This window comes from Curcuma longa, chromosome 1, assembly GCF_044706935.1.
Source record: "Curcuma longa cultivar G26 ecotype Majalengka, Jawa Barat chromosome 1, ITB_CL_G26_1.1, whole genome shotgun sequence".
Taxonomy (NCBI): Eukaryota; Viridiplantae; Streptophyta; class Magnoliopsida; order Zingiberales; family Zingiberaceae; genus Curcuma; species Curcuma longa.
In genome coordinates this window covers 4,613,077-4,757,255 of record NC_133861.1, presented here as the reverse complement: position 1 = coordinate 4,757,255, position 144,179 = coordinate 4,613,077, and the positions used below count along the sequence as shown (strand labels likewise).

Genomic DNA, 144,179 nt, shown 5'->3' with positions numbered 1-144,179 from the left:
TATGTTGTCTCTAAACAAATCTTCCTTTGAGAAATGTGCTATAATAATCTAAAATAAGTGTAGGAAGCATGGTGCCCAGCCTTGAAACTGTAATCTTTGATAAGATTTTTTAAACAAAGTGAAAGAAAAAGATCAGACTATAATCAGATAAATATGGACTTCCCAGGATTACTGGTAATGTTGTTTAGGTTCTTCTTACTAAGCAATGTCAGATCTAGGGAAGGAATGATAAGAATTGCCTTTGCCAACACACCCTTATCTTATTTGTAGAACTGCTACTATTCTAAGCCTTTTAATTTTTCAGTTATTATGCTAACTAGCTCATAGTACTGATACAATATATCAGGAACTTCTTAAGATAGTAATTTTAATTAGATCCCTGAAATTAAGTTTAAAGTTGTTTTAAAATATAATAATTTAATGAACTGAGTTTAAAATATATATATCCTGTAAAATTTTCATTTTAAATACAATTTAATAGGTGAACTTTGTATAGAACAAATCATAATTATTAATATAATATTGGTGGAATAAAATATATTTATTATATATACATGTAAACATTCTATGCTTTTATTTAATATTATTAATGATCATTTATAGATTGCATTAATAAATTTGTATCTCCTGTAGATGACACTTGGACTATTCTAATTTGCTCACAAATACAAAGGTGACTTAAAAAATTCACATGCCAACATATATTTCTGTAAAAGGCGGAATCCGCCACCCCAGCGGCCCCACACGGTCGGCTCCACGACCATCTGTGAGGAGGTAAATCGAGAAGTTGCAGTTAGCAATAACGGAGGAGGGCATTGTCTTGGCTTCGTCGAGATTCGAACCCTTGCCTATTTTTACAATTCTGCTCCGTCGTAACCAACTCAGCTATGTCCCGGGGGCCACATGGAATAGAGTAGATTGAGTCATTAGAATGTTCGAGCTTTAACAATAGCTTTCAGGATATCATTGGCAGTCCTAGAATGGCCTTGCATTCAAATAAATGTTCTGAAAGATTAGAAGGGCACACTTGACACATGATCAATCATTACATGGCAATTCACATAGGAGAACACCTTGCTTTTTTTAATTTTTTTTTTTAAAAAAAGTCACCTTGGAGAGCCCAAGTTTCAATGATTGCCTAGTCATGCCCTTGAGCTCCTGATCAGTTTAAACTTATTTACGCCCAAGGATACAATTGGCATTGCTCCCAAAAACATTCTGAAGATAACACATTCGTGGTAAATAGGGGAAATCAGGATTTATCTAGATAAGTTGCCATCATTTACTAAAAAACCAAATATCAGAACATGACCAGCACAGTTTGGCCACTGCTTCATTTTACAACACTCTCATTTGTTGTGCTTATCTCTAATTCCCAGCTTCAAAAATTCTCTTTTTTTAATAAAATAACTAATATTTAATGTCTTGCTTTGTGAACATACAAAAGTCTTGTTCTAGAATATTTCAACGCAAGGATATAGATAAGGGAAACAAATGAAAGATGCACATTCTTAATTGATAACATTTAATCTGCAAGAGTAATTGTTATGTGTAAGAACTATCTGAAAATTCAAAAAACTATCATCAAGTATAATATTTTTAAATTCTTTTTTAGTCTTTTTTGTTGTGACCTAAATAGTTTTTTGGTTTGGTCTTAATATTGTGTCCTTTAAAGATTACTTTTGAAACATCTTCAAAGCATGAGAAGGTAACCATGTGGCCATCGGATGGACCAATGTTGGCTACCCACTATAACTTCCTAAGCCTTCTTCAGATATAATATCTTTCGTTTTGGAGTATTCAATTTTATTTGGTGAAAAGAAGTAGTGAAAAAAAAAAGAATTATATTTGCTCCTCTGATTTTTAGCAAGTTTTAGCTGTGCACTCTGTTTACTGCTTAACGTTGAAAGATACAATCACACAAGTTTCTCAAAAAGAAATTATTTGGTCGCATCATCGAGTTTTAAAACAACAATTACTTGCATCCTGATGATTTTTATTCTTTTGTCTAAATTATTATTATTAACATAATCTTTAAATATTTTATTTCCTCATGTATTAATCTTACAGTTGCTGATGCCCTAATATTCTCAAGAATTTTTAAATAAAGAATCACATCTTATCAGAATTATGGCTAATACTTACCTTGAACAAACAAAGGAAATTGGACATCCAACAGGAATAGCAGCAAGAATTACAAGAATATAAAGGATTAGAAGGAAGACGAGAAATCGACCTTTCAATACATGATCCTCGGGTCCGATGGAAGAATCTCCGCACACATCGCAGACCACCTTCCCACGGATTTCACCCGTCCACGCCTCCGCAGCGCGGCAGAGCAAGAACGCAATGAATACCGTCCCAACTACTCCATCAATCCTCGTCGCCGTCGTCGTCATCATCGATGATCCTCGCCGCCTCCCACACTTGCTCTGTCGATCAATCGATCGCCCCTCTCTCGCTTCTCTCCTTACCCTCCCACCACTCTGAATTGTCTAGACTCCGCAGCGCTAGGGGGAGGCGGTAGCTGCCGACACCCGTTTAGACTTTTGTCCACTTCCCTTGGTTTTGGGCCGAACGGCCCGACTCCTTACAACCCAACAACTTACAATAGCATTAAGTGCTCTTTATAATTATTGTTTGCCAAAAAAAAAAATCTCCTCTTCCTTAAATACCATTGCAATTATTTTTTTATTAAAATAAATTATTTAAACATAACTATTTTAGTTAAGGTATTTAGAAGCTTATAATAGTTAAAAATCTTAATTTTGAAGGGTATTTATAAATTATTTAATATTTTAAAATGATAAAGAAATGCATGCTATTTTTTTAATTTGAAAATCATAATTAATTTATTAAAATAGGTAAACATAATTTGAAAAGCATAATTAATCATCCGGATTTTCCTTGTATAACCAACTCGAACCCATCAAGTGTCTACAATATATTATAATATTCAGTGATTCAAATTATTTTTATCTTGTCTGGGATCATGTGCAGATCTGACCGTCCAAATGTGGAAATGCATAGTGTTCCGCGCCCGACCCCCGCCACTGCCCCCGCCGCGCCGTCTGGCCACCGCCGATCCGGGTGCGATCGACGCGTCGCTCGCCAGCGTATCGGCCGGCATTGGATTCCGATCGGATTGTCATCGAAATCCGACGCAATTTGATCGGAAACACGGTCGACAGTGGTGCGCGTCGGTTTCCAGCCAAATCGCGATCAGATTCCGACCAAATCGCGGTCGAACCGACCGAGGAAGGACCGCCGTCGCACGCCAGTCCTTCCTCGGCCAGTCTTCGATCACGATTTGGTCGGAATTCAACCATAATTTGGTCGGAAATTGACGCGCGCCACTGTCGACTGCGTTTCCGACCAAATTACACCAGATTCCGACTACAATCCGGTCGAATCCGACGTCGGCCGAAGCACCAGCGAATGGCACGTCGATCAAGCCCGAGTCGGCGGTCGGCGGTCGGCGGTCGGCGGTGGTCGGACGGCGCGATGAGGGCGGCGGCAATGACGATGGGTCAACTGTGTCATGCACAAGGTCGTGCAACGCCGATCGCGTAGAACATCAAATATATATATATATATATATATATATATATATATTAATGTAAGTTCTTATGTCAATAGGAAGACCATGAAAATTGTCGAACATCATTTGTTGTAGCCTCAAACTTTCTGGAGTCATAATCGTTGTATCTGTAGAGGTAGATGGCAGGGCTTTGTTTTGTTTTTGTTGTAATTCTGCCAATGTATTGTATTTGCCTGGTTTATTCCAGACTGTCATGGACTTTTTGTTTTCCAGGAGTAATTGTTCTTCTGTTTCATCAAGCAAGGCTTGTGAATTTTTCTTGGGTCTTTTCTTGGGTTTTTTTTTTTTTTTTTTTTAAGTATAGAAATAGTAAAATACAGTAGGTAAGAAATCTAACAAGTAGAAGACAGAAAACAGTAAACAACAAGCATAAAGTAGTAGATGAATTTTTAACGGTGAATAGTGACAACAGTAAATAGTAACAGTTAATGAGAGGATGTTTAGATCTAGAGAGAACAGGTAGAAAGTTTCTTGTTTACTTTCTTCTTCATCTTAGTCCAGTGAGCCTCACCTGTAAAGAACAAAAAGAAACTATGCCCCGGCTAATTTTCAGGTCATATGGCTCTAGGCCTTGCCTTACTAAGCCAGCACAAGTTCAAGTTCAAGGTCCTTCTTCTTCTGGTCAATAATGCTTATCTGGCCCGAAGCCATATGGCTTCTACCAGGCTACCTCCATTACCAGGCCCTTCTTCTTCTGGCCCAGGATCCTTTACTCCTACAGAAGAACAGAACTTGGAGAACATGATGGATGATTGACAGGAATGACAATAGCTGGACATCAAGACAAGTCATCAGCCACTCAAGATTGACAGAATGACAGCCACTTCTACAACAAGACAAACTTCTCTCTGTAAAGAAGACTTTTTCTCTCTACTTTAGTCTTATCATCCTACTTTATTAGCTGGATTGAGCCTCGGGGAGCCATCCACTAAATAAAGTATTGCATTATTGTACTACGGGTTACTGTAAAGGAATCAAAGATAAGGATGACGATGAGGCCCATAATGACTATTGAGTAGATTGAAGAGGCTGTTGAGACATCTGATTGTACTTCTATTAAGTCTAGGTTTGTGCAAGAAACTAATTTGGCCTCTCTTGTGTATAAATTTTTCCTATTAGGGCATGCAGATGATAAGTGTCCTGGTTTGTTACAGGCAAAACAAGTAATTGTATTGGTATATGTCTTTTGTGGTTTAAATCTTCTAACATGTTTAGTTTTATTTAAATAGGGTTTTCTGATTTTACTTTTCCTTAAATAGTAGGTTTGCTTGTGTTTCATTTTTGGTCTTGGCTGTATGGCAGGTCTAGGTCTTCTGCGATAATTTTGTTGTCTGGTTAACCCATATTGTTGAGGTGTATAAATTTGACTACAAAATCCATACTGTTGATTTTTCAGTTGCTTTTGGATTTGTATATAAGTACATTTTTCTTTTAATATTGATATTATATGTTGTACTCGTACTCCTATATTGTCATATTGTGGTGATACTTTCATATCTGTCCAGGCCTTATGTATTTCTTTTCCTAATTCTCCTGGTAGTTTACTAAAAAGTCTTTCTCCTAATTCTGGATTACAGTAATTTCCAGATACGGAGGTCAATGCTATAAATATTGTTCATTGTTTTTCCTAAAAAGATTATGTCTAATTGAATGTTGTTTCTTTGAAATTCTCCATAGCCTTTAGCTTGTATCATAATCTTAATGTGTTTTACAAAATCCGCAATTGTCATATTGAAATTGGGACACAAATATATATATATATATATATATATATATATACAGAGTTGTTATACTGAGCGCCTTCTCCTGAGCGCCTCGTGAGCGCCTCCGACGTGGATGCGTACGTGGCTGGGAACTCCGCCTCTCCGCGCGCGCGTGGCCAAAAGCTTAACCCGAACCCTCGATCGCTCCTCCTCGCTCTCTTCCCCGCTTCCACCCTAACCCTAAGCGATCGGCCTCTTCTCCGCCGACGCCCCTCTCCTCGCCAAGCCCCCCTGCTCGACGACGCCCCTCTGCTCGCCACGCCCCCTGCTCGCCGCGTGCTCCCCGCGCTTCCTCGCCGCTTGCTCCACGCGCTTGCTCGCCGCGTGCGCCAAGCCCTCTGCTCGCCAAGCCCCCTGCTCGCCAAGCCCCCTCTTCAAACCCTCGATCGCTCCTCCTCGCTCTCTTCCCCGCTTCCACCCTAACCCTAAGCGATCGTGATCTTCTCCGCCGACGCCCCTCTCCTCGCCAAGCCCCCCTGCTCGACGACGCCCCTCTGCTCGCCGCTTGCTCCACGCGCTTGCTCGCCGCGTGCGCCAAGCCCTCTGCTCGCCAAGCCCCCTGCTCGCCAAGCCCCCTCTTTAAGCCCTCTGTAGATGGCCAAAATGTTCCAGGCAAGTTTCCAAGTAACCAGGGTAAGAGTGTCGAGAAATGCGTCAAGTGTCAGTATGATTTTTATGGAATTTATTATCTTCGATCGTTCTGTTGTAGAATTCAAATCCTTGACTTAATTTAATCAACAGCTTTGTCACATTGGTGTATTTTCCACCGCAAGAATGCAGAACATGTAACTCAAACCTGGGATCAATTGGACAGGTAGAAAAATTTCCTGTATCATCAACATTATTAGCAAAATAGTTAAATTTCTAGTCCAGTTTATTCAATTTCATGAAATTTATATCGATATGTTTTCTGACTGCTATCATTCTTACTAGCTCTATGAAGACGGCGAAGATGAAACTAAGGGTGTTTATGTTGCTAAACTCGAGGAACTTCATAAGGTAAAATATTTGCATTTGACCTTCTTGTCAATGAGTGTAAACAATCCGATGGCATTTTCGCAATGCAGCAAGGTAATCCGATAGAGGAGCGGTACAGGGAGTGGACAGACAGAGGTCCAGCAGTTGATCAACTTGTTCATTGCATCAATAGTTTCAGAGCAGCAGCTTTGTTAAACGATCCCAACTTTGATCACATTGATCTAGCAGAGAAGCAGAAGGTAACCTTTTTCTATTCAATTTGAAAAAGGAGTTGATAAAACACTTTAAAGTCCACTTAGAATATCGTCACAAACTTAAGTAATGATGATGCATGTTCTGCAGGTGGTTAGTGAGTGTAGCGAAGCAGAAGCATGGCTACGGGAGAAACAGCAGCAGCAGAATGCCTTGGCCAAATATGCCAATCCTATTCTTCTCTCTACCGATATCAAAAGAAAGGCAGAGTCTTTGGACAGGTAAAATTTGACTATTGAAATATCAATCAGATTAGAATTAGATTGGGTTTTGGGATCATTTTCTTCATGTGTTGGATTTACAAATCATTTTCTTCATGTGTTAATTGATGATGCATCTTTGCAGGAAGAAGAGCGGAAGGAGCAGGAAGAAGAGCTGCTTGTCTAGTCAGGATTGAGTTTCTTAGGAATCTGGCTATCCTATATTACAGGAGTAAATTTTTCTCTTCTGAACAGTTTGTGAAAAAAAATTTCTTTGTTTTTACCTGCACTACCCAATTGGGACTTGTAAGGTTATGATGTATACGTAGAAAGTGAAGTGCGAGTGCAAGCTGGCAGAGAGTAATATTTTTCGTACTAGCATCCAAATTTTGGGTTACAAAGATACAATACTCGTGAATAATTGTGTTGAATATAAGGAAAATAAATCCTTTGGCTACAGTAGTTAATGAGCTGAGAAATGTATATTGTGGATCTTTCTATGTTTCATATATAAGCTACGAAAACAGAGATGATGGATAAGAACAACCACTTTGCTAAGACTTGTATGACTTTCTACTCTGGTTGTCACCGCACTGCGAGATGATAAGATGTTCACATATTATTTAGATGATGTTCTTAAGCCGGAGCAATTGACTTGTTGCTGTATATATGTTATGTTGTGACATTGAAAAGGTGCGTCATAATTCTGTTGTGACACTGTGATCAACAGATTGCATCCAGCTCATTTAATCATAGGATCAACATAAGCAAAAGTCAATCTATGAAATATGTTGATAGGAAATTTGGCAATATCTGATATCTAGTTTAGTTCAATCCCAAATGCTTTATTTTCAAAAAGGCATGAAACTAATTGTGAATTTCATCATCTCATATCTATATGATAAATTAACAAAGTATCACTTCAAACTCCTTGGAAGTTTCAACTTTAGCACCGAGACCAATAATTCATTAAATAGATATGAATACAATCTCAAATGAAAACCTTGATCACACGAAACAATTAACCTTAGTTTCTTCATATTTTACAAAGTTATGTAATCTTGAAAGGTGGTTGGCCAAGAAGAGCACTCTGTTGGCACAAAGAAGAGATAGATGTTGGATCCATTACAACAATCATACTCCGAAAGCGAACATTGATCATCCTTTAGCAAATGACCATCCTTGTGAGTGAGTAAGATCCTACTCGCTTCGATTTCCATTTTGCTTGCTATCTTCTTTTTGAGGCTGCACACAGTCTCTTCTTCATCTATCTCTACATAAAATAATGAACCAGTAAGAACTTCTACTCCTAACTTCATCTCGCAAAATTCTCCTTCAAAATTCATTTATGTCACAATAACTATTTATACACATCTCAGAAGAAATAAATTAGGGAATATGGAAATTCTTTTAATTCATCATACATAGAATTTTATAATGCTTTGGAAAGTCTTAATTGCTGTTTATCAAAGGATGTGCAAGATAATGTCAATGAGCAATTGCACCTGTAGGCATAGTCACATCAAGAAGCTAAAAGAAAGTTGAGGAATGTCACACACACAGTACCAGGCACAACTACTTCTAGAGATAATGGTAGATCAGTGAGTGCTCCTCAGTCCTTATTACTAAGCAAACTCAAGGACTTGTACCTTCGTGTATACTATAGACTAGTGAGGGAGTTAAATTAAGAAACATAGACAAGTAGTAGGAGTGAAGATCAAATATGGATGACATATTGATTTTGCATGGAAACAGTGAGGAACAATTAAACTGTATGTGCATGAGCACAACACTAACCATGGACTAGCCAAGTGCATTAACACCTCTCTTGAATTTAATTTATTAAGATAAGCTACCTGGTTATGAATCTCGCTGATGGTTAATGTGTTCAAGAGAGGTGTTTCTGTACACCTCAGAACCATTTACACCATCATGTCTCAGGATCTTCCTGTAAATTCAGAAACTAGTACACGATTCATGTAAAACATAAACCAGAGAATTTTAGTGCTGATGATCTCCTAATTACAATGAAACAAAGTACTAATTGGTGCTCGTTGAACCAAAATGCTATCAGTTGTAGATGATCTGTGTGTGGAGTGAACTAACCCTATTATGCATGCTAGTTCCCAGCTATTTAGAAAATCTGTAGGTGCGTTAAAGAATCATAGATTTGAGGCTGAGGCGGACTAACCGAGCAGATGGGGCAGAGGGCGCGGCTGGCGGCGAGCAGATGGAGTTTTCCGGCGAGGAAGAATTAGGGTTTTGAGGTCGCGGCGAAGGGCAGAGGGCGCGGCTGGCGGCAAGCAGAGGGCGCGGCGGCGAGGAAGAAATAGGGTTTCGAGGCCGCGGCGAACTAATCCGAGCGGAATCCGCGATGGCAGAGGGCGTGGCTGGCGGCGAGAAGAGGGCACGGCGGCAAGCAGAGGGAGAGGAGGGCGCGCGGCGGCGAGCAGAGGGCACGGCGGCAAGCAGAGGAGAAGAATGCGTCGGCGAGCAGAGGGAGAAAGTGAGCGGCGAGAATCGGGAGAGGAGGAAGCGGAATCGCGAGAAAAGGTTTGGGATTAGGGGTTTTACTCTGCCACGCGCGCGCAGATGAAGTTTTCAGCCCGCGCAGATGAAGTTTTCAGCCACGTCAGCACTGCCACGTACGCGGCGCTCACGAGACGCGCAGGGAACGACGCTCAGCTATAACAACTCTACGCCGATATATATATATATATATATAACATAAATGATACTTCATTCGGGTGCCCCTTTCAAGTAATACAAAATTTATTCTACCACTATCTAATGATGAATTATTGGAGATGACATAAACTGGCTGATAACACTAATCAGATATGTAATATCTGGACAAATTATAGTAAGGTAATTCAAATTCCCAACTAATCTTGGGTATCTCTCAGGATGTTCGAATAATTCCTCGTCTTTTGTGAGGTGCATGTTCTAAATCATTAGAGCACTATAAGGCTTTGCCTTTAATTTTTCTTAGTTAATAGATTAAGAACATATTTTCTCTGAGATAGAAATATATATTTTTTACTCCTTATAACTTCAACACCTAAGAAATACTTTAGCACCCCCAAGTCCTTCGTGTGAAATTGAGTTTGAATAAAAGACTTAAGATATGAGATTCTTATAACATCACTTCTAATGATAACAATCATCCACATACACAACTAACAAGATGATACCAACTCTTGATTGCTTGTAGAACACAGAATGGTCAGATTTACTTTTCATCATACTAAAATTTTTAACAACCTGATTAAATTTTTTAAACCAAGCATGAGTACTCTGTTTCAAATTATAAAAGGACTTTCAAAGACAACAAACTTGCTCGGACTCCCCTTGAGCAACAACACCAAGAGATTGCTCAATATATACTTCTTCCTGAAGATCTCCATGAAGAAAAGCATTCTAAATATTAAATTGATGTAAAAGCCAATACTGAGTAGCAACCATTGAAATAAACAATAGAATAGATATCAATTTTGCAACAAAAGAAAAAGTGTTAGAATAATCCATACTATAGGTCCAAGCAAAGCCTTTGCGACAAGATAAGCTTTCAATCTGGCAACTGACCCATCCGTGTTGATTTTAATTGTGAACACCCATTTGCATCCAATAGTTTGTTTCCTTGAAGGTAAATCAACCAAGTCCCAAGTGTCATTGTCATCTAAAACATCCCTCTCCTCTATCATTGCATCATACCAACCAGGATGAGATATGACTTCATGAATAGTTTTAGGAATAGAAAAAGAGTCAAGAGAAGCAATAAAAGAACAAGAGGATGATGACATAACATTATAAGAAACAAAAGTAGTAAGATATGTACACTGGCGTTTACCTTTACGTAACACAATAGGGAGATCATCACTTGAGACTGAATCAGCTGACAAAGGAGAAGGTGCAAGAACTAAATCAAGAAGTTGACATCTAGAGTAGACTTGAATAATAGGAGGCTTGACAAGATCCAATTCCAAGACGAGTGCAGAGGATAACAGAATATATCAATAAATCATCATCCTCTCCCTGACAAGTCAGAATAGATGAAGATACTGAAAATAAGATGTATCTTCCATAAAGGTAATATCAATTGAAATAATATATTTGTTAATACTAGGACAATAACACTTATATCTTTTCTGAAGATGAGAGTAACCAAGGAAAACACACTTCAAAGACTTGGGATATAATTTAGTGATATGCGGATGAACATCCCAAATAAAACAGGTGCTACCAAATATTCTACGGTTAATAGAAAACAATAGCTTATTGGGAAAAAATATTTTGAAAGGGGTCTCACCATGAAGAACAGAGGATCACATGTGGTTAATATATAAGAAAACATATTGTAAAAACTGTATCAGTCTAAAATATTTTGGGAACATTCATTTGAAATAAAAGGGTCTGTGTAATTTCAAGAAGATGTCTATTCTTACGTTTTGCCCCACCATTTTGGGATGGAGTATCAACATAAGAGGTTTCATGAAGTATATCATTCTGACCTATATAAGATTGAAATAAATTGGACATATATTTTTTGACATTATCACTTTGCAAGGTAAGGATGGGTGCACTGAATTGAGTTTTAATCTCAGCGCAAAATGCAAAAAATAGAGCAAATAACTAAAAATGATTTTTCATTAAATATAATCAAGTTACACAAAAATAATCATCCACAAAAGTAACAAAATACCTAAATCCATGTTTAGACAAAATAGGACAAGTACTTCAAATATTAGAATGAACTAATTTAAAAGGAATAGTATCACGTTTATTTACTCTAGGACTCGAACTAAGACGGTGATGTTTTGCAAACTGATATGACTCACAATCTAATGAAGATATACCTTACTATATTGTGGATAAAACTTCTTAAGCAAAGGGAGATATGGATGATCCAACCTTCAATGAATCTCAAAAGGAGAAGTAACACTCGAGCAAGCAAAAGATTTTTGGAGCGATGTGTCAAGAATGTAGAGCCCTCTAAACTCATATCCTTTACCAATAATCTTCTTTATCAAAAGATCTTAAAATAAATAATGATCAAGAAACAATGAGATGCAAAGTTAAGATTACAAGTTAGTTGATTGACAGAGAAAAAATATAAAGGATAAATTAAGTAAATGTAAGATAAAGGATACAGGAAGCAAAGGGGTAGTAGTAATAGTGTTGCCCATGAACACAAGATGGTAAGCCATCAGCTAAAGTAACGGTAGAAGTGTCAACATTGGACTGGAAAGTAGAAAATAGACTAGAAATACTTGTCATATGATCTATAGCACCAAAATAAATGACCCATTTGGAGGATGAGGAAATAAGACATGTATTGTGTTTACCTGAATCAACAATAGCAGTGATAGAGGAAGATGAAGACTTGAGTGATTCCTAATATTCTAAGAACTTGACAAATTCATCTGCAGAGATAAAAACTGATTTATCAGAGACATCATTGGTAAACGTAATATGGGCTAAGTGTTTTTGTTAATTTTTATACTGAAGATTTCTACACTCAAACTTTATATGGCTGACTTACAATAGTAATTGCACACAATACCATCAAAATTCGGCATTCGAGTTTGAAAGTCCTATGAGCCTTCTCATTTGTTTCCATTGTGACTAGTTGATCTTCAGGCACATAATTAGTATTGTGATTTACCAAAGTACCACTAAGTAGAATGAGTGTAGTACTTTTTGTACGGAGAACGCATCTAAATATATCTTGTAAAGAGGAAACCTCAGAATCAGAGAGAACTTGTGACTTACTCAAAATTAGAAGATAGGTCAGCGAGGAAGCTCATGATAATTATCTGCTTTCGTTGGCGTTATTGAACCTTCACATCAAGACCAAAGGGCAGTAGCATATTAAACTCCTCATATGTCTTCTTGAACGACATAAAATAATTGATTGAAGGCTGATCTTGTTTTTCCACATGATAAAAGGCTTTGCAAACCTCATACATGCAAGAGAGTTTCCCTTTTCCAGAGTATAAAAATTTTAAATAATCCATTAGTTCTTTAACAAATTCACAATGATTGATCAAATCAATTACCTCACTATCAATACAATTCTGAATCTGAAAGAATAAACAAACAACCTCTCTAAGTCATGTCTACTTTTTTTTTTTAATTTTTTTTATCCCTGGGGGTGGCCGGCCCGGTCCCATGAAAGTTTCCCACCGACCACCAGGGTAAATCGGGAAGCGCATACGGCGGCCAATCCAGATGCCCAACATCCTTTGATTGTGGGCATCTTTTGATTGCGTTCCCCATTTGGAGGAAAATGCCTGCAAATACGCCGTAGCTGGGGATCGAACCGTGGGTTCCTGGGTCACAACTCGGATGTCCTACCGTTGCACCATTGCCCCGGGGACTAAGTAATGTCTACTTTGAATCATCTTTAGGAGGGTCAAATGACCATTTTCATCAATACTCTATATAAAAAAATGAACAATTTTATTCCAATCCAAATAGTTCGAACTATTCAACTTATGGTCTGTGATTTTAGACATCATAGGTATCATTAGAAGATTTATTTTCAGTCATAAGACTTTATCATAAAGGAAGTCAAATAAAAGAAGGATACGAAGGAAGACCAAAACGCAGCAGTTGATGGGTGGTGAGATGCGGAGCCGCGAGCTCATCGAGTTGGTGCACATGTGGACAGGTGGAAAACAAGAGGGTAGCAGCAGCGCGGATAAAATCCTAATTTCAAATCTCTAATGCTTTGATACTATATTCCTTGATGTAGAAAAAGAATATATCATTTTATTAAAAGATAATACAAGATTAAAAATACATTTTGGGAAACCAAATTCATCATAAGAAATTATCTATGGAATTAATAAAATTAATTAATAATTAACATAATTAATAATTATATACTGCTATATATATATATATATATATTAATGAGAGTTGTGTTTATGTATTACACTTTGTATTTGATTAATATGAGATTTATTATAATTTATGTTTTTATATCATGTATTCAGTTCTTTGAATCAACTAATTTTATAAGTAATCAATTTGATTCTATAAAAAATTTTCACGGACCACTAAAATATATTTAGAAATATCATAGTACTGTACTAGTAAGCCAACCTCCGCAGTTCTTTCCACCTTTATCGAGTTATTCAGATCCCGAATTGGATACTTTAGTCTTGAATTCCTCAATATAATTTTTTCTTTCAAATTAAACTCCCAAATATGCTCCAATTAGGGATCGAGGTGTTACTAAAAATTTTAATTTTGATGACTAAAAAGATACAAAGCAATATAATTTATGTATATTTATGATGTCTTGATAAAATAAAATCTCTCGCCTAAATCAAACACAGTTTTATATAGATATACATAAATAATTTAAATTAAAATACTTTTTGACGAACTTGTTTAATATTATCGATGAATATAAATAAAATCTTATCCAATAAATATCAAATTTATTCATAAATATATATTTTATTTACCATCCTAATAACTTAGTAGGTTAAATTTTAAATGAAATTTTGATGTCTAGAATTTTCCACTTTAAGTACACTTCATTAGTAGAGTTCGTTATTTCAACAATTTCATACTATCAATTTTATAATAAAAATAAATTAAAAAATTATAATTCATCATTATGAAAAAAAGATATTATCTCGACTATAATATATTATACCAAGAGATCCTGGCCGTCCGATCTGCACATCTTAATTTATCTTCTGGATCTTATTAATCGGCAGAAAATTTTCAGAATAAGAGTAGGATATTTAAATTTAAATTAAAAAAAAAAAAAACAATTCCAGGGTTTGGCAGAGGGGTAGAAAAAACCATGGCGGAGGAGGAAGTGGTTCCCTTGGATGCCCCTTCCATGGCCTCTTCTCACGATGCATCTCCGTCTGTTCCTCCTCCTCCTCCTCTTCTCCCTGCTTCTGATCTGGAAACTGATGCAGTTATTCTCGTTGCTCCCCTCGCCGCCCTTCCCCCGCCATCGTCCTCCGCCGATGGCCACCCTCCTACATCTTCTGCCGCTGTGGGTTCCTTATCCGGCCGGAAGCGCCGCCGCCGCAAGAAGCAGTTCCCGGAGATGGTCCCCACCGCCCGGCTCCGCACCCTCCGTCCCCCCTCCACTCGCTCCTCATCCGTCATCTACAGCGAGAAGCTCATCGACGAGATGATTCAGATGCAGATCAATGACTCCGGCCCCGTCCGGCGAGGCCGCGGCCGCCCCCCGTCGTCCTCCCTCCGCCTTGCGCGCGAGCTCGATGTCGAGGCGCTGACTGCCAGTGCAGTCGGTTTCCCTGTTGATTCCCTCACCGAAGAGGAGATCGAGGCAAATGTGGTTCCTGTTCTTGGCGGGGCTGCGCAGGCTAACTACATCGTCGTCCGCAACCACATCATCGCCAGGTGGCGATCGAATCCCTCGATGTGGATCACGGAGGCTCACGCCATGGAAGCGATTCGATCAGAGCACCGGGTACTCGTCTCTGCCGCCTACGGTTTCTTGTTGGAACATGGCTTCATCAACTTCGGCCTGGCCCCCTCTATCATCGCTGCCCCTCCGAAGCGCCCTCCAACCCTTCCCGCACCCTCCGTCCTGATAGTTGGCGCTGGCCTCGCTGGCTTGGGAGCCGCTCGCCACCTGCTTTCATTCGGCTTCAAGGTCGCTATCTTCGAGGGCCGCCGTCGCCCGGGGGGACGTGTCTACACCAAAAAGATGGAATCTTCCTCCACCACTCCGGCTGTCGTTGCAGCTGCTGATCTCGGTGGTAGCGTGCTCACTGGCATCAACGGCAATCCTTTTGGTGTTCTTGCTCGTCAGCTTGGCTTCCCTCTCCACAAGATTCGAGACTTGTGTCCTCTGTACCTCCCTGATGGCCGGCCAGTGGACACTGACATCGACAAGAGCCTTGAAAAAGCATTCAACCAGCTTCTTGAAAAGGTGTGCAAGTTCCGGCATGCCATTATTGATGAGCTCAAGTGCATGGATGCCTCCCTTGGGACTGCCCTAGAGTCCTTTCGCAAAGCTTATGGTATTGCTGATTCTCTGGAGGAAAGAATGTTACTTGATTGGCACCTTGCCAACCTCGAGTATGCCAATGCTGCCCCCCTCTCAGACCTCTCCATGGACCACTGGGACCAAGATGACCCCTATGAGATGGGCGGTGATCACTGTTTCATTCCTGGTGGCAATGGGCGCTTCATTCGAGTTCTTGCAGAGGGCATTCCTATCTTCTATGGAAGGACAGTCCAGCGAATCCAGTATGGATGCGACGGGGTGATGGTGTATGCTGGTGGGCAAATTTTTCGTGGTGACATGGCATTATGCACTGTTCCCTTAGGGGTTCTCAAGAAGGGATGCATTGAGTTTGTGCCTGAACTACCACAAGAGAAGCAAGACGCTATCAAAAGATTGGGTTTTGGATTACTTAATAAGGTTTTAATGTTGTTTCCCCATGTTTTTTGGGATGGTGAGCTTGATACTTTTGGGCACTTAACAGAAGATTCAAGCAATCGTGGTGAATTCTTTCTGTTCTATAGTTATTCCTCAGTTGCCGGAGGACCACTTCTCGTTGCCCTTGTTGCAGGGGAGGCTGCCACTAAATTTGAGAGAATATCTGCACAGGCAAATGTTGAGAGGGTATTGGAAGTTATTAGGGGGATTTTTTTGCCCAAGGGGATCAAGGTCCCAAAGCCTCTTCAGGTGATTTGCACTGGATGGGGTTCGGATAAGTTTACTTATGGATCATATTCTTATGTTGCTATTGGATCTTCTGGGGATGATTATGACATTTTGGCTGAGAGTGTGGGCAATGGAAGGGTATTCTTTGCTGGTGAGGCAACCAATAGGAGGTATCCCGCTACCATGCATGGAGCTTTGCTTAGTGGTTTCAGGGAAGCAGCTAATATAACTAGGGCTGCTAGGAAGCGGTCAATATTTCCAGTCATGAATATAGTGGATGTTAAAGAAGATATGTCAAATTTGGACAGTTTCTTTCAAACACCGGACCTCTCTTTTGGTAATTTTTCTGTTCTTTATGATCCAAGTTCTACAGGCCCTGACTCTATTTCATTGGTCCGAGTGGGAATTGACAATGGTTCTCCATTCCTTTATTGCTTGATTCCAAAGAAAAATGTTATGGAAATGGCTGAAATTGATGGAAATGATAACCGACTGAACATGTTTTATCAATGCTTTGGCACAAAATTAGTTGCAAGTAACGGCTTAGGCAGTGTTGGAGAGAGTTTTATTTCCCGAATAAGAGCGGCAAGAACAACTGACTTAAAAACTTGATCTGAGAATGAAATTTTATATTCATTAATGTCAGATAGTCCACATTCAGACGCTGCATTTGATGATTTCTATTCGTTTGGAAATTTATATCAATTCTGTTGTAATACCTAATACATGTATCTTTGTAGTTGGTCACCATGTAATTCTTGCTGGGCATCTGTCTTTAGATGTCCACCAGCAATGTTGATATTTGATGGAAGCCATACCTGGTAACTTGTCAACAGTTGATTTTTCATTCATTATACTGGACCTAAAAACAGCATGTCAATATTTGTAGAATGTATTGTCATTTTACTAGAGCTGATCAATTTTGCATATTCGTAGTAATCTTGTCACTACTAATATACTGTTAACTAAGAGACTTGAAAGAAGATCTCTTGAATCCATGTTTTTATCAGTTATACAATGACACTGTTCTAGTCGAATCAAGTTGATGACTCATATAAACAATATTTCCAGACCATTATTTATGGTGATGCTTAGAGAAGGAAAGAAGATTCAATAGTTATTGATGTGATATTCAGTATGATTGAAAATGTAGTTGATAGTGTTAAAACTACTTGGAGTACATCAGATAGTTTTTATGTAACTATATACCTCATTGATCAACTCTAGGCCCCTATCATTTTGCAATAGGACCATAGTTTAAAATCTTGTGCCGTACCGGTTGGCATGGATAGAATTTATTGTTCTACCCGTCGATCGGCATTGACACTCGCACTATTGTGTGAGACCCTGTGCGAAGCCCTGTGGCCACACGAAGGTCTCGTAGGAGGTCGTGTGGAGGCTAGTGCGAGACCGCGGCGGCCACGCAAGGCCGCTTGGTTTTTTCAATTTTTATTTTTTTAACTGTCAATTTTGTTTATTTTTTTAATGGTAACTCTTTCTCCTCCCTCCTTGTATTTTAATTTCTTTTTAAATTCTTTTTCTCCTTAAACACATGGGATTTTTTTTGCTTTTTCCCTGGATTAATTCTTTTCTTCCTTAAATACATGGAAAAAAATGTTCCTCCTTAAATTGATTAAAATAAATTACATTCAATTTAACTTACTTAATCCTAATCATCATATTTAGACTTTAGTTAATCCTAAATTGACTTTTACTCAATTTTAATTTTTAAAATATTAATTTAACCTAATAGTAAGTATTTATAGTAATCAAATATTATAATAATATTTTATATTTAAAAAGTACCAAAACCGTATCGACACGATACGATACCGAAATCATATTGTTCCAGTCATAAACCGAAATTCTGGTATGGTTCAAAATTTTAAACCATGATTAGTACTTACAAGAGGTCAGGGTATACTATTTGCAGATGCTATTGTGCTAATCGATTAAATTCTAAGTTATGGAACAAAAGTTGTAAAACTCAGGGTATTAAGTTGAACTGATAGTGAGTGTATGAATTGTGATTTGAGTAATAAGTAAAAGAATCAAGGAACAAATAAAATCAATGGACATTGAAATTTTCTTAATTAAGAGATTAGATATCTTGGATTCATTATAAACAGACAATAGTATTGATGAAGAGGTAGTAAAAAGAGTGGATAATTGGAATGCAGATCAGCATCTTGAAGTGTTGCATTATCTTGTTTTCCCCTTTGGCTAAAATGGTATAGTTGTGGAAAAACTTGTCATGTTTTATGGATTAGGGTGCTGGGCTAACAGGAAATAATATGTACTAAAGCTACCATAACAAAACTTAAGCACATCTTATACACGCTCAGAAGTCGACATCTAGAATATTCATTTTTTTTTTCATTTTCTCAGTAGGCAAACTAAGGGGAAGGCTATCCACCTAATATCCAATAAATAAATAAATGCTAATATGGATGCTACCAAATATAAAATAAGAACATTATTATCTAAGAGCAATTAGGTGTAGCTTCAAAAATGATTAAATGAATGGGATAGTATGTGCATGATTAAGGAGAACCAATGGATTCTATATTTAGATGAGCTGAATCAGTTGGAGTGGAAAGGATAATGGGTAGAGGAGGCTAAAATTTTTCTAGTTATTGTAATATAACATGACTTGTTGATTTAAAGATTACTAGTGATATATTCTTGTATAAAGCTCAACAAAGGGATAAGATCCATTTAGCCAACCTAAAGTAGTTGGGACAAACATGGATTAAGATAAGAGAATAAATGGTAATGACAGAACACTTACAAGCAATGTTTTAACCATAGGAGCTACAATTAACTAATTTTCAGGACTCTTACTGCAGACTAATTTATCTGTCAAAGACTTGTCACCTTTCATTCTTGTAGACTGAGGTTCTCAGTCCTCAGGTTTCCTTAAGTTGTTTATAGAACGTTGCTCATGATTGGCCAATTGAATCTAGGTAGTTAGTAGATTGATTCAAGATATTATTCTCATCTGTTTGTTTCTATGCCTTATTGTGGATCTTTTATTGATATTGTCTCTTGTAATCTAAGTTGTTATCATTGCCTTTGGCTTGCCAAGGGGAATCACGAGTTACGCCAGCTACAAGTGTATTTGGTCTTTCTCTTATAGATGTGAGGTTATGACAGAAGTGCTTATTGATATTTTCTCTTGTTATCTTTTATGTTAAAAATTGTCTGGCAACATATACAAACAGAGCAATGAAGAAGCCAGAAATGTTACCACTGTCTTTTGCTTACCAAGGGGAATTGCAAGTGATGCCAGCTACCAGTATATATGGTAAGAGTAACCCTTTAGTCTTTGTCCTATAGAGGTGAGGTAATGACAGAAATGCTTACACATTACGCTTATTTGTTTCAATGGGTATTAGCTTCATGCAGTAACTCTTAGGAAGGATACTAGAAACAACTTGATGTCATTTATTATCATTCTTCTTTCAATAGACATTAATATCAGGTAAATTCCTATACTTTGAAATTTGTCATTTTTTGCATTTGTAAAGTAATAAAACCATTGCCTTTGTTAATAAATATATAAATTTCAGTATTTGATACTGGTTTGCCTTTTCTTATACATGCTGAGAAAACATTTTGTGTTTAATTTACAGGTGATGGATAATTGTTGGTGAAGATGGAAAATATTTGATGATTATTAATTTCCTTAAATAATGCTTAAATATGTGAGAAAGTTCCTGATTCGTGATGCTTAAAAACACTTTATTTTTTTTAGAGCATTTAATTGACTTTCTAAGTAAATATGTAAGGTTCCAGGATTTTGTATTTGCACTTTTTTTTTCAAGAGATCAGGAAAAATCATTTATTTTATTTGTGTTTGCTTTAATGGAAATGGATAATTGTTGATCAAGGTAAATACATAGTGTGCATTAATTTCTTTATGTAAACCTCAAGTTGCTTTACATTCATGTCTTTAGGTATGAGACATGTAAACATGTGTTCAGTTTGTTGGTGACATGGTTCAGGTTTCTTACACATGCATGGTGTTGATTTTTTCCCAAGAATTTTATTAAAGCATAATTCCTACCTTTTCTCTTATTCATTTGTTTCTCTAAATGAATGAGTTGCTAATTTTACCAAATGCCCATTTTCATTCTTAATTAAGAACTACAATCCTTTTTTGTGGGTGTATAACTACTATACAAATTATCCATTTAATCTGTCTTTCAATGCAATTTTTTTTCTTTAATTAATTGTTGATCTTATTAATTTTCAGATGGTTGGGTTGTCAGTGCCTCATACCATTTATGCCATTTTTATAAAAGATTCTGGAGAAGCTTTCAAATTTTGGTGGTTCCTAAATTGCTAAGGTTTGTTGGCATATTACTGTATCTTCCTTAGTCCTTAAAATTTTGTTCATTCTGCTATAATAATATTAGGTAATTTATATTTGCAAATTGTAAACACCTTTTTCATGGCAAATGTTGTCTTGTGCTATGACTATGCTTTGTTTAGTGATAAAAGCAAATCTCTCATTTTTGTTTAGGTGCATGTGGCGATGGTAGCTTGTTCCTTGTCCTAACATCTTTTCTCCATAATTTGTGATTTGTGCACTGAAGCCACAACTTCTGTTGTCATCTTTGTTAGACCGATGTGGCAACTAGAGGGGGAGGAGGTGAATAGCCATAAATCAGAAATTGACAAACTTAAATTTGATATTAAGGTTAGTTGCACAACAGAAATATGAATGCAACAATAAGAACAACAATGCTAATATTACTATAGTATGTGGTTTGGAATTGCCAAAATCTTACTTTGACTTGTAAGGTAAGCCACTCCTCAAATCCCATTATCTTTTTTCCTTTTGGAGGTAGAGAAATCTCTTTCAAAACCTTTATAATAACATTTAAATAATAAGCACAATGAAAGACTTGAATCAAGTGTGAAGCTTGAAGGTAAAGGTAAAGATCGTAAGCTTTAACAATAAAAATAAGATTAAAAATTAAGCAAAGAGCGCTTTAGGAGAATTTGGGCACTTTGAGTATCTTCACGAGCTCCTCTTACCTCTTTATTTATAGCCTCCAAATTGGCTTTAATTCAACCTCACAATACCTCAATTTCAGTCAACTCCTTTTTCAAGTGGACCATCAGCTTTCTACTTATAATGCATACTTCGATTGGTTCACTTTGATTCCATGGTTGCTACCTTCTTATGGATCCAGTCGACTGAACTCAAAACCAAGAGCAAACAAAGAGCAATGATTTTGTCGATGGAAGTTCTTTAGTGGATTATGCATTCAACTAATCCTTACCAATTGGTGTTCAATCCATTCAACTCGAAATGCAAACTTTCTAGTTGTGAGCAAAATCTCTTGAGTTGATTCCCTAATCAACTCAACTCATCAATTGATTATCGACTTGATCATGAACTACAACCAAAACTATAGTTGAATGCTCATTAAGTTAAATTCTACCTAAAACACAAAGTACATATCACTCATAGACTCTCAGCTCACTTAGAATTGGCCTCGCCTCCGATACTCCTTACAAGGTTTAAAATATCGAGCCGTGCTGGAGTTTCGGTCTCGGACCGGAACGATACAGTTTCGGTACCGTATCGTACCGTGCCGATATAGTTTCGATATTTTTAAAATATAAAATATATTAATTAAAATAAAAAATTTAATCTAAATATTTAAAAATGAAAAATAAAATTTTTTTGATAATTTTATAGGTTTTAATAAAGCCTATTTAAATTATCCCGAATTATAACTTTGAACTATAGCTAGGAATTGATTATTAAAACCTAATTAAAACCCTAAGTTTTAAAAAGATAAATCGCGCGCGGCCCGTGCGGAGCGTCGCCGGGCCCCGGCGGCATCGTCGGCCCAGGGCAAGGCCTCCGGTGGCATCGCCGGCCCTGGGCGGTGCCTTTGGCGGTGTCGCCGAGGCCTCGCGACGCCTCTGGAGGCGTCGCTGAGCCCGGGCGACGCCTCCGGAGGCGTTCCCCGGTCGGAATTCTTGTGCCGGCGCTATGGTGGTGCCGCGGCGGAATGAAATTTTTCATGCGTATCGGGCGATACGGCACGAGATTTCAATCCTTGACTCCTTAGTTTATCAGGATGCCTTGCTTTCGAATCATCTTTTTCCAAGAGGTCTTGCATTCAAGCTTCTTCATCTATTGGTATTTGATTAACCTTTACCTATCAGAATTTCTAACCATCAAGTAATGTATTTGATCACTCTTGACCTACATGAAATTTTCATTTGTCAATAGTTGATGAACTTCTCCGGTTGTCAAGTATATGTCAATTTTGACCTATTTGGATTATTATCGATTAATCTGCATTTGCATATTGACAAACTTATTAGCAAACACAATCTTAGCCTAACTTAAACTTTTTGTCGTACATATCATATCACTTGGTCGAACTTGACCGCTTAGAGCACGATTGCACTAACAATCTCCCCATCACTATTTGGTCAAACTCGACCACTTGGTGCATCATTGCACTAACAATCTATTTGACTTTGGTGTTTGCCTTAACTTCATTACATTTAACTCACATTCTTTGTTGTTATTATTGGATCTCAACCATGTCATAGTCGCGCACTATTGTTACCATTATGGTCGCTACCATGCCTTCCTATTGCATTCTCATTCCATGACTATTTGACCAAAATATTGTCTTTGCTATGGTTACTATCCTTCTTCGTTTTTTTTTTATAATTGAGGTATCCAAATCCTTGCAGACTCAACTAATCCTGGAGGTGAGGCGACCTTCCTCCTACTTCGCCCATCGGGTAAATCCGAAAGCGCAAGCGGCTCCGCACCCAACCGTCAACGTCTCAGATTTTTCATCCCACAGGAGGAAAATACCCTACAGTGCGTTGTAGCTGAGATTCAAACTGTGGATGCTTGGTTAATCTGCTAAACGCCTTGCCGCTGCACCATGCCTGACTTCTTTCTCTATACACGGTGCCTTTGTCACTATTGTTGATTGCTCTAATTGCTATCATCTTCAAGTACGCGTGCCCTTGTTGGTTTGTACAACATTAAACTCATTATTGCTTGTCCTTGTTCTTCACCTTGGCTATTATATATTATACTTGTAATTTTCTCTTTAGCATTACTATCGTTCCCACGCCCTAAGCAGTCACCTTTGCGATAGTCTTGACATGACAATGCATGAAAGTTTCCTCACTTGCTAAGTTAGAATCAACTATGCCTTAAAAGAACTACATCCGAGTATATATTTTCCCCATGACTAGAAACTTGCGAAGTTATAGAAAGAAGCCATAAAGAAAATTTAACTTTCAGAATCAACTATAAGTTCTTACCCTACTAGTGACAAAAACATAGGAGACAAGCACAAAGAGTAAAATTGCCAAAGCTTGAAATTCTCAACCCACCAAAACCTAAAAACATAGGATGATCAGTATGGAAAACTAAATTTCATAGAAATCTACATCATGGAGATGATATTTTAAGATTTTATAGAAATCAAAGAGAAAGAACATGTATCATGAAGGTCATAGTTTATGATTTCATCGAAATCAAGAGAAAGCATATTTTATCATGAAGATGATAGTTGAAGTTAGAATGATATATACATACATACTTTTTAAAGTGCCTAGATTAACATCTAACTAGATTGTAACCTGTGTGATACACACTAGGTGGTGTGTCAATGGATTGGACAAACCTATTTTACTCAAGTAGACTTGCTAAAAATTGATTTCTTTTAAAAGAAATGTATGTTTTAGCATTATAAATCTCATTCATCTCGTTTGCATTGTCTTAGATCATAATTTACATCCTACAGAGACATCTACACTGCTACTCCAGCTTCAATGATACCAGCCAGTCAATCATAGACATGGTGCCAGGTGAAATGTAAGTTTCATTCTCAAGATTTCAAAACTTCATGTTTTTCATTAAATGTACGTTACTTATTGTAGTATTCTTGTTTTTGAGATTACAAAGTGGCTGCATTCCAAACAGTCGTTTAACTCATAAGATCCTTTGTTCTAACTGGTAAAATGACTGCTGCCAGGGACACCTTTTTAGGAAAAGAATTTTTAGACATGCTACTGCTCTTCCATGGTGCTTGCTGGATAGCAATTGGCCTATAATCCTATTCATCTGTGATGCACATGATCGCTATATTATCTTTGTTCCGAACCAGATGGTTTCCTTTTCCTCAGAAATCTGGAGAGGTTTATCAAAACTATAGATGGTTATCTTCTCTAATCACATTGAAGTATGAGATCTTCTTTAGCTTGTCTAGTTCTTTCATATGTTACTCAAGTGTTTGTATCCTTTGGTATTCTAGATTGTTTAGGAGTCCCTACTATGATCAATTTTTTTTTAAAAAAAATCAAGATTATCATTTATTTTATATGCAGTTTCTTTCCCAATTTTTCATTTAACTTTATCTTCACTTTACGAAGCAAAGTTGTGCTAACCATTTTGGTGAGAGTTGAACCAGTGGGGGCAAATAAAAAGTATGCCAGTGAAATTAATGACTAATTATTTACAACTGTTGAAGGAAGAGAAGGCAATACAATGTTGGCTCAAAATAGTTTTATTTATGTTTTCAATTAACATCCATAATTAGGATAAAAAGGCAGAAGAATGTTTTCTTCAATAACAATGGAAAAAAAAACATCAATTCTTTAGAAGTGGTTCAATTGCCTTTGGGTAATGGTGTAATGATAAAGTGTTCAGTGATTTACTCAAGTATTTATTCACGGTTCGAATCTCAATTATGATGTATTGTAGGATATTTTCTGTTCAATGGGATAAAAAATTTAAGATGTTAACTGTTGGATTCGGAGCTATGTGTGTTTAATTGCTGTGTGGGTTTTTAGATTTACTTTGACTGTCGATAAAAATTTTCATAGGATTGGATCGATCATCTCTAGAATTAGATTAAACAAAAAAGAAGTGGTTCCAATTTGTGTTGTCAATGTGGCACGGATTAACTCACTAGAAATCCATTATATGACAGTTAGGATAGGGTGGGGCGAGGCCGATCTACCATCCTGATGGATTGAAAAATCTTTAACTCAAGGTGAGTTTTGAATTAGACGAGTTAACTCATAAGTTTATTAAAAAATAAAAAATATTAAAATTTTTAAATTTGGATTGTTGTCTAGGTGGGTTAAGTCCATTAGTCCATTAGATTTTTCATATTAATTTTAAATTTTGAAAAAAAAAATTCAACTTGTGGACCAATTTGAGCCCGCCACAAGCTAACCCGTGTGGGTCTCAAGCTTGGACGGATCGATCCATCTAGATCTATCTTAAATTAGATTGATAAAATTTAATTTAATCTATTTAAATTATTTTACGGGATAAATTAAGCCGATGAATCCAACTTAAATTGACTGCTTAGTTCCAATTCTATTATTTGATCAATGCGGTTCAGAAAAACGGAAATACTGAGAACTGTCTATGGATAGTGCAAATTTGAAAGTCGATATAAGCTAAGCATGACAGAGAGCTAAGTTTATACTATTTTTTTTAAGAATGATAAATATTAAAGAACTGTTAATTATTTTTTATAAAAAATATTGTACTTTATTTGATTGATAAATTAATCAATTAACCCTATAATCAAATATTTTTTTTTCTCTTTCGAAAAAATAGATGGGCCAAACTGAATCTTTTTCCTATAAAATTTAGGGGCCAAAGTATAAAAACGTTTGGGCGTGCCGGTCGACTTCCGTCAAGTCCTCTTCCCCAAACGACCGCGTGGACCAAAGCCAGGACTAGAACGACGGAGTATCTCCTGCATCATCCAGAACAGGCAACTCAATATTGAAGCTGGATGAAACACTATGACGTCACCAAAATGACCTGGCCAGCCAGCCAGCCTCCTACTCTTATCCAATGAAATCGGTGTTCCCTGGATGGCTCCTTAGACCCGAGCGACAAGGCTCCCACCTCATTTCCGCCCCCACCCTCTTCTCCGCCCCATCGCTGGTTTCCGCTTCATACTGCCCGTCCGATCTGGAACGGACGGTGGAGATTTCTTCTCCTGAAAACACAACCTTCGTCTCCATTATTAACTCAGCGTCCATCCTCATCAACGTTGCCAAGAAAAGAGGACCAAAATATTAAGGGAAAAAAATCCGTTATAAATCCGTCGCCGGCCGTGGTCGCGGAGCTGAATACGCCGGCACCACCGACGTCGCCCCGTCCTCTGCCGCTTCTCTCGCCTCCCCTCGACCTAGGGCTTCCTCCTGCCCTTCCTCTCCCGTTCGCTTGCCCGGATCTTCATATTTGCGGGAGTTGGAACCGGATCATGGAGGGGACCGGGAAGCAGACTCAGGCTCTGTCCTCTGCTCTTCTTTTCTTGGCCGCCTTCGTCGTCCTGGGGACGGGATCGCCTGCTTGCCCCGTGCCCTCGGTTGGGGACTCGATCTTGGGTCTCCCGGCCTCTTGCTGCGATTTGGATCCGACGATGATGCGTGCTAACTACCGGATCGGCGTCGTTGAGGTGCTGAAATATTCCCTTTTTTTACATAAATTTATTATCGCGTGTTTTTTTTTTTTCCACCTCGAATTCTAGTCTTATTTAATTAGGTTTCCTGAGAAAACATGCTCCATCTGGAATATTGTTTTAGGTATCGAAAGAACATATGATCCTGAAATAAATTAGGGATTTTCTTTTGTCGCACTACAGATTTGATAGCAAGCGAAGCATATGAGAATCCCACAAGCAATTTTGCAATACCTGCATCAGTTAACCCATATGTAATGAGCGTAACAGCAGATGCTTTAATGAAAATAAAACTAGCATTTATGCCTATTATCTATGCTAGATTTTCGTACGTATGAAAACATGATGTATTTCATCAAGGTTTCATGTATCAATCCGTACCAAATATTTGGGCAGAAGTCCGTAATAAGTCCTAGCTTTGTGTGTTGGATATGGTACAGGTTGTACCATTTGACCCCTATGATTAAAGAGAAAAGACGAGAGGAAGGAGGGAGAGTGTGGTGCTGATGAACAAGGAAAAGGCGAGAGGGGAACACAGGGAGAAAACACTTAAATAAGAGATGTGAACATAGGAGGGAAAAGAGCTGAAATATAATCCTAGTTTTGACCAGCCTATGTACTGCTGCCAGTCTGCAGTTAAATATCATCCTTACGTCATGCAATGGTCTGATAATTGAAACTCAAGGAATCAATTTGTGCCCAGCCAACCTGACTCCTGTCAAACTGTGTCAAACACAACTTGGGATACTATGACCCAAGCCCAGCATGGGCCAAAGGAAATAATTTTTTTTTAAAAAAAAAATCTGTAGAATTGCGAAAAATAAAATATTTTGGCTTCACTTGGCTTTTGGCCTACCATACTATAGAAACATGCCTTCCATTCAAAGGATCATTTCTTGCATTTTTCTAGTAATTGGGATGGTCTCACTTCCTCATTAGAGATTGATGTCTAATATCCGCCTTTGCCTTTAAATGTTTTCCTACATCTAAGCAATCAATGAGTTAGATGCACATCTCCTCCTCATTCAGTCAATTCCTTTTCTCATCCAACACTATTGTCAAAACAAGAAAAATCAGTATATGTTCCACAAAACAGGATAAATTGCAACCTGTCTTTTCTACCAATCTAAAACATTTAACATTCATATATAATGTTACTTGATTTCTTATTTGTATTAGAAGCTTAATAAAAATTTAACTATTTACTTCATAATTTAAATTACTGGGTCTCTGCTATGTTGATTTGGAAGATTACAGTTCAATGATCTAAGTATAGATGAGAGGTTATAAGAGTGATAACAAGTTGATGGTGCAACCTAAGTATAGACAAGAGGCTATAAGAGTCATAAGAAGTTGATGGTTGTAAATCTTAAACCTACTTAAATATTACTATATGTCTCATAGTATAAAATCACATTCTACTTGATGATTTTTTTTGTTGATTGTTGAGAATTTACATATTCTCATATTATTCAAATATATGTTACAACATCCATTCTATTTTATTCTGAATCTAAAACTACAGCTACACAAAATGAATCACATGACTGAAATATCACACTCTAATATATATATCCTGTTTTTTCCTATGGTGGTAATTATCTCTGCTAAGTTATTATCATTTTTATATTCATTAAACAAAGTACTAATATTACCAAACACTGTAATAATAAAGGAGAAGTGGGACACTAAACAATAGCAATATCATTAGCAGAATAAAATAATTCCAAAACATTGCAAACTTTAACAACACTAATCGAATTCATCAATATTATTTTGAGGTAATCTATCACATATTAGTTTTAGAAAGTCCAACTCTAACCATTTGTACTAAATTATAGCAAGTAAAATTGTAAACTATACCTCGCAAAGAAGAGTGGACAATGTAGATGAGAGTTTGGGATGAAATTGGTGGTTAAGTATTGATGGTAAAACAAAGAAAAATAACAAGAGATCAAGAGAAGATTATGGGAAAATATTGTGAGAGAATCACATTGAGTGCTTAAGAGTTGAGAGTTTGAGATGAAGATGAATGTATTTAGATGAGGGATGAGTTGAGGTGGGTGGGTTTTTATAGAGAAATTTTGATATTTTTTATAGATTTTTTTTTATTTACAACCAAATGATTGTTACAACCTTGTGATTTTAATAATTTTGGCCATTTGTAAGGTTATTAGGGAAGTTGAATGAGAAAGTTTAGAGATAAATATGGCTGAGACCACGCCCAACACATGGGATTGCACCTTGCTGCATGGCATGCAACCAGCCATACATAGTGATAGGCACAGTTGACCTAATAAGCTGGTCCATCCTAGGTTGTGCTGACTTGTGCGCAGGCTGACATGTTTGATACTACTAATAGAAGCTATGCTATTTGTGAGCATAAACTATAAGTTTTACATTCAATTAATGCCAAGTGATGGGATCCTTGTCGCAACAAATTCCCGTCACAAATTTGTGACGCCATCGCAATCACCCATTCAATCTACGGTTTGAATTTAATCTTAACTTTAAAATCGAACGGTGCAGATTTTCGTCACAAATTTGTGACGGGAGTCTATTGTGACAAGTAGCTTTTTTAAATAAATAAATCTTGTTGTCGATACAATTGAAGATGAACATGTGCACTTATTAGTAAAGTTTGATAAAAATTTTAATATTCTCAAGCAATTTAGTGTAGCTTTAATAGCTAATAAAATGAAAAAATAGATTGAAATATGGTATAATAAAAAATAGATTGAGATACCAACTCCTTTTAGAGCACAGAGCTAAAACTCTATAGCATAAATAATTCATTTATTATTTTATTAATTTAGTACAAGTAGTCACATAATCTCTTTTGGAGCGTGGAGTCAAATCTCTATGGTATAAATAATTCCTTCGTTGATTTATTTGTTAGATATAAGTAGTTATGCTTTTTTTTTTTTTAAATTTCACATGTATATGTTCTTTCTTGTTAATTAACTTATTATCAACAAGTGTCAACAAAAACAATGTAAGATAGGAAACACTACTAAATATCAAAAGGGCAAACAACATAAAAGCAACTCACAAGTAATAAGAGTGGAATAATTTCAAAATCAGGCTCTTTTTCAAGGACACTTCCATTGTCTATTTTCATCAATTTAATCATACACAAGGTACATGTAATGAAACTATTAGAAAGCACCCACCTTGAAAAAAAAAATCCACATCCCTACCAATCAACCCAAAATACCTTTATATTCTTCTAACAACTAAATATGCAACATAATGAGTGTGGTTGTTAATTATGATTCTACACCGTAAATCAATCATCATGGTAGAGACACTTACTCTACACCCAATCAACATCAAAAGGGATAACTAATGGATTCCCAAGCTTTACAAACACACACCATAACATCCTATCAAGAAGAGCCATAACCCATTATAACATAAACTATAATATTGAACAAAATCTTTTAATTGAATTTGCTATACTTACATTCATAACAAGGCTATGAAGGGGAAACAAAAGGGGATTGGGGACTCTGATTACTCACATTTGAAACAAGACACTAAGTAGTTGTTGCCACTCAAAAGAGTTCAAGAGAAAGGTTTGATTGTTGTTGCTCATAAGGAGAGGGGAAATAGGTTTTGACAATTGCTTGAAAGGAGGATAGGTTTCTATTGTCAAAGCGCTTTCAAAAATACATGGGTGTCCTACTCGAAAGAGGAAATGGGGTTAGACTACTGCTCAGAAGAGGGATGAGGGATGTGTGTCTGTTGCTAAAGCATTTTCGAAGATGCATTATGGACAATAATGGAGATGGATCTATGAGGTCGTAAGAAAGGGGCAGATGCTGTTGCAAGTTCACCAAGTGGTGGTGGTGGGGCTCATAGTCATTAGCAATTGTTGACGATGAGTGACTGCTGTGATGATTTGCAACTGAAGAGAATGGTGTACTCATTGAAAGAGAGACTCTATAGGCGAGGGCGGCAACTATGTGTGATGACTTTGTCAACAGCATCTACCCATGACGTTACGACTAACAAAGGCATACAAATAAGCATAATAGGGAAAGGTTAAGCTCCTCGTGCATATGAATAATCTTGAAAACTCTAGACCAAGTGAACCCAAGAGTACGACTAAAATATACCCAAATTGTGTGGCTTGATTCAATCATAACTCATCCAAATTGAGTCCAAATCGATATCATTCTAACTAGGGGGTGCAATGAACTGAATCGAGCCGAATAGTATAAAAATATTGATATTCAAGTTTGAGCTTGAAAAAAAATGTGTGATTTTCGAATTCAATTCGAAATTTGAAAATACAAATAATTTTGGCTCGAGCTTGGTTCGAATGAAATTCGAGCTTGAGTTTGGTTCAAGTTGTTTGAATCTTGATTCAAGCAGAATCAAACTATAGCTTGAAATGGCTCAAATTCGAGTTCAGTTCAAATTATTCGAACCTTAATTTGAGTATATTCGAACCAAAGTTGTATACCACAGAATAAAAATATATTTACTGTCTAATATAATAAAAATATTAAATACATAAACATATTAAATAAAGCTCGTGAGTGGCTTGTGAAAAATAAAACAAACTATTATGGGTTCGAATTTGACTCAAAATTATTGAACTTGTTCAAGTTCTGTTTGAATTTGATAATTTTGAATACAAATCAAATATTTTTTGAGCTAGCTCAATTCGTTTGCACCCCTAGTTCTAATTGTCATCCATATTGAATAATCAAGATCGGTCTAACCCCATTGAACTTAATCACAAGACCTACATGGTAGACTCACTAACTTTAAAAAAATATATAGTTACATCTCAACTCCATTTATCCTAAAATTTAAATTGATTCTCTAAAATAGTGTCAGTACCACTAATAAATCATAAATATAGATCATTTCTAACATTCAATTGATTTTTCTAAATTTGTCATACATAACATTACTAGTGAAATTGTCTTGCATAGACTTCAAAGGAGTTATATAATTTATGTGGTTGACTCAAATGGTTAGGACAAATATGACTTGATGATGAAGATGATGCTATTTAGTTCTTGAAACATCCTTGCTTACTATACTAATTAATAGAATGGGGTATATAGAAGCACAGGATACAGGATGTAGTCTAAATGGTTTCATGGTATAGATTATAGGAGAAAAGGGGGGGGGGGGGGGGGGATTAAATTTTTAGGCGATTTCACACACAACATGTGTAGTTTGATGAGGGAAAGTTATTACGAAGATCTAGAGAAATTCAGGTTGTATTTAAGAGAAATATAACAAAACCATTAAGAGCAATATAACAAAACTGAACAGATTCACATCCTTTTAAGAGAAATATAACAAACTTGGACAAATTCACTGCAACTGTTCAATTTTATCCTGTCTATTTTTCATAGTGACCATTATTACTTTTTGGGCAAATTAACATAGAACACATATACTATGATGAGAGAATGGACAATAGCAAATGTAAGTATGTTTTGGGTTGAATTTAGGATCAATACAATAAAATCAAAGAGGGTTAAATTGTTCAATTTTCACAACCATTTTACTTTTCTTTTTGTGATAGATTTATACAGAATGCATGTAGTGTGATGAGGCTTTTACGAATTTTCACATACACATGTAGTATAAATAAGACTTACATAAGAGTTTAGGGCTTCAACCCTCTTGCACTTGTTCAACACACCTTAAACAATCCTTCCTCTTCTCTCAATGACTAACCTTCATGATAGAACATAACAAGGGAGATTTAATGTAAGAAGGCAGCCCCTGCAATTCCGTCAGCATTACTTTTGATGGACATTGATCCATGTACAAAAAAAGGCAGCCCGGTGTACGAAAGTCCCCGCCAATGGGGGTCCCGGGAAAAGATCGGACCACATTGGATCTATCATACGCAACTTTATCCTACATTGCAAGAGACTATTTCCGTGACTTAATTCCATGACCGCAAGGTAACATGACAACAACTTTATCATTGTGCCAAAGCTTCCCTTCATTGATCCATATATAAAACATCAGAAAAATACTGCACAAGACACAATGTAAGATTAGAGACAAGCATAGAGCACATGACAACAGGTTCGGTAAATAAGCTTCAAGAAGAATTATATACTCAAAATGTTTAATGTACATACTCGGCCAATCTAAAGACAGAGATAAACAAATGAACTAAGTACTGAATTGGGAATATAAGAAGCGGAGCATGTCTTACAGCAACACCTAATGTCCTGATTTGACACTCCTAGTATTCAGCTTAAATCTAGCGACAAAAAAATAAAAAGGGATGTTATCTGTGTTGCATAATTGTAACAGCCTAATTAATCTGAAAGTACTTCTAATTTATTTCATTTAAATTATATTAGTTGGCTCTTATTTGCAATGATCTTTATATATTTTTCTATTATATGCATAGGGTGATGAAGCGGCTTTGCAACGGGCATTCAGCATTGTGCAAACAAACAGAGACAGCTATGTGGCTTTGCTCTTTTATGCATCCTGGTGTCCTTTCTCTAAAATCTTTACTCCAAATTTCCACATCTTGTCTAACTGGTTTCCAGATATTCATCATTTTGCATTTGAAGAATCTGTTATCAGGCCAAGGTACATCAAAAAGTTTGTTAAAATAACAAGATTCCTCAAATGTAATAATGTTTATATGGTAATATCTGAAAGTTGTCAATTGCAGTATACTATCAAAGCATGGAGTGCATGGTTTTCCAACCCTTCTTCTACTGAATTCCACTATGATGGTCCGTTATCGTGGTTTACGAACTATGAATTCCCTTATTGCCTTTTACAATCACGTCACAGGTATATTGTATTCTTCATGTGGTTGTTGGCCCTTGAAATTTTTTCTTGATTACTAGATCGCGAACTGCATAACTGTTTTTCATGGTGGTTATCTATTTTGTGTATCAATAAGTTGCTTCATTTAATACACTGAATATTGGATGCTAAAAGAATTCAACTGATGATCGAGAAAAAATAGTTTGGTGGACCGAAACTTCTGTAGCAAGAAATGGTAGTTCAAATTTCACAATCAGACATCATGATGCTTGTTCTGGACTTCGTTTTGTGCATGGGAATCCAATCTGCAACATAGTTCACAAACATATTCTAAAGGCTTTCCTTTATCTGAAAAAAAAGAAACAAAAAATTATACTTATTATCCCTTTTGTTATATTTTCAGGTGTTGACCCATCAGCAGGTGTTGACCCATCAGCAAAACCCATATCCCTCAATGGAATTATGGACTCGCCGAGGACTACTGAACCCATGGAAGACATGCAAGAAAACTGTCCATTCTCGTGGGCAAAGTCACCAGAGAAATTGCTGCAGCAGGATGGTTATTTGGCACTTGCAAGCTTCTTCCTGCTGATGAGACTACTACATCTTTTCCTTCCGAGCCTTAATGCTTGTTTCCAGAGAGCTTGGAGGAGGCAGATGCGATATGCAAGCCTGCAGAACGTATGGAATTGCCTCAAGGCCTACATGGAACAAGCTAAGCAGGGTTTCAGTAGGCTGCATCCGTGCAAGCAAAGCAATTTGCAGGAAGGTGCCATGAATGCAAGAGCCTGGGCTTCCCAGTCATTAGCATCAGTGTCGCTAGGTGAAAGTAGTTCTGGAAGAGCATACCCCACAGTCGAAAGGAATTGAAAGGCGAGACCGTTCGCCGCTGCTTGTACAGTGTTGCATATTTGACATTGTTTCGGTTTTAAGCTGCTACGGGCTGCAACAATTGTTCAAGCAGCCCTTCTTCCAACATGGCCTTCTCTTTAAGATATATTTAGATTAGATCGGCTCGACACTCCCTGATGATCTGATCTATTCCACTTTTCGATGCTTGACAACTTTAGCACCCGTCTCATTTGATGGTATGAAAACTTGTTGATTCATCCAGCATCAGGTTGGCATCTCATCTACTGAACAAGCCTGTTGGGTCAGAATTCTCCCTGTTCTAGTTCTTCATTCTAAAAAAAATTTCAGAAGCTCTAAATAGCATGACAATTACGTAGTAAAACGTTGTTCTTATAATTAATACTAATAACCTCTTTTTAATATTAAATGATAGATCTAACATCTTAATTAGGGATAGCAACAGCAACGAGTATTTCCGTGTGTGTCATCATGACTACATTGGCTATTTAATGGGATGTAAGTATTCCTTGACACTACGAGAATATCTTCAAACAACAATGGAAGTAATTTTGTCGTTGATTTAGTACAATTTAATTTCGTCATTAATTTAATACTCAATACATTAGCAATCAAAATATATTTTGATCGTTAATATTAGCCTTAAAATCTCAAAAATAAATCTAACGCATCCCTCCCTTGCCTTGAACTTTAATACCTTCTGAGCCATTTCAATCTTTGGTCACGGCGTGATCTTTGGTCCTGACGTGATTTTTTCGACGTGATCTCTTCTCCGGCCCTGATAAGCTTCTACCTCCTCTCTCGTTGTTGCAAAGTGTGGTGGCCCTCGTTGTCGTCACCTCAACTATAGCCTGACCACAGCGGGATCGATCGCGAGGCTAGCCACGCGCTCAGCCTCGATCGAGTGTAGGGTTGATCGTGTGGCTCGATGTGATATCAGGACAAATCGGACGGCGAGCTCAGCCTCAAGCAGCCGACCGCGTGGCTGGTTGCAAGCTCAGCCCTTATCGATCGCAAACTCGACCCGGGGCGATCGATCGAGACCTCGACGTCGGGCTAGCGCGAAATTGACCCCAGATGGCCACGATTGCATCCACGACTCCTGGGTATCGGTTGGTCGCAAGCTCAGCCCTGTTCGAGGGGTTGGGTTGCGGGCAACTGTGTTCAGATGCACGTGCAGTCTTGGCCGAGAGGCCGAGTGCGTAAACAGCCTTGGTCGGACGATGGATGGCCACGAGCTCAACTGCGGGCTCATCCTTAGCCACGAGCTCAATCGCGGACTCAGCTCTGGTTGTGAGCTAGACCAGCCAGAAGCTCAGCCACGGACATAATGTAATGCATAATATAATGGCATGTAAAAATAATTTTTTATACTTTTAGATATAAGTAATTGATTATTAGATTCTTGTTTCATAGTTAGGTCTAAGAGAATAAGTGGTATATTAAAAGAATTTCATTGTTGTATTTAAGGCATATGTAATGTGACTTATGCTAATCTTTTATTATTTTTTATTATCTTTAAGTATCTGAGTATTTATTTTTAGCCCGTTTGCTATCTTCAGTAGTATTATTTATTTTGAGGTTCAAATTTATATTTAATTTAAGTTTAAATGTTGTTGATAATATTATGTTTTAATGATTTAATTAAGTTTATGCTATAATTATATGTATGTTTAGTTTTACAAGTTTAATAATGTTACAAATTTTAATTTTTTTAGGTTTAAATGTATATGAATAAAATTTAAAGTACTATAGGTTAGAAAATAGATTTATCACTGATGAATATTTTAAAAGAGTTGAAGAGTTTGTGGAATTCGTTAAGCGTCATCTAAACTACATGAATGGTGATAAGTTACGTTGTTCATGTACTCATTTTAAATGTAGAAATATGATTTTTCGTGATGAGAATACTATGAAAGTACATCTAGGTAAAAACAGATTTGTTCTAAATTATTACAATTAGTATTGTGATGGAGAACCTTATGTGTTTAATCCAATTGGACATTTTAGTGCTTTGTCATATCTGTCTCTATCAGCAAGAATCATCATTTAATGACAATACAATGCAATCAATGATTTACGATACGATGAATGCGTTTGATCATAGAAATATTGTTGAAATACCAACACCTAAAGTTTAGAAATTATATGACATGTTAAAAGTTAGTGAAAGAGAATTATAAGAATATATTCCTTCTGGTCATTCCTAACTATCAACTATTGTAAGACTATTAAACATAAGGCAGGACATCATTGTTGGATTGCAACGGTGCAAACATAGTTCCACATCTAAAACACATGAAAAAGATCATGGATTTAAAAGGATGGAAGATATCTCCATTGGAATGAGGCCTTTTGGGGAGAACCCAAGAACAAAGTCATAAGGGCTTAGGCCTAAAGTGGACAATATCATGCCATTATGGAGATATTTTGATTCCATCGGTACTAACAAGTGGTATCAGAGCAAGGTCGCTTTTCACCGGACTAACCGCCGGAAGAGCCATGATCCAAATCTAGCTATATGGGTTGAACCTTAAACAAAGGAAGTGGGTGCTCCCATGTCTGAATCAAGAGGACCAGACACCATGCAGGGATCTAACCATGTAGGTTGAATCTTAAACAAAGGAAGTGGGTGCTTCCATGTCTGAATCAAGAGGACCAGACACCATGCAGAAAGTCCTAGTTGCGGTTAGGTAGGAAGTCCTAGTAGGTCGGGTGGACCGAGGGGCAAAAAGTCCTAGTGGATCGAAGATTCGGATATCAAACGAAGGCTTTCCATTTGAGGGGAGACTGTGATCCTTTGTTTGAGGGAGGATTGTTGGGTTGCAAGGGTGCAAATATAGTCCCACATCTAAAACACATGAAAAAGATCATGAGTTTAAAAGGATGAAAGATATCTCTATTGGAATGAGGCCTTTTAAGGAGAGCCCACAAAGCCATGAGGGCTTAAGCCCAAAATGGACAATATCATGTCATTGTGGAGATATTTTGATTTCATCGGTACTAACAATCATTTCTCAGAATGATGCTACGGTGACATTTGTCAATTGATATATATCAAAGCTTTTCTCTATTGATAACATAATAATTGATAGCTTCTACATATTGGAGAAGAAGAAAAATTTAGCATGGAAAGTTATGTATTACTTCTCGTTAACTGCTAAACTTCAACGTTTGTATATATCTGCCGCAATAACAAGCCACATGAGGTGGCATCATGAGCATGTACACAAAAGACATAATGTGTCATCCTGCTGACTCTCTTGCATGGAAACATCTTGATACAACATTCCCTTCTTTGCGAACCACATAATGTAAAACTGAGATTTTCAGTAGATGAATTTCAACCATTTGATCAATCTAGACAGTAATATTCATCTTGGTCGATTATAGTAGCACCATATAATTTACCGCCATGGATATGCATGAAAGATGAATTCATGTTCCTTACCGTACTTGCTCCAAGTTCAAAGAATCCAAAAGAGAAGATAGATATTTTTTTGAAACTTCTGATTACTGAGTTGAAAGAATTATGGAATGTAGGGTCTCTAACTTATGATATTGCAAGTAAAATTACTTTTACCTTGTATGCTGCTTCATTATGAATGATTAGTGATTTTCTAGCATATTCAATATTATTAGGATGGAGCATGGCTGATAAGTTAGCATGCCCACATTACATGATAGAGTCGGATGCATTTTCATTACCTTACAGTAGGAAGATATCTTGGTTTGATAATCACTGTAAATTTTTACCGAAAGAACACCTTTTCAGGATAAATAAGAAAGAGTTCATAAAGAATGCAATGGTCAGAAAACTTCTGCCTTTAATCAAATCAGGAAATAGATAACTATGGATTTGTCCTAGTAAATCAGATGGGTTATGGTTATTTAAATAAATACATTGTTAGAGTGTGCACCTATGATTAAAAGAAACAAAGCATATTTTGGGAGTTATCATATTGGAAGTATTTGCTCATTCAATATAATTTAGATGTGATACATGTGAATAATAATTTTTTTAATAATAATTTTTAATAATGTGATGAATGTTATGGGCAAAACTAAAGATACAACAAAATCATGTAAGGAATTGAAATAATTAGTTAACAGACCCGAGCTGCATCAAAATGAAACAATTGATAAATTTTCAAAAGCTTGTTATACCTTGGATAAAGAAAGTAAATAAATATTGTGTAGTTTGTTAAAAGAAGTCAAATTTCCTAATGGATATGTCTCAAATATGACTCAATGCATGAATATAAATAAATTAAAAATATTTGGAATAAAGAATCTTGACTGTCACTTGTTCATGCAAAGGTTTATTCCAATAGTCATTCATTATTTACTTCCTAATAATATTTGACAAACACTTACAAAATTGAGTTTTTTTTTTCAAAAATTTGACATTGAGAGTTATTATGATAGCAGAAATGCTTCGGCTCAAAACAGAAATACCTCTTATACTTTTTAAACTTGAGCATATATTCCTACCTAATTTTTTAAATTCAATAGAACATCTACCAGTTTATTTACCTTACAAGGAACAACTAGCTAGTCATGTACAGTACAAATGGATGTATTCATTTGAATGATTTTTAAGAAGATTAACAAAAATATCCGTAACAAAGCAAGAGTTGAGGGGTCAATATGTAATGTTTATCTGATTGAAGAAGATCTTCTTTCTGCTCATATTATTTTGCTGATAATGTGAAAAATCAGACATCGTAAGTGTTCTCAAAATTTTAATGATGCTCAACCAATAGACTCAGAGATGTTTTCTATTTTTAAGTTTTCTAGTAAGACAATGAGTATATTTGTTAGTAGATGGTTAAATTCAAAAAAATACCATGCAACAAGAACATGCATACTCTTGAACAGTGACGATGTCAAACTCTATTTAAAGTGAGTTAACCTCTAAATTGAAACATTTATCATGTTATGTTTGTTTGTCATACCATATGTTTTAAAATTACCTTCCTTAACAACTTATACGAAGAATAACTACAACTACAAAATCCATCAATAAGTGCAAGTGAGGTGGAGAAAAAAATAGAGATGGAATTTGCATTTTGGTTTGAAATTTATATATGTTAGAGAATAATTTTTTCCCAGTATTTTATAATCAATTTATATCATATCTTTTAGATAAGGATCGTAGAATTTCAAATGTGCAAGACAAAAGGAAGTGGAACTCTCCGTAACATGAGTCTTTTCTGATTACAATATGAATAACTTTAAATTTCATATGGCACAACACGATTCACATATAATGACCTCTAATTCAAGTATTTGCGTAAAAGGATCTATCATCAACACTAATACTGAATTTGATTACTATGGCAGACTTGACAAAATCATTGAGGTCGAATATCCTACTTTACCCATAAAAAGATGTGTGTTATTCAAATGTTCATGGTATGATCTGACTTCAAGAACAGTTACTAAAATGCATGCAAACTACAATTTAGTTGAGGTTCATACAAATAAAAGATTTAACAAGTTTGAACCCTTCATTTTCGTGGTACAAGTTGGTCAAGTTTTCTATCTTGAATACTCGATGAAGAGAAGGAGATCTAGTAAATGGTTATCAGTTTGTCGAATCAAGCCTCGCTCGAACATAGAAATGTCAAACTCCATCACGGCCCAAAATCATAATGCATTTCAAAATGAGAAAATGAAGATATATTCAGTTGATTCATATTCAATCCACATCCTAATTACTTATAGATGTAAATATCACTTACGAGAAAATAGATGATGGAGACATGTCTAACAGTGAGGAGCTTGATGATCTAATAGTCTAATGATGAAGAATTAAAAACTGTTAATGTTAATGATTCAGATTTTAATGATGATTAAATATTAGAGTTGAAAACTATTATTACTATAGATATGCTTACTTTTTACATGTTGGATTGTATATGTTATAATATTATTTTACAGATATAATCATGTCAACTAGTGCACCAACACACACAGACTTGTTGGGTATGTATTGTGTGTTATAATGATTTTTATTTTCTTAAATTTTAGTAAGTAATTTAAATATTATTGATATTATACAATATTCTTTAATACTAATGTTTTTTATAATGTTGTACAGAAAAATATACCCGGGAGCTAGGCCATGAGGAAGAATTCAAAACATAGAACAATTATTGTCAAAAGTTGTATAAGGACTTGATGTATAAGTGAAGAAGAAATAAACAAAGTCATCATATATACCAGATGAGATTTGGGATGCATGACAGAACATTTGGGTTGTAGAAAAATGATAGTGAAATTCAGTGACTACTCAAAGCAATAGAAAATGATAGCTTCAGTGGCTAGGAAATGCTAGGGTTGATGGCCCAAGCACAGGATCATTAAAGTATACGATTGGATCATGATCTATTGTAGAGCATGTAATAGACTTGGTGAGTTTACAATAACGTTATTTAAAATTTTATAATTGATAATAAATTATTTTAATTTTTTAAATTTTTTTTGCAGGCAAATAGTTTACACAGATCTGATACTTATTGAGAGATATTTCATAATACCCATAAGAAAAAGGATGTTACATTTATGGATGCGAGATCAAAGGTCATAGATGTAAGAATATAAACATTATTACCATCCATATTTAAAAATGACTAATTTTATTAATTATTTATTAGATAATACTAATATTTTTTTACTAGGATGATATGACTAATCAAGTTGAACAGGTGTCTGAGCCTACTATAGAGGGAGAGGACTTATAGATTTTATCAGATGAAGTTATAAATGATATATATTATGATGCTGTTGGTGGAAGTAAAAAAGAACATTAGCTCCCATACATGAGTTGCATATGATCATGTGATGGCTCCTACGACCAGGGGTCAACCCAGTTCTTCATCCACTGAAGTGCAAGAATTATGACTAGAAAATCAAACATTGAGGGATTGGGTCATGATATTAGAGTAGTCAGAGCAGTCGATAGATGATCGGGTTAGAATGGCAGTAGAGCAGTCAGAGCGGTTGATGGATGATCAGGTTAAAATGGCAGTCGATCGATAAATGCAAGAATTCTTTGCTCGCTATTCATTAATGAGTCCTTTTCCTTTTCCAATGTCACATGGTCCTAATAAGTAGAAATTCTTTGGTGTGTTAACCTTCAACTTAATTTTTGTATTTATCACTCATTAAATATTATAATTGGTTACGTTAAATTTGATATTACATGCAATTCTAATTATATTATATTTTTTTCATAAATAATGTAAATACCTAACGGAGCCCTAGCCTTTCGCGATTCTTCTCACACTTCACGTCTAACGGAGCCCTAGCCCTTCGCGATTTCTTCCGCATTCCCTCGTCATATTCCCTACACCGCACGCCGCCGCACGATTTCTTCCACACTTCACGCCTAACGGAGCCCTAACCCTACACCGCACGCCGCCGCAGTTTCTCCCGATCGCCCTCTTCAACAGCCGCAGTTTCTCCCGATCGCCCTCTTCGACAGCCGCCAGACACCGACACCGCCCTCTCATTCCGACGGCTGCCGGACACCGACACCGGCCTCTCATTTCGACGGACACCGACACCGTCGTCTTCCTCGCGCACTCCGAACGGAGCCCTAGCCCACGATCGTCCTCTTTCTCGTGCACGAGAGGTATGTGTTCTCCCTTTTGTTTTAGAAATAAGGCTCTTCCGACGGAGCCCTAGCCTCTATTCCTACTCACCTGGTCCTGCTCCTCGTCTCCTTCCTAAAGGATGGTCCGAATGATCTTATCTTCTTTCTGGTCAGGGGCAAGGGTTTGAGTTATTTCCGTGATTCAAGTTGCTGCCCTTCTTGTCTTCCTTGAGGTAGCCTTCTGTATAGCTTGGCTTTGCAACAGCAACATCTTGACAATATAAGTTTTCTGCCCTTAGGGGCCCTTCTCTATACATTCATAAATTCCACATACTATGTAGCAATCCAAAGTATTACTATTTATTCTTGATCTTCTTCATATATTTTTGTCCCATTACAGCTCAACTTTATGACAACAAGACTAGTTTTGTTATCATCTCAATCGCTTGCAGTTAAATCAAATAATATCCTTTTAGTTATTTTTTACAGATCAAACTCATTTAATATTTCTTCATCACATTTGGTCAATACATTGCTTTGCTATGGTTTCATATATGTCCTTGCACCAATAATAAATGATACAATCAAGTGAATATTCCTTGAGAAGACAGAAACAATGACATAGGAGAAATACAATGCATCATGTAATTAACAAGGTCTACACTAGTATCATTATAACCTTTAAAAATGACAGAACTCTATGAAAACTAAACTAACAACTTCTACTGTGATCTGTAACAGTCTAGTAGAGATTATGCCCATTTCCAAGTTACAAACTACTAGTTCTGTTCTTGAAAGCTGAGAAACTACCTTTTAGAAATAGCCCCTCCTGTAACGCAACCAGCAATAACTGTGTTTGTGGTGTCATGTTTCGCTCGAGCCTGTAAAAGGAATTACCAAATCAAGTCAGGTTCAAGCTAAACAAGATAAAATCTATAAAGCTATTTCTCTTTATTCATATACCTTCTCAACAACACATTCAGCAGCTGAAAAGATGAGACCCATGAGACCAAATGCCTTTGCAGAGCTAATACTTCTCCTGACTCATTTGCTTTGCTTGAAATATTAATTGCTGCTTGGTAGTCATCTCCTCCTGCATTATAGGGTTATCCAGAGCCCCGAGAAACATGCCCATGAAAAAACCAAGTCCACCAAGAACTACTTTTTATTAGGTACACTTTCTATTTGTGGTATTCCACCTCTTGCTTGTTTTTGGTCCAAAGATGAAATTCTTAATGAGAGTTGGTTGTATTCACCAATTTTTGCAATAATATTTACTTACTTTTGATGGGCATTTGCGCATAAATTATAAAAATTACAGTAGCACCAATAATAGCTCGTTCCATTCAATATCTCTATGGGGAAAAGAAGTTCCAAAAAAAGTGGATAGAAATTTTCTTTTATCAAAAATAGAGAATATGGTCTTCTTTTTTTCAAAGGATAGATATAAAATATCTAGTAATCTAAACAAAAGAAGACCTTATTCTTTCGAAAAAATATACAATTGGTCCTACAATTGTGGTTATATAGATATTTTTTATACTAGAGTTTTTACCTTGAGTATAAGGGGATTAACCAAACTAACTCAGTTTTTTGATAGAAATATAATTGATGGAATTATCAATGGGGTTGTTGTTGCAAGTTTATTTATAGGGGAAGGAGTCAAATCTATGGGAGGTGGACGAATTTCTTCTTATCTATTTTTGTATTTATTTTATGCATCAATTTTTTTATTCATTTAATAATTTTCTACAAAAAGTCAATAAAAGTCAAACTATTGACTTTGACCATTGACTTTGACTATTGACTTTGACCAGAGAAGAAGACTTAGACTTGGACCATTTAGACGTGGCGGTTGAAAAAAAAAAGAGAAGAAGAAAAAATAATAAGATTTATCTTTTATAATATAAAAAATAAATACTTTTTTTTATTAAGAATAATTCTTTTTATTTTTTATTAAAGATAAAGTTTATCATTATTTACTCAATGGCTACGATCAAGTCTATCTCTGATCAACGATTAGGATCACATCAACAGATCAACGACCAAGAGAAAGTTCATCTACAATCAACGATCTAGATCTATTCTCTTGGGTTATAAATAGACTTAGAGTTTTAGAGTTAAATCATCAATTACTTTTGTAATCTTCTCTCTGAGTCTCTGTGCTACAATTGTAAAAAGCTTCTCCGCCTAAAGGAGTTTTTGATTGAGCGTTAACTGCCTTGGAAGCAACGATCCAGTTGCAACCAAGTTTTTTAAGACGAGTGTTATTCTTCTAAACCGTCTATTCACCCCCCCTCTAACCGGTCCAACTCGATCTTATATATATTTGATATTCTGCGCAATCCGCGCTGTGTGACTCTGTGCACGACACAACCGACCCATCGTCGTTGCCGCCGACCGTCGGCCCGCCACCACCAGCCGCCAGCCCGGCACCGCTGACCGCCGGCCCGGGCCCGATCGACACGCCACTCGCCGGCGCTTCGGTCGGCGTCGGATTCCGATCGGATTGTGGTCGGAATCCAACGCAATTTGGCCGGAATGCAGTCGGCCTTCTGGCCGAATCACGATCGTGCGTGCACAAGAGAGTCGTGCAGAATATCAAACTCATATATATATATATATATATATATATATATATATATATATATAGAGAGAGAGAGAGAGAGAGAGAGAGAAATGATATCCCGCGCGACGGAAAATCCCGACTCCCGTACGCGACCGCCCGACCTCCCGCCGTTCATCGCCGCCGTTCTTCGCCGTCCGGTCACCGCCGGCCACCATCCCGGGCTCGTTGGAAGCGCAACTCGACGGCGCACACATCGGCACCGGATTTCGGCCGGATTGGGCCGGAAATTCCGGCCGAAACCGCCCTGTTCGCCGATTTCGCCGGAATCCGGCCGGATTCCGGACCGAATCGGGGCCGGACTCCGGCCGCGATCGATGCCCGGCGCCGGGCGCGTCGTTCCGGCACCGATTCCGCCGGAATCCGATCGAATTCTGGCCGAAATCGGCCAACAGTGTCTGTTGGCCGATTTCGGCCAGAATTCGAATTCCGGCGGCCGGGCCGGACTCCGGCATCCACCGGACCGCCGGTGAGTTGCGGTTCCAACGGGTCCGGTCCGGCGGCAATCGGTGGTCGGACGGCGATGAACGGACGCCGGGAATCGGCGAACGTCCGAGGAGAAACACTGTGCAATCGCGAGAAATGGACGGCTGAGATCGGATCGCGCACGAGCGCGCAGCGGGCTGTTGCGCAGGATATCAAACTCGTATATATATATATATACAGTTTTGCTATTATGGGTGACAGTTTCCTGCGCGTCCCGTGAGCGCCTCCATCCGAGCCGTCCGTCCGTCCGATCGCGTGATCCGAGCCGTCCGATTGCACAGTGTTTCTCCTCGGACCTTCGCCGCTTCCCGCCGCCCGTTCATCGCCGTCCGACCACCGCCGGCCGCCAGACCGGGCCCGTTGGAACTGCAACTCGCAGGCGGTCTGGCGGTGGCCGAAATTCGGTCGGATTCCGGCCGAAATCGGGGCCGGGCTCGGCCGATTTCGGCCGCGGTCGACGCGGCCCGGCGCCGGCACGTCGACCGCGGTCGGATTCCGGCCCCGATTCGGCCGGAATCCGGCCGAATTTCGGCCGAAATCGGCCGCCGGTGTCTGGCGGTCGACCGCGGCCGGACTCCGGCCCCGATTCGGCCGGAATCCGGCCGAATTCCGACCGACAGCGGCGCCAGGCACTGTTGCCCTTGTTTCGGCCGGAATTCCGGCCGGATTCCGGCCCAATCCGGCCGAAATCCGATGCCGAAATGTGCGCCGGCGAGTCGCGGTTCCAACGGATCCGGTCTGACGGTCGTTGGTGGTCGGACAGCGATGAACGGACGGCGGAAACGCGTGAAGGTCGGCGGTCGACGCGCACAGACGCGTAGGAAGCCGGCGCTGATAATAGCAAAATTCTATATATATATATATATATATTACTATATTATAATCTGTTACTATATTATCTGTTACTATATTATAATCTAATTAAATTAAATGTGCGGTAGAATTAATCATATATATATTTACATTTAATTTAGTAGAGAAATAATGAATGAAAGAGTTGAGCATGTAGTTGGGTCATCATGTGTTCATGCCTTACGTACAGACTCACGGATTGATCGTGTGCATATGACCACATACCAAATTGCTGCCTTGTCTGGTTTCGTCTCCTGAATCCGGTTTATGGATTTGACTCATCCGGAAACCGGACCGGACGCGGTTTACACAGCCGAACCAGTCGCATGTCGGTGTCTAGAAGCAATCCGCCGCTTTTTGACCGGTCCTGCAAATTGAACACAAACCGTGAACCAAAAGAATTAATTAATTAGTGATGCTGATTTAAGTATTGTTTTTATTTATTCTATAATTTTTCATTTTAAATTATAAATAATAATTAACGTATTTATTTAAAGGATGGTAAATGGTCCGTGCCCCATCCAAGTAATTAAAAGTGTATAAGTTTATGTTAGTTTTTTAAATAAATATTTATAAAGTCAAATAAATTATTAAATTATGAACAAGCCTGAGCATTCCTCATTAAAATTATAAATAACCCTGATCAAGCTCAAAATAAATAAAAAAAAAAAAAACCAAGTTGTGTCGATGCGTCTCCCTCTACGTACGTGCATGCATGCATGCAGAGGTCAAACCATCCCTCCCTCCTCATCTTCTCACAATTCGATCCATTCGTGCATATTAATTGAATCGTTTAATCGATCAACTAATTATCCACAAGTTCACATGTTTCACATACCAATTAATTTATACAATTTAATTTGCACTTGACCCATTGAACGATGACTTGGAATTCGAAAACAAAATACATCATCAAGTCAAACATGTCTTCAACTCTCCACAAATATAATTAAACACATACATAAATAATTCTTATTATTAACTGTATTTTTTTGGTCAACCATCAGCTAGCCATGCGTGCATGCACAACTAATCATCAATCCTTGCCTATAAATAATCCTCCCTGGAGAACAATTCGTTTCACAATTAAAGAACTGAGGTTGGTTTTCATTTTTGACACCTTAATTCTTCTCATCGATCAGTGGAGTTGCATTATATTGATTCCATAAAGAGAGAGAATATACATACATACAAAGGCTGTGGCTATATGTATATCTACCTGATGGGTTCTGCCTCAATTGAAGCTCTGGCCATGGCTGGCGTTGACTATTTGGAGAGTGGCATAGATTTGGATGATCAGGAGTCTGACAGTATGCCTCCTCCCTATCTGTTGGCTGTGGATCAAGAGGGTTGCAGAGAGACCGATGATGACGACGATAACAATGACAATGATCATAAGGGGGAGGATGACGGCCATGATGAGGAGAAGAGGATGAAAGTATTGTTGGTATCGTGGGCAAAAATGGTGGGGTTCTTGGCTCGAAGGAGTTGTTTTTAACTTGGATTAATTTTTCAGTAGAGGATTTAATTTGTATATATGTTGTAGGTGTTCGATCGAGTCTATGTTTTTAATGTTTGGATAGTTCATTGAACTTAACTAAAGTGGAGATTATATGTATTATAATAGTTCCTGTATGATTATAGATGTGTATACGTGCTTCTAGATAATGTAATCCTTTGAGACAAGTCTTATTAGTCCTTGAAACTAATCTTCAAGATTTGTTCTGATTTTTAATCTATATATATATACATGTGTATGAAATTCTTCTTTGACAATATATATATATATATATATATATATATATATATATATATATATAATAAAAATTATTATTTTTAAATTATTGCTTAATTAATCATCTAGAGATCAATATCAAAAGGTGAACTCCCCTTTCCATTCTTCCTCCTCTGTCTTCACCTTATGTTTTACCTACTATATAAGAGCGGAGCTAGGTACAAATGTATTTGGGAGCTCGAGGCTTGCTCGGAAATTTCTTTGACCTTGATTGGAGATTGCCTTGATCTTGGCTGTTAATCAAAGATTATCGTAGTATAAGCCTAGGTTTTTTTAATTATTTTTCATTAAAAAAATTTAATCCAGATTGATTATAATTCCTAGCTAGCTCCGTCGCTAATATGGTAGCTACATCACAACCATCAACCTCGCCTCCTACAACGTGTTCGACCCCTCTTGCTCTTGAACCTTACTTTCTTTGAATTTAGCCTTGATGTTTTACTTTGTCCGAGCTCATAGATTTCTCCATAACTAACCACATCTAGGGATTCTTCTCCAAAAAAAAGTATATTTGGAGTTCAATAATCATGAAATCATTGTAATACATAAATATTCCCGTCGTTTGGTTGGGGGTCATCCATGATTACCTTGGTTATGTGATTACCAAGTAATCACCTAACCAAGGTTATAAGGAATAAAACATAACCTAATGTTGTTTGGTTTAATCCTAGGTAATAAAACAAAACATTGTTTGTTTGAAGGTTTTAATACATTACTTACTTTAACATTTACTATATTACCCTAGTTCAATTATAATAATTTTTTACAACTAAATTAATTTGATATTTAATTATTTTTAAAATTAAATTAAATTATTAATTATAATATTAATAATATAATATATATTATAAATTTTAAAATTTTAAATTATCTTAAGAGAGGCTCTAACAAATGGGGATAAGTATTTGAGCAAAACCGAATCGATCGAATTGAATAAATCAAAAATCGATTAGAAATTGAAAATGCCAATTAGAAATTTATATTTCAAACTAGGAATACATGAAAATAAATATTACCTGTGGCAAAATATTACTTGACATACGCTACTCTTTGACAAAGCTAGTTTCACACAAATACAAAATTAAAAATTCACACAAACCTAACTTAAGTCCATAAGAACACAAAGGTGTACATAGAACCTTCAAAAAGAGATTGTATTGCACCCAACAACTATAATACATCAAACAACTAAGTTAAATTTCATTGTTAGAAATAGAACAACAACTATGATACAACAAGTAACTATTGTACTGATTTAATATCATCTTACTAATCAATAACTCAACTAAATTTTTCTCATCATATATAAAATAAAAACTACAATGCAACAACAAACACAACAAAGTTGTGAGTTACAACTACTTAGTCTCCCCTAGATCTGAGTTTGTCCATCCATTGAACTCATCCAAGACTATATCATAGTAAAATTTTGATATCTCAAAGCTAAGATACACCTGATCCATAACTCTTCAGTCATAGTTGATTCTTTTACAAGTTCTGCAGAGGATTTCTGTTACAAGCCACTAAAAACTCTATGTCATCATGTTGTACTTCATCACGAAACCTTTCATTCTTTTTGATGGATTCATAGACCATTTTTAGCATGATTTCGGTATCATCAAATGAACCAATTGAAGTACCAGTTTTGTTGTCAATTAAATCCACTGCACTAGACAGATCACTCCCTGATATCTGCTTAGCACCAGCAGCACTGACAATCATTTGCTGGTATGCCTCAACTTCTTTCTGCAATGCATGCTTCTCTCTTTCTTGCCGCACAGAATCTCCATTTCTTCTTCATCATATGCAAATTTCTCTTTTGCCATTATATTGTCTCGTATTGCTGAACTTCCATTTGAATTGCTGATTTCTCCTCCTGGAGTCTGAGTATCATGGCCATTGCTTCATCAGCTGCACTTGCAGCAGCGCTCCTCTCTTTTTCCAGATCCTGATAAAGGGCAGCTCGGGCAAACCTTTCTTCTTTGAGTGCTTGTCTCAGTTCTCTTATTACATCACAATCATTTTTCTCTTCATCACAAAATCTCCCAATGCCATTAGACAAGACCTTAGTCGTAGTTTGCAATGCATTCATAGAACTGACTTCTTCAACCACAACATTCTGGTGACCTAGAAATAATTTAAGCAATGTTGACACTTAAGCAGCAAAAGGTTGTTGATGCTGAAGCTGAACTAAATTATATGAAATTGTAAGGATGGAAGTGGAGATCACAATTCTGTACCTGAAAAAAGAAAATTGGTTCCAGGAATCGCATTTGCAGTGCTCTGTACCAAAGGAAGAGGGTCGTTGATGCTCAAAGGAGTGACAAAGATCATTTCCCCTTTTTGATCCTCCGCCGGAGAAGGTAAGGCAGACAAAGAAGCACTTTTGATGAAAATATTCTTCTTCTATCGTCTCCATCGTTTGAGTGCATTCGATGACCTCTCTTGTCGGAGGACCGCCTTCCCCTTTACATCGGAGCGGCAGAGTAAGCTATTAGAGGAGGAGCGGAAGCGGAAGGGGAAGGGGAAGGCTTCGAATCTTGGAAAGCGGACAGGAGCGGAGTAAGCTGTAAGAGGAGGAGCGGAGGCGTAAGGGGAAGGCTTCGAATCTTGGAAAGCGGAGAGGAGGGTTGCGATCGCTACGTGGACGAAGGCTTCAAATCGCCACCACTAGGGTTTCGTTCGAGCGATCGGGGACAGGAGTCAGGTTTTGCTCGCGGGGGTTCGCTGAGGGTGTCGCTCGTGGAGGGGTAATTTTGTAAAAAAAATTATCTTAACCCCGGAATCCAGAAAAACCAAAGTTTTCCTTGGTTTTTCAATTCCGGGTTGGATGCCCTCTTATGCTGATGTATGCTGACGTGTCAGGCATAAAATATTACTTGGGAATCAATGATTACCTAAACCAAACAAGGTTTTAGTTGATAACTTTCGATGGATAACCAAGGTAATCACGGATGACCCTCAACCAAGCGCACCCTTAGAGTTTTCTTTATGTTTTCAGTGGGAGGGGAGGTTGCAAAATGGTTATCTCACACCTTCTTTGTCACTAAAAGACACTCTTTATCTCAAATTAAAATTCTAAAGTTATCAATTGCATGTCTTGGCACAACAGTAAAATTCAGAGTTCACCCTGGGTGCGACTGCTCAAAACCCACAAATTGATAGGGTCCTAATTTTTAGATTAAATTTCATATTCTTAGCTTTTAATTATTGTCTCTCAAAGAATATTAAAAGTATTCTTTGATCGGATCTATAAAAAAAAATGAACGGTCAACTCTGTAATTCTTTGCCCATCTGTCCATCCAAAAAAAATTGAACGGTCAACTAGTTTTTGAACCCTAATCGTCGATCCTTTTTCTGTTCATTCCGTCAAACACAAGCACCAAATCTCGACAAGTTGTAGATCTCATCACCAGATCCTTTTCTGTTCATTCCATGGGTTGTGGATCTCTGCCGCGAACTGCCCCCACAGGACACAACCGCTTCTACAGTTCCACATGCTGCGAAAGTGCCCTCTATATTAGGTTTTATTGTTCTTTGCTTATTACGTATTGCTTATTGTTCATAATTATCTATCATCATGAAACAACTATCTGGATACCCCTAACAGTGGCATCTACCGATTTTTTTTTTCAAAATTAAAATTAATAAAATCTTATTTACGGACTACAATGACTCAAGATAGGCTAAATGGATTAGCAATTTTATGTATTGAAAAAGAATATTTTTAGAAAATATTGAATATGATGCTATCATTGATAAATTTGTCTCTAAAAATGCATTACGAAGACATTTTAAATGAGTTACCTCTGTGTTTTTTTATTGGTTCTCAATTGTTAGCCATTTTAGCTTGCCATTTGAATCCAAAGTTCAAACAGATCATCTTGCTAGCACTTGAAAGTTATTTAAATGTTCATATCTTTATGTCGGGTAACTCAATCTCCAATAAATTTCTATAGCAGGTAATTTTTTTAATTGCTATCATATAACTTTTAATGATTAATGAGTTCAGTATCTTTGATGTATTTATAATAGATAGGCTTTCTATTCTTCAAATAGGTCGATGCTTTAGTACACTAAACTTGCTTTCTATTCTTCTAATAGGTAGATGTTTTGGCACGTAACCATGAGGGAAAGGATACACGGGTTGCTGAACAACAACTGGCTCAAGTTTGACTGCTAAAATTACTTTTAGTAGTTTGGAGTTGAAATATGCAACTTGTTATTTTTTATTTTCTTCTAATTAACCACCTTGTCAATCATATAGGTACTTCTTTAGCTAGATAGTGCTAAAGAGGAAAAAAGGTGTATTTATTATCGTAATAACAAATTTGTTATCGGAATTCAAAAAACTCCAACTTTTTTTAATTTTTTTTGTATGTTATAAATATTATTTAGAGTATCGTTATCATTTTAAATATGAAAAATTATTCTTTTTTATCTTGGAACTCTAGTTGTTTGGAGAGCATTATTTCGTATAAAAAATTTTTATTTTAAAATTCTTATTGATTGAAAATCATAATTTATCAAGCTCTAAAAAGTAAATATGCTAGTGTGTTAGGGTTCAAAAATTATAATTTCGCCCAAGGCCCTTGTACAACAAAAATCGACTCTGGTAAAATCACTATTGTGTGACTTAAAAATTATAAATTTGAATCTCAAAAGTTCGAAAATAACTCCTTATAAAATAGGATAAAAGACTCTTCTTCAGAATTCTACATTAATAAGAATTTCATATACTAATTGTCCTTTATCAATTATATAATACTATTTTATTATCGCATTAAATACACAAGCCGTCTATAAATTAAATTTTTTAATTTGTTGATAATTAAAAAGGTATTATTAAAATAATTATGAAAATATGTATATCATCTTTGATGAAAAATAGACATCTTAAATGAAAAATAAATAAATTTTATTGGATCTTAATAAAGGTATTTGTAACTTTTTTTTTTTTTTTTTACCTGTGGTGTCATTCTATTGGCCATCACCACAAGGGAGATACAACGTATCCAAAGAGATCCGTGATACTTTGAAAGATTTATAATTTTTTACTCTTATTGAAACATGACACTTAGGCTACGTTTGGTAGGACGTAATGTAATCACGCTTGTAATGTAATCAAGTTTGTAAACATTACTATGTTTGGTGGAAGGAATGCATGTAATCTTTGATATACAAGGATGATTACATTACAGTGTTTGGTATCCATTATTTTCAGTAAAAAATATAATTTTTATTATTATAAAATATCAATAATACCCTTCCTCCCTAACGCATCATCTACCAAATTAGTCAATGAATGTTTCCACACAGGTGTAGTAATACAGTATTTAAAATAATAAATAAATTTTAATTTTAATAGAAACTAATATTTTAATGAAAAATCAGAGGGAAAATCATTAATAAGTCTGAACAAGAGGATGAATTCTTTAGGATTTGCATAATTGAAGAAAAATAAGGGACCAACTCGTCTTCGATTAAAGCCGAAGGCAGAGCCTGAATTAGAGGACCGCAACATCCACAACCACATTAGGAAAAAAACAACATCTTTCTTTGTTCAATCGATGATGCTATAGTTTTTCTAAAGTAAGGATTTTCTTTCGTTCAGATTTAAACTATGTTTTTTGATCGAGAATCGGGAGAATGGTATAACAAAAATGTCGATTAGTGAAGACTAAATGGTCGGAGATGAAGGTGTCTCCCAAACGTCGAACACATTCTCCTCGCTGTGCAAGACGAAGAGTCGGTCGCCGTCGATCAAAAAGTCACAGATTGAGCCACCGAAGCTCTGCCTGAGCATGGACGTCAGCACCCATTCGGGCCCGTAGAAGATCGAGATACCATCATTCATGGAGGAGAAGAGCTGGCCGTCGTGCGTCGCGAGTTTGGGGTAGCATCTCTCTTCGTTAGGAGCTTTTCGGTTCGTGAGCTTGCTCCTTGAACTCCATCGCACGCCACTGGCGTGGCTCCTCAAGTTGATGAAACCGAGGTCGTCGTATTGGTTGACGATGCAAATGGGGCGGGTTTCTTCGACGGTGGTGGCGTGGAGGATGCACTTCTCGTCGAGGGAGACCGAAACTGATGTGTTGGCGTCGGACCACGACCACACCACGCCCTTGGCTATGAAGTCTAAGAGGCCGATGAAATTGGTGTCTCTTCTAGGGAACAATGTCGCCACCATAAGACACTTGTCGGCGTCGAGCCATTGTAGCTTGTTGACGTCGCCGAGCGAGCAATCCAGCGACTCGTAGAAGAAGTTAACCTGTTCACCGAGCGAGCAATCCAGCGGAAGGGTATATTTGGTACGATAAAAATAGAATCCGTAATGTAATCAAATTTCGTACTATTTTCTTTATAATCAAGATTACATATCTTGACTCTTTTTTTATAATACAATTACATTACATTACATCTCTAAAATGTTACCAAACAAAGTAAATCATCTTGTAATGTAATCCTGATTACATTACAAGCCTGATTACTCCTTACCAAACATGCCTTTAATAACAATCATTATTAAGTATAACTCATAATGATCTAATCTTAAATTCAAAAAAATATCATTTAAAATTTTTCAAAATCTTCAAATAATTTTAATATTTTTATTAAAATTATTTTCATCTTGTTAAAATTTTAAGACTATTTAAATATTTATTTAACTAATGCTTCAATATTATCTTTACTGAGTTAATATTATTCAATTAAATCAAGAAAAAAATTCTCTACAATTTCTTGTGTCTTTGAAAAAAATCTCCATTAGAACTAACATATAAAATAATTACTATTCTATCCGATGTCAAATCTACGTGCACATTCTTAACCAAGCTCGCAGCTTCTGAACTGATGTTGATCAAGCCAGCCTCGGAGTATGCCCTCGCCAAGCACAATACCAACATCATCTTTCCTTTGGCAGATTCTTGCTCTCTTCTCTACATGTGCTTCTTGCTCTGAAGCTCATATGATCTTGTTTTTCATTGAACCAAACCATCAGCAACTACAGTCCATTAAATAAAGCTCAAGACAATCATTTGAACCAAGTCTAAAACCTCTTCCCACTGAAAGCAAAAATGGTAGCCAATGAACACTAATTATGGATACAAATCATGTTTATGGAAGCTAGCATCTCCATTCAATACGCTACAAATACGAAAGCAGAACCACAATAATTCAACCAAACAATCTATAAACAACATATTGGCCAAAAAAGAGAGAGAGAGAGAGAGAGAGAGAGAGAGAGAGTTTAGGGTTTTAGGGGTTAACACAGTGGATATGGAGGAATTTGTACCTAAATTTGAGATCACATGAGGACTGTTACTCAAACTCACATCCAAGAACTGGGCAGAAATATTTGACAGTTTTAATTTCTGAACAGAAGAAACAACCCCGCACTGATGTAATCTGATACAAATTTGTCTCATTCTTCAGCCAGAAGCATCTTGTATCCATGTACCAAATCTATCATGACAACAAATGACGTCAGGAATTTGTATCAAAGAAAATTACAAGCGAGCGTCGAGTAACTATATGATGTAAAGAGCAAAGTTGAGAGCATATTGACAGTTCTTCAATCTAATATGATGTAATAAAAATAAAGCAGAAAATTGTAGTGTATTACAACTGAGTTAAAGAAATTGCATTTTGCTTTTAAAAATTTAGTCTTCTCAAACAAACAAACAAAAACAAATTGAATGGAGGGTCTTATCTAAGTGGTGATATATCATGATTTGAAATCTCGTACAGTGCCGGACGAAATGGTTGAAAGGTATCATTCTCACAAATCATCAAAACTCGATATCACTTAGCACCAAAGTTCAAAATCTCGAGTCATGTCGTAGTTTCGATCTTTGACAAGAAAGATATTGTTCTGGCGGTAACAGATTGAAAGTTGAAAAAGGAAGAAGATAAAGTAAAGGAATGAGACATTGTTTGTGTTGAGTGGTATTGAATTTTGATAATTTACCAGAATGATACATTTTGACAGTTTCATCCGGCATGGTACAAGACTTAAAATCATGCTCCACACAAACGATGTCTCCTTCCTATGCTTCATCTCCTTTCTTCTTCAACTCCAATCCATTATCGGTGGCATGCATCGAAATATCGACATGATACTGAAACAATATCATTCCAGTTAAAGGCCAAAACTTCGGCACGGCTCAAGGTTTTGAACCTTGTGATATACACAATGTTTTCACATTAAAAAGGGAACATAAAATGGTCAATATGTGTATAATCCCCATGAACTTATTTCTAAGGGAATTTATAGCCTGGCGTATTAACTCTGCAACATGATGCTTCAGAATTTCACGAATGGTCAACTATTATATACACCATTCAACAACGCCCAGCCCCCACTTGTTCAGCATAATTTTATGAAAGAACGTGGTACACAGTAAAGATAACCACTTCTTTCCCCTTCAGAAGCTATCTGATGGCACCTCTTAACTTCTATGCAAATATTCGGGCCATTGGTTTCTAGTTACTGATATGTAGATTGGGGGCAGTAGTAAAAATTGACATGCATTTAGCAAAAAGCACATGATCTTCAGGATAAAAAAATGAGAGAAATAAGTACACTGCAACAAATTCAATGAGAAACCATAAGCAGCACAATTTTAACAAGGTAAGAAGAAGAAATAACCGACAAGCTAGAGAATACGAGGAACCCTGCAATGAAATGATTCCTAGAACCCCGTGTGCAATATCAAACCCCACATGATAGGAAAATACAGAGTTGGTTTTGGTGAAGAAAATGCAACAAATACATAATATCCTGTAGCTCCTGTTGTTCTTTCCTAATGGCTAAGGCAAGTTTCAGAACTATGCATTAAACATCGTCAGAACCAATTTTTTTTACACCATCACGAACTGTTTCACGAGAAGAACCATAATTTTAAGTGTATAAACAACACTTATGAAAACTGGAAACCTCAATCAGTATGGTAGATGATTTAAGTATATCAAGCCACATAAGAACACTATGATCCGAATTCTAAATTCCCTATTGTATGCAAGGAGAAGATTACAAGCCCAAATTATTTAATTTATAATCTCTAGGGACTAAGATGAAAACCACTAGAAATCACTAATTACACAGATTTACTTTGACAGGAAAATCATGAGCAAAGGTCAGCGCTGCAAAAAAAAAAAAAAAAAAAAAAAGACGACGAAAACAGGAGCATTAGGTCACTTAAGTGTTTTCTAAGGTTATGTTTGACAAAAACCTCAATCAACTGTTATATCACATTAGATGCAGGACAAAAAAGTAAAGAATACGTGTGAATCTACTATTATAGCATAAACATTTTTTCATTGTATTTTATGCTAGTATAAACAGATTTTAGAAAATATGCTAGTACCGCAGTCATAGCCACATCATTTTCTTCAAATTTCTAATCCGAAGATACATCTCATACCTTTTTTTGTTGCCTTGTCATACATATCTTTGCGGATGTCATTTTTCCAATCTCCATCATCATCTGCTTCCCTTCCATCATTGTCCATGTCACTTTCACTGGCTGTCTCCCACTCAGAGTCATCAGCCTCTTGCTCGTAGATATCTCCAGTCCCATCGTCAGTATGAATAACGCCATGCTTCATAGCTGCTTCTCTAAATAACCATGCAGCACGCATCTGTTTCTTCACTAATCTTTCAGCATAATCAGGAACTTTGTTGTGCTTCAGAGAAAGATCAGGATCATTAGATTGTGAGCATTCATTAATGAAAAGAATGGCATCTAACAAACTCTCCTTTGCTAAACCCAGCATATCATATGCTTGGGCTCTCCTCCAAAGACTTTTTGCATGGCGATTTGGAGGGTTATGAAGACATAAAGCCCGTGTGGCATCACTTATGGCTGCCAGTGGTTGCTGCAAGAGAAGATAACACTGAGCCCTATTGCTGTACAACACAACTCTCTCTTTTTTGGACTTCATTGGGCACAATGCCAGAGCTTCAGAGTACTTTGATGCAGCTCCAGATATATCCCCTGAGGAGAATAAAGAGTTTCCTTCCAGCTTAACAACCAGTGCTGCAGCTTGTTTTATTTGAAGATCCTCCTTTGGCATGCTTTTCTCCCATTTTAATCTCTGTCTAGAGCTCAAAAGCTCATCAATCAGTTCTTTTGTACGTGTGCTGATGTAGCTACGAGCAGTTCCTTGTGCCTCGCAACATTCTTGAAGGACGTTAACAATAGCGTCCCCTAATCTTTTATGGTCACCAAGGGCAGTAATTTCCGCTAAATCTGTGAGGGCTGGGGCGGCTTTATCTATTACCTGGAAAAGAGTATCATCGCACAATCAATAACTGATCATATCTTTTAAATTTAAAACCGAGTATAGAAATATCTTGGTCATGCTTTTGAAAGGACTAAGCAAACAACAGTTATTGATGCCAAGGCATCAAAACCCACCAAGTATTATGTAATACAAACATGATGAAACACCAAAACTTTATATCATTGCTCAATTTAAGAAATGAATTAAAACTATCTACTCCACAATTAACTTTTCATATGCTAGAATTTATCCATTTCTCTGAATCTTTGATCCTGTACACAGCAAAATGCTGTGAAATAACAACTTAATCCATGTTTACCCTGGTGGAATCCATAGCGGGGGAAAGGAAAGCTCAAACTGTGGTGCTTGATCGGACAATCAGGGTGGTTAACCGGTCGTGTGGTCAGGCAGGTAGGTGGCAGCTACAGTGGTCAGCCAGCAGCAAGCGTTGGGTTGGCAGTGCAACACCATGTGTCAAGCAAGCGAGCAGGTAACAAGTGGACGACATCAGCAGTAGGTGGACAACATAAGCAGGTTGTCAATTGGTGAGGATATTGGGTTAATTTATCTCTCCTCTCCCCATATATAGCACCATAAACAACTTTGACTCCTTCCTTCCCCTTCTCTCTACCTTGTCATTCCTCTCCCTCTGTACCCTCTCCTCTCTTCTCTCCCTATGACTAGGTAAACAAAGTCTTAATCTTTCAAATTCAAGTTTTATGTTTTTATCAATATATACCAGAATATCTATTTCCCATGTATGGGTCCAAGAATGAGAATGTTAACAAAGCCAATTGCAATGGAAAAGAGTGCATCAAATAGGTTCTTATGTCGGATCATCAATTTCCATATAAAATATAATTAGTAAAACTGAAATAGTACAAATTGTAATATATGTGTCTCCTCAAAGCTAGAAGTAGAAACATAATCAGTTGAACATTATATCAGAAAGAGGAAATACCTGCTTTGGAATTAAGTTATGCAACTTATGTAAGCAAAAAAATTAACCACCCACATACAAACACATCAAGCACAAACTAAGTGTGCATCATGTATGCAAGCAAGCATAATGTAACTTTTCGTGGATGGGAAGCATATATGAATTTTTTACCTTTTGTGAAGTATTCTGATCTTGGAGTAACCAAAGAAGACAGTCAATAGCCATATACTGCCAGTCATCTGATGATCGGGCAATGTTGCATAGTGCTTCAACAATATCAGGACAGTTGGCAACAGGAGCTCTACCAAGCTTGTGTTGGCATATTGTCCGGAGTAAACCAATACCTGCAGGTGAGTTCTCATTAACCAGTCCTCCCCACATGCCTGGCAATTTAACCAAAAACTCTGGTTTGCATATGTCGAAGAGAAACTCTGGCTTGAAAGCAAAGCAGTTAATAAGCTGAAGAGACCAGCACTGTAACTGACTAGCCCATTCCTCTGCCTTCCTAGATTCCATTTCCACTCCTCCCATTCCACGAGTAAGCAGATCACAATGATAGTTTATCCTCCTATCCACAAACTTGTAAAAATGAGAATAGACAATTTCAAGAGAACTTGATGCAAGCTGAATGGCAAGCTCAAGTACTTCTCCGTGATCTGCAACTGCAGGAAAGCTACTAGGATAAGTTGCCAAGTGTCCTAATGCTCTAACTGCTACCCTCTGCTCCACCCAAGTCAATCTACCCCTTAGAAGCTCAACCAAGGGAGGAATGACAGAAGCATGGACTGCTCTTTCAGCAAATTCCTCCATATTCATAGTGTAGGACCCAATTATATGAGCTGCATAGTATGGGATATAAATGTTCTGGTCATGTGAGAGCCATCGCCTATTCTTTAAGCCTTTCCATATCAATGCTGCCATGCATTCAAAGATTCCTAAGTTGATGAACTCTGGATCATTTGGGTGAGCCATGGCAGTGTTCCACAGTCCACTGATAGGAAGAACTTGACCATCATCATCCTGGGAAGGAAGCTCTCTGAAGAATTTCAGGATACTTGATCGACGCTTGCTGGGATTGCCTTCCTTCATGACACAAAAGAAACAACCTGGATAAGGGCAGTCCGGTGGGATCTTCTCCATGACAATAAGAAGCACCTTGAGTTTTTGATTTAGTCACTTTATTAACCCAAAAGACCTGCTGCACAAATATATCATAAATGTGTAAAGATAAACCAGCTACATGTAAACATCAGAGTTCAATGCTTAATGCAAGTTGGCTCTACTTTAAGATTAAAAGAAATCATCAATCATGAAAATTTAAAAAGTTTCACAAATATATGCAATTTTCTGTTATCTCTAGGCAAGGATATACAGAATCAATATGTTTCTTTAAAATTAAAATCTTCATAATTCCTTTTATGTAATTTTGATGCAAAATTCATATATGTATGAGAAAGTTTAAATGTTGTAAGTGAGCTCTCTTCCACCATAGTAATAAGAGAGAGAGAGAGAGCAATATCAATGCAGTTTCACAAATCTAGCATGTCCTAAGATGATTATACAAATGGAAAGGTCACACACCAAATATATTATTCCAATCCTTGTTTACTTGATTCATGCTTACAAATCAATGCAAATGCTTAACCCTCATAACTCAATGTTGTAGGATCTAGTAGTGCACACTAGAGGGGGATGAATAGCATGTGTCGCTTTTTTATTTGTTTTTGAAAACTTATGTTGCTTTATCAAAGATAGCAGCGGAGATAGATAAAAAAACAAAACACAACACAAACACAATTTTATTTTTACTTGATTCACAACCTCTGAATGCTACTCCAAGGCCTCACAATCTTTAATCGCTTTGATAGGCAATTCACTGTTAGTCTTTTTCTCACAACGAGAAAAAGACTCGTCTTTACAAAGGTCGAGGAACAGTAACACGATTACTATTCCTTTTGAAATCAAAGCACAAAGACAAAAATATCAAAATTATGAATATACCAACAAAAGAAAATCAGAGTAGCGTGTGGTTATTGGCGTAGTGTCATAACATCAGTATTTTGAAGTGAGTTGAGAGTTGGAGCTCTTGGAAGTTGATTCTGAAGCTTCAACCGAGACCTTTTATAGAACCTGATCAGTCTAACGATCCCCTGATCGATATACCGATCACCTAATAATCCAGATCACCTGAGAATCGATCGACTTTATCGGTGCACTAATCCCCAGGATCGGTCTACCAATCTGACCCTCCTCCAACCAGCCTTTGCCACGTCAGCTTGTCGATAATTTTTTCTGCCATGTCAGTCAGTCAACAATTATCCTTTGCCACGTCAGCAAGCTCGTCGGTATCCTATGCTCACCGTTCGATATACCGAACCGACTAATCGGTCTACTGAACTAACTTATCGGTCTACCGATCCTGCAAAACTGATGTTAGCACAAAATCCTACAAGACAGTGTCAGCACAATAATGTGAAGTTAAATGCATGAGTTTGACAATCTTTCGACTATCTGATCTCAACCTCGGAACTCGCATGAATCCCTTAGTTGGATCGATGCCTAACAATGTCCTCTGAGCGATGACGTGTCCTTACCCGTTCTTCCTTTCGAAAGAACCACGCCACTTTAAGAGCTTACCTTGTCAAACCTTGGCCCTCCGAACCCCATTTAGACTTCCTGCTTAGCCTTTGATCACTCGACCCCCAATCCTTGTCCGACTTATCTCTGGTCCTCTCTAACCCCATCAAGTCCCTCCCGTCTAGTATCCTTGATCTGCTAAAACTTGCCTTACCTAATCTAGTCCAACTGACCAACTAGGATTTTCCTTTGTCTAACCTCTAGTTAGGACTTGTCTTGCTTAGTCTGGTCCAACTGACCTATTAGGGCTTTCTTTTGTCTAATCTCTAGTTTGGACTTTATCTTGCCTAGATTCCAGCTAAGACTTTTCTAATTGTGCCACCTGTACACTAGATACTTTTCTGGTTGTGCTACCTACACATTAAATCAAGCTCATTAGTCATTAACAAGACTTGACCTTAAACATTTGTCAACATCAAAACATAAACTCGATTCTGGTGCTCTCTACATCAACAATTTCTCCCTTTTGATATTTGGCAATCAGGTTTAAAATTAACATGCACGCTAGATTAAGCTCATTAGTCATTAACAAGACTTAACCTTAAACCTTTGTCAACATCAAAACATAGGTTCAATTCTGGTGCTCCCTACACTAACAATTTCCTCGTTTTGATGTTTGACAACCTAGTTTAAAATTAAGTTTAAATATTTATGAAAAAAAGTTATTTTAAGATCTCCCTTAAGTTTAAATTCCCCCTTAATTTAAACTCCTTTGAGTGTTTGAAGATGCTAACTTTTTCCTTTAAACTTTCATTTTTCAAACACTTTAAAACCTTTAAACCTTTTATTTCCTCCCCCTCTGATACACAAAAAAATGGGAGACCATAAAAACTATAATAGATTGGAGGGTGTTTTTCAAAAATTATTATGTTATTTCTAGGTATTCCATAGATTTGGCATGAGTTTTCAACCATAAAAATTAGTTTTCACAGAGATTTAAGTTTGGAAGCATGCTTTTTCAAAGTGAGTTTTCACAAACATTTTTAGACTTAGAAAACATTTTCGAATATTTTTCAATAGAATTTTTCAGAAATATAGATTTTCAAAAAGGTTTTCACACAAATTTTAAAGATATCTTTAACATTGTAAATAATATTTTTTCAAGTAATGAACTGAAAAGCATGATTTAAAAAAAACTTAAGCAATGCTTGTAAAAACACAAACCCACAAGGAAACCTATTGATACTTGCAATATTCAAAACTAGACAATTAAAACTTAAGCAAGCTAGGGTGGATCATGGATCTCATTTTATTTTGGCCAGGTATATAAACTAAGCTATTAAAACAAGCATAGGTTCTATATCAAGGTACAAGTGGATGATAGTATTTAAGGTTCATACCTTCTAAGTCAGTCTAGCTTAACTAGGTCAGGCAACGTAATTAAGATGGTCCTATTTTAAGTAGGGTAACAATGGTTTTTAGTATAGTTGTATCAATTTGGCTTAAACCCCTTTTTAAAATTGTTACTTATTATACAAAGCTTTAGATGTTCATTTTTAAACTGTGCTTAATACTTGGTTAGAGTGATTTAAGTGTTCACGCACCATATGATTTTAACATTTATTTGAACCATCTTAATGGCTTCAAGTTTAGCTATTGCTTCTTAGGTTTCATTGTGTTAGGTTTAAACTACTTCTTAGAATTCTAACTCGTGTTTGCGTAGTTGGGTCTTTAACACGTATAGTTGGGCACTCTACTATTTGGTTAGTAGGATAACTTGAGTTTTATTCAGGATTATGATTGTTCATATTTTGTTCAAGTCTAATTTGATTTTAAACTCCCTTAATTTTTAGTAATTTTAAAATTCACTATATATTCAACTAGATCTTGAAACACTGAGTATTATAAACTTTGCTTAGTGATTTAGCCCTTTTGTGAGTCACATAGACCTAAGTGTAATGTTCAAATATAGAGTTGGTTTGATTGTGTTGATTTAGTATCATAATTTCTTGATTGAGGAGTTAGATAGTTGCTCTAAAGTTCGCTAGTTGATCTAGATTTAAGTAGTGGATCGAGATTTAGGTAGACTTGATTTTGATTAATTTTAATTACTAGTAATCATATTTGAGTTAGTTGATTAAGATTTTGTGTTATTTTGAATTATTTGAATTAGTATCAAGTTTGAATTATTTAAATTTAAATTAGAACTTTTAAATTTAAGTTTAAATTTAAATTAGAGTTTGACTTATTAAGATTGAATTATTAGATTAGAATTTTAAATTAAGTTTGAATTGTTTGAATTAATTAGAATCAAGGTTCTTATTTATTTTAATTTAGCATCTCACTCATTCTAGATTGTCAATCAAATTAGTCTTATGAGTTATTGTGAGATGGTTTTTAATTTTTTTTAATTCAAAGTTTGAACCCAAGGAAACTTATCTGACCTTGTGTTAGATTTCGACATCTTTGGATCCGTCAAACTGATGTTTTTAGGATAAACTTCAAAGTTGTGATGAGTCACAATGGATGTCATTAAAGTAATCACGTGCCTAAAACAAAACCTTCTCAAAACAATCAACCCAAGAGACTTAGTACTAAATCCTTTTCTAACTAACGCATGTTGAACTTAGGTAGCTTCAGCTAGTTTCATTAGGCCAAGTGCACCAGGTAGAACACATATGATTCAACCTAGACATGTTTTGGCAAAGCTTTCCTACCCTGCTATCATCTCAATCCCTTCTAATGCTAGATTGTCAAGGTTAGATTAAGCATTTTCTAACTAACCGTTCTAAATTAAGCATACAATAAACTAATCATGCATAAAGGCAGTAAATTAAGCAATCATGCAATTTATCTAATTAAGAAGGTTTTTCTAGTGACTTCCCCTGGATCATGACCCTGATAAGGCCTAGTCAAATAGTGGATTTGATCCTTGGGAGTCCAATATTGGTTCAGTCCAACTTGATTGACTTAGGAACTCATTTTTCAGCAAAAGGTGGAATCCGTCACCCCAGCGGCCCCACACGGTCGGTCCTACAACCATCTATGAGGAGGTAAATCAAGAAGCTGCAGTTGGTCACGTCGGGGGAGGGTATTGCCTCGGCTTCGCCGAGATTCGACCCTTGCCCACTTCAGCAAGTCTGCCCTGTCATAACCAACTCAACTATGCCCCGAGGGACTCATGCTTCAACTCTTGGTCTATTATTTCGATTTACTAGCGACAAATATGATCTATATCATTTATTAGTTTTGTATCTGAGTTCGGATTAATTGTATAAGACCCTTTGAGTTTCAAGTATCATATCAAAATATTTGGAGCTCGAAGTGAATCATTCCAACAAACTTTTAAAGTCCTTAACTTAAGCTTTCGAAGTGGAATTTTCTTTCTCAAGTTATTGGACTTGAGTTGAAGTTCCATTTTGAACATCTGCAATTAAGGAACTTGTGCTAGTCTTCTCCTTAAGAATTGTTACCTCCTTTTGGAGTGACTTAACCCGGACAATAGACTTGACTAACTTGTGAGTCAAACAATAAATCAATGAATATAATTTTTCTACTAATTGAGAACTTACAATGACATTTGGACCTTTTGAAACGGGTACGATCCGTTGCTCGACTCGGACTCTGTCTCAACCACTTACTCTTGTGTCAGTAGTGCCAAGAAGCTTGCCTAAGCTTGTTCTTCTTCGTCCGACTCTTTTGACGAAGACTCGTCCCAAGTCACCTTTAGTATCTTCTTCCTTTGAGGCTTCTTGGATTCCTTGATGTTTGGACATTTAGACTTGAAATGCCCCTTCTAATTGCATCCGTAGCAAATGTTTTCGGCTTTTGCTTTTGTGGTTCGACTTGGTACCGGTAATTTGGTTTTTGACTGGATCATCTTTTTAATCTCACGCTTGGTAAACCCCTTCTTCTTGAACATTTTCCGAACTAGATTGACTAGTTCGGAAATAATCTCCTCGTCTTCGGATTCGAGTTAGACTCGGGATTTGGACTTTGACTCGTTGGTTTTGATTTTACATGCAAGTAATGCAAAACCTTTCTCGAGCACAGTAGCATTAGATTATTCATGTAATTAAAATTTATAAAATAATTCGTCTAATTTAACTTTCGAAAGATCCCTCGAAACTTTACAAACATATACCACAGATGCCCACAAGGTGTTTATTGAAAATGCTTTTAAAGCGTACTTAATGATGTCTCGGTTCTTGACTTGTTGTCTGATGGCATGGAGTCCATTTATGAGGTCCTAGATTCGGACATGTAGCTAGCTCGCCAACTCCTCTTCCTGCATTTTAATAGTATATAATTTATTCAAAAGCAAGTCTCGCTTACATACCTTGGTGTCCGATGTCCCTTCGTGCAACTCGAGTAGCTTGTCTTTTCGGCTTTTGCTTTTGTGGTTCGACTTGGTACCGGTAATTTGGTTTTTGACTGGATCATCTTTTTAATCTCACGCTTGGTAACCCCTTCTTCTTGAACATTTTCCGAACTAGATTGACTAGTTCGGAAATAATCTCCTCGTCTTCGGATTCGAGTTAGACTCGGGATTTGGACTTTGACTCGTTGGTTTTGATTTTACATGCAAGTAATGCAAAACCTTTCTCGAGCACAGTAGCATTAGATTATTCGTGTAATTAAAATTTATAAAATAATTCGTCTAATTTAACTTTCGAAAGATCCCTCGAAACTTTACAAACATATACCACAGATGCCCACAAGGTGTTTATTGAAAATGCTTTTAAAGCGTACTTAATGATGTCTCGGTTCTTGACTTGTTGTCTGATGGCATGGAGTCCATTTATGAGGTCCTAGATTCGGACATGTAGCTAGCTCGCCAACTCCTCTTCCTGCATTTTAATAGTATATAATTTATTCAAAAGCAAGTCTCGCTTACATACCTTGGTGTCTGATGTCCCTTCGTGCAACTCGAGTAGCTTGTCTTTTCGGCTTTTGCTTTTGTGGTTCGACTTGGTACCGGTAATTTGGTTTTTGACTGGATCATCTTTTTAATCTCACGCTTGGTAAACCCCTTCTTCTTGAACATTTTCCGAACTAGATTGACTAGTTCGGAAATAATCTCCTCGTCTTCGGATTCGAGTTAGACTCGGGATTTGGACTTTGACTCGTTGGTTTTGATTTTACATGCAAGTAATGCAAAACCTTTCTCGAGCACAGTAGCATTAGATTATTCGTGTAATTAAAATTTATAAAATAATTCGTCTAATTTAACTTTCGAAAGATCCCTTGAAACTTTACAAACATATACCACAGATGCCCACAAGGTGTTTATTGAAAATGCTTTTAAAGCGTACTTAATGATGTCTCGGTTCTTGACTTGTTGTCTGATGGCATGGAGTCCATTTATGAGGTCCTAGATTCGGACATGTAGCTAGCTCGCCAACTCCTCTTCCTGCATTTTAATAGTATATAATTTATTCAAAAGCAAGTCTCGCTTACATACCTTGGTGTCCGATGTCCCTTCGTGCAACTCGAGTAGCTTGTCTTTTCGGCTTTTGCTTTTGTGGTTCGACTTGGTACCGGTAATTTGGTTTTTGACTGGATCATCTTTTTAATCTCACGCTTGGTAAACCCCTTCTTCTTGAACATTTTCCGAACTAGATTGACTAGTTCGGAAATAATCTCCTCGTCTTCGGATTCGAGTTAGACTCGGGATTTGGACTTTGACTCGTTGGTTTTGATTTTACATGCAAGTAATGCAAAACCTTTCTCGAGCACAGTAGCATTAGATTATTCGTGTAATTAAAATTTATAAAATAATTCGTCTAATTTAACTTTCGAAAGATCCCTCGAAACTTTACAAACATATACCACAGATGCCCACAAGGTGTTTATTGAAAATGCTTTTAAAGCGTACTTAATGATGTCTCGGTTCTTGACTTGTTGTCTGAAGGCATGGAGTCCATTTATGAGGTCCTAGATTCGGACATGTAGCTAGCTCGCCAACTCCTCTTCCTGCATTTTAATAGTATATAATTTATTCAAAAGCAAGTCTCGCTTACATACCTTGGTGTCCGATGTCCCTTCGTGCAACTCGAGTAGCTTGTCTCACAAGTCTTTCGAGCTGATAAAGGGTCTAATACGATTCAGCTCTTCCTTGGTTAGTTCGCACTGGAGGGTTTGGATTGCCTTCACATCTATCTCAATTGTCTTTTTGGTGATGTTGTTACATTTCTCGCACCCCAGTGGTACCCCTTGCTCGTCGATCGGGAGTGAGAATCCGATTTGGATGATGATCCATATGTCCACTGGATCTTTAGGTCGAACTCCATTCAACATTTCTAGTAGCCAAAATTGTTGCAGGAAAATAGTGGTGGTCGAACAGTGTTGTAGCCTTCCTAGTAGGTCATTCAGCAAAAACTTGCATGAAAAAAAGAGAGGAATTCCAAGACTTAGTCTTAGATTAATAGTGCGGGTGAACTAAAATCAACGAAAGAAAAAAACGAAAACCAAAGTGAAGAAAATTATTCGAACGGTGGTTACACCAATTTAAAGCGCCCCCACTCTGATATCAATTGTAGGATCTAGTAGCGTACTAAAGGGGGTGAATAGCGTGTGTCACTTTTTCACCTATTTCGAAAACTTATTTTGTTTTATCAAAGATAGCAACGGAGATAGATAAGAAAACAAAACACAACACAAACACAACTTTATTTTTACATGGTTCACAGCCTCATTGCTATTCCAAGACCCGCAATCCTTAATCGCTTCAATGGGCAATTCACTATTAATCTTTTTCTCACAACGAGAAAAATACTCGTCTTTACAAAAGTCGATGAACAATAACACGTTTACTATTCCTTTTGAAATTAAAGCATAAAGACAATAATATCAAAATTATGAATATACCGACAAAAGAGAATCAGAGTAGCATGCGATTGTCGATGTAACAGTTCGTCGTAGCATCAACGTTTTGAAGCGAGTTGAGGGTTGGAGCTCTTGGAAGTTGATTCTGAAGCCTCGGTCGAGACCTTCTTTTATAGGACCTGATCAATCTACCGATCCCCCTGATCGGTATACCGATCACCTGGTAATCCAAATCCTGATCAGCTTTATCGGTGCATCGATCCTTTGGATCAATTTACCGATCCAGCTGTCCTCCAACCAACCTCTGTCACGTCAGCTTTGCTGATAACTTTTTTTACCACGGCAGCTAATCAACAATTATCCTTTGTCACATCAACAAGCTCGTTGTTATCCTGTGTCACATCGGATGCCACATCACCATTCGGTATACCAAATTAGTTGATCTATCTATCAAACTGTTCGATCTACCATCCTGCAAAATCGATGCTAGCACAAAACCCTATAAGACAATGTCAGCACAATAATACGAAATTAAATGCTTGAGTTTTGTTTCCTAGTCCTATTGAGTTGACTTAATTGAAACTAGTTATACTCTAGGTATAGTCCATTTTGTTAGTGCAATTATGTCCTAATTATTCGTTATCGACCATGTTTTGATGTGTTTGATAAAGTGTTTGAGTTAGGTTTGTTCGAATGATGTCTGTGTGCATGAAGTTTGCAAGGACTTGGTAAAATGCACACAAAGCTCATGGAGCTTTACTTGGCATGGCCAAGAGGGTTTGGCTTGAGTTGGGTTGATAGCTTCCACAAGTGCAAGAGGTGGACTATGTAGGTGACTTAACGAAGAATGGCATGTGGAACGAGTTAAGGACTTAGTGGATCTAAGGGATTGAAAACATGATGGGAGATAAAATCTTGGGAAAAGTAAAGTTGCAAACACATGTAAACTCTTGGTGAGTTGTGAGAGTCTACTAGTGACCTATACTTTGATTTTGGATAGAATTTGACTTAGGTGAGAACTCAACCATAGTTTGGTTGTAGTCAATAATCTAGATATCAATCAATTGGAGTGTTGAATCAATTAAAGAGTTAAATCAAGATGTTTTGCTTGAATCAGAAGGATATTGTTTGTGTTATATTTAAGTGGTGTCCTACGATAATCGTCTTATGAATGTACTATTTATTAGATAAATAAAAATTCACTATTTGAGTGCACATTTTATATGTGTTTGATTGAATCTTAAACTCATTTACTGAATGTCCGCAATACGATTCATAGCATGAGAGAATTTGTGATTATATCTGAACTAGTAAGCGTCTCTACATGTGCAATTATAAATGTATTGAAATTATCCCTAATCGATAAATTGATGAGCACGGACGTCATCAATTCTGTTAAGACTAGCACATTTTATACTCCTTGGTTTACCAAGCGGCTATTTCTCACTGGTTGGAGACGTTGGATGTTGAAAGTTAAACGTTAATGTTAATTAAAGGTAATTAGTTCATTGAAATAACCTACCATGAGACTTCATATGGTTCTATATATACAGAGATATGTCAATGAAGATCTCAGTACAACTTACGTGCGAGTTTCCTTTGACTTGCAGTATTTAAGTCATCTTAGTCATGGAGGCTTATACTTTCACATCTTAGGCAAACATCTCTGAGGATGTGTGAAATATCCGAAGGTGTAAGTCGAAATGTCCGAAGGTGTTTGGATAACCCACAGAGGATTCACCATTACTTGAAAAAAGAGATGTATACCTTACGATCGCTTGTCCGGATTGTTACTTGAATTCTTTGGCCAAAGTATTGCATGTCAAAAGTATGGTACTCTTTGACACATGTATAAGTAACTTGAATCAATAGGACAAGAAAACAGCTTAGGTTAAGTGTGACGTAATCAGCCTAGTGGGGACTAACACATATAGACCATATCCTGAACTAAACGGGTATAAGACGGTGAAAAGAACAAGGCACGTCTCATTGTAGCTGCTGAAGGGCTTAGAAATGATTCTGGAATCAATCGTTAATTTTTCAATCAATTGAGGATCATGATGTACTACTATGTGTCACTTATGATCATTCTGTAATTAATGGTTAATTATGAACGGCCAACATAGCCGGAAATCTATTAGGTCGCACATACTACAAGCTCCTCTGAAGGACTTAAAATGAGTTTAAGAATTGAATTCTCATATACAGAGAAATAAAATCTGATTGGACCAGACAAATGACAAAGATGATGGATTTCGTGTTGTAAAGATAAATGAATCAAATTGATTTGGTTCTAATAAAAGAGATTTTAGCATATCAGAAGCGATGATTGGCTTCGTCTTATGAAGACAACAAGAACCAAATTGGTTTGGTTTTGATTGGAGTTGTTTTGATTATTGAACCAAACGATTTGGTTTTGAACCAAATTAGATCAACTTGGTTTCGTTTTGAACCAAACTTAAATTAAACGGCCTATAAGTTTTTGGGTATTGAGTTAAGAAATGGAGTTTTGGATTGGATCCAAATCCAATAAGATGTTGTATGAAATATGATATTAAACGAGGAATGTACGGTTGAGATTGAAACTAGGTTTAATTACAATCATCCATCCATCTTAACTTAAAAACCCGGTTTGTTACAGTAAACCCTAATTGCTACAAGAATAAGATAAAAACCCAACCCGTGGTCGCTTCCTTTCAAGGCGTGTGTTCCTTCCCTTCCCTGATCGCGATTTTGCCCTAACCCAAAACAGCAATTTGGTGAGCGCCGCCCAACTTGCAAGCCCGGTCATCGGCCGAAAGAAGAGGGAATCCAAGCCATTTGGAGACCGCCGCCCCTTTTCCCGAACGCCTTGTCCCCGTGGCAGCGACCGTCGCTGACCTCCTGAACTCGGGAGGAATCGTGAGCCCCGCCTTTGTTCTTCTTCCCTAGCTCGTCTTCTCCCGGGTTTGCCGCTTGCTGTTGGGCTCCCATTGTCGGCCGCCACGGAGAGAAGGAAGTACCAGTCGGCGTTGGACGCGGGCAGGTTGGTCTTCCCTGTGGTGATCACCCGTCGGAGAAGACCAAGCTGATTGGAGCTTTTGTAAAGATCCAATCAGTTGTCGCTGGCCATTGAAGCACCTTACATCGTGGGAAATAGTTTACGACCACTAGGTTGCTGTCAGAATTATTGTCGGGGTTTGCCGCTGAAAGTTTGTGAAGCTTCCGGAGATTGTATCATCTTCGCAGGAAAGGGTTCCGACTGTTTGCCCTATATCGACAGTCAAAGGTTGACCACCGAAGTCTACACAGAGAATACGATTGTCGGCGATAGTTAGAAAGCCTTAGAAAATGATCACGACGTGTTATTGCGTGTTTTCGATATTAGAATTTTCTCTGGTATCGACCGCAGTCGATCGTTGGCTAGTACCGAAGACGGTGACACGACTCGTAGTTTTAGCAAGCCGCCCAGACAAGAGCTTAATATGGATCATCGATAGAGGCGAGCTTTGATAGAGTCACTCAATTGATGTCAATCTCATTCTACGACATTCGTCGGTATGCTTAGAATAAACGTTATTTTTTAAAAAAAAATATTTTCAATTATGTCTTGTACTTGTTACATCCTACATGCATGTGTTGTGAATGTTATAATAATTAGTTGTAATTATTATTTTTCTTCCGCTGCGCACGTTTGTGAAACGTGTAAACACGAGCAACGCACCGAACTGGACCTAGCAGTTTAGAGTGGAGTCGACTGACTTAAATTGAGTTGACTAGGCCATTGACTAAAGACTTTCTTTGTGCATATTTGCTATTGTTGTTCTTTGCTTCAGAGTTAAGTAGGGCAGTCACTAAAGGCATTTCAGCCAACTATCTAGTCGATTGAATCTTGATAAAAAGTTAGAATCCGACCATTGATTCAATACATGAAGCTAAAATTACATACTCCGTGGCTAAGTCGACTAGAATCAAGTTGATTCCACTAAAGTATCCATTGCTAGGCAAAACTTACACAATCACAAAAATAGTCGATTAGAAAAAGGTTGTATAGATTGGAAAAAGTTTGAGTCAATTGGATCTGCGTAGAACAATAGACTAAAGCTTGTTTGAAGGCAACTTAGAGGCTATAAAGGTGGGCAAGGGAGCTTGCCAAGGATAGCAAAAAGCTGATGAAAAAACTCAAGAAAAAGCTAGAGATAGTGCCATTGCTTCAATTATTGTCTTTCTAGTCTTCTTGTTATTCGTTTTTCTTACAAGATTAATTTACTTTCCTTTCATTGAAAGAAACTTTTGTAAGAGGTTTCTTTGCCTTTGAGAAAGAGAAAGGTTATAGAGATTCACAAGGTGACTCCTTACAAGTCATAGCTCATGGAGTAGAAATTGAAGTTTACGAGCTTTATAAAATCCCTTATATTAGTGCTTGCTTTACTCAATTGATTTTTCTACTCATTTTACTTGTGTCACCTTGCAAAAAATTTCATTTTAGGCAGGATTTGAAATCTCAAGCCGTGCTGATATTTCGGTCTTTGATGAAAACAATAGTGTCTCGGTATCGTACTAATGTTTCGATGTATAGTGCATAAATTGGAGATGAAAAGAGGAAAGAGATGAAGAAGTAAAAGAAAAAAGATAAACTTTTATTTTTTGTTTCCCATTTGGATTGCTACAATTTCAACATTATCTTATATGACGAAAAATTATAAAAAAATAACTCAATTTTAGCATGCTAAGGAGTGTCGAGTGTTAACACGAAAATACTCGACACCAGGGACATTGTCTTGGTGTTGAGTAGTATCGTGTTTTGGTAATTTATTGGAAGGATTCGTTTCAACCATTTTGATCGGCGCCGTACGAGATTTGCTTGTACATGATTTTAAATCATGATTTCAAGTCAAAGTGTTATTGACCTCCTCTAATTCTCCGATTCATCTATAATCGACCCTAATATATTTAACCTAACTTGAGCTCAATTGAACTCTACCTGACTTGACTTATGTCGTGACAAAGTGTCAGGTGTTACAAAACATGCAATCATGTATGGCTAATATTTTCCTTAGGGTCAAGCATACAATTCTCAAGTGAGTGTCCCTTTCAATTCTATATAAATTGCAAGGAAGTGGTCCGGCACAAACCTTCCACACTTTATTTTTTTTATATATGTTCAGTACTATCCTAGCATTTATGATGCTATTATGAGTGCTTCAATCTCATGGTGTCGTTGTTCTATCATTATGGGGTTTTGCACAACCTAATTGCCTAAATGATGCCCCTTTTTTGCTATAGTTTCAACATGTCATTTCTTTGCTATACTTCTAACTGTGCTTTGCGCACATCCAAACCCATCGGTAGTATTTGTTGATGTCTAAATTTAACAATCATTTTCGATATCATGCAGTTGAGTTGATTTTAAGTTTATTGATTGTATATGAAGCTGTAAATTGATTAATAAAACACAACACTTGATTAAACGATTATAAAGTTTTAATTGAAAATGATAATGTAGTGTTTGATGAAGTTATGGAATTGAGCATGTGATTGTGGGGTTAGTGGGTGCCATATTACCTTGTTTAGAGTTTGATTTTGATTAATTAGTCACCTTGGTCAAATTTGACGTTAACTTTAGGCTCATTTAAAGCTTGGATTGGATTTTAGGCTAAACTAGACTGGTTTATAGTTCTGGATAGATGGGTTGCATTGGACTTGGCTGGATCACAGCTCTATTAGAAACCAATTTAGGATGGACCAAGATTGCACTGGGCTTGGTCAAAGATTGGTTTGGATTTAGCATTTGCTGGTGCAGGGAGCACCAGAATCAAACCTATGTTTTGATATTGACAAAGTTTTAAGGTTAAGTCTTGTTAATAACTAATAAGCTTGATCTAGTATGCATGTAGCACAATCAAAAAAGTCCTACCTAGAGGTTAGGCAAGGCAAAGTCCTAACTAAAGGTTAGACAAAAGAAAGTCCTAATAGGTCAGCTAGACCAGACTAAGCAAGACAAGTCCTAACTGGAGGTTAGGTAAGGAAAAATCCTAATTGGTCAACTGGATCGGACTTGGCAAGGCAAGTCTTAAAGGATCAGGGACACCAGGTGGGAGAGACTTGATGGGGTCAGAGAAGATCAGAAATTAAGTCAGACAAGAACTGAGGGTCGAGTGATCAAAGGCTATACAAGAAGCCCAAATGGGATTAGAGGACTAAGGTTTGATAAGGTAAACTCCTGAAGTAGAGTGATTCTTCCGAAAGGAAGAACGGGTAAGGACGCGTCCTCACTCAAAGGACATCCTTAGGCGTCGATCCAACTAAGGGATTCACGCGAGTTCTGAGGTTGAGATTGAAGTTCAAGTGAGAATGGAAATATGTTGTATCTCCTTGCACATAGATCAAAATCACCTAATGATTAGAATCTCTTTGCTTTTGTATGCCTTTGGAGTAAGTGTCTATCCAATGGTCCTCTATTATATGTTGCTTAACTAATAGTAGATTCGCTTTTTTTTGTTGGATTAACTATTTTCCACCTAACTCAACTATGATTCCTTCAGTCGGTCCCTATTCACAAATGTCTCTTTTTGCCCCCTGACACATGTCTTCCCTTTGATGATCAGTTACCCTATTAGGTATTTTACCCACATTGCTCCTATATTTGGTCCAACAATATTGTGGACTATGTAACATGTACACATCCAAGTTGATACCAAGTTCGTGCTATTGCCTATTGGTTAAATGCTACAAAAGAATTCCACTTCCAAGTCTAATAATACAAACTATAAGTCCCAGACAAAATAGAACATTCTTGCACATCTCACATTGATTCTCCTAATTTTCACTGGAAGAGTACTAATTAAGGCTATCACTTATTCAGAATACATAAATCTGTAGGTTTTTTTATGAATGATGACAAATGTGATACCATGTAAAGAGCCAAACTACCAGGTTCTCAGGGAATTGACTCTTACATTTTTCCTGTTTGAGAATCGAACCAATTTCTAGTTGCTCTTCTCATGTGAAGAATCCAAAACGTAACTAATACCAACTAAAACAATAAGCAAAATTATTTATTTTTTCTCAGGAATGATCAGCCTATAAGGGAGGTTTTAACTTAACGATCAACCCTGATACCTCGGTGTGAACAGGAAAATCAATTTCCCCACTCTAGCCAACTGAGAAACTACTCCAATAGCATACCTATCTAGCATAAAAATTTTTTTAAAAAGCTGAGATCAGTTAGGAAACCAAAATTGCCTAAATTCTACTATGACTCGAAGCATTCTCTCCATTCATCTGAAGAACAGACTAGATCTGTCCATATCACATTACAGGCTCTGCCAAAATGCAGCGAGAGCATACACCAAACGTCTATTTATACGGAAATTTAAAAAGGACGTCTATTTCCATTACAGAGAAAAGCGGCTGAATGCATAAAACCCTAATTGCAAGGCAAAGCTAATCCCCAGCAAAGGGGCATCTTTTCACGAAAGGAAGCCTCCATACATAAATAACTCTTTCTCAAATACCTTCTCCAAACGCTACGCTACGCTATTTTCCTTTTTTTAAAAACAGAGAAACGAGGCGAAGGAACGAATTACTCGTCAACTCACCTGAAAATGGAATCGATGCGGAACGAAACACACTCCAAAAAGAACGGCGGCGAGATCGGACAGGAACCAGCTAGGGGAGCTAAGTGAACAGGAACTGCGCAGACGCCCAGACCCAGATTCCTCCGACGACAGAAGACAAACGAGCGCTGATGACTGATGAGTGTCGCCTCGAGCGATCGACTGTCAGTAAAACGGCCCTCAATCCGCCGATTTACGGTCTCTCTCTCTCTCTCTCTCTGTCTCTCTCTCACACGAGCAGACAAGGAAAAGGAGACAAGATAGTGGGCAGTGTGACTGTGTACCGCGGCCGTGCAACTGCAAAGAAGGGGATGCTTATTCTTTATCGTCTTTTGATTTTAAGGTAATTTCATTTTCCAATTTGACCCCTCCGCTGCTGATTTTATTCCATTTTTTTCTTCTAATTTATAAAAAGAAAGGTTTCGGCTCTTTTCTTTTTTATCGTCAGGATACCCCGTTTTGTCGAATTTTACCATTTAAATCTGTTGCAATTTAAAATATATATAATTCTTTTTTAGAAAAACAAAAGAGGGAAAGTCATTTAAATTTTTAAAAACGGTTAAGTACTTATAAATAAAAAATATTAATTTTTCAAAAATAATTAAATTTATTTTAAAAAATTATTTAGCAATTTTGATAATTTAAATTTAAATATACAGGTAGCATATCGTCAAGTAATTTTTGTCAAAACTATTGCTTAAATAATAAATTTAAATATATATATATATAATTTTCAAAATAAAAATAACAAGATAAGGGATGTAAATTTTGTCATAAATTTTTATAAATTTTAAAATTTTTATACATAAATTATAAATTAAAATATTAAACATAAATTTAAAAAATTATCACAATAATTTGATGTAATCTAGGATATCAATGGAGTTCAATTAAGCTTTCAAAGTGTCCAAACAATGTCAAAATCACAATTTTGATCAAAATTGTTAGAGATTTATTTTCTACTTAAAATTTAAATTTAAATATATAGATGCATTAGAATAGACCATTCTTGTATAATCATGCATGTGTTTACCTTTGGAGATGATTATAAACTCGAACCGAAATCTTGATTATATCGATGTGTAAAAAGCATAGGGTGTTTATGATGGAAGACAAGAGAGAAGAGATTAGGGAATAAAAACAGTCGAAAAAGAGTAACCGTAGATGTGAAGATGAAAGTCATCGTCGAAAGTAAAAAATGGAACTAATATTAGGGCTTTTAAGGACACAACTTTGGAAAGTGACAAGCAATTAGTGCGGTCAAATAGGTCAACTCATAACGGGATGAGTCAATCCATTACAAACTCATTATACGGTGAGGTGGGATGAACAAACCTACCATTTTGACAGACTAGAAAATTTTCAATTCAGTTCAATTCAAAACGGATTGCGCATTAGACCGATCAACTCATGGGCCTACTAAAAAATATAATTTTTATGTTAAGTTGCGGATTATGTGGGTTAAGGTCACAAATTCATCAAAAAAAATAAAATATATATTGAAAATATTGAAAAATTTAAGTGTGATTGCGCATTAGGTAGATTAAGTTCACGAGCTCAATAAAATTTTTACTTTTATTTTAAATTTTTTTAAAAAATAAATTTCTCAACTCATTAACTAATTCAAGTCCACCTCTGCATACGTTAGGTCCAAACAAGTCAACCCATTTAAATCTATTTTTAAATTAGTTAATAAAATATCAACCTAATTAATCTATTTAAATTGTATGACGGAGTGAATCAATCCAACATACCTGATCCACTTCAACAAAGGTGGAATCTACCACTTCAGCGGCTCCACACGGTCAATCCCACGACCATCTGTGAGGAGGTAAATTGAGAAGTTACAGTTGACCACTACGGGAAAGGTATTACCTCCGCTTTATCGAAATTCGATCCTTACTCTCTTAAGTAAATCTGTCATATAATAACTAACTTAATCATGTCCCAAGAATAACAGACCTGGTACGAGTCTATGTGCAATCGAATAAAAGAGCAACAATACATATGAAACCTGACTTATGCTTCGATATTTCAAATGTGCTTCAATAGGTTGGACAAATCAGGTGCATGATTTGTTAATTTATAAAATTGGGTGTATGCTTTTGAGTATTTTGTTAAAACTTAATGATATGTTATAGTAAATTATTTGTTGTTATTAATTTAATTATATATTTTGTAATAATTTGTCCCTCCACGGCCGCTGCAGACGGCGGTGCGCCGATGAATTCTCCGCCGTACGTCGGGGATCACGATCTCGATCAAAAATCCATGCACAAGATGGGGTGGAACAGATTGATACACTATTTTGATTGATTAAAAATTTTTCAATCTAATTCAACACAGATTACGGATTAAATAATCTATAGACCTATTAAAAATATATATATATATAAAAAATTAAAATTTTTATATTTGAATTATGGATTAAGTGATTTAAGTTTACAAATCTATTAAAAAATAAAAAAATATATATAATATTAAAAATTTTAAATTTAATTACGGATTAAATCATTTAAACTCTCACAAACCTATTAAATTTTTTATTTTTATTTTAAATTTTTTTAAAAAAATTCTCAATCAATGGACTAACTCAAATTCATCGTAGACTACTCCATGTAGATTCATGGATCAATCCATATGCATCATGAATCTAGATAAATCAATCCACTTAAATTCATCTAAAAATAAATTAATAAAATATCAATCAAATTTATTTAAATTATTTAACACAATGAATTAATTACTCATCCAAATTGACAGCTCCAGTGGACTCCCGTCTGCCACGTCAGTTGCTGCGTGACGGAGCGGCATGAAATTCAAATTACTTTGACATAATCGGTAAAAAAATTTATTGAATAAATATTATTGAGCATTAAAAGAGCGTCACGTCATTTTTCATGAGCATCAATTTTTATTTATTATTAAAATAATACTTTCCGTCTCCATATTTGTTTAATATTATTTATAATAATTATGAAATCATAATGATATCATATAAATATTTTAATTCTAATAATATTATATATTATAGATATAATTAATAACTACTATAATATAAATATTTCATTTGTATCGATATTAATCATATTATATTACAATAAGAATGAATACTGTTTCGACATTCCAATATTAAAACAGTCTTTCGACGATTTCAATAAAAAAAATGCTCATTTAATTTTTTTTTCTCGATATTATTTACAAACATTTAAGTAATTTCAAATTTATTTATTTTAAATAAATATTATTTAATTAACCGAAAATTCTTGTTGAAAATATCAAAATATATCATCTAATTTTTTAAAGTAATAAGAATTTAAATTTGTCATTTTGCTGAGGATGTGACATATGTCAACTATATTGACCAGGAGAAAAGAATCCTTTTGAGAATTTATAAATAAATTTATTTATAAGGTATTCATAAATTTTATGTATGGCCCTTGAAAAACCAAACTCACTATTTTTTTTTAAGTTTTCATCTATTTAATTATAAAATTAATATATAAATAAACTCTTAAAGCAAATATAGAAATTGTTCAGTGATATTCTATTCATCTTCTATTTGTTTCTTATTATTTTTTGATAATGTAAATAGATATGTGAACTTTAAGTTCAACTAATCTTAAAAAAAAATTATTGGATATTGGGGTCTTAACGGATCAATACGATTTTATGAAAAAATCAGAATGACATCAATTAATGAAAGTCATAATTGACTTCAAAATCGAAATCCACATTTTGCATAGATAGATTTAGTTTATTAATTTACTCAAAATCGATTAAGGGTGAATGAGAAGTTAATTGTTTAAAGTCAGTCCAGAATAACATTAATTGTTAATTAATGATATATAAGGAAATGCATGGGGAATAATCTCATACTCTCATATCGGAGATTTTCGATGGATTTTTTTTCCTTATTAATGATACTGTGTTAATGAAATTAATACAAAAAGCTCATATGCTCTCTTTCACGGGTGAATAGGTGCTCGCACCTATGAGCCCACAGCCCACCACACGTTACATGTGCAATGGACGCTTTGTCGTGCACTTTGTGGCACTCGGGTGGCGTGTTTGAAAATAAATTACTACTATCTGTAAGCACCGTAGCGAAGTAACATCGTTTACAAAAATAGTCATAACCTCGCGGCCTTGCCTCACAAGACCTTATCTTTCCTTTCTCTTCTTTCCATTTGATGGTTTACTTTTATTTATTTATTTTTCTTTCGTCCATCATTCCCTTCCCCAAAAATCAAAATATATTTTTACACTAGATTCTTTTTCCTTTGTCATCTGCACTAAATAGACATTCATGACTTTTGTTTGACTTGGGAAGGAGATATCGAAGAAAACAAAACAGAGGAAAAGATTCTCTCATTGGCACCTCTGAATAACAGGGCATGCATTAATGTCTTTTGTTTTACTCAAGAAAGGACGTATGGAAGAAAACAAAACTAAGGAAAACTTACATAACTCGAAGGTGAAATGATTGTTTTACTTTCATAAACCTACACAACACAACTCAAAATGTGAGGTTGAGAGTTTTATATGAGTCCCCGGGGCAATGATGCAACGGTAGGACATTCGGATTGTGACCCAAGGATCCGCGATTCGATCCTTAGCTACGGCGTATTTGCAGGAATTTTCCTCCAAATGGAGAACGCAATCAAAGGATACTGGGCATCTGGATTGACCGTCGTATGTGCTTCCCGATTTACCCTGGTAGTCGGTGGAAAACTTCCGTGAGACCGGACCGACCATCCCAAGGATTGAGTCCATGAGACTGACTGGGATTTATCATTTTTTTTTAGAGTTTTATATGAGTTCGTAAAATCCCCAAGACCATACTGGTGGCTTCATGCTTACAGTTCATGGATATCTATGAGTCAAAATGTAAATGTGACTACATGTATGAGTTCATGGATAGTGATCTCACAATTCACAAGTTAAAATGTTAGTTTGAGACCACTATTATACTCTTTCAGTTCCCAAGAACTCATTTAGGTCCTCACACTTTCATTAAAAATCTTAGCAACACTCTTTACTGGTTCAAACTCCACATGATGCAATTTAAGAACCCAACAATTTGAAAAGGATGCTGCTCCCCTTCCCACATCCCCTCAACTGAGCCATCAAACACACAGTGAGAAGAGCATGTGCAGAGTTGATGGATCTGCTTTCGAATTGCTTTACTATTATTGTTGGGAATGGGATTCAGATCTGAGCTAGTCTCCAATTGAAGCCTTCAACTCTTCTTGCTCTTGCTTGCCGAACTCAGATTTCAGAATTCTGACATTTATAACAGGAATGGCGAGTTACTGGAGCTTCTTCAGATCTACAAGGAGTTGGGGAAATAGTAATTCAACTGCCGAAGAATGTATGGCGAGTAGTGCTATTTATTCTGTTTGCTTTGGGTGGGGCTGTAAAGAGATGGTGCGCGATACCAAAGTCCTCACTCACATGGTCTGAGACAATTCCATGTGGCTAAGGACCCGCATTTGTTGTGGGTAAACTCATGCTTTCACTGAACAAAAAGATGCTCACCTGTTCTTCACTTTCCCATTTCTTTCACACTTCTTTTCGGTCCCCAGTGAAGATGTCACTGAGTTCTTCCAAATTGTTTGTGTTGTGCTGGTGCTGGTACTTGGCCGAAGCTTCTCTGACATCAAATAAACATAGGAATGTTGCAACACTGCAAAGAGTCAGTCAGGGTCCTATTGCTCGGCTGCAAGAGAAACAAAATCTGAAGTAGTGGTTTAGTAAACATCTGTTTGGAAAGCTCAAAAAAGCAAAAGTAACCAAATTTATATATTCAGGGCAAAAATCCTTCCCAGTAACCTGCTGGATTAAATCACAAAGGAAATTCATGATAATAACTGGTTAAGCTAAGAAACCATTAATAATCTAGAGGTGTATCAATATGGAGTAGAATGTGGTTCCTGTATCAAACAACTGATTAAGATAGTTGCTGTTTTTTCAGATTCAGTATGCATGGACAGCACTAATCTGAGTTTTGCAAAGTTCTTGTTCACTCTAGCATCCTACTGCATGTTTTTCAGTTATGAAAAAAACAAACAGAAATATTTTGGATGGATACTTTAATAATCAGACCAGCTGTGCCCTATTGAGAAAGGATCAAATCCCTTTCAAGGTTCAAGAGTAGCACAAAGACAATCATAAGAGTGCGATCATACATACTAGGCATCATATTAGTTGAATGGGGCACGAAGAACAGCTATTGTCAAATGACAGCATCATTCTAACAAACTAGTGGAGCCACCATGACATGAAGTTGGGTCAGACTCCACTCGAATTCTGGATTCTGTGTAATGAATAAAGAAGAAACCAAGTGAAACTAAATGGAGGTGGTTGACCTTTCCATATCACAGACTGTGAGGTTGGTAGTAGCCTCCAATTCTCCAAAATATCTCATTTCATGGCCATTCTTTATCCCTGCAAGTCGTTCCAAAGAAAACTTGAGCACAGTTTCCAGATCATCTAACACGGTATGAGTTTGAGAGAGAAGTTGCAAACCATAGTTTAAGTTCAAGGACATTTTCAAATGTCAATTCCACCATATCTCAGAAGATTGTACATTGTCTGCACATACTGATTGACTGAGATGGAGGACCACTGAAACATCAAAAGTCCAAGGGAAAGTTTTGAAGAGTGTTGCAATAGAAAAGGAATACTAGAAGTACTGGAAAATGAAAAGAGAAATTACATGGTACTTCTTTTCCACAAGATCTCATCTGCACAGCGCATGGTTTAAATGTCTCTTTCATATAGAATGGAATCTGCAGGGCACATATAAATACAAGCCATGAGAAAATATTAAATACAAACCTAACTTTTAGAAGTTATCCCATGTCTAGAAGAACCTTACAGATGATAAATATAATTTATAAACCTCTGCATGTACTACTATCTCTGACCCCTGTTTTCAGCAATATATATTTACTATGCCCCTAGGGACACTACCATTAAATAAAGGTTGCAATGGGTTTTATCTGTTATAAAATATGTAAAGCAGCTTGTGTCCTAAGTTTTGTTCTTTGAAACAAGAATGCTCTCTCATGGCCCTGCAATGCATTCAGAAACTTAGAGTAAAGCTTATCCAAATTAATCATAAAAGTGCATTTCCACACTTCAAAAGATGCAAATAATTGACATGAATGTTTTGGAGGATAATTGTGGAAAATAATAAAGAGTGTTGTTGGAAAACTGAAGGACAATGGCAACCAAAAATCACGGGCAGTTTGTAATGGTCTTGTAGTGTTTCAAACAAATTGACGACAATAGAACTGTAGACTTTTGGATGAGGTCCCTTTCACAATTTGGCATCCCTTGTGCTTAATTTTGAGCAAATCACACCTCTCATATTCACAAATCACAATTATTTATAATCAGCTTGTTTCATAATTTATGTATAAAAATCATCTTTTTGAGCATCATCCAATCTAAAGCGGTTGGATTGGAATCTCTCACACCTTTATTTTCCATAAATTTGTGTGGATCTAACTTTTCATGTCACACAAGTTATTTTATAATTGATGTAACTGGAATAAAGATTACACAGTGACGAAATGTAGGGAAAATATGCATATACTGCAGCCAATAATGAATATGATGACTTTAGGATAAATGATCTTTCATCATATGGAGGTGTTGATGATAACCAATGTTTAGGTGATTTAAGTTTAGGTAAGGTAAACTTTTTTTATTGTAACCAATTAGATTTTGAATGAAACTAATAATAGGTTGAAACTAATAATAGGTTGCTACTTACCAGATAAGCTTATTTGCAAATCAACTTACAAAGTCAAAGCCCAAGTTTTTATAAAAATAAGGTGTAAAAGATTTTAATTGACCATGTTATGTTGGAAAGTGCTAAAAAATTTAATTTTTCTCCATATATCATATTAGCTTCAAGCATTATATGACAATTTTCACCATGCAAGCAGATGTAGGACCAAAATCCTAAAATTATGCATGATTAAATGCTAAAATTTCATCAATGGCAATAATAGGTTGGAAGAAACCCAAATAGCTAGTTTTTGTTCAGAAATTATGCCAAACATCAATATCAATCTGTAAATTAGCTTGTAGGCCATCTAGTTCAATTTTTAATCATGCAAGTTGTTTTGTAAACCAGCTTGCAAGGAACTAAAATTTATGCAAAATTATTAGAGTGCTAGACCCAATTTAAACATCCTAGGTTAGGTTGGAAAGTGATCAAAAATCTAATTTTTCTTGCAACCGGATATTGACTAAAGCATCTAAAAAAATTATTAAAATATATACAAAAGAAAAAAGGAAACTGGGTTATCTTAAAATTATATGGTAAACCAAAATATGTAGAAGCATGGGTTTAGTATAGTTGCTGGAAAAATTTCGATTGAGTTGTTAGGTCTCTAAGTTGCCAGTTCTTTCTTTGGTCCAATTCTAAGTGACATTGTCAAGCAACTTATTGGATAAGTAGGTCCTCAGCCATTTGAAGTTTAATCAACACCAGGAAAAATGAACCAAACCAAAATACTCTTACCTTTATATATGGTCACGTGAGCGAATACACTAGCCAGATGTAAAATAATTGAAGTGCTTTTATTTCGATAAGATAAACTAACACAATTAGGTCCCATTAAAAGCCTGACTAGCTCTTTATACCAAATGAATTGTACACATATAACTCAATCTTTCAATACATTTTCCAGGTAAAAACTTGATTAAACTCACAGTTCCTAGATAACAATTTCACAAGAGCAGAACCAGACATCCAAATCCATAGCTGGATGAAGGTCCCTTTTAAGAAAGTTGTGTTCATGTGACTGTGCGGTTCATTTCCTAGCTTCTTTACTTCTCTCATTTGCTTCACTTTTGCAAATCATTACTACTGCTCATTCAATTTCTAAACTAATTCCACTCGGCCAGTCCTTTCCCAACTCGATGCTTGGTTCCTCTTCATCCTTTGTTTCTACAAAATAATAATCCTCGTGGAAGTTCCCCTCCCTTACATTCTCAATGACAGGGATACCTTTTAACTCTCCAAGATTAAGGAGGCCTTAAAATTCTATTGTCCTGGTTTTATTACTTTGGTTGTTTATTCTGTCAATTGCAATTTCAGATGCAGATCACTGAGAATCCATAAGTAAATAAATAGTTAATAGAACTATGCCATAAAAATGTCCCGCAAAGCTACTTTGCAATTACAAATAACAGAGATAAAAGTTATTCTAAGATTTTGGGGCCAAGTCGATGTACTTACTAATCCTTTCATTTTGTACGCATTAATGAAAGCAAGTCTTTCCTGTGCTTGCTCGGAATCAGTTTGGCCTGAGCCTAACATTACAAGTCACTGTTATAAGCACCAGATGAGTCTGACCTGTACAAAATAAAATTATAAAAAGGAAAAAAATACAAACATTTAAGCAAGCACAAAGAAAAGATAGGATCCACCTCCACCTGAGTTAAGAATGGTAGAAAATAATTTCAGAATTCTGTTATGGAACACTGATTCCAGCTAAGACAAGATCCAGGAAATCCTCTTCAGAGTTGAGTATGGAACCTGACCAGATGCCACACCAATAACTTCCCACCTACTCTGATTTATTAGGGAGGGAAACAGTCCAACAGCAATGTGCTCCAGTGCTTTCAGTGTATTTAAAAACTAGAGGCATAGTAGAGTACATCTACTGTTGTGACGAGTTAATTTACAGGATTTCTAGTACTTTTTATTCCCTTGCAGGGGTCTCTGCTGCAGTGAGCTAGTCACTACTCCAGCTGACTCTACTGCGTCTCCCACAAACCCACCTTGTCTCCACACGGCCACCATGTGACTTTGTGACCTTCCTCCCATCTCAAGAAGATGTGGTGGTTCCATTCCCACTCAAGTCTCCCACCTCTGCTTCCTCCTCTTCACCTGTGGTTGATATATATACATCTCAAAGAAGCCTCTCACAGCATTTTATCTTCGGTCTCTTTACCAAAATCCTAGCTCAGATCTGCAAATCCTTCCCAATGGCCTCTTTGTCATTTTCCACCACCATCCTGCTGCTGTTGCTCTTCCTTCATGTTAGCTTCACCATTTCCTCCTCATCCTCCTCGGCAACCGGCACCACTGGTTCTCCCAAGTCACAAAAGGCGCAACTTTTGAGCAAAAGGCCTGTGATCGACACGGTAGAAGGTGGTGGAAAGGCGCAGGATCCTGCAGCGCCCAAGCAAAAAGCAAGCTTGGGGACCAAAAACCAGACGAAGCTCTTGAAGCCCAAGAAAGCCAACTCCACCGCCACCGTTTCCCCTGGTTCCAAGACCACCGCCAACGCCACCGCCAAGATTAAGCTAGGTAAAACCCTCAATGCCACCCTGAAAGCCTCGAATTCGACCAAGCTTCTCAAGGCAGTCAAGATTAGTAAGTTGAATTCCACTAAATCGTCCAGCGACAAGCTCAAATCCCTCAATACCTCCTCCAGTTCGACCAGATCTTCCAAAAAGTTAGGTCTTGATTCGCCCATTGCCAAAAATAAGACTACAGCCACCGTCAAGGCGCAACAACCCACCAAGGAGGCTCCGGTGAAGAAACTGCCGGCGGCGAAGGAAAAGGTGAAGATGGCGGCGAAGCAAAAGGTGAAGTCGGAGGAATTGACCACCTGGCTAGAGACGGAGGACGACCTGGACAGCACGGATCTCATCTCAGACTTCCGGGAGCTCCCCTCCCGCCTACTCCCAGATCTGGAGCGCCTCTCCACCACCTCCAAGGCCTACATCTCCGCCGCCAACAAAGGCATCGCGGAAGGCGTCAAGCCGTACGTCGGCAAGAGCTTCGCCCCCAAGGTCGCCCCCGTGCTCTCCTCCCTCTTCCTCGCCCTCCCCCTGCTCCTGCTCACCCTCCTCTTTAGCCGCCTCCGCTCCTACCTCTCCCTCCACCGCCTGCTTCTCTTCATCCAGGCCTACCTCGCCATCTACTTCGCCACCCTCGCGCTGACCGCCCTCGTGACGGGGCTCGAGCCACTACGCTTCTTCTACGCCACCTCGCCGGGCTCCTACACCTGGACCCAGGCGGCACAAACGATGGGCTACCTGGTCTACCTAGTGCTCCAACTGTCCAACCTAGTCTCCGTCTTCTCCGGCGACAAGGACACCGCCCCCACCGCATCGCGGGCGCTCGCCCTGGCACAGATGGTGATCGGCCTGGCGCTCGGCATCCACTACTACGCCGCGGTCTTCCACCGCGCCGTCAGCGGCGAGCCGCCGCGCGCCAACTGGCGCGTGCACGCCGTCTACGCCGCCTGCTTCCTCGTGATCTGCGCGTGCGCGCGCGCCGATAGGCGAAAGAAGGCGTACTACGAGGGCGGAGAAGACGGTAAGAACAATTAAATTCGAGGGCTGCTATGCAAAAACTCCTCTCAGGGGCATAATCGAAAAAAAACGAGAAGACGAAAGCACCGCACACACTGCCACATAAGCCACCAGCCAATCAGCCAAAGCCAGCTGTTGGCGGTGGTATTTTATTTTTATCAGTCAATAATTATATTTTCATAATGTATTTTCGACGTTATTTATTAATTTTGTCCACGTGATCAATTGTCATATTGAAAAAAATGGAGACATGAACAAAAACTGATTGGAACAAGACCAATCTTTCTCTACTTAGAGGTCAAACATGCTAGAAAATGATAAATTAGTTCGAAGATACCAACCTTGGTCAAAAATATTTGAAAATGATTAATTATTTTGAAGGATTAGATATTTAAATTAATAAATATATATATATATATATATATATATATATTATTAATAAATTTGAGAGGAAAAACAATCATATAAAAAGCAAGAATTATCAAATATTACTTTAGAGAAGTTAGTTAAAAGTCAATTGACCTCTAGATCTTAGTCAAACCAATTTCACACTCTAAAATAGTTTTTTTCTTTCTAATGCTTAATTTGGTGAGCCATAACAACCCTATTAATAACTTGTTGGTACTTTGGGCCTATTGTAAGCATGGATAACTAAAAGATCTAGGTTGGATCAATTGTCTATTTTATTTGAAAACTATTATGGTCCTCTTTTCCTCTTCCTTCTTAAGGAAATATCGTCTTTTTCTTCTTCCTTATCGGTTGTCTTTTTCCTTGTTTATCAATTTCTATCTTTCTTCCTCCTTAGTAACCGGCGTCTCCTTTTCCTTCACTTTGGACCACTTTCACTTTCATTCCTTTTTGTGAATAACCTACCATGTGCCCTATGTTATGAATGAAATAAGTCATGATTTAACATCATTATCGTGAATAGCCTAATATACATATTTATAAAAATTATAATATATAAAAAATATTATTATAGATATAATATAATTTATAATTATTATCCATACTACCAATTTAAAATCTCGAACCTTTTTTTTTTATACCATTACTGTATAGTTCATCTTTTTGTCCCATCCTTATCTTGTACTTTGACATGCCATTATGGAACAAGATAAACCCTTTTGGGGCCTAAGCTTTCTACTTAGGCTTGTACTTGATCAAAGAACATGTATTCTGGTCAAAATTAACAAAATAACTTAAGGCCAACTAGGTTTAGTCAACTAAATTATTTTTGAGTCGTCTAAAAAGTCAAGTTGGCCCTATGGTCGAATGTTGATATGATGCTCATGAACATAGGGTTTCTATTTGGCTTGAGTTGATGGAATAACACATCAGTCAACTAAGTTGCATGAGTTGATAGTGGTAAAGGGAAGATCTTTGAATCTCAAATGATTTATGCCACAATTATTTTGATATGTTGTCAAATTAGTTTAAGTTGGTTTTTCTTATGTTACTAACATGTGTGCATAAGCGTACATAGACTTAGGAGAACATATAAGTACAGGGGGATCAGGATTCAATGGAATACAATCAAGAGTGATATGGGACACCCGAGGGATTGGAAAAGATGAGGAGCATTGGAGATAACAAGACCTTCACAGAAGACGCAAGCAAACGAAATAACTTAAGGCCAACCAGATTTAGTCAACTAAATTATTTTTGAGTGGTCTAAAAAGTCAAGTTGACTTTATGGTCGAATGTTGGTATGATGCTCATGAACATAGTGCTAGGTCCCCAAAGATGTCCACATCTCCACAATGATATGATATTGTTTACTTTGGGCCTAAGTTTTCATGGTTTTGTTCTTAGGCTCTATCCAAAATGTCTTATATCAATGAAGATATCTTTCATCCTTTTAAACCCATGATTTTTTTCATGTGTTTTTAGATGTAGGACTATATTTGCACCCTTGCAATCCAACAATCCCCTCTTCAAACAAAGAATCACATACCCCTTTCAAACGGAAAGCCTCCGTTTGATGTCCGAATTCTCGACCCACTAAGACTTTCTGCCCCTTGGTCCATCCGACCTACTAGTACTTCCTGCTCCTCGATCCACCTGGCCTACTAGGACTTCCTACCTAGCCGCAACTAGGACTTTCTACCTGGTGTCTGGTCCTCTTGATTCAGACACAAGAGCACCCACTTCTTTTGTTTAAGATTCAATCCACATGGTTAGATTTAGATCATGACTCTTCCGGCGGTTAGTCCAGTGAAGAGTGGCCTCGTTCTGATACCACTTGTTAGGTCTCCAAGGATGTTCGCATCTCCACAATGGTATGATATTATCCACTTTGGACTTAAACCTTCATGGTTTTGTTCTTGGGCTCTACTCAAAAGATCTCATACCAATGAAGATATCTTCCATCCTTTTAAATCCATGATTTTTTTCATGTGTTTTTAGATGTGAGACTATATTTGCACTCTTGCAACCCAACACATAGGGCTTCTATTTGGCTTGAGTTGATGGAATAACACATCAGCCAACTAAGTTGCATGAGTGGACTACTTAGTATTAGTACCCGAGTGGTTAAGGGGGAGATTTTTGAATCTCAAATGATTTATGCCATACTTATTTTGATATGTTGTCAAAATTAGTTTAAGTTAGGTTTTTTTGTATTACTAACATGTGTGTATAAGCGTACAAAGATTTAGGAGAGCACACAAGTACAAGAGGCTCAAGATTCGATGGAATACAATGAAGAGTGATATGGTACACCCGAGGGATTGAAAAAGATGAGGAGCATTGGAGACAACAAGACTTTGACAGAAGACGCAAGCGAACGAGAAAGATGACACAGGAAGAGAGCCGATGGACTTGGTGCATACAAAGGATGAGAAGTTGCAAAAGAGTATTATGGTGGAGTGAGAAGGAGTGAGCATATGAGGGATGAGTCCTACAAGGTAAGCTGATGAGATGAGTTGAGTGACCTGTATTCGGGTTGAGGGTAGAGCTCAACAATAGGCAAACTCAAGCATAGTCGACTAAGTTAGAAGGTTTAAGCAACCGAAAAAAGGTTTTCGATCGATCGGACAAGCCAATTCGGTCGACCTATGCATAAAATAATTCATATATGCTTTCACGTTATCGTTGAAGTTGGTTTAGTCGATCGAACATTGGAATCAGGCGATCAGAAGCCACGTGGAAGTTAATCCATCAGCGCGAAACCGATGTAAGCAGGATCGAGCGATCAAAGTGCATGATCAGGGTCCAGATGACATGTGGAAGAAGATCCAAAATAGTTATTCAAAGCTGACCAAGTTCTAGTCGACAGGGAAGGTATTCGAGTGATTGGAAGGATGCCACATCAATTAAAGGATGAGCAAAGACTATCTCACGGATCAGATTGACTTACCACGTCAATGATTTTTAGTCAACCGACTAAGCTTTTTTGATCGATCGGGCATGCCACATCTACACTTGAACCAAGTCTATAAAAGATTGTGAGGAGCTCAGTTACAAGACACAACACACATTCCAAATACCTTCTTAAGACTTTGACAGAAGACGCAAGCGAACGAGAAAGATGACACAGGAAGGGAGCCGATGGACTCGGTGCATACAAAGGATGAGAAGCTGCAAAAGAGTATTATGGTGGAGTGAGAAGGAGTGAGCATCTGAGGGATGAGTCTTACAAGGTAAGCTGATGAGATGAGTTGAGTAACCTGTATTCGGGTTGAGGGTAGAGCTCAACAATAGGCAAACTCAAGCATAGTTGACTAAGTTAGAAGGTTTAAGCAACCGAAAAAAGGTTTTCGATCGATCGGACAAGCCAATTCGGTCGACCTATGCATAAAATAATTCATATATGCTTTCACGTTATCGTTGAAATTGGTTTGGTCGATCGAACATTGGAATAAGGCGATCAGAAGCCACGTGGAAGTTAATCCATCAGTGCGAAACTGATGTAAGCAGGATCGGGCGATCAGAGTGCATGATTAGGGTCCAGATGACATGTGGAAGAAGATCCAAAATAGTTATTCAAAGCTGACCAAGTTCTAGTCGACAGGGAAGGTATTCGAGTGATTGGAAGGATGCCACATCAATTAAAGGATGAGCAAAGACTGTCTCACGGATCAGATTGACGTACCACGTCAATGATTTTTAGTCAACCGACTAAGCTTTTTTGATCGATTGGACATACCACATCTACACTTGAACCAAGTCTATAAAAGATTGTGAGGAGCTCAGTTACAAGACACAACACACATTCCAAATACCTTCTTATCTTAAAACTTTCTCTTTAATTGTAATCAACTAGTGTAAGAGGTTTCTTCACCTCCGCCACATTATTGAAGAGGAGAAGGATAGAGAGCATAGACCTTAGAGTAGCAATATGAGAGTTGTGAATCAAGTAAACAACTGTGTCTATCTCTTTTAAATTTATTTTATACACACACACATTAAGTAACTAGCAAGAGAAAAGAGCATTTAATTTACAAGTATGTTATTCACCCCTCTCCTCTAGCGATCCATACCGCTTCCGCAGCACATTCACTTAGTCATCTGTTTGGATGATTTTAATTTAAATCACCTAAATAATCATGTTGACTTTGTATATGTATGTTAAGTTTCATGGTTATAAGATATGAGTCAATTGATAATATCTAGAGTCAACAAGAACTACATCAAAGGTAAAGACGAATCTAGGGAGGGGCTGTCATGGACTATAACCCAACTTATATTTTTATTATCTATATAAGTTTTTTTACATACATATTAGGATTAGGGCTCTCCTCTTTTCTTTGTTCTTTGCCCCCTTCATCTCTCCTTCTCCTTAATTATGACTGGGAAGCATGTTGATGTTGCCTTCGGAGATGATGGAAGGTTGTCGGCTCTGCTGACGACGATGGAGTGAGGAAGAGGAGAATAGCAAGATACTGCGGCAAAAGTAAGTATTCCCATTAAATCATAAAAATATTTTCCAACATGAATTTTTTCTCATTTCTATAATATTTTTATTTTTTTAGAAAAAACAAAATTATTAGTTTATGTTCAGAGAGAGCTAAACTAAATTGAGCTAATTTTTATTTTATTTAAGCTTATTTAATAGAGTATTGAGTCATTGATTGACTATTACTTGTTTATTTATTTGATTGTTTTTTTATTTATTTAGGAATATAACTTAAATTATATCAAAGTGTAACATCAATTTGCTATGAAGAAAGGAAAGGCACTTTATCCTCTTTCTTTAAGAGATTGTTAAACTTGTGACAACATTTCAATTTCTACCGTTTCTATAATGCAACACCAATCTAGTGAAAATCTTCAAATTTTCGGTGTTTAAATTCCTTCAATTTTCTCCCTTAATGATGATCATTAGTCATCCTCTATTTATATTGAACGAGATCCAAAAAAAAAAAGAAAACAAATATGTGAATATCATATTGATACGGTGGAGTCTCTGGACTGACACGTGGTTGCTGAGAGAACATCACGCGGCGCTGAGAAACAGGAAGGAGAAGAATTATTAAGAAAGATCAAATAATGTTTGATAATGGGGTAATTGATAAACATATACCCCTTAGGTCCTGATAATAGTCACCCTTAAGGTTTAGGGCTTAACCTCTGCACCCATTGGCTATCACACGTCAATCGCATTCAACCTCAAGTCTCGATCTCGAGTTTTAATCTCGGTACTCACTAGGCATCACACGCCGACCTCATTTCGGTCTTGAGTCTCGACCTCGAGTTTCGGTTTCGGCATTCACTTGGCATCACGTGCTAACCCCATCTCGGCCTTGAGTCTCGACCTCAAGTTCCGATCTCGGCACTCACTCGACATCACGCAGCAACCTCATCTCGACCTTGAGTTCCGACCTAGGCACTCGCTCGGCATCACGTGCTGATCTCATCTCGGCCTCGAGTCTTGACCTCAAGTTTCAGTTTCGGCACTTGCTCGACATCATGCGCCGACCCCATCTCAGTCTCGAGTCCAGACCTTGAGTTTTGATTTCAGCACTCACTCGGTATCACAGGCCGACCCCATCCAGCCTCGAGTTTGAACCTCGAGTTCTGGTCTCGGCATTTGCTCAGCATCACGTGCTGACCTCATCTTGGCTTTGAGTTCCGACCTCGAGCTTCAGCCTCGACACTTACTCAACATCACGTGCCAACCTTATCCTAGCCTCAGGTCCCAACTTTATAGCCTACTTAATCCTAGCAGTCAGTTGCTCGTGCGATCAGGGAAGCCTAAGACTGTTTCTTTTGAAAAAATCAGGTATTCCCAAAAGATACGGACAATCAGAATCTTTTTAAACTGAAACGAGTATTTTAGAATATTTCATAAATGGGCGCTAGTATTTCGGAGAGCAACTCTATAAAGGTTGCTCAGACCTATGTGTACAGGGGCGCATACATCAACTCTAATTTTTCCAAGTCATTAAACTTTTTCATCACGAAAAATCCTAACTTAAGTGTCAAAGTGACTTGCCGAGATCCACCCCCGACGTCATTCTAACTCTCTTTTTCAGTATTTTTCAGGTTTCTTCATCTTTCTCGGCAACTATCTTCAAGGAGTGTGCACGTCAGCAGTTCGTAAACTGGTGGCTTGATCATCCACAGTGTATTGGCCGAAACAAATATTAATGTATAAGATAAGATGTTCATCTCTAAATAGGAGCTTTACCAACTAGATATGTTGAAGTATTCGGGGACAAAATTTGGAAGTCAGAATTGTCGATTTTAGAAAAAAATGATTCTAGAAAATTTTATTGGTTAAAGTATTCACCTTCAATAAATAAGGCATATTATTTTTATTATTTTCTTTTTCTAAATAATGTTAATTCGTCTAATATATTAGCACTAGTCAATCAAGGATTGGACAATTAGAAAAGGATAAGCCAAGGAAGAACATGTGCATTTCTTGTCCATATTATTGCTGTAACTTCTTCGCCTCATACTATATGTGAGAGAGGACTAAAATTTGATGAGGCTCTTGCAAAATATTGATAATGTGATGCATGCCTAATCTAAAGAGGAAAAAGAAAAAAATCATTTGCTTTTGAGGACCTCAATTGTAACCGTTCACTGACTAGCTCTTCAAGGTTGTGCTTTTAGAGGTAATGATGAATCACTATATTCATCTAATCATAGGAATTTTATTGAATTGATGTAAACTTTTACAAAAATGAATACAAAAATTGATGAAGTTGTATTTAAGAATGCTCCAAAAATATCCAATATATCGCTCCAGAAATTTAGAAAAAAGATTTTACATATTATGGTCAATAGAGTACGATAGATAGTTCGTAAAGAAGTTGAAGATAAATGCTTTTGTATTATTGTTGATGAAGCATGATATATATCTAAATGCGGAACAAATGATCATTATCTTGAGGTTTGTGAACAATCATGAGATTTTGATAGAAAGATTTTTTATCATCAAAAGTGTTAGTGACACTACCTCATTGAATCTAAAAAAAGAGATATCAAATATTCTTGTTCATCATGACCTCCAGTTAAAAAAATCAGAGGCAGATATGATGGTGCTAGCAATATGCATGGTGCATGGAATATATTTCAAGTATTATTTCACAGAGATTGTCCCTATTCATATTATATCCACTATTTTGTCCATCAACTAACATTAGTTTATGCAACTAAGGATATCAGTGTTATTTGAGAATTCTTTTCTTATTTGGACAATATTATCAATATTGTCACTTCTTCTACTAAGTACATTGTTCGGTGATATATTGCACATAGAAATGAAATTGAGCATATGTTGACAATTAAAGAAGGTGATTCTAAAATTGAGACCAATCAGATTGGAATTTGCAATTAGTAAGAGCTACTCGTTAGAGTTGTTACTATGACTCAATAAAAAACTTAATAGGTATGTACGCCGCAATTATAAAGTTTTTAAAGTTCTTAATAATCATTCTTCAAATGGAAGAGCTAAAATTGAAGTTCAGGGGATTTATAAAAATATGGCAAGCTTTGAATTTGTGTTCATTTTACACTTAATGCATAAAATTAGGAGAACAATAAATACTCATTGTCAAAATTTTCAAAAAAATCTAAAGACGTTTTGACTACTAATTATATTTGTGTATACTATTAAAACTATCCTTCAAAAACTTAAAGAATCGGATGGGAAGAATTTCTTCATAAAGTGAAAGTTTTTTGTTCGAGAAATGAAATTGATGTGTCTGACCTTGATTGTTTATATAAGATTAGTCGTTCCCATCAGCAAACTATAGTTGAGCATCATTATCACTTTGATATTTTTATTGTAGCAATAGATTTCATCTTGATGGGAGTCAAATACTCGGTTCAATAAGTCATTAGTGGAATTTTTCTCTCTCTCTTAGTACAATTTTAGATCATAAAAATTCATTTGACTCAATTAATAATGATGATATTTACAAGTTTATAATAAAGTTTTATCTTGAAGATTTCACAGATCAAGACATTATTGCTTTGAAGTATAAATTGGTACATGTAACACCCGGTAAAACATGGATCTCGAAGGGCTACCTTATGTGGGTTTGCAAAAAGAAAAGGGGAAAAAAAAGGGCTGGAGGTGCCAAGGATTGAACCTTGGACCTCAAGTAAGAAGCAAACCCAAAAGAAACATGAGTTAGCCACTAGAACTAGCACGTTATGATTAAGAAGAGAATAAGGGAAATGTCACTTAAGGCTAAGAGTTTATGAAATTCCAATTAACCAAACGAAGAGATAAGTAGTGGGTTAGGAAGTGGGAGTAGTGGGGAGTTATGGAGATAACTTCTCTCTTTCCTTTATAAACCCCTCCTCCTCACCGAGAATAGGTTTTTCCTTTCTCCTCTTTGTTCTTGGTGTTCCTCTGGCCGAAGGCGTCCAACGTTCACCCAGTTCCGGAGATCTGCGGCAAGGGTTTGGAGGAAGGATTTAGCTTTTGGTCGGGTATAAGAATTAGGAATCTCGAGGACCGGTAAGATCTCCGCTCACCTGCAACATAATGGTTTATCATTGTATGATTATGTTAGGTATGTATATGAAATTTAGATAGATTTAGAACAGTAAACATAACTTCAAACCGTAGAACATATGATTATGTTAGGTATGTATATGAAATTAAGATAGATGTTTGTATGCATGAAATGTACAAGAATATGTAGGAAGTTTTCAGTAAACAGAACAGTAAACAAAACTTAGAACGTAGAACAGATGCATGAAAGGTGTAAACGAAGAAAGTTAGGTTTGAAGGTAACGTAGAACAGACAGAATGTAGAGAACAGTAGAACAGAAAGCCTGGTAATCGACTAGTTGGTCGATTACCAGGAGGTGTAATCGATCGGTTGATCGATTACACGGTTTAATGAGGAACGGGATTAGCGACCCTTAATCGATCCACTGATCGATTAAGAGGCCGTAATCGATCGGCTGATCGATTACGGGGCTGTAATCGATCGGTTGATCGATTACGGAGCCTACTGTGAAGAACGTAAGTTATGAAATCGATCGTCTGATCGATTAAGCCTCTGTCAATCGATCACTTGATCGATTAACAGTCGTAGGATGTTGTAATCGATCTTCTGACCGATTAACAGCTTTAATGAGAAAGAGAACGTCTCTCAATCGATCCATTGATCGATTAAGGCTGTAATTGACCGGAGGATCGATTACAAAGCCCTCTGGGATGTAATGGGTAATCGATCCCCTGATCGATTAAACGAAGTTCTGATCGATCCTTAAGGATTACAGTGAGTGGTAATCGACTCTCTGATCGATTACAATACTCACTGTCCAAACCTAGATTAGGGCTTGAAAGAGATATGTTGAATGTAAGTAATCGCCTTTGAATGAGAATAAATAGTAATTGATCTTAAGAGCCATGACTAAGAATACTCTAATCCTAAGAAATTAGGGTTAGCTGGATGAGGGTTTCAAGTATAATAGTTAATTGTATTCAAACAGGATCGAATGAAATGAAATGATATACCATGTTTTAGAACCCTATAAATGTTCGACCACCTTAAGGAAGATTAGGGTGATCAAAGTAGGGCTTAAATAATGTTATTCATGATGTTATGTCTTATCTCATCCCAAGACTATATAATGAGATTATGCTATGATGTATCATGCTATATGAAATGAAATGAAAATGATGCATGAATGTTCATTATGCCATGATAAGGAAATGAAAAGAACATTCATAATGGAAATGTAAAGGAAGTATGTAAAGCATTATTTTACTTTAAAGGCACGGCTTGTATCGGATCTTAAAAGGGATCCAAGGGATGGGCACCTAAAGAACGCCCCTAGGTCGATGGTCTAAAGTACGGGCCTAGTAAGGGATGGGCTCCAAGATGCCCCTAGGTCGACGGTCTGGTGTACGGACCTAGTGCCCCTAGGTCGACGGTCTGGTGTACGGACCTAGTCCCCTAGGTCGACGGTCTGGTGTACGGACCTAGTAGGAGATGGGCTTCAAGATGTCGCTAGGCCGATGGTCTAAAGTACGGGCCTAGCAAGATGATGAATGAATGGGTACAAGCCGGGGACCCCAAATAATGATGATGATTATATTTATGATAATAAGTTTTAAAAAGCATTTTCATCATTGTATGCTTAAGATGTTAATGCGGATGGAAAGTATATGTTATGCTAAATGTTATGCTGATAGAAATGTTATGCTTATGCCAATGCTATGCTTATGAAAATGACATGTTTATATGCTTTAGGTAATGTTAATGTATGTGCATGATTTATGTAAAGGCTATGCTTAATGAGACGGTTGGTTTTTGTGAGTAGGAAAGGAGCTTACTAAGCATTCGTGCTTATAGATTTCTTTCTTATATTGCAGATCCATGTAATGGACATTAAGCAATGAGGAAGCAGCAAGAAAGGGCTGATAAAGATGTGTGTGGGGTGACTTGACAGAGATCCTGGCAACTTAATGAATTTTATGTGCATGTCTGGATGTTTCTATAATTGAATGTTTAGGCTATGCTTAGAAGTTGATAACTAGAACTTAATGTTTAGACAATGCATGCACTACAAGTTATATATATTACATATGAAATTCCTGCCATGAATATATGTTTTATTTTCCGCTGCGATTCGGGGTTTTTCGTATGTGATTATTTATAAGAATGAATGAAAGAAGTAGAACTGTAGCGTCCGTCAAGGGCCCACGTAAGGGCGAGCGTTACACTTGGCCAAAGTCATAATACGGCTTCTGTCAGCCGGAGCAGTTGTTGGCGTAATTGAAGGAATCCCCTGGGCCTGACAACTCTGCTCTCTGATAGGAATATTATGGTTTTGATCCCGTATATCCCTCTCCTCCTCAATAATATCTGGCTCCTCTGACCTATCAAGTTATCTTAGAGGTCGACCTCGTCCTCGGGGTATAGGAGCCATATAATCAGACACCACAAGAAAATCATGAAATAGTGGAAATTTATTTCCATCGCTAAAATTAACGACAGGAATAAATTCTTTCGTCGCTAAGGAAACATTTAGCAACGGAAATTAATAATCATGGCTAATTAACGACGGATTATTAATTCCATCGCTAATTAGCGATGATTATTAAATTTCCGTCGCTAATTTTCTATATTATTTTTTAAAATTATTTTTCATTAGCGACAGAAAATTAAAATTCCGTCGCTAATATTCTGTATTATTTTTTAAATATTTTTCATTAGCGACGGAATTAATAATCCATCGCTAATTAGCGATGGAAAATAAATTTTATCGCTAAAGTTATAAGTTTTCGATTTTCCCCCCTTTTCTGAAACGGATTGACGACGGAATTAATTCCGTCGCTAATTAGTGACGGATTATTAATTCCGTCGCTAAAGTCACGATTTTAGGGTTCTCAGCTTCTTTTTTTTCTCCGCTCGCGTGTGTTCTTCTCCGGCGATCAACTCTCCTCTTCTCTCGGCGATTTGTCCTCCCGGCGGCCTCTCTTCTCCCGACGATAGTTCCGACCTTGTCTCCTCCCGGCGGCGAGCTCTGCTATCTCGATCTCCTTCGGCCTTGTCTCCTCCTGGCGGTGAGCTGCTCTCGGCTATATCTCTCCAGCCTTCTCTCCTCCCAGCGGCGAGCTCCTCTCAACATTCTCGACAGTAATCTTCTGCGGCATACTTCAACAGTAAAATCCCTTTCATTTTGATTCCTGTAAACATGTCCGATCAGACATATGTCTCTCCTCCGAGCGGTGAAGTGACATTTAACCTTCAATCTCCAACCATTTGATTTACAAATGCCTTGCAAGGTCTCATATGGGAATTGTTCATGTTGATTGTTTCAAAAAGTAGCTTTAGTAGCTCTTCTTGTGCATTCAGAAAATCATATCACTTATTGAGCCAAAATTTATAGCGAAAGGAAAAAAAAAATGCAAGTTGAATGTATTGTTGGTTGGTTTGAGAGACAGACTTTCACCATATAACAAGTCCTAATTCAATTTAGTTTAATTAAGTTGGAGTATCATATGTTATGCTTTATATTCTATGAATTTTTTAGCTTGATTATTTGGATGTATAACGGATACTTGGTGAAGATGTCAACAAGTTTTGATCCTAAGATACTGATAGTTGTTTAACCACCACGTGTTCTCAACAAAGTAAAAAATCAATCTCCACGTGTAGTTATGAAAAAAGGGATTAAAATTAAAATTATAATTAAATTGTTGGATTTTTCAGACCGCAAAAATCACTTTTTGCATTGCGGAAACCCCGAAAGTCTCATGCCACCGGATCCGTGCGAAACAAAATTTTTCACATACTTGTTTTCTATTCCTAGATCTACTCTAGATCTACATGTAAAGAAACTTTTACCCTCGATGCGTGCCCTTCGCGTATCCCGCTTGTCCAAAACGATGTCGGATCTCGAGAACGTCAAGTGTCGCTCCTCTATTGGTATCCACACGGACAAGATGGTGGGGAAAACCGAAACAAAAGGTGTGCTAGCACCTCCACAAAGTTTCGGTCAGGTTGAGGAGGAGAGGAGAAGGGAGAAAGCTCTAAGGAGAGGAGAAGGAGAGAATGAGAGTGAAAACCAAAATCAACTCTAAACCCCCTTAGAGTGGTCGGCCACTTCATGATGCTTTAAACCTATTAAATGCCATAAAATGCCATCAATTGCCATGAGTTACAAACCTCCTTTGTAACCCCCATGAGGTGGCAATCCTTGATGATGTGGAGCATCATCATTGGCCACCACTTATGCCACCTCAACTCAAAGTCAATTGGTCAAGTCAAGCATTGACCATGAGGTGGCATAAGTCAAGTCAACATGAATGATGACATGGCATAAAGTCAAGTCAAACTTGATGATGATGTGGCACAAAGTCAAGTCAAACTTGACCCCCAAGTCAAGTCAAACTTGATCATAAAGTCTTCCTTCTCAAGTCAAGTCAAACTTGACTTCTAATCTCCAAGGTTGATCAAATCAACTCTACTAGTCTAGTTTGGATTACACTTAACCCAATTTGATTCATCACATGAATCTAATCCTCTTGGTTCATCATATGAACCTAATCTCCACCTAATTGCCCTTTGTGTGTGACCCTATAGGTTCTTGTAACGTTGGCAATGCTTCTAAACCGATTTAGAAACATAAGTAGTGAGCGGTATCTAGCAACACATCACTACTACCCAAGTTACAAGAATGTTGAGATCCAACATCACCATTGTGACTACTAATTGTGACTCTTCACAATATGTGACAATGTCCTTCTATCCTTGATATCATGATTGATCAAACCGAGGCATAGACCGTGTCATCCTCTAATCAATCTATGTCTTGAACTCCAAGTAGACTCACTACAATCAAACGAGCTCAACATCACATGTTGACTCATTTGGGCATGGCCATGCACTTTAGTGGTCTCACTCTATCAAGAACTATGATATCACTCCCGTTATATGGGAGGGATAGATCTCATCTACATCACTCACATCCCTCCGCATAATTAGTCACGTCGGTCGGTTGGTGTTAGAGTTTTTTATTTAATTATTTTATTTTTAAAAATAAGAGTATTTAGGAAACAAATACGTCCTTGACACGCCGGTACCACAAATGATGTGGCTCTTTCTAAGGGAAAAGTCAAGAGTTAAGCGGGAGTCAAGCCTAGGGTTGATTTGGCAGTGCTAATCAAATGGACTCATGTCAATATTTGTCTTTTATGGATTCAATAAGTCTGCGCATGTTCCTAAGACACATGGCCACATAAAGAGCATTTATGTGGTTGTTATAAAGGAGGTCCTTGACTCCTTTTTTCTGCACATACTGCCAAAAGGAAGCAAAAGGAAAGGACATATGTCAGATCTGGTCTCCTCGTATGCCTACATAATGGAGAGCTCTAGCAAAAGAGAAGGGAGGGGGGGGGGGGGGGGGGGGGGGGAGGTTTTCTTCCTCTTCTTCCAAGGGGGGATTTCTGTCTCTTCTTCCGAGAGAGGGCTGCTTTCTTCTTCTTCTTCTTCCAAGAGGAAGCTCTTCTTTTTCTCCACGGCTGGTTTGATTTTCTAAACTCTTCTTTTCTTCTTCTTCTACATTTTCATTTTTCCTTCCGCGGAATACTGACTTAAGCATCGGAGTGGCCTGCCGGGACTTTCCGGCACCATTCTCATCTCCTGTTGAAGTGTATTTTAGGTTCTCATCATCCTCTCCCTTGAGCTCCGCTAGGAAGCCGCACACGTTGGATCGTTCGTTGACTGGTGGCTTGACCATCCCAGTATTTAGCCGGAACAAAATGGCGCCGTCTGTGGGAAAACTGTGCTAGATGTCGTGATGGTTAACACTAGAAGAACTTCCGACAACCACGATTTCGTCGGAGAAAGGGACCAACAAAACTGGTCCGAGCACTTTCATGCTCCCATTCCATCTTGTCTACGACAACTCGTCAACAGAAAACAAGATCCACATCAGCCCTCTCAACTGCATTCATTCAACAGCTCAACTCAAAATCTCTGTTTCCTTCAGCAAGAGTTCCTGGCTTGCTGACAACATCCATATTCTCTCGAACGCCTGGTGCCACTTCCTCTCACAATTTATTTTCCTTCTACTGTGCTGTTTATAACTGTGCACGTTTACGTTCTATCGAAGATTAATTATATATAATGGAAAATCTATAATATTAATCCCATACACCAACATCATAGCTAAGTCACATCACAACCTTAGTGCACATTGTCTCGTCGGAGAAATCCAACACTATGTAGTATTACCGTTACACAATCTTATTCTTTTGCCTTCTGCAACTTTTATTGATGGGGCGCCCACTGCCCTACCAAGCTCAGGTGGCGACGCGCCGTGAGCTCGACCTGTCAGGGAACGTCTGACGCCGAGACTCCCCTGTCAGCCTCCCGCATGCTACGTGGTGACACATCGTCGAGCCATGGCCGAACTCGTCACTGAGCTTAGCTGATCTGTCGTGTGGGCAGCTGAGCTAAATGCCGAAAATCGATCCCATGGTCTCACAACAAGGGAGATAAACCACAACTCGGCCTTACTCCTTACTCGGCCTTATTCACTTCACTCTCAGCCTTATTACTCGGCCTTACTCGGCCTTACTCGGCCTTACTCGGCCTCGCCCAGCCTTACTCGACCTTACTCGGCTTACTTGGCTTACTCGGCCTTACTCAGCCTTACTTGGCCTTACTCGGCCTCGCTCGGCCTTACTCGGCCTTACTCGACTTCGCTCGGCCTCGCCCGGCCTTACTAGGCCTCGCCCGGCCTTACTCGGCCTTACTCAGCATCGCTCAGCCTTACTCGACTATACTCAGCTTACTCGACCTTATTCGACCTTACTCGGCCGTACTCGGCCTCGCTCGGCCTTACTCGACTTTACTCGGTCTCGCCCGGCCTTACTCGGCCTCGCCCAGCGTTACTCGGCCTTACTCGGCCTCACCTGGCCTTACTCGGCCTCGCCCGACCTTACTGTTGAGATGTATACCTGATTTATTTTGATAGCTGATTTTTTGGATTTACATTGGTGCATATTTACAATATTTTAAATCTCACTAACATAATACGAATCTTACAAGTTGCATCTCTATCTCTATAAAAGAATATTCCATTTCAAGACTTAAGTACTTTGAAGTAAAAATATTTATATTTATAATTTGAACATGACCTTCACTTTCATATGCGTTACACATGTAACTTCCTTTAGAAGGGATCATAATCAATATACTATATTTGAACATGACTCACGAGAATGTACGTAGTAAAGGTGTGTTGTACTTGACTTGGTCATGTTGTATCACTCAGATAAGCTTCATCAGGATTTGAGTTTGACGTTGAGAAATTAAGCTTGTTTATCGTATGGAATTTAATATCTAAGACTCTAGTTGATTGACTTAGATGAACAAAAGCACAACTAAACTCCTATGTTTAGTTGATGACTCGTATGAAACCATCGGATGTTTTGTTTCAAAATATCAGAGAATATTTTGTTTCAAAATACTTCTAGTGTTTAAATTTGTAGATGCATAGTCCGACCAACAAGATGTTCTTGGCTCGACCCAGGGAAACCATTATTTGAGGATTTGGAGGAAGAAACACTTATTTCAATCAAGCCTCAAAATAATCGAACCACACTACTGGCTTTAGGGGTCACGAGTTTGGGAGATGATGCAAATCGGATGACACGATTACAAGGGGTGGGCAGCAACACCAATCAGGAAGGCAACACTCTTCCATTGCAATGCAGGTGGATTCCTCAAAATCTAAAGAGGAGGAGGAAAGTAATTCAATGTTGAGTCTGAAATTGCCCAATTGCTTGCACATAACTTGATTGAGGAAATGTCACACCGGCCCAGGTCACTGTAGTGGTTATTGGGTAAGTCAAAGAGAATAGGAATCTGGAAGGCTGTCAAATTTCCATGTAAGGATGCTGTGAAAAGCTTATGTGGTTCTTGGCAAGTGGATTATTCTTTTTACCATACACCAAAGTGGATGGATTATCTTCTTTTCTTCTGCTAAAGGTGGATCCGCCACCTTAGCGGCCCCACACACGACCATATATGAGGAGGTAAATCGAGAAACTGCAGTTGGTTACGACGCAGGAGGGTATTGCCTGGCTTTGCCAGGATTCGAACCCTTGTCCTCTTCTGCAAGTCTGCTACGTCGTAACCAACTCACCTATGCCCCGGGGGCAGGATGGATTATCTTCAAATTTAGGAAAGACTAGCAGGTGGTACATGCACCGCGCGTTGCGCGGTGTGTGCCATAAGTAGTAGCTTAAATATAAGTATAAATACAAGCATGTTCACGTAAAAAGAAAGGCTTGAAGGACTATAAACTTTGAAAGAAGTTCACACATGCCCATCATTATCAGGAGAGGAACACCATTCCGTCGCAGCATTTTGTACGAAACACAAAGGGTGAGAGAAGGAAAGAACCGGATTTTTCGCTGAAAAAAATCAAAGATGTGACATTAATAAACATTTTTCAAATTCAAAAATAATAGAAAAATTAGGAGGAAAAGGTAATTTTATGTTTAGGTAGACCATAAAATAGATTACCAGAGCAGCATGCACAGGTGCTCAGATCGATGCCATTAGAGCCCTATGCAATTGAACCAAAATCAGGAAAATCTCACTGCCGGCGCAGAAAGCGATGCATCAGAAAGGGATTTCAGAGCATCGGACAAGGATGATTTGGGGGAGGGTTTAGCGGACTCGGAGAGAGCGGGCCAAGACGCGGTTCCCCCAATCACGGCGGCGCCCGCCTTCGCCGACACATTGGGCGGTTGCTTCCAAGCCTGCTTCTTACCTTGGGCGGCGTCCGATGAAGTCCTAGACGCGTCTTTTAATTTTTGTGTTTTTCATTCTTAAAGATTTTGTTATAGTAATTTATTGTTTTTTATAATGGTTAAACATTTTTTCTTTGAAGATCGAACTTTTTAGATGTTATTTATAATAAAAGTATATAATAAAAAGATGACTAACAAAAATGGTAGCTATCTATTTAGTGAGAATTCGCAATTCATTAGCATCATTCCCTTTCTATATGCTACAGTTATAGTGGCCGTCAATCTCCAGCGTAAAAGTCAACTTGCTCTCGTAGCTATGGAATTAGATGGCTATAATCACTTGATTAGATATTTGATTTTATCAGTAAAATATTTAAGACCCACCTGTCTCTTTAAGTCTTAATCAATAGTTCATTTAATAAATGCATGATTTGATGATCGAAAAATATAAATCAAAACATATCGTGATTTGGATTGATTGAAATGACAATACGTAACACAATATTTTAAAGATTGGCCAAAAAATAAAAAATGATGAACAACAAAGATTAAGACAGTAGATTATTTAATTAAGTAAATTTTAATTAATTTTCGTGTAGCAATGACGACGGGCGAGCAAAATATTAAAAATTTCGATATATATAGTATCTATTGGTTCAATAGATATCGAATGTATCAATATCTTTGATATTTTTGATATATCCTAAAATAATAAAATATCAAAAAATTTAATGAGTCATTGGACAAATATAATTTTTTTTATAATTTTAATGCATCAAAAAATTGAAATATCGAATACTTTTGATATAAACGCTATGAAGTTTGAGTCTGGATCTCGAGATCGGAACTTGAGATCAAGATTCGAGAGTGAGATAGCGTCGATGTATGATGTCAAGTGAGTGTTAAGATCGGAATTCGAGATTGAGACTTGAGATCGATATGAGATCAGTGCATGATACCGATTGAGTGCGGAGATCAAGATAAGATTGGCATTTGATGACGAGCGAGGACAAAAGTTAGGTTCTAGATTTTGAAGGTGACTATCATCAAAACTTGAGAACACATAAATTTATCAATTATCCACCTCTCAAATATTATCTGATCTTTTTTAATGATTTATTTTTTATTGTATAGTCATGTGATATTTCAACGGTCACCATGTATCGATCTAGAGATTCCATCATATTAGATATATAGGGTTTTTCATTATTAAAGATTTTGTTATAGTAATTTATTATTATTATTTTTATGATGGTTAAATATCTTTTCTTCAAAGAGGTGAACATTTTAGAGGTGTTCATAATTTTTTTTTGATTTTATTTATAATAAAAATATATAATAAAAAGATGGGTAACAAAAATCGTTGCTATATATTTAGTGAGAATTGACAATTCATTAGCAGGACACATCATTCCCTTTCTATATGTGTCTCACATGTATACTCATAGTCACACTTTGCTCCATTAAATTCTACAAATCCATCTTTATCACAAAATTTTGTAGTTATGTTTTTCCCTTTTTAATAATTTTGTTGTTCATATTTTGTCCACCCCTTCCACGTTAAGCATGATTACCAAGTAATCATAATAATACGTTTGATTTAAATTATTATATATAAAATATATTAATATTATTTAATTTAATTTATTTATTTTAAAAAATAAAAATTAATCAGTATAATATTTACTATTATTTAATTTATTTTTAAAATAAAATAAAATATTAATATTAATACTATTAATGATTATAATAAATTGATAATATATAAAAATAAATAAATAATTTTTAAATATAAAATAAATTTATATATTTTAATAAAATAATTCATTAAAATAATTATTTTAATAAAATAATTTGTTAAAATTAATAAATTTAATTTTTTTAATTTAATTTTTTAAAATTTAAAATAAATTTATATTTTTTAATAAAATAATTCATTAAAATAATTCATTAAATTAATAAATATAATTTATTAATTTTAATTTTTAAATTTTAAAATAAATTTATATATTTTAATAAAATAATTTATTAATTTTATTTTTTAAAATTTAAAATAAATTTAAATATATTTTAATAAAATAATTAATTAAAATAATTATTTTAATAAAATTAATAAATATAATTTATTAATTTTATTTTTAAAATTAAAATTAAAATTTATTATTAATAGATTGGTGAAGATAATTAAATTTTTATAATTGATGTGATAGTAATACTATATTATTTAATAATTGATTATAATTTAAATTAAATAAAATTAGAATTAATAATTTTGGACGTTAACTTCTCCGCGTCCGTACGACCTCCACTCTTCTTGTCACGCCGTGGGAGAGGAGATGAACAGGAGAGAAGAAGGAAGAATGAACGAGAAGAAGGGAAAGAGATATAGAGAGGAGGGATGGTGGAGGCATGGCTACGGTAGGGCTGTGGCAGTGGGGTTTTTTTTCCCAATACTTAACACTTCAGCTTCTTCCTATAGCTGTGCTGCTGCTGTTGCACTCTTGCTCTCGCTCTCGCTCCTGCTCTTGCTCTAATGGCTGCTGCTGCTGCTGCTTACTCCACCCCTCGCGAGCACGTCGAGTGGATACGGAGGGAGAGGTACTACATTGGGACAGTATGACGAAGAGGAACAGAGCGATAGATTGAGAGAGAGAGAGAGGGAGCACGTGATGGCATGGTCCTTTATGGCGGAAGAGTGGAAGGAACAGTAGAAAAAGGGCGAAGCGAGGAGACGACGGAGTGGAAGGAACAGTAGATAAAAGGGCGAAGCGAGGAGACGACGTCCCATCATTATGAACAGGCGTCGGACATCCGGCCACCAGTCAGATCCCCACAAGACTGGTCCAGATCAGACGGCAGTACTTTGTTCCATCAACGGCTTGTTCCCGCGACAGTACTTTGGTCGCGGCGTTCGAGGGCAATATTTGAGAACAGAGAGGAAAATACTAATGCTGGCAAGAAAAAATCACACAACCTATTGTCACGTGAGTGGTCGTCACTCACGTGATCAAATAAGCCGGTTTTCTTTTTACATATAGAAAAGGGAATATAGTATAGGTAGGCCCCACGTGGTACCCTAGCACCGAAAGAGAAGGGGAAAACCACTGCTTCTACATTGCCAATGTTTTTTTTTTGGTCATTTTTTTTAATTTTCTTTAGAAATAAAATTAAAATAAATAAAATAAATGTTTAGAATTTACCTTTTTAACAAATTTATATTTATCATATGCGAATGATATAATAAATTAATAATAATTTACTAATTCACATAGTCAATTTTTTAATATTCAAATTGTATATTTAAATTTTATATTTATCAAAATATATATTTATTTATCATTATACCCCTTCTTCATTGATAATTGACTTTTATATATTTAATGAGTTTATATCCAATTATTTTAATATTACGAAGATTTAAAATTTTATAGTTCTCAATTTAGAATGTGGAATCAAGGTCTGAGAGCATGATTATATTTAGAAAGATGTGATGAGCACAAAGACCTTAGTTTGAAATATTTATAAGATAACTAACATCATTAATAAATTTGGGAAAAAACTCATTGATGGTTTTACAATGTTAAAATTTTAAAAGTTTGATATGATTTAAATCCAGAAGAATCCTAGAAACTCTTTTGTGGTATTGGTGAATGAGTATGACAGACTTAAGTTTTCTAATAAACTTATGTTAAATTATCTCAAGATTGAAGGATTCAAAAATCTATAACTCTCAATCTACACTATAAAATCCAGATTTGAGATTATGATTATACTTAGAAAGATGCAAACAGTGCAACGAACTTAGTTTAAAATGTTTAAGGTCATTGATGGATCTATAATGCCCAAATTTTCAAGAGTTTATTATGGTCTAAACTAGGAGAGTCTTATGAACCCTTTGATGGTGTTAGTAAGTGAATATAATAGATCTAGATTCTCTAATAACCTTATACCAAATTATCTTAAGGTCATAAAGATTTTAAAAATCCACAGAACTCAATCGAGGTTGTGGAATCCATATTTGAGGACATGGTTATATGTAGAAAGATGCAACGAGTGCAACGAACTTGGTTTAAAGTGTTTATGAGGTTCCTAAAGTTAGGACCTATGTGAATTAGAAGGGGCAAATAACTTCATTTGCTTTATCTTAATCTTGTACTCGTCGTTTGAATACATAGTAAAAAACTTGACTCAAATTTGACGTCACATGCACAACTCTTAGATTTTACTTGGTATTTGCCTTTTAAGATGACTAATTCAAGACCTAGTCGTAGTGATCTCCTATCACTATAATCTTCTCTTTTTCGAATACCTACTGGAGGCGAAGAAACCTCTTACAATAAGTTCTTACAAGAACACAACAAGAAAGACAAATACAAAAGCAAATGAAAGTAAAACAAAGTTTACATATGAAATCTTTACTTTGGAAGCTTGCTTGTTACTTTGGATAACCTCTTGATGGTAGAAAATATAGCAACACTTCGCCTCTAACTCCTCAAGAATTGACAACCTCTTCTTCAAATAAAACCCTACTTATAGCATTGTTGTTTGGGTTGATTTCTGCCTACCAATCGGTTGACCTTACTCACTAATCGATTGATGCATTAGATTTGGTTATTTAAACCTACAGAACGACTATTTTACTTGACCATTTGATTGCACTCTATCAATCGATTGCACCAATTGATTCTGAAGCACTCTATTCATGTTCAGTTCGAGCAAGCGATTACTAAACCTTAGCAAATGATTGTCGTGCAATCAATTGATTATGTAGTAAATCGAAATTCCAAGTTTAGGGTATGTCAATTGATTGTCACTTCCTGATAATCAATTGCTAACCCTAATTTCAATCTTTTCATGGTTAAATTCGTGTCTTACCTGGCATCCAATTGACCCAACCTATCAGGATTTTCTTTGCCGAGCATTTAGTCATCTATGACATGCTGAGACTTTCCATTGCCCAATATTTGATCATCCTTAACCAATTGGGACTTCACATCTCATGCTTAACATCCGGTAAATCATCACCTGTTAAGACTTCTCTCATCGCTAAATGTCTGATCAACCATGATCCATTTAGACTTTCTATCTCATATCAAGTATCTGATTCTCCATGATCTACTTGTACTTCCACTATCTCAAATCACTAAGTGTCTGATCAACCATGATCCACTTGGATTTTTATTGCCAATTTCCTGATGGACTTCCACTTCTAGCCAAGTCTCTAGTCAACCTTGACCTATTTGACTCTTGCTCAATCAACTAACATGTTGATCAAACATCGAAATCCAATTCGAGTCAATCCGAGCTTAGTCAACCTTGACTTGAGCTCGATTACACCAACACCTAAAGCCGTCAATGAGTTATGATAAAAAACTTATTAATGGACCTGCAATGTTCAAACTTTTAAAAGTTTGATATGGTCTAAATTAGGGGAGTCCTAAGAACCCTTTAATAGTATTGGTGAGTGAGTATGACATGCCTAGGTTCTCTAATAAACTTGAGTTAAATTATCTCAAAACTATGAAGAATTTAAAAATCCACAACTCTCAATATAGGCTGTGAAATATAGGTCTGAGGGTATGATTACACTCAGGAGAATGCAAGGAGCAGTGCAACAAATTTAGTTTGAAGTTTTTATGAGGTGCCTAAGACCATCAACAAGTTTTGATCAAAAACTTATTGATGAACCTACAATGTTCAAAATTTTAAAAGTTTGATATGGTCAATGTTCAAACTAGGGGAATTGAACATTTTAATAGTGTTGGTGAGTGAGTATGACATGCCTAAATCCTTTAATGAATTTATGTTAAATTATCTCAAGATTGTGAAGATCTTAAAATTCTACAACTCTCGATCTAGGCTATGAAATCTAGCTCTTAGAGCATGATTACACTTAGGAAGATGCAACGAGCAGTGCAACAAATTTATTTAAAATTTTTATGAGGTGCCTAAGGCCATTAGTGAGATTTGACCAAAAACTCATTGATGGATTTACAATGTTCAAAATTTTGAAAGCTTGACATAATTTGAACTAAGAGAGTCTTAGAAACTCTTTGGTGGTATTGGTGAGTGAGTATGACAAATCTAAATCCTTTAATGAACTTGTGTCAAATTGTCTTAAGACTATGAAGATTTCAAAAATTCAAAACTCTCAATCTAGGTTGAGAAATTCAGATATGATGTCATAATTATACTCAGGAAGCTCTCAAGAGTGTAATGATCTTTGTTTAAAGTGAATATGACTTCAACCTTCAATATTTCAAACTAAACTCATTTTACTCGTTATAATTTCCTAAGTATAATCATACCTTTAGACATAGATTGATATATTAAAATTGGGATATTAAATTTGACATCTCATAAATACTTCAAACTAGGATCATTGTACTCTTTACAATTACCTATTTTTGACAATCAACCGTGTCAGTTTAGATGGAGCATAAAAAAATTTAGGAATTGATTGAGATAGTCTTCTTTAAGTGAGGGAGGGATATAATAAAAACATGTATGTCTTTTTGATAAATATAAAACTTAGATACATACTTTAGTATTAGATAAAAAAAAAAAAGTTAGTCATGAGATTTAGTAAATTATCAATAAATTATTTTTAATAATTTTTTTTATATTTTAAAATTTATAAATTAAAAATAGAAAGCTATTAACTGTGACCTTTTATAGGAAAAGGTCAATATATATATATATATATATATATATATATATATATATATATATATACTTTTTATATTTGTAGGTAAAAGAAAGTAAAGGGTTGGGGCATATACTTTTGGTATATTGGAAGAACAGCTGGATCCTACACAATTACAACTGAGGTCGAGGAAGATAATTAATTTACGTTGTGGCATGGCTCATAATGCATGGACTCGAAGATTCTATTTGTCCCTCCATGGAGCCGCCATATCATGGACTTAGTCTAATTCAAAGATTTTTTTATTATTTAAAAAAATTATAAAAAATTATACAGTTAGTCTTTTTATAATTTTTTTATTTAGTCCATTCTTTCACACCCAAAATCCAATCTATCTCATCTTTTTCTTAGATCCTCCCTTCATCGTCGGCTGCTAATGATGAAGATTACAATCATTCATTTTCCGCTCTCTAGATTATAATACGATGGTAAAAAATAAGATGGACTTCATAGATAATAAAAATTCAAATATCACTAAAATATATTATACCGAAAGAGTTTGAAAAACTTATGACATTAAGAGAGAAAAAGATAAATATTCAATAAGCAAATGACATTATAAAATGATAATTTTAGAATACGTAAGATATATAGTATATAGTTGTCTAGTCAATTAAGTAGTAGATTAATCTCAATCAATAAATTCTATAAGCAAATGACATTTTTAAATGACCATTTTAGAATATTAACGTGAACTAATCATAATTAATAAATTTTATAAGCAAATTATAACATCATAAAGCAACAACTTTTAAAGATTAATGTATAATTTGATCAATTAAAGTTGTCTTAATTAGTCATCATGCTCAAATTGATTGATTTACACTAGCTAAGCCACTTGGATTGATTAAACTAAGGAGTTTATCATATTGATTTAGCTGAAGCTCAACACGACAAGATCATTTAACTCGACAAGCTTATTTGATCCAACTAACCAACTTTACGACATGTTTACTTGGCCAACCTATTCGACTTAATTAGCTCGATTGATCGACATATTTAATCTAGATTAACTTATGTAATTTGCTTGGCTGAGAAAAGAAGATTAGTGATAGAATGCATGATTTTTCATATTGTTTTATTTTAAATTTTTTTTAAAAAAAAGTGCATGTTTTTAAAAGGGAAAACTAATCTACCGTCATCCGAAGTTAGTCCAAACTCTCCCAAATCTGTATTTTCTAAACAATTTGTTATTTATTTTAAAATACAAGAAAAATAAAAATGGCATAAAAAATAAAATAAAAGGATCAACCCTAATCTTGGTTGGGTTTTTGGCTCCATTCGGGACGCCAGGGGGGCGTCACGTGACAAGCAACATCCCGACCAGGGTCTCCCACCACCACGAGCACGTTCGGCCTCCATGTTTTTTTTTTAATTTCCACTGGTAATAATTTTTTACTGTTTTTGGAAAAAAAATAATTAAAAAATGTTATTATCGTCCACATTTCATCTCGGTTCCTATTCCCTTTAATCCCACAGCTTGCAACCAGCCGCTCTGCTTCGCTGCATGCTCTTCTTTTGCGTGCTCTCTTTTTCTCTCTCTCTCCCTCCCACTGTCTCTCTCTCTCGCTCTCTGCCTCGATTCTCCCGTCAACGTCTGCTTCTCGCTTCAGATCTCTCCTTTGTTCCCGTCGGCTGAGAGAGATCGGACGCCGGAAGTGCTGCTGTATGCGAACGTGACGGAGCGCGAGGGCAGAGCCACCCGTCTCCGTCACCTGCACCTTCCTTGGAGGTCCATCGACCTCCCATTGTCTCTCGATCGCCATTGTGTTCGTCTGAGGTATCCCCTATCGCTTAAAGGCTGAACCTTTTCGGTTTTCTTGTTCATTTCTAGTTCTTTTTTTCCCCTGGGGGAAAAAAAATCAGTTTTTTTCTTCAAATTTTTACCGCTCCGTAAAGGATGTAGAGATACTTTGCGCCATCTTTTTTCGTTGAGTTTTCTGCCCTCATTTTACGCAGTTTGTGCAATAAAGTTTTTCTTTCTTTCTTTCTTTCTTTCTTTTTAGGGTAAAAAAACTTGCGATATGAAAGTTTAGGGTTCTAGGATTTCATACATGAGTTCGATGCGAAGGTGTGGTAAATCATCCGAGAAGATGAAGTTGGTTTTGTTTATGTCAACGTCAGGGTAACCCTGCCCGGGTGCAGCCTGGTATCTTCACCTATAATTTAGGCTCAATACAGTAATCTTCTCTTAGTTCGGAAGTTAGAACATCAGTTGTTTTTCAACCCTACCTTTTTGCCTTGAGACATGTCAGTTTTACTAGAAAGCACAAACTTTACCTTTCAAAGACGCAAGATCTAGGCTTTGAGCTCAACAATCTTTTGGTTTTAACGTTGAACAGTTACGTTTCTTCTGATCATCCTCATTCCTGGTAGATCTCTCGATAATCTTCTGTAAAAAGAACTTTTGAAGTATTTATTTCATTGATATATCTAAAAAATTACAGGTGTTGTTGGTTTTTAGCATTGTTTACATGAGAAGATGTAAAAGAGGGTTAGAATGGAACAGGGTAAGAATGGAAGATAGTAAGGATGGAAGAGGGCCAATAATTTCATTCTTGTTTTTTTTTCTTTTTTGTGAAGAGGTAAATTATGATAAAACTTTCTTTCCTTATTTTACTTGAAGAGTTATCAGAATGGAAGCTTTGAATTTATTTAATATATACTCACTCTCCATTTGACCATAATTTGCCGGAAATGGAAGCTCAGATTTGGGCACAAGCAAGCAAATCTGATGGGAAACATCTCTTTTCCCACCCTTCCAGTTCCATCCTTACTGATTAATCCTGTGATATTAACTCTTCTCCTTTTGCCACTAGCCCAGAAGATGCTGAGGCCTTTCCCTCTACCTCAGGAGGACTTCTCCTTGAAGGAGACTGCTCCTCGCCTTGGAGGAGGTGGACTTGGTGGTGGTGACAAGCTCACCAACACTTATGACCTCGTTGAACAAATGCAGTACCTCTATGTGCGTGTTGTGAAAGCCAAGGATCTGCCAGCTAAGGATGTTACTGGGAGCTGTGATCCCTATGTGGAGGTAAAGCTTGGTAATTACAAAGGCACAACTCGGCATTTTGAGAAGAAGAGTAACCCTGAATGGAACCAAGTGTTTGCGTTTTCCAAAGAGCGGATCCAAGCTTCTGTGGTTGAGGTTGTTGTTAAGGACAAGGACTTAGTAAAAGATGATTTCATCGGAATGGTTTTGTTTGATCTTAATGAGGTTCCAAAAAGAGTTCCACCAGACAGCCCATTGGCGCCACAGTGGTATCGTTTGGCAGACCGCAAAGGCGAGAAGGTAAAGGGAGAATTGATGCTGGCTGTTTGGATGGGTACACAAGCAGATGAGGCATTCCCAGAAGCTTGGCACTCTGATGCTGCAACTGTTCCGGGTGATGGCCTAGCCAGTATTAGGTCGAAGGTCTACCTCTCTCCTAAGCTTTGGTATTTGAGAGTTAATGTCATCGAGGCTCAAGATTTGCTGCTCAATCCAAAACCAGGCTTCCCTGATGTCTTTGTTAAAGTTAACCTTGGTGGTCAAATTCTTAGGACTAGGATTTCATCAAACAGGTCTGCCAATCCTCTGTGGAATGAAGATTTGATGCTTGTTGCTGCAGAACCTTTTGAGGAACCTTTGATCTTAAGTGTGGAAGAACGAATTGGACCAAACAAGGATGAGGTGCTAGGGAAGGTTGTCCTTCATCTACAGAATGTTGAGAGGAGATTGGACTGTAGGGTCGTTAGTTCAAGGTGGTACCATCTGGAGAAGCATGTGGTAGCTGATGGTGAGCAGAAGAAGGAAGTGAAATTTGCTAGTCGCATTCATTTAAGGTTAAGTCTGGATGGAGGGTACCATGTATTGGATGAATCCACACATTATAGCAGTGATCTTAGGCCTACTGCAAAACAGTTGTGGAAACCAAGCATTGGTATTCTAGAACTTGGCATACTAACTGCTCAGGCATTATTACCAATGAAGACTAAGGATGGGCGTGGCACCACTGATGCTTATTGTGTAGCTAAGTACGGGCATAAATGGGTTCGGACAAGAACAATCATTGACAGTTCCAGCCCCAAATGGAATGAGCAATACACTTGGGAAGTTTTCGACCCTTGTACTGTTATCACCATTGGTGTATTTGATAACTGCCACTTACAGGGTGGAGACAAGGCTAATGGTGCTACTGATAATAGAATTGGCAAAGTTCGGATTCGACTTTCTACACTAGAGACTGATAAAGTGTACACTCACTCATATCCTCTCTTGGTTTTGCATACATCTGGGGTTAAGAAGATGGGGGAAGTTCAGTTGGCTGTTCGATTCTCCTCTTCCTCTTTGCTTAATATGCTACATACTTATTCCAGACCATTACTGCCGAAGATGCATTACCTTCATCCTTTGACTGTTAGCCAGCTTGACTACCTGAGGCATCAATCCACTCAGATAGTCTCTATGAGGTTGAGCCGGGCAGAGCCGCCACTAAGAAAGGAGGTGGTGGAATACATGTTGGATGTGGGTTTCCATATGTGGAGCATGAGAAGGAGCAAAGCTAATTTCTTTAGAATTATGGGTGTCTTCAGTGGTTTGATTGCTACAGGAAGATGGTTCGGCCAAATTTGCCTTTGGAAGAACCCTATCACAACTGTTCTCATCCATGTTCTCTATGTCATACTGGTTCTCTATCCTGAGTTGATACTTCCAACAATGTTCCTCTACTTGTTCTTGATTGGAGTATGGTACTATCGATGGCGGCCGAGGAAGCCTCCTCACATGGATACTCGGCTCTCTCATGCAGACACTGCCAATCCAGATGAGCTAGATGAGGAATTTGACAGATTTCCTTCAACAAGGCCTCCAGAAGTCATACGGGTGAGGTACGATCGACTAAGGAGTGTTGCTGGAAGGGTGCAAACTGTGGTCGGAGACCTCGCCACACAAGGCGAGAGGTTTCAGTCACTATTAAGCTGGAGAGATCCTAGAGCAACTGCTCTATTTTTGATCTTTTGCCTTGCAGCTGCCATAGTGCTCTATGTAACGCCGTTCCAAGTCGTCGCGCTCCTAAGTGGCTTTTATGTGCTGAGGCACCCTAGGTTCAGGCATAAACTACCATCAGTCCCACTCAACTTCTTCAGGAGGTTGCCGGCGAGGACCGATAGCATGCTTTGAGAAATCAATGCTCGTTTGTGCTGTGATTTAGGGTGCTCCTGAGCTAGTGCAGTAGCAAGGCTATCAAGATTTGAAGTCTTTGTTTTTATCATATCAGTGTCGTGGTCAATCATGAACTTGTAGGTGATGCCCCTTGAGCATCATCTGTCCTTCATTTTGTGCATTTTCAGTTTCTCCATGGTGATGTTGCATGAACTGGTCATGGTCGAGTGAGTGTATTTAGTTCTTGAAATCAAGTATCTAGCTGTCGCATGAACTGGTATCTAGCTTTTTTTCTTCCAAAATTTATGAGGAATTTGTATGAATTCATAGCACACTCGATAACTCACCTCTTGGATTTCTTCTTGCACAGGCAACATACTGGAGGATGCGAACAGAGGATAGAAGCAATCTGTTAGAATTTTGTATTGAGTTATCAAGTTTACACTAGTAATTATACACATTAAAAAGAATAAAAATAGGAGATCAATAGATAAAAGAAGTACTCAGGGTTTCAACTAAGTAAGCTGCAAGCAAAGGAAATGAACTGTGTTCCAAGTCATAGCAAGATTCTCAAACACCAACATTTTGCCGTCCAGGGAACGAATGGAGCATAAAAAATTGGCTAAAAGTTTGCACTACAAAGATAAAGCAAATTAGTCTGCTTCATCCACCACCTTGGTGCCTAATCCCTTGAATCCTTCAGGTGGAACCTCAGCTACTGTGACCAACGAGTAGAGCTCTTCCTTGGCATCTTCCTCGTCGTTCCTATTCCGAGCAATCCTCACTCTTACTCGCCTTGGCACGCTCCGAATGCCCCTGCTCCATATGTGCTTGTTGAGCTTCACATCGACTCTGACATCAGTGGTGTCCATGGCTTTCTGAGCAAACTTTCTGATCTCCTTTATTGCCTTGGGTGCCATCTTCTTGAAGGTGCTGCACAATACAGTAGCAGAAAGGATAAGCGCTTATTGTGTGATAATGCAAGTTGCCTTTGACTTGAGTCATTCTTCCCCCACAATAACACATTTAACTTCTGATATATGCTAGTGAAGGGATATGACTAGGTAGAAACCACTGGAGATTGCCGGTTTTGATGAAATCCTTAACAATGTTAATGAGAAAATCTTTTGGGGAAGAAATCTAAAAGCAAGTAGACTTTATCAAATATTTCTTTTCAATTAACTAACTATATAATTCCTTAAGTTTGCACCATTAAAAACCCAGTGTTAATCCACCATCGTACTAGAATGAAAAAGATTGAATCTAGTTATTCGAGGATTAAATTGTGGTTGTAATTCCACCACTAGAAACAAAAAAAAAATCATATAAAACCAACCTGCTATTGCTTCAAATAAAATACAAAAACTTAAAGAGCATTGGCTCAGAAGCACATATCCATGTCTAGTACATTTAAAAATAATGAAGCTACTGAAATGGTTGTTCAAACTTGCCTTGATTCATTTAGATGATATGGAGTTTCTTAATTTAAGCTTGTTTGATTGTTTAAAGCTTTTACATTTTTAATCTTGTTTAGTTGGTTAATAAGCTTCATATTCCAAGTTTGTTTGTTTTAAGAGCTGCTTTGTTTATTTGCATTTTTATTTATAAGCTTGATAAGGATTTTGTTGACGAATATAGTTCACCAACTTTGTTAGTGAATATTATTTAGATATAAACAATATTTGTTCATAAAAATCAACAAGTCGAACATATATGTATTCAAATTTATTTCTAAATGAGTTGTTCAAGTTTGTTCATTTAATTGACTTATGCGTGTTGAACGAACATAAACAAGTTCTTACCAAGCCAAACAAAAAACTCGTGAGTGCATGATTCATTTGTTGGAAATGCAAAATAAAAATAGTTCCAATGGAAATGTGGAATAGTCCTACAACAACAATAGTCAAATCTTATCCCACTAGACAATCAACACTCTTACATATTGTGTTTGAGTTATATGTATGCTTGGGTTCATATACAAAATATTTATATATAGATGTAGGTTAGCTAGAATGATCAATTGAATTATAGAGTAATAGATGAAATTTTGTTTACAATAATTGCTTAGGTTCATTAATTTGATATATTTTAATATATAATTTTATTTCTAAGAAAATGTAGATTCATAATGTTATGTTATTTTTTTTGAAGTACAACTCAAACGTACATACATTCTATTGAATCCTCAATTGTGCTCACATCAACCACAGAGGATTATCAAGTCTAAATATGCTTTTTACAAATAAACTCAGTGTCATCAGTAGCACTATCTTAGCATTTTGAATCAACTATCAAACCAGTTTTACCAAAAAACCAAAAAAAAAAAAGGTGTTTCAACTTCTTAAGAATATGGCCTGTCCAATTCCTGTAGATTTTATCAATCGAAATATCTCATATGCGTTGCAATACACTATTGATGAAATAAATCAATGCGGGTGTAAACAAAAATTCAAAGCAACTCGGAGCACAGAGGAAAGAGAAGTCAAACAAAACGATGATCCATGCCCCCTAAGGCAAGGCCGTAGCCAATTTGGATGAACAACGAGGTACTTGGAAGTTGGAACGAACTGACACAAATTTAACATTTTGAAAGACAATTCAACCGCACTAACCAGAAACAATACAGAGGGAACTGCCGTCTCGAAAGATGAAGAGGAAAAAATGGAGAACAAAGAGAGAAACGGAGAGAGGTTACCATCCATGTAAACGCTTGTGGAGGTTGATTGTGTACTCCCTTGTCACCACCTCCTCCTTCCTCCCTTTTCTTCCCTTCTCTACCATCCTCGCTGCCGCCGGTGCCGCCGGTGAACAGCCAAGGCAATTACGGCAGTTGAAACCCTAGCGATGCAACCGACAGCTTATCGATAACAAGTTTATTAGCGCTAAATTACGAAATCACCCTCATCTGGCCCAATGCCGATTCTTCAGATTATTTTGGGCCGATTTGGCTCAGCGTGGCCCAAATTCGTGTAACGTACCGGCCCAACCCGTCCAACAAACTTCCGAAACTCTTATTTATTTATTTTTCATGATTTTCAAATGATCGAAATTATCCATAATTTCGTTTGAACAAAATTTTCATTCAAACATATTTACTATTTCTATATAAAATAAATTTTAGAAAAGATGATTTTTTATATAAATTTATATTTACCTTTTTCATTTCTAAAAAAAATAAAATCTCATGTTTTCTATTTTATAATAAATTTTTACAAATTCTAAAAGGGATTATATATATATATTTTTAAATTTTAAACATTGCCAAGTAGTTATTAACATACCGCTAAGCAAGTATTAGTACCTCTTAATCTAAATTGAGTATAACTTAAAAGATTATGTAGTGATATTTAATTAAGCTAAAATTTAATTAAGAGATTTACAAAAATAAATCAATCATATTAATCAAAAGGCAAATCCAAACAAAGTAAGGACGGTGAAAACTGAAGGATTCGAAATAATAAAATGTTTCTAGTTCCTACAAATCCACTACATGCAAAAACTGAAGGCAAGTAACAAAAGAGTCGATGCATGGTACATGTATGCTACATGCTTACAGTGGATCTGATAGCTCACAGAATCGAGTAGAATGAACAACAGGAAGATGATGAATCCAAAATGAACATATTCATACCGAAAAGAATAGGAAGAGAAACGAAACGAAATGATCGTATCGGTAGCTTGCTTGCCAGTCGCGACCAAATTTCTTATACAAGAAGCAGAAATCCACAGGCTGTCACCAGTGAAACAAGCAATGGTACGGCGTCGCGCTGCCCGCTCGACGGCTGAAGAGATGGAGGTGCAGCACCAGGAGCCACAGATCTTGACACAGAAGGCAATGGTGGCTCTACCACATCAGAGACTGTCAAGGGTGGAATTGGTGATAATGCTGGAGGCAACGAGTTCGGAATCATTAGCGATAACAGTTGGCCGGCTTCGATAGGTTGCATGTAGATTGGAACATCACTTCCCAAGTTCCTGCATGAACTCCCTGCAGAATGTGCCACCATCAGTATCAAATTGAATCTACAAATTCAATCCTCTCTGTTTAGATATGTTATCCAAGTTAAGTTGTTGAAGTATCAATAAATAAGAGGCAAGAAACCATCTTTGTTTCCAAGTTCAGAGGCCAGTATTACTATATGCCATTAGGTTATGGTGATTAGTGAAGTGAGAGGTCTAACTCGAGACGGAATTGTGCAAAGAGATTACACACAGCTATGACTATGTTCTATATATAACAATCAGAAAATGACAATTGGCATATTAGATCAAGGAATGAATATGACAGAGACCAGAGAGCACAGGGATCATACTTTTATATCGACGAGTTGTCCCTGGGAAGTCGGTAATTATCCCATCCACTCCAGCTCCAGCAACATATGCATTGATCTCGACAGTTGCATCTGAGAGGAAGTCCCATGGTTGTGACACAAACTCATTACGAAGCACATAGGCATACACATCAAGGCCTGCAGCATGCAACTGAGAAACCAGACCAGTTTCACCCATGGTGAACAGCTGGGTTGAAGGATAAATAGATAGCTTGCCGAGGGCCACAGCGTTGGCAAATGTCTTGATGTTGGCTACTGAGGAATTGATAGCATCGCGAATGGACTTATCAATTTGATAGACAAGCTTATATTTTGTCAGCTGCTTGAACCTCAGTAGAACAGCACTGTCGGATGACTGAATCATGACTTCTAAAGTAGTCTTGTTATAACCCGCATCATTCAGGGAAGAAATGACTGAATCTACTACACTAAAACCTAATTGCTGATCCATAAAAGCAGCATGCTGTTCAAAGAAACCAAATATCCAGTTAATGCTTGGTGCTAGAAATCATACTTTTCCCAAATTAGTATTGTGGGAAACCTGAAGCATACTGCAACAATGTGCCATATGATCTGATATTGGCAAAAGAATACTCTGATTAACACGTCTGTGATTTTTATTACTCACCTCTATTGAGATTAAGACCCCAGACAAAGGCTTGTCTTTAGCAAATGTTAGAAAATCAGATAATGACAAGAAAGCTCCACTATTTTTGTATCGGGGATTCCGCATGATACCAAATGATGCAAATGGCTGTGAAATTTGTGCTGCAACATGCAAAAGTAAATATTATTTACATTATACTGTTTGGAGAAAAGGAGTAGTGTGCCATCGTTGCATGTTGCTTAAATTAGTGATAAGGGCAGCCAAAGAACAATTGAACTCGGATCAAAGGAACCATACTTACTATGCCACAATCAAAACTAAACATAGAAGAAAAAAAAACGAACAAGGAATTTGGAAACACTTTTGAGGGCCCATGCACCTTTATTATGGTAAACATTAACAACCATAGAAATAGAAACCAAATTCCTAGTTTAACAAGAATTTTTTTTTTGCCCGAATAGCAAGGAATATCATTTCAATGGAGCTATGCCTATTTCCATTAACTATGCTGTCACTATAGTACAATAATGATTAAGTAGTGTTTTGAAGAGAAAAAATCTCATATGAAAGTCTATGAAAAGTTGCAGGGCAACCTAGCTTTTTAATACTTGAGAGCCAAGGTAGGAGGCTCAACGCCCATTAATCCCACATGGACAAGCTGTTGATCTACATTATAATTGGTCTCTTTTCTCTTAGGTCAACCTTTGGGATAAGTGTTTAGCCAATAAATTAATAAGAATCAAAGAGGTGGGCACACCGATTTTGCTACTTTAAATTTGTTTTGACCCGCACTTTTGAAAGAAAACATTGGGGAAGGTGATTGGAAATCTTGAGTGCCATGGACATCAATGTAACATCTTTGGAGCCATAACTGAGCAACTTCAGGAAAAAAAAAACAGAAATGAACTAATATGCAGTCAATCTATAATATTGCAACTAATGGTGTCTTTTATAAAGTTTTGGGACTTTAGGTTGGATTCTCAAATTAAATTTTATTGGAATTTGAATTCATGTTGATACCATTTGCCCTAACAGAAGTAAAAGGGCAGCCCGGTGCACGAAGCTTAAAGGATTGTACGCAATTTTTGCAATTCATGAACCCGTGACCTCTAGGTCACATGACCAACCTTTTGCCCTAACAGAAGTACTTCATCAAATTCTAACTTTCTACATCTCTAAGATTTAAATATGAGATTCTACTTCCAACTCATTTTGGATTATGTTTTCAGATTCTACTTCCCCAATCTCATACCACCTTGTTGCTCAATCTGGAAACTAAAGATTGAGGGGCAGAGATTTCCAGGCCTATCCATAGATAATCAACTATTTTGCCAAAAATTCCTATTGACTTGCAAGTTTATACTTGATCCTAAGTTTCAGCCATTTGACTTTTCCCTTTGATCTTAATATCAATCCAAGTATTCTCTCTTCAGAGGATCCAAGATCTATGGATGATATAAACTGACGGCCCTATGTGTGTAGTGGTGATCCCCACATCACCTAAAATTTCAGGAAAGTTGTATAAGTTTTGTATCCATTTATTAAGAATTATTACATTACCCCCTTAATGTATTACTTATATAATATGGTTGGCTGGTTGCCATCCTGAGGTGGAAATTTGGGTCCGCCATACACCATGACATGGTTCAATATACTGAAAAGAATTACTGGGGTGAACCATAGGATTGTCATAGTTATGGCTCTCTGTTTGATTGTATGGTTTGAAAGGATTGCAAGTGAGCATGAAGCCAACTTAACCCCCACTGATGACAACAACAGGGTCAAATTTTGCTTAATGATCGTATAAACACTAGACTACACAGAAACACAAAAGGCTTCACCCAGTTAACATAAGTTTCTACTCAATTCCTTTTTACATGGAAAGTCAAAAGTTATCTTGGGTTAGGATTTAAACTCAATATTTGAGAATATTTGTGGCATGTATTAGCATTTCATACGTACCATTGGAACTTGGAGCTTCAGTTAAGTCAACAATGATGAGTGAATTTCAAGAAAAAACTTAGATATTCTATATAAAACCTATTAAGGATTAAAACACTGGTTCTGAAACCAACTTTATTTGCTGATCAAAACCATTCCATACTGATGCTGACATGTATTTACATAAGATATAGGTTGGCACATGTCAACCACGGTGATGTGGGGCAGTGGTGCATGAGAGGAAGGGGAAAGAGAAGGACAACTGGACAATGAAGAAGAAAGGAGAGAGAAAAAGAAGAGGAAGGAAAGGGGGAGGAAGAAGAAGAGGAAAACATACTAGTTGATGCCACAGCTTTCAGAACTATGGTTCACCATAAAAATTGCTCAAAATCTTTTCCTACTGTCAAAAGAGCCTCATCAAACCTCCATGCTTTCCACTGAGATCACGTTCACACGGTCCCATTGAGATCACCTTCACACAGTCAGCTCAGTAATGTGAAATGGCATATCTAATGTGGTGTTATTTCAATATTACTATGCAAGTGTTGACTCGGAATAATATAGCTCACCCTTAATAGAGAGACGGATATTGGAGGAGTTGCGCTAAGTGGAGTTTAAGGGTCAAGCTCTTTGGTGAGTTTGCAAGGGTGATAGGGTAGTGCCCTTGTTGAGGGTTTGGGCGTGCCCAATATGCTTTAGCATGGATCCATCTTGGAGTTCAACCTACCGAATCAACTGATAAGATGCCAAACTGACCAACTGGTGATATATGGAGATCTGTGTCAAGTAGTTGTTGTATCAACCAGAATATATATGCTGCCAAACAAACATCATATAAAGTGTGGACATAACCAAGTCTCAGTTGGCCGAGTGACCCTAAATTAGCAGAGGCATTACATATGCTATAGACAATCCAATTGATCATAAACCTTAACTTCAAGATTTGTGAAAGGAATGGTAAATGCATCTTGGGAATAGATATCTCCATTGTGGCCATGGGCATATGCACACTTGCTAAACCATGTATATTTGTGTCTCTCCTTGATATAATATTGTATTTCCAATTGCCTCAGTTCTTTGTTCTCTAGTTTCCACAGTGCATAGGGAGTGGTTTTGCTCCTAAACAGAGAAGCTTCATGGTCCCAACAAACCTACTGAGAAATTTGACTTCACCTTGGTTTCGACAATGCTTTATCCTTTCAAAATAACTATAATAGTTTAAAACAAGTTTGCATATCCTTATCAATCATACATGTCTAGTATGTCTCATGCCTTATGAACTTCTTAATATGTCTTATGCTTCATGAACTTAAAAGAATACTTCAAGGTATCCTGATGAGTCAAAGACCAAGAAATTTATAGTACTGTCCTGGCTACCAGCGCAAATATCTGCTTAGAGAAGTAACAGTAATTACTGAAATACAAATATATATATATATATATATATATTTGATCCAAAGTCAAGCTATCAATTTTTTTTGTGTCAAGTTACAGCCTATAAGAATAGAGAAGGAAAGAGATTTGAACTCACGTTTCAAATTCTTTTGGATTTGGTTCCATGTGAGATTGAAAGTAAATATACCAGGACCACTCTTAAGTTGAGGGATATTAGAAATTTGAGAGCTGAACTGTGACTTTGTGACTGTAGTATCATCTAAAAGGTCCACAGAACCCATGCATATTAGATGCCCCTCTCGTGTTACTTGAACAGGACAATCAATAACATCTGCACCATCATCAACTGCTTTCTGATAAGCCAGGTCGGTACAATCTGGATAGTCTCCACTAGCTCCATTGTGTGAGATGATTAAAGGTTTTCCTGAAGTAGAAATGAAAAGAAAAATCAGTGAAAATTCACTATTAGCGGCAGTTGTACCTAAAGCTGAATGTGACGAAGTTACTCAACATACCGTGATCAACATTGCTTTGGTTTAATTGAGAAAAACAACCTGGAAGAGTTAACCATGTCAATAGAAGGAAATAATATAATGTACAGCTTTATAAAGCACAATCATCAAAAAGATGCAAGAAGGTATATCCAATTTAGTTCCTAAATTGTTTGTTCCTAATGGAGAAAAGTAACACATGATTTTAAAAGTGCATAATATGCAGGTAGCTTACTAGATTTTCATCTATAATAATTTACCTTACTAGAAAATATATAAATCTTACTAGTAAAACTAAAAAAAAAACATGCCATCTGCTCTTTATAATATTTTATGGTAAGCAAGACTGCTATTTTGAAAGACAAAGGAGCTTATCTATCGTTCAGATAATACCAATTTGATTAAACTTTCAGATGAAAAGCTGAGAGAAAATATTTACCTATTGCTTCAGATGGAGTTATAGGGAAGTCAGTAACTACCCCATCGACTGAGAAAACTCTGTTATCAAAAAACTTGAGATATTCAGCTAGTGGATCATAGCTATAGTTGAAGCTCAAAATGTTATCATTTGCAAAATCTGCTGCATAAATTTCCAACCCAGCTTCATGGGCATCCATGACAATAGATGTATAAGGTAGAAGATAATTGTCAGTTGTCACTGGCCAAATGTAGCTCTTTGGTACAAGAATACCAGAAGCAAAGGTCTTAATAAATGTGAGATTTCTCAACAGCAAACCATATGTCTGGTTTGTAGATGATTCTGTAATGCTTTTATCAAGAAAACGGAAAATGAGCTTAGTCTTGGTTTTTCGAAGTCTTGGTGCTATACCACTAAGGAAAGCCACCTCTGGAGAGGACACATAATCCACAATGATTCGCCGTACTTCAGAAAGAAGGAAGTTTCTCATGCTCAAGTTGTGTTGCATGTAGAAAGCATTGTGCTGCATGATAATATAAGCAAAGCAATATGAATGAGTGCCAAAATAATTTCATAGATATAACAAAAGGAATGATAAGTAGGTTTACCTGTATATTTAACCAAAGAGAACTGTCATTAATTTGTGTTCCCAAAACCTCAACAGGAAGAATGGGAAATGAAAGGCTGTCAAATCTATATGTTCGACTGCCCAAGATAAATTGCTTGCTTTACTGCCCAAGATGGAAACAATCTGAGTATGTTTGCATTTATCCGTTGCGCCAAAAAAAAATGTATCTTTCATATTTTTTTAAAATAACATGCATATAGAGGCACACATTTACTGCTACCACTATCTAATCAAAATAAGAAATGTTTTACTAACAGGAAAAAAAGATATATTAGGAAAAAGATTGTACAGGTAAACTAATGCCATAAGTTTTCGTGTTGTCTATACAATCCATGAGGGTTAATGACAATCCACTGCTGTCAATCTAATTGTGCCAACATCATCAGTAAAACAACCAGATCAATCAGTCCCAATCTTCATCGGTAGATTGCATATGCAAAATGATGCCTTGGTGTCAAGTTTTTCCCACTAAATTATAGTCAATCCAAGGATCTCCACTGCATCAATTGCCAAAGTGCCCAGAAACTTCTGTAGAAGCATATTTTTGTGATTAAAAAAAGAATAGATATTAAGTAGCATCATGTGTTATGTGTACTTACACCTGATTAGTGATTGTCAACCCTAAATAAAGCACTAGAAATTTTAGAGAAGAAAAATTCTTACACAATGCAGATAAACAAGAAAAATGCTATAAGTCATTTTAATTAAGGAGAAGACAGCAAGTAACATTTTTTTAAATTGTACTGAGGAATTATTTTCTAGATAAATAGTATAAGCTAACTTAAAAGTAACTGATTTTATACTTACAAGATATTTGTGACAAATCATTCATGGTATAGTCCACAGTGAACCAGCCTGTTGTGTTTACGCCATTAACCACATATGATGTCTTATTCTGAGGATAAACAAATCCAATATCGGTGCAATTGTCTAAATTGATATCAGGAACACAAATTCCAATGTTGTCTTTTGTCAATTGCACATCACACCATAAAGTTGTATCCTTAGCACTGGAAAGTGACACAAAATTATAGGCATTGGAACTGGAATCGGGAAACAATCCAGAAAAACCTCCTTTAGCTATTACCGCAGGGGCATTACCTGAAATATTGAAACATTACTATATTTCAAGACAGAACATAAACCTGAATGATGTAGGATATCAAAGATAAACTTGGGGCTACACATTGAGAGGATAAACTAGGTAAACAGTGGCATACATATCAAAGTCACATCATTGACCATGCAAAAGAATTTGTCTGGTACACATTAGTCAAATAAATTAATTATCCACCAACATTAGTTCATAAGAGAATGAAGAAAATAATTGGCAATTCATATTGCTGCATCTACAAGTGGCAGGTTCCACTCTCATTGAAGGGCTCTATTTTCAAGTGCCAGCTTTTTGCAAGTTTATTTAATTTACACCTTTGATACTTGCACTCTTCATCTACCACTCCATGCTCGTGTCCGATCTTGATACTCAGACAATGACATACCAAGTAAACAGTTAAACCTTTCTCTATTAACCATGAGTAAATATTTTAGAATCAGCAATGTGGATCCACACTCATGTCAAATTATCGTACGAGCCCAAAAAACTTAGTTTGATACCACCATCCCTACCTGATTTTTAAATTATTTGAAGCTGACTTGTACAAGGCATTCTATCATGTTTGCCTCCGAAGTAGTTAATCTATATGTCAAGACAGTTGCTGGTTGTTATGATAAATAGCCATGCTAACATATAGACACAACTTTTAGAAAAGTAACGATGGAGCACAAATGCTAACATATTTCAGGTTCAAATCCAGATCAAAAAATTTCTGAGGTTTCCTGTTTCTTGCATCAAACGTGCATAAGTGCCTAGCACCAGCTTGGCACAGAAAGAGAAATTTCTGAAAACCAATATCAAGTAGGTATTTCCGCAAACACCAAAAGGATCAGTGTGCAGTTCACCAGACAGCCATGTAGATGGTGAAAAGTTGGAGGATCCACCTTAACGATCATATATGTTGCTCCAAGATGAACACAAGAAAACTTAGAACGACTTTCCAAGAAAGCATCAAAACCAAAAACTATAGATTTATTTTACCCCCTCGGAGAAAGTATAAATCGTAAGTATTTCACCCAGCTCCCCACATTACAATCCAGCCCGCTCAAGAACTCAAAAGAAACACAGATCGAAAAATCCTGCCTTTGCAACCAAAATTGAGAAGAAAAGAAGGAAGTAAATAGAAACGAGAGAGAAAGAGGGAGAGAGTACCAGTCAAGGTTAGCCAAGACGAGGTATTCTGGGCGGCAGTGTGACCCAGATGCAGCAAGAGGAACGCCGCGAGGAACGTGGAAATGCCCACCCTAGAGCTCCTCCTCCGCATTGCGCACCGCAGAAACCGAACCTGTCCTCCGCAGTCCTCCACCTGAGGATCAAGGGTGGGATCAAGAGGACCAAGCTACCACGGAAGGTGAAAGGGTGGTGGAACAGAGAAAGTGCGAATGTGTGTGTGCCAGAGAAGAGCAGCGTGATGTTGGCTTTAATATATGAGTATAAATCTATCCGATTTCGGGGAAAGTCGCGATCTTTTGCTTTTGCCTTGCCAGTTAAAGCATAAAAAATTGCAGAAACAAAGCAATTTGCAATCTAAAGATGATCTGCAGCAAATTTGGAATCTGAAATTAAACTCCAATCTAATAATCGAGCGAAGCGGAGACCTTTGCGAGAGCTGCTTACAGCTCGTCAGTGAGCTGGTTGCCATTTCTAGCGGCTCGGCTTCAGAGCTCTTCCTTGTGGCTTCAGAGCTCGTCAGTGAGTTGGTTGGCATTTTGCTGCACTGTAAGACCAGACAGGGCAATTTTGTCATCCGAGACAGCCCTGGTAAGAGATAAAAATAAAACAAAAGTATCAATCTCATGTATGAGATAAAAGTACCAGTCCTCTTCTTCCTGTTCCACTAAAGAACAACATCATGAATTATAGAAAAAAAACACCATCATTACCACCAAAACAACAACATTTGCCACACAACTTTCTGCTGATGATCAAGAACAATCTTGTTCTTCAACGGTAGTGGCATGCAATTCACGCTGGTGACGCATGCAGGATCCCCAAATGGGCGTATACGTACTGTCTCTCACAGCGATGAATTACAAGCATGGAACCTCAACACTTGAGTAAGCTTTACTGTCCCACCCACCAACACTTTCCCTTACAAATTTATGCATGTCACAGCTTCCTGTGGCCCTGGACTGTTTTACTAACAGAGCATCGAGTGGTCAGCATATGTAATTAAGCATTACAGAAGCATAGTAAACATTAATGGCCTTGTGGGGATTCGCACTGCAGTGCTGCAGCAAGCTGCTGTGGCCGTGCCTGATCATGAAGTAATGAGCCCCCGGCCCGCCTTGTCTCCCTCGCCGGCACACTCCATGCACTGATGCACATGCACAGGCACATGCACGACGACGACGCCGTGGCCGTGTCGAGTGTTGTGTTTTGTTTTGAGATAGCTAGATAAGATAAGCATGAAAGGAAAGGATCTCCTTGGCCGTTCACTTGGTGGCCGGGCGTGCGCTGTTTGCGTGCCGGGGTTAAATTATCACGGCGACCGGTCCGCTCATGCACCGTCGCGCAAAGCCACGCACCGCCAAAGGACAGGGACAGCGAGGAATCGGTGAGCCGAGCCTAGCCGAGCCGAGCCGAGATTCGGGAGAGAAGAATAAGAAGATAGGAAATGACGAATATATCCTTCTGCAGGTAGGTGGGTAATCGGCAGGTGTCAGAGGAAGAAATGACGGTGGTCCCACCGCCCTCGCTCTTCTGACTCACTGATTCAGAAAGCTATAAAAATAATTATTTATTATTTAAATTGGATAAAATAATTTTAACTCAGACAAAATATCTATTATTATTATATTTTATAATCAAGGATTGTGACTAGAGCTCAATTAATCTTTCCCTGAATTAATTCTAAGACAACCTTCCTCAAACCGAATATTCCGAAAGCAAGGGAGCGGAAGCATATCTTTTATTTATTTATTTTAATAATTTAGATATTTAATTCTTATTAATTTTAAAGGTGATCCTCTTAATCTCATAAAAATTTTCCATCTACTTTTTTTTTCATCAAATTGAATAGAATATATAATACGTGTGGTTAGGATTTAAATAGTTAATGAGCATTTAGGGGCAAAAATTTTAAAAAAAAATTGCATGGCCATCTCCAACGCTTAAACCGACCGGTCCGGTTTGCCGTCCCACATTTGAGCCGGGCTTCAACTGAGTATGAGTATGATGGTTAATTAATTAACAAATTGATAAGTTGAAGCCTGGAAAATAATTTTATTTCAGAAAGTAAAAAAATAGAGAAAATTGGGGTGTTGCGAGAATCGAACTCACGACCTCTCGCACCCGAAGCGAGAATCATACCACTAGACCAAACACCCTACATATTTGGAAGGCTAAAATGTCATTTAACAATTTTAGTCATTATTTTATATTTGAAGTGAACCAATTCCCAATAATGTAAACAGCATATCTTTTATTTATTTATTATTTTTATAATTTAGATATTTAATTTTTATTAATTTTAGAGGTGTCGACGAGGGTAAATCTGAAAACACGTGCGATTTCGCATTCATATTTTTTTTTATCTAATTGAAAGAAAATATATAATACATCGAGTGGTTAGGATTTGAATAGTAAATGAGCATTTAGGGGTAAAAAAAAAATGCATGGCCATCTCCAACGCTTAATTATTGTGTCATGGGTATTATGACCTAGTTCGTAGTTTCAGGGACACATCAGATAGAAGGGTGACTTATCCGAGTACGGTGGATAAAAGGAGCCTGACTTGACCGTCAAGGTTGACTTGACCCTATACCAGAGTTGATTGGACCCTGCCCATTCCAACTCACTCAGCTTAGTCGGACCACTCACCCACATCCTCGGTTAATCGCCCTGGTCCGTCTTATCTGACGATCACAGTCTGCCTAATTAAGCCCGTTGCTCCTACACTCAAGTCGGGCCAGTTCGCCAAACCTCTCAAACAATCACAACAAAAATCTATCATACAGTTATCGCCGTCAAGAGGTTGTACGACATGACAATTGAATACTACACAGTTATCCGTAATAATCGCAATAGGATCCGCAAACAATACGTCTCCATATATCCCAAATCCTCATCTACATAGATCCTCCTTAATTAATGATAAGACAACTTGCATGCAATCTACACTATATAACTTCCTTCATACACGAAGATATAGGTATGCGGAAAAACACTTTTCTCTATAATTCTTCTTCTTCTTTTCGAAACTAACTTAAGTATCGGAGAGGTCGAGCTAGGGCATCCCTGACCTTCCATCTCATCGTGCTTGTGTTTTCAGGATCACCGACTGATTCCCTTCTTCCTCCTCGCAAAGTCAACCTTGGTGTTGAGTGGCCGGTGACGCGTCCGAAAGCCGATCTCAACAGGAACATATTGTAATAATCCAACCCGAGTATATGGTTTTATTAAACCGACCGGTCCGGCTTGGTCCCACATTTGAGCCGGGATTCAACTGAGTATGATGGTTAATTAGTTAACAAATTAATAAGTTGAAGCCCGCAAAATAATTTTATTTCAGAAAAAGAAGCCCGCAAAATAATTTTATTTCAGAAAGTAAAACGTATAGAAAAATTGGGGTGTTGCGAGAATCGAACTCACGACCTCTCGCACCCGAAGCGAGAATCATACCACTAGACCAAACACCCTTGATATTTAGAGGGTTAAAATGTTAAATAACCATTTTAGTTATTATTTTATACCTGAAGTGAACCAATTCCCAATAATGTAAAACAGAATTAATAGTAAGTAGTAACACCAATTGTTATTAAATTCATCAGGCACCATTTTTTTTAGAACACCAATTGTTATTAATTCAACTTTGGCAACAAGACAGATGTTATCAGCATTTATACCTAAATATAATAGTAATTTAACTATCAAAACAATGCAAAATGAAGTCATTAATTACTAACTAGTTCATGATCAATATCCCACTCCTTATTACTAATATAACATATCGTATCCCCTGACATGGTGTAGCGATAAAATATTCAACAGATTAATCAAGTATTCACAGTTTGAATTCCAACAATGGTGTACTATAGAATATTTTCTTTTAATTGAATGAAAAATCTAGAATATTGGTTGTTGAGCAAGGAGCCTCTCATACTTTTGAATTTATTCAATGAATGAACCAGAAGGGAAGACCATCTCGTCTCAAGGATTTATTGAGCTCAAGACACACAGATATTTGGATTATTTATATAAAATTTTGATATGTTGGGCATCATCTGTTAGGGTTTAGATTCAGAGTTTAAGATATATATATATATATATATATATATCAGGGCCGGCTCTAGGCATAGGCCACTAAGGTCTATGCCTAGGGCTCCCTTTTAATTGGGGCCCAACTTTCAATATATCAATATATATATTAAAAAATAAAAATTATTAAAATAAATTTATTAATTGGTTTAATCAATTAGAGTCTCGAAAACCCTTTAAAATTCTCAAAAAATTCTAAAAATCGTTTACCTTCCTTCCGCTCTGAAATATGAATCCCCGATTTGAACAGAAATTTCCAAGTCGCCGTTCGCCTTCGCCTTCGCCTTCGCCCCGCCCTGTGGCCTGCGCGGCTGCGCCTTCGCCCAGCCTTGCCCTACAAGCCCTTCGCCCAGCCCTGCGCCGTCGCCTTTGCCTTCACCCGACCCTGCGCACCTTTCGCCCAGCCGGCCGGTCCTGCGCCTTCGCGACTTCGCAGCTTCACCCGGCCCTGTGCACCCTTCGCCCGACAGCCCCGACCCTGTGCTAGTGCGCCTTCGCCTTCGGCCGGGGCCTGCGCGCGCTTTGCCTTCGCGCCTACGGCCTACGCCTTCGCTTTCGCGCCCTAACCCTTCGGCCTTCTCGCCTTTGTCGGTGAGCAATGATTTTTTTTATTAAATGATCTTTATTATTTTATAAAATGACTTTTATTATTATGATTTATTTCATCATTAAATTGCTGGCATGTTTTGATGATTCAACAATCAGACTAATTACTTCATTTAATTTGATCAATGACGAGATAATTCTGATTGAAAAATGGAATGAAAATATAATTTTCATGTTCATGAACGAATTGAATTAAGAAATAAATATATATTAATAGAATATGTAAATAAAATATTATAAATTGATCTTTCTTCTGCATATTAAATAATTTTTTAGGGTAAAAATTAATGTATCTGATTAATGATTAATGTATGTGTTTCTTCCGGGTGAAAAGTTTTTAGAAAGTTGAAAGTCTTGAGGGCTTATTTTTCAAAATTAAAATTAATAAAGTCTTATTTACGTTCAACTATGTCTCAAGAAAGATTAAATAATTTAGCAATGTTATCAATTTAAAAAAATTTATTATTAAAACTTGAATATGAAAATTTAATTAATAATTTTACTTCTAAAAAAGTAAGAAAATTTAATTTTATAAAAATATATATATATATATATATATACACACACACACACACACACGATGATACTCACGGATGATGTCTAATATAACATTCTTATATATATTGCACTAGCTAAGGTATATAAAAAAAATGAGTTTATCCATCTAGTAGATCTCACTTCACTATGAGATGATCAAGTATAGCATTGCGTGACTCAATTTCTTGAATTCCAAATTTATTGAGTCTGTCCAAGGAGAGGTCGCATTATAGGGGCTACTATAACTTATTTGACATTTCTTTTTCATTATGGTACATTGACTCGATTGGTGAATCACTCTTTGCAAAATCCATTAAAATGGATCTCCTTTAAGAGGTTGAGAAATTTTGTACAATGACTCTTCTCTTACAAATGAAATAAACAATGAAGTACAAGAGAAGCAAAATTGAAATTAAACTTTTGAAAGATGTTATGAGCCCTTAGAGACTATAAGAATCAAAGTATCAAGGATTCAAGTGTTATATTTTAAAGTTTTTTGCACCTCCAATTGATACACACAAACTAGGTTTCAAATAATAGATAAGGTGACTCAAATGACTAGCTTGTGTTTGATTTCAATTGACTCAAATCATGACTAAATCCAAGATAAGAAAAACTTATCTTGCTAATGACTAGTTACTAGTCGATTAAAAACCATTTCAGGCTATCTAACATAATTAATTTAACCTAATTCATCAACTTAATTGATAAAACTATAAGCTAAAGGATAGTTTCTCTACTTAACTCATACTTCCTTTAATCAACTCAATTATTTGTGGCTATGGTACTTAAATTGGGAAAAACATGAGTCAGGTCATGATTGAGTACTTGAATTGGAGAAAATATAGATTTTCTTGTGACTATGATTAAGTATCAGCTGATGGAGCATGACTAATTTCAACGAGGGGGGATTGTGAAGGTGTGGCTGTCGATATTCAATAATATGACTGCTATTCGAATTTATTTTGATGACCGATGAAATTTTTTTGATCATCTCAAGATTAATTGATTCGAAGAACTGAAGACTTGAGTTATCAAAAAAAAAAATTGTGGCTATGATAGCAAATCCTTTTTAATGAATTCAATTTAAAAAATTATATTTTCCTAATATTTAACTAGGTCTTAATTAAAATTTACTTATTGAATAGTTTAGGTGTGAAGTGCAAAAATATTTTAAGAAATAAGAGCGGATAAATGGAATCTTTGCGCATTGGCCCAAATATTTTGACCAAATTATTTTTCCCCCAACAAACATTAGAAAACGGACGGAAGACGGACATGAAAGAGCTTAAACTGTTCCGCAGTGTCATTTGAACACCAAATACCCGCAAGCTTCCTGCTTCCGCAGTGTCTCCTCTCCTTATCTCCTTCGCGGAGCAAAAACCATCCATGCGCTAAAACCCTAATCCCAATGCTGCCATCCGTCAGCAATTCTCGCCTCCCTCCTCCTAAGATCGCGCCTTTCGACCATTCGCATGCCTTCCCTCATCGCTCGCTGCCGATTACGCCCGCTTCGCTCGCCGCCGAAGACGACCGCTTCCGCGCGCTAGCCTTGAAGAAGTCAGGTTTCCTCTCGGTAATTGATCGGGCGATGAACGAGGAAGAGGTGTATCGGAGGGCGAGAGCGGAGGTTCAGCGGAAGGGGTTGGAAGTGGAAGGTTACTCGATCGAGGGGATCTCCGTCGGCGGCCATGAGACGTGCGTCATGGTCCCCAGCATGAACCTTTCCTTTGACATTGGGCGATGCCCGGCCAAGGCTGTGCATCAGGATTTCTTGTTCATCACTCATGCTCACCTCGATCACATTGTAAGAAAAATACTTCAGTTCTGAATTAAATTAAAAGAAAGTACGATGAGCTTTAAAATGTTCAATTTGATTCCTAGGAAATATAATATTTTTTCTCCCTTTACAGGAAGAATAGTTAATTTGTAATCTTTACTTGATTATCCTACTGCTTATTGAATCAGCATAACATGTTATGTAATAAAAAATGGTTTACCACATCTTTAACCAATCCTGAAGGCTGAAACTTTGGTTGAGATGTGGTATTCAAGTATCAATGTTGAAGTATAATGCTCAATCTCCCTACTATAAAATGCATACTACTGTTTTTCACTCTAGAAATTTATATTGTACTGTAATTTTTCATTCAGTTTAACACAAAATTTCTGTTAGTAATATTTTTTATATTATTTAACAAGAAGATATTGATTAAGTTATCATTAATGTGTTTGAGAGTGGATGATTGAAATAGACAGTAGGCTCTAGATTCTCCTGTGGCTGTTGCGTGCCCCTTAACTAGATGAAAAAAAATCATTAGACTATGGCATAACCTGTCATACTTCACAAGTTCAAGGATTAGAATGTTGGATTGTCTGGAAATATGTACAACATAAAAATAATTGGAATGCTAAAAATGGATGTGTTGGTTTATTAGAAAAAGATAAATTAGAAACAAAGGCTTACAAGGAGCAATTAATGAGGGTGTTATGTCTTAATATCACTAATATTGGTTCCAAAATTTGGAAGAAAAAAGGTTGAGGGCCATGTTAGTCCTTGAATTTTTGTGTTAAAAATGTTTGAATCAGCATGGATGTTGTATGTGTTTGCAGATGATATCATGCTAATTAAACTAGAAAAATTTAGAAATCAAGGATTTTAAGTTAAGTAGAACTAAATATCATGGATAGGATAAAAAATGAATGGTTAGAATGATCCAGAGCTTTTGGAGTCTTGTGTGATTGTTCTGTACTGTTACACTAAATGGAAACTTTTATTATATTACAGTAATTTGCGATCCTTTATAGATCATAATGTTAGACTGTGAGCAAACTACACGAAATAATAATATAGCTGTAGAGTTATTAGATAAGATAATATGTAAAAATACCATCAAGGAGCAGATGAAAGAAAACTCTAGTTAATGAAATAATGCACATTTGATTGTCATTCTACATATTCTACATTGACTCATTATTAATAATTTTACCTACTTTTTCTCCTTTATCATTTACAAGTCCTTCTCAGTCTTGTTCAATGGTTGTAGGGTGGTCTTCCAATGTATTTAGCAACTCGTGGCCTTTACAACTTGAAACCTCCAACAGTATTTGTGCCACCATGCATCAAAGATGATGTACAGAAGTTACTTGAAGTTCATAGAGGGATGAGCCAAGTGGAATTGAAGCTTGATTTAGTGGCATTAGATGTGGGTATGTATCTCTTCAGTTGATCTGGTTATTCTTTTTCCCTCTCGTGCATAGGTTTATTTCTTAATGCATTCAAGACCATAATTTTAGGAGAGACGTATGAGATACGCAATGATCTTGTTGCTAGACCATTCAGAACCCACCATGTTATTCCCAGCCAGGTTTGTCTTTTAACGGAGCTTGTTTTGCTGAGAACATTCAACAGGCTGTTGTAGTTATGGTTTGGTTTTTAGAATGATTTTTGAAGCTAAAATTGATCCTTTTTTTCACATATAAAACAGGGATACGTCATTTATTCAGTGAGAAATAAGCTGAAAAAACAGTATGCTCACTTAAAAGGGCCCCAGATAAAAAAGCTGAAGGATTCTGGTGTTGAGGTAATGAGGTTTGCATCCACCTCCTTTCAGAAGATTAATCAATATTAGATGCCTAATGATTTATCATTTGCTTGTCTCAAGCCTTATGCTGTTAGTTGATTGAAATGGTTATGTGTTTAGATCACAGATATTATATTGTCTCCAGAGGTTGCTTTCACAGGAGATACAAAATCTGATTTCATTCTTGAACCACGAAATGCAGATGCTTTGCGAGCCAAAATTCTCATAACTGAGGTAAACTGTTTTGTTGCATTGCCTGTAATTAGGAGAGGTGCCTGATGCAATTTCAATACATTTTTGTGTCATTTTCTTGTAATCTTTAAATGATTGCTTGGAGTTTGTTTAATTCTCATGGTTCTGAATCTGATGGTCGTAAATTCCATTCACTAACAATGACCGGGTCTCTTTGGCTCAATTATGGCAGAAAATTGTTCAATCAACTAATACTGCCAATGGTCTCTCCATTTGAGCTTCATGCAAGCCAATGAAAATACAGAAACAATAAGTGTAAGATTAAAAAGAAAAAATAGTTTCTCCTTGCCAAAAATTGAGACCAGAAAACTGGTAATAATTACCAAAGAATGAAGGCATATGCTAAATGTAGATAACTCAATTAGCATACACTTAAATGTGCTTTTCAAGTTTCGAGTGGCTAATTTATCTTTTTAATTTGTACACGGTTTATGCTAAAAAAGTGGGGAAAAGTTGTGCACATTTAAAACTAATTTAAAATCCATCAGCAGGCACCTGTAGCAAAAACTAATTTTTGTGGTTATTGCCCATTGAGTACAGTTTTTCTGTTGAATTTTAATGACTGATCAAACTGCAAGATCTAACACCACAGTTAATTTTAGTCTCTCCAAATGTGCTTGACTAGTTTTTGCGTTTAAAGTTGGAGCGTTCTGCTGGATCCTTTCTTGTCTCAGTTGAACAACCTCAACTAACATACTAAGATGATATATTGAGGCAGAAATCATATCAAAGCAAATCAGATTGCATTAAACCTAATGACCAATTGGATAAGTAGGCATTGTCTGGATTAGTGCAATAATCTACATCTTTTGCTAGTCATGCACTTATGCTCATATTTCCTAACTGCCTTGTGTATCAGAGCTAGAGGGAATTTTATGCTCACTAATTTTTTTTTGTATGGCAGGCAACTTTCTTAGATGATGAAAATGATATTGAACATGCACGCGAACATGGTCACTTGCATTTGCTTGAGGTAACATTTTTTTTTCTCAATGGATCTTTTCTCATTAGTTTTCAACCCACCAGGTTTCTGTTGTCTCTGCATGTGATTAGACACTTTCACTTCATTCCTTGTTGAGAATTTTCCTGAGCTTTTAAACTATTTTCTTGGAACTTTCTCAGTAATTCCTCGAATATTTATAGATCATGGAGCATGCAAAGTGGTTTCGCAACAAGGCCATCCTGCTGACACACTTTTCATCGCGATACAAGATTGAGGTATATATCCATTGTCCAGTGACATCCATCACCTGATCACTGTTCAGCTTAATCAGATGCAAATCTACCACCCCTTGCAGGATATTCGCAAAGCGATTGCCAAGTTACAACCAAAATTGTCTCCAAAAGTCGTCGCTCTCACTGAGGGTTTCCGATCGACATATTCATGATTCCCATTGTTTATTCAGCAATTTTTGTTAATTTATTGCAAGAGTAGGTCGGTGGAAAGTTTGTGAATCTATGGAAACATTGCGTTTAGCTGTCTTTATAGCTATGCCATAAGCAATTTGTTGCCATGTAAGACAGATTACGACTCGAACCAATGCAGACTTTCCTGGATCTTTGGCTAAGATTCATGTTTTATATGAATTCAGACGATTTTATATTGATTATCAAGCTCGTAATCTTTGATAAAGAGAAAAGTAAACTGTAATGTGATTATATTTGATCAGTTGGATTCACAATCTGTCGTCGAACTTATGACGATAATATCTCTTTCCGCCGGCAGCCGGAAGGTCACCCTCCGCCTCCTCCCGCTCTGGCTCCTGCTAAACGAGCGCGACCCGTCGCACTCCGCCGCATAGCTCGCGCTCGGCGAGGAAACATCGACGCCGGCGAAGCGACGGTCGCAGCCGACGACCGAGGGACTTAAAGGGCAGACCTTGGGCGACAGCCGCCGGTGCTGCACCTCAACCCCCGGGGAGGCGAGGAGCCACTCCTCCAGCGTCGGCAGTCTTCCCTTTCCGCCTTGCTCCGCTCCATGGTCCTCGCCGTCGCCGTCGCCGCTGTCCTCGTCGTCGTCGTACTCCCTGCTGTTCTCCGGCATTAAGCATCGAGGAAGAAGCCGCTCGGCGAAGGAGGAGCTACGAGGGAGTTGTTCTTGTGGAGTCGGAGCGCGAGAGCGGCGCAAAGTGGCGTGTTTGACGCCCATGCACGATGCTCGATGCCTGCCTTCTTTGCAGAGGAGTTAATGGAGATGATGGTGAAGTGAGATTGATGCTATCCTATCTATCATATAATGTTGGATTGTGAAGGTATTTCTTGTTGGATTTGTCTTGGATTCATCAATTCATGTAGAGAGAGAGAGATGGTGGTGGCTACAAGGGAATCCGCCAGTTAGAACAAGGTCAGCTTATTTAGCATACAAATTGCTATAAGCTTCCTTTTTTGTTTTTTATTCTCTCAAGGTTTGTGATTCATTACCTTTGATATCTTCCATTGTTTTAGACAACTTTTGACCTAAGTGTTTTTAGTTTGAATACCTTCTCTTTTTTTTTACTCATTGTCTTTTTGCGACCTAACTTTTGGATCTTTGTAGTTCTAGGACATTCCAATTTGGTCGAGGTTGCCTCATGAAGATCACATTGTCCTCCGTTTGAATTATATTTTTTTGCTTAGGTTTCTTGAATCATTTTGATGGAATAACTTCAAAATCCCTTTTTAGTATTTTAAGTTCCATTATTCTACATACCACGCTCTTAGTTGGCACAATCGACTTCTTCTAATCAAGGTTGACTAGATTGACCAAGCTTGAGTTGATTTAAGTCGAAGTTTCAATATTTGATCAATGTATTTGTTGGTCAAGTAAGACGTCAAGTAGGTCAAGATTAGTCGGATACTTGGCAAGATATAAAAAGTCCAAGTGGATCATGAGTGATTGGATGTTTGCTGGTCGAAAGTCTAACATAGAATTGACATAGATGAAAAGTCCAAGTGAATCATGGTTGACCAGACATTTGGTGATCGAAAGTCTAATAGGGAATTGGCAAAAGGAAAGTTCAAGTGGATCATGATTGATCGAACACTTGGTGATCGGACACTTGGTGATCAGAGATAACGAAAGTCCAAGTGGGTCATAGAGGATCGGGTACTTGATGATTGGAGAAAGTCCAAATGGGTTACAGAGGACTAGACACTTGGTATGAATATAAAAATTTAAACAAGTCAAGGAAGACTTGATGTTTGACATATAAGAAGTCCTAACGGTTAAGAATGATCAAATGCTAGACGCGTGAAATTCCAACAGATCAAAGTTGATCGGATGTTGAATAATAGAAAATCCCGACATGTCAAGCTTGACCGAATGATTGGGCAAAGGAAGTCTTGATAGGTTGAGATCAATCAAATGTCAGACAAGACAAGATTTCAGCTTTAGAAAGGTTGAAACATAGGTAACAATCAATTATTAGAAAGTGACAATTGATTGCTAAATCTTAAAACCCCAAATTCGAAGTTTGAGGGAGCAAAGGGAGTTTCTAAAACTCAATAATTAATTGCTAGAATGCAGCAATGGATTGCTGACACCGTAGCATTCAATTGCCCAATTGAATTGTTGGATACCAGTCGACTACTGGAATCCAACAATGGACTGTTGATAATGTTCAAGTGAACAGAATGTTCCTAACTCAATTGGTCGGTTCGACTAGAGGCTACCAGTTGATTGTGTTGGTGTAATCGACCTCTAGAGTTGTGATGTTTGTTTGACAATATATTTAATGGAGTTTAGTTAAGGTTGACTTAGTCAAGAGAGTAGTCCAGTTAAGTCAAGGTTGATCAAATGACTAGCAAAGGAAAAAGTTCAATCATATCAAAGTTGACTGGGTGGCTTACAAACGGTAAAGTTTAAGCAGGTCAAGGGTAACTGGATGCTTGATAAGAGAAAAAATCCTAAGGGAGTGAATCTTATAGGTAATAAGAAGTCTTGGAGGAGCGAACTCCAAGCAAAAGGAAAACCCCTAAGGGAGTGAACCTTAGGTAATGAGAAATTTTAGAGGAGTGAACTCCAAGTAAAAATAAAACCCTAAGGGAGTGAATTTTATGTAATGAGAAGTCTTGGAGGAATAAACTCTAAGCAAGTGTGATCGAAATAAAATTTTGACCGGAGCAACATATTTGATCAATCGAAGTACAATATTTTATATTACTATTTTTGATTGATGCATCCCAATTGGGATAAACTTATGCATTGATCTGACTAAAGGAACAAAAAAAAAGGTTTTTGGGTAACCAAAAAAGATTTTCCAGCCAACCTAAAAAATTTTTCAGTCGACCTAAAAATCTTTTTCAGTCAACCTAAAAAGTTTTTCAATCGATCAATAAATATAGATAAGCACATATCAGGATTGCGATTAAGTCTTAATGGAAATAAATGTTTAGTCGACTGATTAGGAGGATCAGTTGATTGAACCACTATGGAAAAAGCAAATCAGATGAGATTGAATCAATTAGCAAAGGAAATACTAAAAATAAACACTAGATTAAACAAGTAGATTTCATGGGTTGAGCGGATCAGATCGAAGCATTCAAGAAAGGTTAAGGTTGAGTCGCCTAGATGGTTTAGTCGACTGAACGGGATCAGTCGACCGAGCCAGTCGATCTAACGAAGCATATAAAAGAAGCCTCAAGATCAAAAGCTCAAAATTAATTCTAAATGGCCTATCCATCTCTCCTGCTACCTTGCTCATGCAAGATTTCCTATTGCTACATTGTGAGGCTCACTGACAACCTACGCATACACCTATATTCTTCATTGTTGGTAAAAAGTGTTTTCTTGCATTTTAATTCAAAGAGGTAGTAGTGTGTTACTACGCTCTTGATCCTTGTACGAGTTTTGCTCCTTCGAAAGTTTTCGAAGAGTACTTTAGTGAATTGCCCAATTGGATACGGTCTATAAGATCGTGGACCTTAAAGTAGCAGTCTTTGGACTGTGAACTAAATAAAACCGAATTGCATTTTATGTGCTTTCATTCCATTGCAACCTTATTTTCATAAAAAAGCAAGGTTTTAAAATGAGCGAGATTCACCCCCTCGTTCTCATCTATTTCCGGTCCTACAAATTGCTATAGTTCAACAATCGACTAATGACACTTAAATTTTATAGAAAGAGTTGTTCTACAGGTTTAAATAGTCGGATTCGATGGGTCAGTCGATTGGTGAAGTCTAGCAATCGACTAGTAGGTGAAAATCAGCCCGAACAATAACTTTTAAAAGAGAATTTCAAGAAAGATCAAAGATGCCAGTTCTTGAGAAGTTGGAGAAGAAGTGCTACTGCATTTCCTACCATCAAGAGGTAATCCAAAATGATAAAGAAGCAAGCAAAGTAAAGTTTTCATTGTAAAGTTATTTTTCTCTTTCATTTGTATTTGTATACTTGTTTTTGTTGTATTGAGTGAAAATAAATTGTAAGAGATTTTTTCGCCTCCGAAAGGTATTTGAGAAAAAAAAAGGATGAGTGGTGGTAGTCATTAGAACTAGGCCTTGGACGTAGTTGCCTTGGGAGGCGGTGAATCTAGTAAACCACCCAACTTAGAGATTGTGTGTGCTATGTTTTGGCATTGAGTTTGATTCAAATTTTTCGCTACGCATTCAAAAGATAAGCATGCAATCAAGACGAAAGAGCTATTCATCCCCTCTAGCTCACACAAATCCTAACAAGTGGTATCAGAGCAAAACTGCTTTTCATCGAATTAACTTCCTTGGAGCACAAATTTAGAGAAAGAAGAAGAAGTTGAAATTTTGAGCCCTCTAATATTATTAACAAGTCAAAGGATTGATCATCGAAGGAGCTTAACTTTACAATAGAACCTCGAGATGGATTCGAATACAACATCCGAGCACCTCTGTCGTTCTTATTGAGAGGATTCAATCAATGGAAGGCAAAGATGGAATATTTCTTGATGATGGACGTCAAGAATTAGTCCATC

The 144,179-nt window shown here is 37.0% G+C and overlaps 9 protein-coding genes, 2 long non-coding RNA genes, 2 other non-coding genes and 2 pseudogenes across 15 annotated transcripts in view; 7 read left to right on the top strand and 8 right to left on the bottom strand.

The window, feature by feature from the left end:
• Positions 1-2,506, bottom strand: part of LOC141846265 (uncharacterized) — a 7,688-nt gene extending 5,182 nt beyond the window's left edge. The window contains exon 1 of the mRNA XM_074734280.1: positions 2,237-2,506. Coding sequence (XP_074590381.1) covers positions 2,237-2,402 — 166 coding nt within the window. The 5' untranslated portion in view covers positions 2,403-2,506. The remainder of the gene's footprint in view (positions 1-2,236) is intronic.
• Positions 2,507-6,102: 3,596 nt separating this feature from the next.
• Positions 6,103-7,263, top strand: LOC141834275 (uncharacterized). The gene is made up of 5 exons (XR_012602312.1): positions 6,103-6,178; positions 6,298-6,363; positions 6,432-6,581; positions 6,685-6,815; positions 6,940-7,263. It is a non-coding gene; the product is annotated as an uncharacterized LOC141834275 (long non-coding RNA).
• A 7,356-nt stretch (positions 7,264-14,619) lies between these two features.
• LOC141841883 (lysine-specific histone demethylase 1 homolog 1-like) lies at positions 14,620-17,371 on the top strand. The gene has a single exon (XM_074730081.1). It carries the CDS (start codon positions 14,620-14,622, stop codon positions 17,080-17,082), a length of 2,463 nt encoding a protein of 820 aa, XP_074586182.1. The 3' UTR covers positions 17,083-17,371.
• A 9,195-nt stretch (positions 17,372-26,566) lies between these two features.
• Positions 26,567-34,809, top strand: LOC141813492 (5'-adenylylsulfate reductase-like 3). The gene is made up of 4 exons (XM_074701468.1): positions 26,567-26,960; positions 33,367-33,554; positions 33,640-33,764; positions 34,144-34,809. Exons 1-4 carry the CDS (start codon positions 26,766-26,768, stop codon positions 34,608-34,610), a joined length of 975 nt encoding a protein of 324 aa, XP_074557569.1. The 5' UTR covers positions 26,567-26,765; the 3' UTR covers positions 34,611-34,809.
• Positions 34,810-53,652: 18,843 nt separating this feature from the next.
• Positions 53,653-54,877, bottom strand: LOC141822835 (BTB/POZ domain-containing protein At2g24240-like). The gene is made up of 2 exons (XM_074710149.1): positions 54,785-54,877; positions 53,653-54,240 (listed from the first exon to the last, which is right to left on the bottom strand). The coding sequence occupies exons 1-2, from the start codon at positions 54,875-54,877 to the stop codon at positions 53,653-53,655; spliced, it is 681 nt and encodes a 226-aa protein (XP_074566250.1).
• Positions 54,878-55,034: 157 nt separating this feature from the next.
• LOC141813198 (uncharacterized) lies at positions 55,035-76,484 on the bottom strand. 3 transcript variants are annotated; one of them, XM_074701118.1, is made up of 4 exons: positions 76,182-76,484; positions 59,368-60,394; positions 57,395-58,253; positions 55,035-55,433 (listed from the first exon to the last, which is right to left on the bottom strand). In XM_074701118.1, the coding sequence occupies exons 2-4, from the start codon at positions 60,334-60,336 to the stop codon at positions 55,393-55,395; spliced, it is 1,869 nt and encodes a 622-aa protein (XP_074557219.1). In that variant the 5' UTR covers positions 60,337-60,394; positions 76,182-76,484; the 3' UTR covers positions 55,035-55,392. The 3 variants fall into 3 exon arrangements, with proteins under 3 accessions (XP_074557219.1, XP_074557228.1, XP_074557236.1); XM_074701127.1 differs by having other exon boundaries at positions 59,368-60,391; XM_074701135.1 differs by lacking the exon at positions 76,182-76,484 and adding an exon at positions 75,703-75,762.
• Positions 76,485-82,813: 6,329 nt separating this feature from the next.
• On the bottom strand, positions 82,814-85,586 carry LOC141837993 (uncharacterized). Its single transcript, XR_012602607.1, has 3 exons — positions 85,462-85,586; positions 82,921-82,993; positions 82,814-82,829 (listed from the first exon to the last, which is right to left on the bottom strand). It is a non-coding gene; the product is annotated as an uncharacterized LOC141837993 (long non-coding RNA).
• Positions 85,587-85,976: 390 nt separating this feature from the next.
• LOC141837984 (uncharacterized) lies at positions 85,977-87,782 on the top strand. The gene has a single exon (XM_074725361.1). The coding sequence runs from the start codon at positions 86,214-86,216 to the stop codon at positions 87,567-87,569; it is 1,356 nt and encodes a 451-aa protein (XP_074581462.1). The 5' UTR covers positions 85,977-86,213; the 3' UTR covers positions 87,570-87,782.
• Positions 87,783-114,779: 26,997 nt separating this feature from the next.
• LOC141827738 (FT-interacting protein 7-like) lies at positions 114,780-117,359 on the top strand. Its single transcript, XM_074715056.1, has one exon. The coding sequence runs from the start codon at positions 114,780-114,782 to the stop codon at positions 117,111-117,113; it is 2,334 nt and encodes a 777-aa protein (XP_074571157.1). The 3' UTR covers positions 117,114-117,359.
• A 227-nt stretch (positions 117,360-117,586) lies between these two features.
• Positions 117,587-119,921, bottom strand: LOC141845915 (large ribosomal subunit protein eL31-like). The gene is made up of 2 exons (XM_074733919.1): positions 119,791-119,921; positions 117,587-118,028 (listed from the first exon to the last, which is right to left on the bottom strand). The coding sequence occupies exons 1-2, from the start codon at positions 119,874-119,876 to the stop codon at positions 117,749-117,751; spliced, it is 366 nt and encodes a 121-aa protein (XP_074590020.1). The 5' UTR covers positions 119,877-119,921; the 3' UTR covers positions 117,587-117,748.
• A 627-nt stretch (positions 119,922-120,548) lies between these two features.
• LOC141835041 (glycerophosphodiester phosphodiesterase GDPDL4-like) lies at positions 120,549-129,530 on the bottom strand (annotated as a pseudogene).
• A 1,747-nt stretch (positions 129,531-131,277) lies between these two features.
• TRNAP-CGG (transfer RNA proline (anticodon CGG)) lies at positions 131,278-131,349 on the bottom strand. The gene has a single exon. It is a non-coding gene; the product is annotated as a tRNA-Pro (tRNA).
• Positions 131,350-132,588: 1,239 nt separating this feature from the next.
• TRNAP-CGG (transfer RNA proline (anticodon CGG)) lies at positions 132,589-132,660 on the bottom strand. The gene has a single exon. It is a non-coding gene; the product is annotated as a tRNA-Pro (tRNA).
• Positions 132,661-135,764: 3,104 nt separating this feature from the next.
• LOC141837691 (tRNase Z TRZ2, chloroplastic) lies at positions 135,765-139,845 on the top strand. The gene is made up of 8 exons (XM_074725064.1): positions 135,765-136,229; positions 137,470-137,632; positions 137,720-137,790; positions 137,911-138,006; positions 138,127-138,240; positions 139,163-139,231; positions 139,402-139,476; positions 139,557-139,845. Exons 1-8 carry the CDS (start codon positions 135,834-135,836, stop codon positions 139,644-139,646), a joined length of 1,074 nt encoding a protein of 357 aa, XP_074581165.1. The 5' UTR covers positions 135,765-135,833; the 3' UTR covers positions 139,647-139,845.
• Positions 139,846-143,488: 3,643 nt separating this feature from the next.
• LOC141822823 (uncharacterized) overlaps positions 143,489-144,179 on the top strand; it is a 9,897-nt pseudogene continuing 9,206 nt past the window's right edge.

Bases quoted from the DNA above. Each gene is read 5' to 3' on its own strand.
- LOC141837984 (XM_074725361.1), top strand. From the start codon at position 86,214: ATGGCCTCTTTGTCATTTTCCACCACCATCCTGCTGCTGTTGCTCTTC.
- LOC141822835 (XM_074710149.1), bottom strand. From the start codon at position 54,877: ATGATGTTGGTATTGTGCTTGGCGAGGGCATACTCCGAGGCTGGCTTG. The intron at 54,241-54,784 runs GTAGATTTGACA...CTCGGTGAACAG, and splicing joins GCTTGGTTAAGAATGTGCAC to GTTAACTTCTTCTACGAGTC.
- LOC141845915 (XM_074733919.1), bottom strand. From the start codon at position 119,876: ATGGTAGAGAAGGGAAGAAAAGGGAGGAAGGAGGAGGTGGTGACAAGG. The intron at 118,029-119,790 runs GTAACCTCTCTC...TGTATTGTGCAG, and splicing joins CACAAGCGTTTACATGGATG to CACCTTCAAGAAGATGGCAC.
- LOC141813198 (XM_074701118.1), bottom strand. From the start codon at position 60,336: ATGGAGAAGATCCCACCGGACTGCCCTTATCCAGGTTGTTTCTTTTGT. The intron at 58,254-59,367 runs GTAAAAAATTCA...ACTCTTTTCCAG, and splicing joins ATCAGAATACTTCACAAAAG to GTAATAGATAAAGCCGCCCC. The intron at 55,434-57,394 runs GTATGAGATGTA...TTGTCATGATAG, and splicing joins TGACAAGGCAACAAAAAAAG to ATTTGGTACATGGATACAAG.
- LOC141841883 (XM_074730081.1), top strand. From the start codon at position 14,620: ATGGCGGAGGAGGAAGTGGTTCCCTTGGATGCCCCTTCCATGGCCTCT.
- LOC141827738 (XM_074715056.1), top strand. From the start codon at position 114,780: ATGCTGAGGCCTTTCCCTCTACCTCAGGAGGACTTCTCCTTGAAGGAG.
- LOC141813492 (XM_074701468.1), top strand. From the start codon at position 26,766: ATGGAGGGGACCGGGAAGCAGACTCAGGCTCTGTCCTCTGCTCTTCTT. The intron at 26,961-33,366 runs GTGCTGAAATAT...TTATATGCATAG, and splicing joins ACCGGATCGGCGTCGTTGAG to GGTGATGAAGCGGCTTTGCA. The intron at 33,555-33,639 runs GTACATCAAAAA...TGTCAATTGCAG, and splicing joins GAATCTGTTATCAGGCCAAG to TATACTATCAAAGCATGGAG.
- LOC141837691 (XM_074725064.1), top strand. From the start codon at position 135,834: ATGCTGCCATCCGTCAGCAATTCTCGCCTCCCTCCTCCTAAGATCGCG. The intron at 137,791-137,910 runs GTTTGTCTTTTA...CATATAAAACAG, and splicing joins ACCATGTTATTCCCAGCCAG to GGATACGTCATTTATTCAGT. The intron at 138,241-139,162 runs GTAAACTGTTTT...TTTGTATGGCAG, and splicing joins CCAAAATTCTCATAACTGAG to GCAACTTTCTTAGATGATGA.